This window comes from Gossypium hirsutum, chromosome D08 (genome assembly GCF_007990345.1).
Source record: "Gossypium hirsutum isolate 1008001.06 chromosome D08, Gossypium_hirsutum_v2.1, whole genome shotgun sequence".
Lineage (NCBI taxonomy): Eukaryota > Viridiplantae > Streptophyta > Magnoliopsida > Malvales > Malvaceae > Gossypium > Gossypium hirsutum.
Window position 1 is genome coordinate 12,300,537 of NC_053444.1, and position 144,179 is coordinate 12,444,715.

The 144,179-nt window shown below is 34.0% G+C and overlaps 8 protein-coding genes, 2 long non-coding RNA genes, 3 other non-coding genes and 1 pseudogene across 18 annotated transcripts; 6 read left to right on the plus strand and 8 right to left on the minus strand.

Annotated features, from left to right (window-relative positions):
- Positions 1-2,837: 2,837 nt before the first annotated feature.
- LOC107913445 (uncharacterized) lies at positions 2,838-3,666 on the minus strand. Its single transcript, XR_005917514.1, has 3 exons — positions 3,578-3,666; positions 3,347-3,424; positions 2,838-3,211 (listed from the first exon to the last, which is right to left on the minus strand). It is a non-coding gene; the product is annotated as an uncharacterized lncRNA (long non-coding RNA).
- Positions 3,667-19,795: 16,129 nt separating this feature from the next.
- Positions 19,796-21,753, plus strand: LOC121220273 (uncharacterized). 2 transcript variants are annotated; one of them, XM_041099869.1, is made up of 4 exons: positions 19,796-20,081; positions 20,340-20,374; positions 20,681-20,792; positions 21,516-21,753. In XM_041099869.1, the coding sequence occupies exons 1-4, from the start codon at positions 19,925-19,927 to the stop codon at positions 21,527-21,529; spliced, it is 318 nt and encodes a 105-aa protein (XP_040955803.1). In that variant the 5' UTR covers positions 19,796-19,924; the 3' UTR covers positions 21,530-21,753. The 2 variants fall into 2 exon arrangements, 1 of the variants encoding a protein (XP_040955803.1); XR_005917515.1 differs by lacking the exon at positions 20,340-20,374 and having other exon boundaries at positions 19,806-20,081.
- A 1,410-nt stretch (positions 21,754-23,163) lies between these two features.
- On the minus strand, positions 23,164-30,374 carry LOC107913452 (cullin-1-like; annotated as a pseudogene).
- A 7,031-nt stretch (positions 30,375-37,405) lies between these two features.
- LOC107913458 (homeobox protein LUMINIDEPENDENS) lies at positions 37,406-46,160 on the plus strand. Of its 2 annotated transcripts, none has more exons than XM_016842057.2 (13): positions 37,406-37,858; positions 37,959-37,986; positions 38,226-38,356; positions 38,600-38,952; positions 39,033-39,126; positions 39,212-39,305; positions 40,211-40,340; positions 40,415-40,466; positions 40,555-40,583; positions 40,682-40,767; positions 41,202-41,633; positions 43,954-44,465; positions 45,014-46,160. In XM_016842057.2, the coding sequence occupies exons 1-13, from the start codon at positions 37,685-37,687 to the stop codon at positions 45,908-45,910; spliced, it is 3,012 nt and encodes a 1,003-aa protein (XP_016697546.2). In that variant the 5' UTR covers positions 37,406-37,684; the 3' UTR covers positions 45,911-46,160. The 2 variants fall into 2 exon arrangements, with proteins under 2 accessions (XP_016697546.2, XP_016697536.2); XM_016842047.2 differs by having other exon boundaries at positions 37,457-37,858; positions 40,673-40,767.
- Positions 46,161-47,044: 884 nt separating this feature from the next.
- On the plus strand, positions 47,045-51,056 carry LOC107913473 (metal tolerance protein C1). The gene is made up of 12 exons (XM_016842074.2): positions 47,045-47,567; positions 47,659-47,728; positions 47,864-47,961; positions 48,142-48,278; positions 48,380-48,495; positions 49,013-49,109; positions 49,551-49,635; positions 49,833-49,895; positions 50,065-50,170; positions 50,311-50,456; positions 50,529-50,620; positions 50,714-51,056. Exons 1-12 carry the CDS (start codon positions 47,211-47,213, stop codon positions 50,832-50,834), a joined length of 1,488 nt encoding a protein of 495 aa, XP_016697563.2. The 5' UTR covers positions 47,045-47,210; the 3' UTR covers positions 50,835-51,056.
- LOC121220655 (small nucleolar RNA Z155) lies at positions 51,018-51,095 on the minus strand. The gene has a single exon (XR_005917874.1). It is a non-coding gene; the product is annotated as a small nucleolar RNA Z155 (small nucleolar RNA).
- Positions 51,096-51,161: 66 nt separating this feature from the next.
- LOC121220654 (small nucleolar RNA R41) lies at positions 51,162-51,259 on the minus strand. The gene has a single exon (XR_005917873.1). It is a non-coding gene; the product is annotated as a small nucleolar RNA R41 (small nucleolar RNA).
- A 1,044-nt stretch (positions 51,260-52,303) lies between these two features.
- Positions 52,304-53,188, minus strand: LOC107907782 (uncharacterized). The gene has a single exon (XM_016835101.1). The coding sequence runs from the start codon at positions 53,186-53,188 to the stop codon at positions 52,304-52,306; it is 885 nt and encodes a 294-aa protein (XP_016690590.1).
- Positions 53,189-60,243: 7,055 nt separating this feature from the next.
- On the plus strand, positions 60,244-67,226 carry LOC121220274 (uncharacterized). Its single transcript, XR_005917516.1, has 3 exons — positions 60,244-65,312; positions 65,693-66,435; positions 66,605-67,226. It is a non-coding gene; the product is annotated as an uncharacterized lncRNA (long non-coding RNA).
- Positions 67,227-73,537: 6,311 nt separating this feature from the next.
- Positions 73,538-73,644, minus strand: LOC121220450 (small nucleolar RNA R71). Its single transcript, XR_005917652.1, has one exon. It is a non-coding gene; the product is annotated as a small nucleolar RNA R71 (small nucleolar RNA).
- Positions 73,645-74,900: 1,256 nt separating this feature from the next.
- On the plus strand, positions 74,901-77,630 carry LOC107907793 (uncharacterized). Its single transcript, XM_016835111.2, has 3 exons — positions 74,901-75,095; positions 76,244-76,669; positions 77,076-77,630. Exons 1-3 carry the CDS (start codon positions 74,901-74,903, stop codon positions 77,289-77,291), a joined length of 837 nt encoding a protein of 278 aa, XP_016690600.1. The 3' UTR covers positions 77,292-77,630.
- Positions 77,631-100,330: 22,700 nt separating this feature from the next.
- Positions 100,331-103,246, minus strand: LOC107949248 (zinc finger protein GAI-ASSOCIATED FACTOR 1). The gene is made up of 3 exons (XM_016883987.2): positions 102,822-103,246; positions 101,842-102,238; positions 100,331-101,748 (listed from the first exon to the last, which is right to left on the minus strand). The coding sequence occupies exons 1-3, from the start codon at positions 103,000-103,002 to the stop codon at positions 100,695-100,697; spliced, it is 1,632 nt and encodes a 543-aa protein (XP_016739476.1). The 5' UTR covers positions 103,003-103,246; the 3' UTR covers positions 100,331-100,694.
- Positions 103,247-130,366: 27,120 nt separating this feature from the next.
- LOC107949271 (uncharacterized) lies at positions 130,367-134,108 on the plus strand. 4 transcript variants are annotated; one of them, XM_041099871.1, is made up of 13 exons: positions 130,367-130,476; positions 130,574-130,604; positions 130,692-130,765; positions 130,864-130,903; positions 131,009-131,166; positions 131,314-131,503; positions 131,959-132,284; positions 132,362-132,490; positions 132,578-132,711; positions 132,806-132,903; positions 133,059-133,150; positions 133,235-133,365; positions 133,646-134,108. In XM_041099871.1, the coding sequence occupies exons 1-13, from the start codon at positions 130,453-130,455 to the stop codon at positions 133,716-133,718; spliced, it is 1,500 nt and encodes a 499-aa protein (XP_040955805.1). In that variant the 5' UTR covers positions 130,367-130,452; the 3' UTR covers positions 133,719-134,108. The 4 variants fall into 4 exon arrangements, with proteins under 4 accessions (XP_040955805.1, XP_040955807.1, XP_040955804.1 ...); XM_041099873.1 differs by having other exon boundaries at positions 132,037-132,284; XM_041099870.1 differs by having other exon boundaries at positions 131,009-131,161; positions 131,300-131,503.
- A 314-nt stretch (positions 134,109-134,422) lies between these two features.
- Positions 134,423-136,327, minus strand: LOC107913500 (pentatricopeptide repeat-containing protein At5g66520). Its single transcript, XM_016842117.2, has one exon. The coding sequence runs from the start codon at positions 136,292-136,294 to the stop codon at positions 134,906-134,908; it is 1,389 nt and encodes a 462-aa protein (XP_016697606.2). The 5' UTR covers positions 136,295-136,327; the 3' UTR covers positions 134,423-134,905.
- Positions 136,328-144,179: the final 7,852 nt, after the last annotated feature.

Sequence of the window (144,179 nt, forward strand, 5' to 3'; positions counted from 1 at the left end):
CACGTGGGTTGTCATGTGGATGATATGTCAGAATTTAATTAATTTTTTTAATTTTAAAAATATTTAAAAATTATTTTTTTTTATTTTTTTATACTTTTAATGATTTTTATTTTTTAAAAATTTATTCTTATAATTTTTTTGAATTTTTAAAAATTTTAAAAATTAATTAAATGTTAATGTATTATCCACAAGGTAATCTTTATGTTGGGATAATTTGACAAAAAATACAAATTTAAAAATTAAAAAAGATAAATAAAATTAAATAAAATGTTAAAATTTAGAGCGAGTCGAAATATACCACATGGCATTAAATAAAATCCAATACTAAATAAAAAATAAAATAAAATAAAATATTTCTCTCCTTCACCGTCTCTCCCAAACTATGAAAAATACCGATCTCTTGAAACGGCCTGAAAATATATTCCTCCATTTTAGACATTTCCTTCTTTGTCTCTCCTTTTCTCATTTCCACTCCAAACTGCTACTTATACATCTCTCCTATTACATATGGGGATTCCAAATGAAAATTATGTATGTATGTTTGAAGTTTTTAAAACATATAGTCAGCTTCTTCTTCAGAGTAAAAAACAATAAGGTAAACTATACCATTCGTCACTAAACTATAGGTCAGTTTTCGTTTTGGTTACTAACTAAAAAAAAATTATAATTTAGTCATTGAATTATTCAAAAATTTTAATTTAAGTCATTGGGTTGTTAATATTTAAAAAAAAAAGTTCTGCCAACGAGCTCCAAGTAACGATTCGACGATCAATACAATGGATTAGTGCCAGTCGACGAGTAGAATAACATATCTTAGATCCAAGTTGATCTGACGGTCAATGTCAAAGATCGGAGATCGGAGAAAAAACTTGAATTTTGGTTCATAAATCCATAACATTCAAAGTTGTTTCGTGAAAACAACTGTAGTGTACAAGCCCAAATTTACCCGGGGCCCAAAACCCAAACCCCAAAACCCAAACAGCCCAGTCAACCCAAGCCCAAAACATCAAATCAAAAAATAAACAAGTCAAACCCTAGTGCTACTGTGCCGCACCCTAGCCTCCTGCCACCGACTCTGCCACTGTATGGCCTCCCTCTGCCCACCTTCTCTACCTGCAAAATGAAATGAAACACGCAACAAAAAGGAAGAAAATAGCAAAATAGAAATAGGGAATCGGCTATAAAAGCCGATTTTGATTTGTATTTTGGGGGGGATTTTTCATTTTTTTTCTTTTTCCTTTCGGCTAAGGCCGAATATGCTGTAAAGAAGAAGAGACTCTTCTTCTCTTTTTTTACGAAATATTTGAGAAAATAAAAACAAAAAAATGTTCAAAGTGATTTCTTTTTTTATTTCAATATGTCTGTCTCTTTTATCTTGATTTTTCTTATTGTTTTTTTACAAACGAAATAACCTAAAAAAGAGGCTTACTGGAGTCATCCCATGACCGCGTCGTCGGCGGGTGGCTCTCCGTCGTTGGGACCAGACCTGAGGGGGCCGAGGCATTCCTCGTCCTTTTCTTAAGTTTAGAGAGTGTTTTTGGTATTTTGGGGCTTGGATCGGGGTTCGAGAGATCATTTTAGGCCGAAAAGGCCCATTTTTTGGAACTCCAACCACTGTGTGCGGTGGCCGACGGACGGCGGCCCGATGATCGGAGACGGCCGAACTCTGGCCGGACTAGAAGCCGAGAGAGAGAGAGAGAGACTCTCTCTGTTTTTTTTTTTTGAAAATAAGGGGTAAAACTATTTTTTGTTGATTTTTCAATATTTATAGGGTTTAAAAACGGCGTCGTTTTGGACCTTAGCATTAGTGGCTAAAACGGCTCCGTTTAGCATAAAACCCAAGGGCCGACCCGAGTCCGACCCGAACCGCCTAGGATCCGCGTGTTTCTGGACTAAAAGGGTTATTTTCGCCCCTAGTCCTTTCGCTCTTGAGGCTGGTTACAATCGGGTCCTATTTTTATTTTTATTTGGCCACATATTTTTATTTGTTTCCAATTTGGTCCTTAGACCGTTTGGAAAAGAGAACACCTGAACGACACCGTTTAGTCGGTGGGGGATATTTTCCTCCTCGGTCCTCGTCCTTTCAGGCGCATATTGATCTTAGTCCTTCTGTGCTTTTTATTTTTAATTTCAGCCCAAAAATCTTGTTTACTTTTTGATTTAACCCTTAATTTGATATTGTAATCATTCTTTCTATCAAATCAATTATTTTAACAGTATTAATATTGTCATACCATGTTATTATTTATTATTAGTATTATTATCCTTATTTCATTTATGTTTTTTTTATTCTAAGCGTCTATTTGATTGGCAGTAAAATGTTTTCCGTAAAATGATTTCTGGAAAATGTTTTACTTTTCTGTAAAATGATTTACTGGAAAATATTTTCTAGTGTTTGATTGAATCTGTGTAAAATATTTTCTGCTGTTTGACAGATTTCCTGAAAATATTTTCCGGAAAAGTTGTTTTTACATATATTAATAAATTTATATACATATTAATAAATTTTTATATTTTAAATTATTTTTACACATATTGCAATGATTTATTTATAAATAAATTGTTTATTAATAAAAGTTTTTTATCTAATTAAATTCCAAATGTTCATCTATTTGTAGATTATACCGATTTGATTTTACTTCTTCATTATTAAAACATTTATTTGTATTTAAATTTTATATTAATTTGATTCTACTTTTATCCAATCTGATTCTTGTGATACATATATTTAACATGGGATTTAAATTAAAATAAAAAATACTGTAATTATTAGAAAATTTCATTTTTTTTAAAAACTAGTAGTATTAACTCGTACTAAATGATATGTCAAACTTAAATTGCTACATTAATATATATTGGGTAACTAATGCAAGTGTAATATGCAATTAAAAGCTAGAATTTAAATGTTACCAACACAAAAAATAAAGACGAGATAATAAAAATTATTGAAAAAGAAAAGCAAAACAGTAATCCATAGCACAACAAGAAACTAGTTATATTCTTGTTCTCTTTTTTCTATCCAAACCCAAAACAAAACATCAAAACCGCATTTAGTACTACCAAAGTCTTTTATGGTTCCATCTAAGATTTGCAATAAATGAATTTGAAACTACTTAGGACCAATGTCTTTGAGAGCACAGATCTGCTCTTCCCCCATTGCAGACATAACAGACACAACCAGGTCTTTCCCCTCAGCAAAACCATCCATGATCTGCAATCACACCAAAACACATGAATGTAAAATTATATAACTACCATCTTCATGATATGTAAATTGGAACCAACATTTTTTTTTTTGTTCTAGTATTAGATACACTTGAATTAGTATGCCAAGAGATTAACTTACCTCCTTACATTCTTGTTCCATTTCCTCATACGTCAATGCTAGCTTCTTTACCACATTTTCTTTTGTTTGTTCAATTGTCTGTAAAAGATCACAGAAATAGTAGTTAAAACCATCCACTATAGTTACCATATCTGGACTACAAACAGCAGCGACATACTTTTGCAAAGACTTTCGCTCATGTTTCACATTTTTATCAAAGACAGTTAAGGGCAAAGTAAGCAACCAACTAACCTTACTCAGTAAATCAGAGAGTTTTTTCATCTTGGCCTCCATCAATGCAATATGTTTCAGACTATTAATGTCTTGTGAAACTGCAATAGACCCATTTTGTCGAGGTCCGTGTGAGCCTTTTGCAAAATGTTAGCAAATAATTCATTTTTAACTTTTGGGCTGTTAGCAAAATATTTCAAGTACATATCAAATAATTCCCTCAAAAATCTCAAACAATAATGTCTTTGGGGTTCTGGCAAAGTGAAAAGCTTGACATGTAATTGCAATGGATCTTAAAACCCACATTACAACAATTAAAACAGAAGAGTACTCTGAGGTTACAAATGAATTCCAAATCCAAATTTTCAAATTTATGTTTCCAAACATAGCATAAATGAACACAATCACAGCATAAGAATTTATAGCCAGAACCACATAATATTTTTCATTCTCAAAATAACTAATTACTTTGAAAGTAACCAGCAAGATAAGATGTTTACAGTGACAACATCAGATGATACAATAGCAACATGTTTATTCATTTTTCACTCTTGAATACAACTTGGTCATGCATTTGCCTAAAAGAAATGGAAAACACACATTTCTAAGCACTGAACTGAAGAGGTTGGAGTCACTACAACAAAAAAAATGTCTAACAATGATGAACATAATCAAAGAGGTACAAGTCATGTGAGTTAAGATAATGTCTAACAACCCGGTAAAATTATAGCAGCACATATATAAAAGAACAATATAGTTCAGCTAGTACAACATGAGAAAAATGACTATATTTTCCTAAAAGAATATGGGGTTCAATAAGGTTCCCCGCATCATAAGGCCAGGAAATTATAGAAGAAAAATACAGAAATCGATGAAATATAAATCTCTCATTTGCTTTATTATTATATGAAAAAAGACAAAAATCGTTCACAAAAGGAGTGTGAGGAAGATTTTCATATTTGTATGTTGCAAGGCGATTTTGTGCGATTTGCTTAGTTGAAACTTTGTTTTCAGCACAATGTGACAAGTCAACATGTATTGTTTTGCTTAGTGATAAATAATATGTTTTTTTTTAAGTAACATCAAGGAATGAGCATGATTTCTTGAAAACCAAGTCCTGCAAACAAGTGAAGCCAGAGAAAAGACCTTATGTAACACCATTAGACCACAGTCCATGCACAAGAAAACCAAACAGTCTAAAAAGAAAGGAAATATTAATAAAGGAACTCAAAACGGACATTGACTTCTCTGAAAAAGGATCTCAGCTCGTCCAATGACTTCTCAAAACTTCCATACATTCTAATGGATAACCTTAGCCACTTCAAAATATGTGCTTTATTCTAATGACTGAGATGATTAATTGGGATAAATTTGTATCCGAATTCGAAGCCATACTCATACAGCCATTCATCTTGAATGAGGCACACCCTTACTCTATTTGTCTATGGTAATAATTTCATAGTGCTAAAATCAAAATGGACAATTCAAGCAAAGCAAATCACTGATACAGAAATCAAAGTTAACATACTGAAAATAAAAAGAAAGAGGACTGTCTATGGTTAAGGAAATTAAAATAAGCATCAATTTTATTATGACCAGTGAGGACTTACATGCCATCAATATGACATTCACCATTGGGGAAGGAGCAATTGCAGGTGACAGTACTGTTGTTAATGGCCTCAGGCACATTTGGCGGCGGCGGTGGAGTAAACCAACTTGACTTATTGTTGCAAGGGTTTTCATTGTAATTCCAATCCTTCTTCCCAAGTTCTGTTGCTATCTCACGAAGAGCTCTTACTGCAAACCCAGAAAGAAAAGAACAAATATTTGAGAAGCAATTGGAGGAACTAGTATTGGGTTGGTACAAATTTACAAGCAAATCACAGGATAATTCTAAACACTCAAGTACATACTCAAATGAACCAAACCTGCAATTTACTGTTTGGTTGAGATTAGTTAAGAAACAATAAAAGAAAAGTGGACTGGAACAGAGTAAAGTCTCGGAATATGAAGAGGAAATTTCCAATATCAGCTAGTAAAGAAATATTGTTAATCTTTAACACAACCTGAAGCAAGAAAGAAGTTGCAAAGCTGTGCTAACTTACCTTCATAATCTGGAGGATAGGGCGGCTCCACTTGGGCTTCAACCATCTGTATATAACCAAAATATAACCAAAATATCATCCAGCAAGAAAAGTCGCCTAAATAGGAGGCGAATAGCCCAATAGATAATCTGTAATCTTCATCGGCTACTATACTTTCTCTCAATTTGATGACAATCAGCATAATTTATTAAAATAAAAATGTTAGAAATCAAAGAATGAGAGAGGAAGAGAGGAAACAAAACAGAATATGCTGAGAAGAGAAGATGAAGAACAGAAGAAGAAAAAGGAATGAAGAACGAAAGAAGAAGAAGGAGCCTTACCTGGATTAAGGAGGAACCGGAAGAGGTCCTTGACCAAACTGATTTGCAATCCAAGGGGAAGGGAAAAGGGAAGGGGAAGGGAAAGGGGAAAGGGTAGAAGAAGGCATCATTTTCCGGAAAATGTCTTACCGAGTTCAAAAGCGTAAGACATTTTCCCCAAATTTGTAATAGGTTTTCCCGTGTTGCGGAATTGGTTTTACAAAAGGAAAATATTTTCCTGCTATCAAACACTGGAAAACGTGTAAAACCAATTTCGGAATTGGTTTTCCTCTATCAAACACAGCCTAAGATTTTGTTATATATATTACACACACGCACACATATTTTATGTTTTTATATTTATACATATATATTTGTTATATTTCACAACTTTAAAATATGTATATCTTTGATTTATACAAATATACTCTTATGTTTTTTATATTTTATAATTTATGTATATATTATACATGTATTTTATAACACATATATACACCTATACGTACATATTTGCATAACCTATTTATATACATGCATATATACATAATTTTATATTTTTATATGTTTTATAATTTATACACACGACTATATATATCTACATACACATCTTCTTTTTCACAAATATATGTATACCTATTCATATATTCTCTATATTTTGAAATGTAAACCTTTATATATATTTTTTTATTTTATAATTTAGATACACATACATCACTTATATATTTTACAATTTATGTACATACATATATATATTTACGTATATCATTGTTGTCTTGTTTTTATATTTTATAATTTCCACATGCATATACATGTACATGTACATATTCATATTTTTATATTTTTATTACTTTGTTCATGCTCATTTTAATTATTTATTCACGTTTTCATTATTATTTTTGAAAGAATATTCAATCTAATTTGTTCATATGTTTGTTCTTCTACGTGTTATTAATTTGTCCTCTTTATCCATTCATTTTTATTGCTGTTGCTTGTATTATTTTTTACTATTGCATTCAATATTGCTTTGTACGCATATTAACCTCGTGTTTCATTTCTACTATTCCAAATTAGATTAATTTATCTCGACGCATAAGTTTCGACTTTCAAATAAGCAAAATTTCATGTTTAGCTTCGAGAGATTGAGCCCTAACGTATTGTGTTTCAATTTTTTCATTGAATCTAAATAATCGAAAATGCTTTTTAATAAAAAAAAACATAAATGAAAAGCTCATTATCGGGAATTCAATACGTTGTGTCCTAACGCATTGGATATGACACGTTGTTTTCTCGAGATGAGGATTTTCCTAAAATAATAAAAGCAATATTCAATGTTTAAAATTTTGAGAAATTGTGCCCTAACGTATTGGGCTGTGATTTCTTCATATGACTTAAACAATTGAATATCCTTTTAAGTTTTATTGCACGAGTTTTTTTGACGAGCTCATTTTGAGGGAGTGAAGTATCACATCCTAACTCATTGGGTGTGACATTTCCTCTTTCCGAGATGAGAGGGTCTTAACGGGTAATTCGATTTATATAAGTTTTTAAAACAAATGATCGTATTTTAAATCTCTTCAAAGTTTTCAATTTTCGACATTAAGACATTAACTAATCAACTAGGTACCAATTTTTGGGCGTTACGAGGGTGCTAATCCTTCCTCGTACGTAACCGACTCCCGAACCTATTTTTCTGAATTTCGCAGACCACAAGCATTTTTTAATAAATTTAAACCGTTTATTAAAAATAACCGTTTTACGAGGTGACCCGATCACACCTCATCAAAAAATATTGGTGGCGACTCCCTCCCTCCCGTTTTCTTTTTCATTTTTTTTTAAACACAAGTCGACCCCGTTTTATCAAAAAAATGGTGTCAACATGTAGAAGAGAGCTTTCGGTTGGTACAAACAGTGTGAATAAAAAAGCTATATAACATCGATTTTAATAGCTCAATGATTTAAATGAAAACTTTTGAATAACTTAATGACTAAATTGTAACTTTTTTCGTTGAGTGACTAATGGTATAGTTCACCCCAAAAAAGTACAGAGGGAGATAGAAGATGAAATAAAAAAGAAAAATAAATAAATTAAAATATTTTTATCATGTGTCATAATTTTATTTGTTCAAAAGTTTTTTAAACAGTACTTAACAGTAGATCAAGCAGCAACTCAGTAGATCAACTCAGTTGCGAAGCCAGAATGTTTTTAAAGGGGGTTGGAATTAAATTATATGTTTTTACAATAGTAAAAATACAATTTCACCATTTTAACAGTCTATATCTTTATAATTTTTAAATGATTAAATCAATATTTTATCATATTGAGAGGCAAAGTACAATTTTACCATTACTAATTTAAAATTTTATAAATTATAAATGGTCTAAATAAAAAAAATCATTTTGAGGGGCCAAGGCCCTTGACAAAATTTTTAACTAATATCGAATATATTTTATTTCTCATATTAATAGTTCAAAAATCTCTTAAGTCATTAATAACTTTTTGATTTAATGACAAAAGTATTATGTTGTATACATTAAAACAATCTCATGCCTTTTTTGGATGTTACTTGAAAATGAATCTTGTAAATTTTTTAAGTAATGATGGATTTTACAATATCATCCATTTGATAATTTAATTTTTCTAAAATATAATTAATCACTTAGGAGCTGTATACATTTTACCTGTTGTGCGGAAGCGTGTAAAAGAGTAAAATTATTGTATTAAAAAATCACACTAAGTTCAATTCCCAGGAAAGAGAGGTGGATCACAAGGATCGCTTAAGTACCAAGTCTTTCCTAGCCAGAATATTCCTCAATCGTAATTTAATAACACAATAAATCACTACAATCACACTCACAATTCATGCAGAATAATACAATAAAGAACACAATAATTTAACGAGGTTCAGTAAATTTTACCTACGTCTTCGGGCACTACCAAATATATTTCACTCCAAAATACAAGTGAGAATTTACAAAGAGAGAGAGAGAGAGAGAGGGAGAGAGAGAGAGAGAGAGAGTGAGTGAGAGAGAGAGAGAGAGAACAATGCCTTAAGTAGAGAATGGCAAATATGAGATACAGAATGAGAGATGGTTATGCCTATTTATAGTTGAGGTTCAAGGATCAACTTGCAAAGTCACTTTACAATTAGGGACCAAATATTGCAAATATCTTAGATTTCTTATGCCAATATCTCGATACCCATATATTTGACTTTCCAATATTTAATACTAGAGGTGCTCATGGGCCAGGCCGGGCCCATAAAAAAATTTCAGCCCAGGTCCGGCCCGGCCCGAAATATGGGCCTGAAATTTTGCCCAGGCCCGGCTCGGGAAAAAATCATAATCCCGGGCCCGGCCCATTTTTTAAATAAATACCAAAAATTTATTTTAAAAATTAAAAAAGTATTTTTAAAATATTTTTAAAATATTTTAAAATTAAAAAAATTTAAAAAATAAATATATTTATTATATCGGGTCGGGCCGGGGCCAAAAAAGTGGTGCCCGAGGCCCGGCCCGTTTCCTAAACGGGCCATATTTTTTTGCCCAAGCCCATATTTCGGGCCTATATTTTTACCCAAACCCTCCCATATTTAGGACGGGCCGTCGTGAGCACATCTATTTGATACCCATATCTTTGACTTTATTTGATACCCATATCTTTGACTTTCCATAAATATGGATGATTTCCAATAATCTCCACCTTGAAGATTTGATTCGAATAATCTTATCTTCACAAAATTCTCTCTGCCTTTGTCAACAACACTTGATAGTGCCTTCTTCAACGGTTAAACATGCAGAATATTGATCAAGTTCAAACAATGTTGGAACTTGATTGTTGTTACCACATTGGTCATCATATCTGCGGGATTATCTGCAGTCTTAATCTTCTGAAGGTGAATTTTGCCCTCATCAATAATTTCCCGCACAAAATGGAAACGTACGTCGATATGCTTTGTACGTGCATGATAGACTTGATTCTTTACTAAATGAATAGCACTTTGACTATCACAATACACATTAATATGCTCCTGAACCAATCCCAAGGTTTTAACCATACCTTGTAACCAAATAGCTTCCTTTACAGCCTCTGTTACAGCCATGTATTCAGTTTCTGTGGTTGACAATGCAACTGTAGACTGCAGTGTAGACTTCCAACTTATTGGTCCTCCAGCAAGTGTAAACACATAACCAGTGGTTGATCTTCGTTTGTCCAAATCACCAGCATAATCAGAATCAACGTACCCAATAACACCTTTACCAAGTGTAGTATCCTGCTTGAACAATAATCCAATATCCATGGTATTCTGAATATACCGTAGAATCCATTTCACAGCTTGCCAATGTCCTTTTCCAAGATTATGCATATACCTGCTCACTATATTAACTGCTTGTGAAATGTCGGGTCTTCTACACACCATTGCATACATCAAGCTACCTACTGCATTAGAATACGGAACTTGTAACATGTATTCTTGTTCCGTATTCGTCGAAGGAGATAGTTGTGCAGAAACCTTGAAATGAGAAGCCAACGGAGTACTTACAGCTTTTGTCTGCTCGTTCATGCCAAAGTTCTGTAGTACCTTCTTCAAATATTGCTTCTGAGACAAACTAACTCTGCCATGATCTCTATCCCTACATATTTCCATGCCAAGAATCTTCTTAGCTTCACCTAGATCTTTCATCTCAAACTCAAGGTTGAGTTGAGTCTTCAATCTCTCAATTTCAACTTTACTCTTAGATGCTATCAACATATCATCAACATATAAGAGCGAGTATACGAAAAATCCTTCTTGTAGCTTCTGAAAATACACGCAATGATCAAATTTACTTCTTGTGTACTTTTGCCCTTTCATGAACTGATCAAATCACTTGTACCACTGCCTCGGAGATTGTTTCAATCCATAAAGCGACTTTGTCAGTTTGCAAACCCAATTTTCTTTATCAGCAACCTTGAATCCATCTGGCTGAGTCATATAGATTTCCTCTTCCAAATCACCGTGTAAAAATGCGGTATTTACATCAAGCTGAACTAGTTCAAGATCATATTGCGCAACCAAGGCTAGCAAAATCTGAATAGACGAATGCTTCACAACTGGAGAAAACACTTCATTGTAGTCTATTCCTTCTTTCTGAGCGTAACCCTTTGCTACCAATCTAGCCTTGTATCGAACTTCATTTTAACCAGGAAATCATTCCTTCTTTGCATATACCCATTTGTATCCAATTGCCTTCTTTCCTTTGGATAGTGTCACCAACTCCCAAGTCCTATTTTTATGAAGAGGCTGCATTTCTTCATTCATAGCTTGCTTCCACTTTACACCATCAGGGTTACTTCTTGCTTCTGTGTAAGTAGAAGGAACATCATCATCTGCAATTGGAAGTGCATAGGCCACTATATCATCAAAGCGAGCAAGCATACGAATCTCTCTTCTTGGCCTTCTATATACAATTGAATCATGTTGTTGTAGAAGTTCTTGGGTCGAAACTTCTTCATTATTTGTTCCTTCAATATTAGCTGGATCATCATTAACCTTTTCAAGCTCCACCTGCTGCAAAGTGCCACTGGTTTTGTTATCCTTTTGTAAATCATTGTTCTTCGTCATGGTTGATTCATCAAAAGTCACATCTCTACTGAAAAAAATCTTTCTTGTATCAGAACACCAGAGACGGTATCCTTTTACTCCACCGGTTATACCTATGACTAATACTTTCTTTGCTCTTGGGTCTAACTTAGATTCTTTTATATAATAATATGCGGTGGAACCAAAAACATGTAAAGAATCATAATCAGTAGCAGGTTTACCAGCCCACCTCTCCATAGGAGTTTTTCCATTTATTGCAGCTAATGGCAACCGGTTAATTAGATGGCACGCATATGTAACTGCCTCAGCCCAAGATTCCTTGCCCAATCCAGCATTGGACAACATACATCAAACTTTCTCTAGTATAGTCCGATTCATACGTTCTGCCACCCCATTTTGTTGTGGTGTATCTCGAACAGTGAAGTGTCGTACAATGCCCTCATCTTGACATACTTGTAGAAATGGATCATTCTTGTACTCAGTACCATTGTCTGATCGAAGTCGTTTGACATTTCGACCAGTCTAGGTCTCCACCATCTTCTTCCATTTCAGAAATGCATCCAAAACTTCATTTTTCCTTTTCATTAGATACACCCATACTTTTCTTGAATAATCATCAACAAAAGTAACAAAATAGTGCATACCTCCCAAAGAAGCCACTTTAGTAGGTCCTCACACATCACTGTGAACGTAGTCCAGAATTCCTTTTGTATTGTGAATTGCTGAACCAAATTTTATCCTCGTCTGCTTGCCCAGAACACAATGTTCACAGAATTCTAATTTGTAAGAATTTGCACCTTTCAACAAGCCTTGCTTCGCCAAACTCTGCAAAGCTTTTTCACCAGCATGTCCCAATAGTATATGCCATAACCTGGTAGCCTCTGAATCTGCATCTTTTGCAGAAGCTGTTGATGTTGATCCAATAACTGTACTTCTATTTAAATAATACATATTATTCCTTCTTGTACCTTTCATCACCGTCAATACCCCAGCTACTACCTTTAGTAATCCATCTCTCAAAATGATTTTGAACCCTTTAGATTCTAGGACCCCTAATGAGATGAGATTTTTCTTCAAGCTAGGTATGTAGCGAACATCTGTCAAGACTTGAATTGAGTCGTCATGATTCTTCAATTGGATTGTACCTACTCTCATTATCTTACAAGCGCTGTCATTACCCATAAAAACAACTCCGCCTTCTAGTTCTTTAAGACTAGAAAACCAGTCCTTATTAAGACACATATGATAAGTACATCCCGAATCCAAAATCCACTCATCTGTATGACATGCCATTGCCATGCCAACCAAGCTAAAGTCTAACTCCTCATCATGCTCCGCTACACATGCATCAGAAATAGCATTGCCCTTTTGTAACTTAAGACAATTCTTTTTCCAATATCCTTTCTCACGACAAAAAGCACATTCATCTTTGGCAGGTCTCCTTTTGGACTTACTCCTTCTACCAGATTTGTTGCTGTACGAACGACCTCTTATTGTTAAGACTTCTGTAGTTGTATCTCTGTGATCTTTTTTATCTTTCTTTCGAGTCTCAAATCTATACAACGCACTACAGACTGCATCAAATGTGACCGTATTCTTCCCATGAAGCAATGTGGTGGTAAGATGATCATATTCATCAGGAAGAGAATTCAACAACAGTAATGACTTGTCTTCATCTTCAAATTTCTCATCCAAATTTAGCAAGTCTGCTAAAATTTTATTGAATGAGTTCACATGGTCATTCATCGACATACCGGGTGCATACGTGAATCGATAAAGTTTCTTTTTCATATAAAGCCTATTTTCAAGACTTTTTGTTAGAAATTTTTCTTCCAGTGTATCCCACAACTTCTTCGCTGATGTCTCCCTCATGACAGAGTATTTCTGCTCTTTGGCCAAACATAAGCGAATTGTTCCACATGTCTGTCTATTGATCTTAGCCCACTCCCTGTCATCCATCTTGTTAGGTTTTTCTTCAAGGGCTATATCCAGCTCTTGCTGACATAAGACATCCAGGATCTCACATTGCCACATATGAAAATTATTGGTACCATCAAATTTCTCTACTTCAAATTTTACATTGGTCACAGTGGTCTTTGCTGATGACGATACCTTTTCCATATTTCTCCTCAATCCCAACTACTGTACGTGAACAGTGCCGTGAACGATTGTATTTACCAAGTAAGAATCTAGCTCTGATACCAATTGTTGTGCGGAAGCGTGTAAAAGAGTAAAATTATTGTACTAAAAAATCACACTAAGTTCAATTCCCAGGAAAGAGATGTGGATCACAAGGATCGCTTAAGTACCAAGTCTTTCCTAGCCAGAATATTCCTCAATCGTAATGTAATAACACAATAAATCACTACAATCACACTCACAATTCATGCAGAATAATGCAATAAAGAACACAAGAATTTAACGAGGTTTAGCAAATTTTGCCTACGTCATCGGGCACTACCAAATATATTTCACTCCAAAATACAAGTGAAAATTTACAGAGAGAGAGAGAGAGAGAGAACAATGCCTTAAGTAGAGAATGGCAAATATGAGATACAAAATGAGAGATGGTTATGCCTATTTATAGTTGAGGTTCAGGGATCAACTTGCAAAGTCACTTTACAATTAGGGACCAAATATTGCAAATATCTCAGATTTCTTATGCCAATATCTCGATACCCATATCTTTGACTTTCCAATATTTGATACCCATATCTTTGACTTTCCATAAATATGGATGATTTCCAATATTACCCATTTAGTTATGTACAATATACAGAAAGTTAAATAATAAAAATATTATTAAGTAAATTTAAATATAACCGACAAATGAAGCTGTAAATAAAGAGAAAAATAATATTAAAAAAATTAAAATGTATATAAAAATATTTTTTTTGTGAATTATAAGAGAAGGGCAAAGTCCTAACAACAACACGACTAACACGATTCCAATTCAAGCTACACCTAGGACAATGAATACTCTGACCATCAAACCAACACGAGATTCTATATAAAAATAAATTTTATTAAACATTGAGTTATTATTATAAATTAAATAAATTTTATAAAATCTAGTTCAAATAATAACAATTTGTTTTTAGTAGATATAAAATAAAGATTATCATTTTTTATTTTATTGAGTTTAATTGTTTTTTTTACGAATAATAATACAAATTTAATTTTTTATAATTGCATAATATTTACTTTTTAATGCAGTGAACATAATAAATTATAAAACTATTAAATACAATATTATAATATATTTACAATAAGTTTTAGTTAAGATTAATTAAATATCTTTTCAACAATTGTTTTTAAATATTATAAAGGAATAATGTTCGATAAAGTTAGTAGAGTTTTTAGACTTCACGAGCAAAGTCAGGGGGCGATATAGTAAAATATTTTTAAAATATACACATGACAATTTTTTAAAGTTACTTGTGTAACAAAAAAAAAGATACATTGCCTAGTGTACCAAATATTAACCCTATTATAAAATATTCTTTATCAGTTTTTGAAATCTATATTTTTCATTTTTCTCAATTTTTTTATTTTAAAACTATGACACTAATATTATTGTTAAAATTTTAATTTTAATTGTATATCATAAACATTTTATTAATTTTTTATTTCAATATCTTAATAAACATTATTATAAAATAAATATTCTTTAAAAATAACTTTTTTAGGATAAAATTAAAATTTAATCCTTACATAATTATTTTAATTATATATATTTAAAAATTATTATATTTTATTTGAAATAGTTTTTTTTTAGTTTTTATTTTAATTTCCCTCTTTAATATATATTTTAAAAATATTATCTTAAATAAATTATTTATAACTTAAATTAAAATACTTTAATTGTTTAATCTTATTTAAATTGTATTTACATATAAATAAAATATTTTTATTTTTGTTATATACGTATGGTCACCAACCCGAAAACCAGATAAGGTCCTGGTCGCCTACCTGCAACCCAACTAGGCTCTACTAGATAGATGCGTGCAAGCCTCATAATGAGAAGTCAGCAAGGGAAGCTCGCAGTCTCAACTTGCATATACCTTAGGAGTTCGCATGTAGGGCCACGAAGTTATGTAAATATTACAATTTTAATATTTTTAATATTTTTAGTAATTTTTTATATTTTTTGCAATTTTATAAGTTTTCTATTTTAAATAATTATTTTAATTTTAAATATTTTTATAATTTTTGTAAATATAAATTTATATCTTTTCTATTTTTAAAATTTTTATTAGTTTTTTTAAAATTTTAAATAATTTTTTAATTTTTTGCAATTTTTTTTGTAATTTTTAAATTATTTTTGAAGGTTTTTTAAGATGGCGATGTCATTGTATGACATGTGATAGCACATGATTGCTTGGGCAAAAAAATCTAAAGGACTGAATAGGAAAATCAAATAACATTAGGCATTGAATTGGACAAAAAAGCTTTAAGAACCAAAGTGGAAAAGACAATATACATGAGGATTAAAGTGTGTATTAAACCTTTTTTCAATAAATTCTAAACAAGTTATACAAACTGTGGTGGAGCCAAGTTGAGGTACCCGGGGCCATGGCCCCCAAGCCTTAAGATTTTTGCAATTCTTTCATTTGTATATATATTATAGCCTTCTAAAATAATAAGTAGGCCCCTACAATATTTTTATAGGATTAAAAATAATATTAAAAAATTTATTCTTAATAAAAACAAAGAAAATTTTTTTTTGAAGAAGCTAAATTACTCATGATAACTTTTGAATGATATTTTTATTAAATAATAATAAATTAATATTTATTTAATAGTTTACTTAACATAATAATATTTTTAAGTAATATAATAATATATATATATATAAAAGAAAAGAAAAGATGAAGAGACTTTTATCACCTTTCTTCTTCATATTGGTGCTTAGCAAGAAAAGAAGAAAAAATATATAATTTTTCCTTCAAATTTTAAGTATAAGGTATGTCTTTCTTCAAACTTTTCATAGATTTTAAATATTTGAAACTTGTTTTACATATATGTACCAATAGTTTTTTTTGTTTTATCAAGTATATTAAAAGTTGCCATTAAAGGATATTGATGAAACTTGGAAACTTATAAAATTAAGTGAAATGTGTATGTTTTTGGATGAAAAATGATTAGGAGACGGTTTCTAACATGTTAGAAGTGTAAAAATGAAACAAAAAATAGTTAGATATTATTATAATAAGTTTTGGCCAAAGTGAAGGAGAGGAAGAAAATGTTGGTCACTTTATTTAAAATTATGTAAAATGATAGATTGTGAAACAGTGAGCATTCTTGTGAAAACGAAATAAAAAATGGTTAACCGAATCAAATGGTGACTATTTCGTCTTAATTGTTGGAATACTATTTCTTTTGAATATATTTTTTATATGTTTAAATTAATTGTCATGTTAGAATACTGCTTCTTTTGAATCGATTGTTTATATGTTTAAATTGACTGTTATATAACACTTCTAATTTTAACTTGGCCCCTCAAAATTAATATCCTAGCTCTTCCACTATATATAAAGATGGTGTTTTTATTCAAAATTTCAATCATTTATTTTATAAACAATTTTTATATTTTAAAATTTTTAAAATTTAAAAACGTGTGAAAAAAAACATCATCAAAAATGTTTTCATTTGGTAAGGTTTTCAAAATGTAACGAAAGATCTTAAAGCGTCAATGAAAGTCAATATTTCATTATATTTTTAAAGGTCACTAACAATTTCCTATAAGCAGCACGAAAATTTCACTTTTTGTGACGTTTCATAAAAGACGTCACAAAAAATAAAATCTTTCATGATGTTTTTACGAACGTCACTAAAAAAAATCACAAAGATTAGATATCTTCTAGTGTCCTCGGGTGAGGAGAAGTAAAGTAAAGGGTCATCCATGAATATCTCTCAAGCATCTTCTCACGGTGCCACATGCCCGTTGTCCCAGTGGAAAGGTGAAGTATATGGTGGTCTGGTTTGAGACCATTTGTAGATTTGTCTCACGAGTGGTATGGTGGTGGATGGCCCAAGAGGTTTCCTCACAACTTCTGGAATACTCCCATTTAATGTAAAGCTGAAACCGCTATGCATGGGGAACCGGGTAATGATGAGTTGTATTTTTTTAAGAGACATGTGTCGAAGTGTCATTGGCTGCCAAGCTTTGGGGTGCACAGGTGATAAACCGCACACTTAGACCATTTTTGTTGTTGTTGGGTTTTTGAAGTCTTCCTCTGGTCTTCTATTCTTCGTTACTGTTCAAGTATTCTTGTTTCATGGGTTTTGCTATGTTGTTCATTGTTAGGATCGTCCCGATTAAGCAACGAACAAGTAAAAATAGTAGAAGAAATTGAGAAGATGAACACACAAATTTAACGTGGAAAAACCCCTCAAAAGAGGATAAAAAACCACGGGCAAAGATAATTTTACTATAATGGCAAAAGAATGAAGAGTACAAAAGATGGAGATAAAAACTAAACCCCGAAAACCCGAAAAACAAAGAACCCTCAAACGTAAACACAAAATTCTCTGAATGTGTTATGAGTTCTAATCTAATGGGTGTCTATTTTTCTAAGATTGTAAAGGAGCCTATTTATAAGCTAAATTAGTAAGTCAAATAAACTATACTAATAAATGCTAAATATATTATACTAATAAATACTAAATCTTCTAGAAAGAAAATATATTTTTGTTTAACTTGACTTGCAAGCAATCTCTTAGAATTTGGGACACACAATTCTAACATTCATTGTTTTTCTTTGATTTCTGGTGTTTCTCACTTGGGATTCTAGGGAAACCCCCCGCCCCTTTTTTTACATAATTTATTCTTACTTTGAACCACATCAACGTCGAAGGTCGGAAGAAGAGGTAAATTTGTCGCTGGACTGTTGGAGAAGGCGGTCGGAGATCAAGGAGTTGAGAAAGGGAACAAGCAGCCTATGGTTAGTGCCTCATATGAGTGCACTACAATTGATATGGAGATGAGAAGGCTGCTAAGGTGCCGAGGGCTCCTCACTAAGCATTACAAAGACGAGTTCAACATTCCGAAAGGGACTCACCCGGGCCTCGATATGGTGGAAGTAGGCTGGGGTTCTACCTCCCATTGTATGCGTTGGAAGCCGGGTTCCATCTTCCTCTTGATGCCTTCATGTGCGAGTCGCTTAACGCCTATGGTGTAGCACCTGGGCAACTGTCCTACTGAGTGATTATAGGATATTTATCTTATGTTACAAACAGAACATGTGGCCTGAGGTGGGAGTATTCCAATATATGTTTTTATTTGGAGTGGATTGATCCGGTGTAACTGGGTCTTCTGCAAATTAACCGATTTACTCAGATTAATCAAAGTTTAATATTTGGTTGTTGATTAAGCTTAATCTTATTAATTTTTTATTAATTAATTTATTTTGGTTTGATTCGCTTAACTATTAATAATTTTCAATTTTCAATTAAATCATTTCGACTATTATCTGAACCAACACCTTTAAAATACTAGCCCTGAATTAGCTATGTATTAAGACCAAAAGAAAAAACCCCGAAGCTATGCACCTTTAATGGCATGAACAGGAGAATGGTGGTGGCTGAAGCACATGTCGTGGGCGGGGACGAAGCAGAAATTGTATATTAAATATAAAAAATTAAATTATAGATGTTTGTGGGGGCTGTAAATCCATTTTTTTATCGTGTATGTTTTGGTATGGTTTGTCCATTTAGGGAGAGAGTCAGTCCTCAGGTTGTAAGTTAGCCTATTATAAGAGTTATACCCTAATGTTTAACAAAGCTTTTATAATTTTATAAATTAATTTTTTATTTGGAATATAATTTAAAATATAAAATAATAATTAAACTTTTTTAAAGAGTACTAAATTTTAATTTTATTTGATTTTTTTACAAATGTAAAAATTAAATTAATCCATAAAATTAATTTCAACAAATCGTTGACTTTTAAATCTTTAATTATTATCACCTCTATTTCTCTTCTTCACATTCGAAGAGTTTTTATAATTATATATTAGAAGGAAAAAAAAATGAAACTCCTATAATATTTTCTACTGACCAAACTTAAGATGAATTGTAAAGTACAAAAATAGTCACTTTTGTTTAGCTCAAATTATATTTTAATTATTTATGTATGAAATGTTACGTTTTAGTCACTTCTGTTATCATTTTGCTACGAAGTGGCCACTCTACTGTTAAACTCCATTACCTCCCTAACAACAATCTTACGTGACAGTCCAATTAAGGGTCTGTTTGATTGCAGTATTTCATTTTCTGGAAAATATTTTCCCTCTTTTACGGTGTTTGATTGACCAAAGGAATTGATTTTCTGGAAAAGCAACTTCAAAACACGGGAAAATCTCCCCTTCTTTGCGTAAAATGTCTTACAGATTTTTTTCCATAAGACATTTTCCGAAAAACACAACTTCAACCTCTCATTTCCTTCTCATTTCATTTCCTCCTCATTTCCTCTCCGTCCATCAACGTCAGCCTCTCCTCCTCATCGGTGTGCTTCTTCTTCTTGGGTTATCAACAGGTTCTGTTCTTCTTTTCTCTGTTTATTATTTTTGTTGATCGTGATTTTTTCTTAGGTGTGCCTTTCCTCCTTTTCTCTGCTGTTTTTCCTTCTCTATGTTTTATATTGAAGGATCTTGTTAATTTGTTGCAAAGGTGTCAAGCAAAATGCTTCTGCATGAATAGATTTTGGTCTTAAGTTTTCTAGATCTTCTTCCCTAATATGTTTAATCGTGTCCCTAATTTTAAACAATCTAATTAGCTTGCTAAAAAATTACAGCCTTGTTCGTCACCTCTTCTCGCGATTCATCGAAGGTAGATTTCTACTCACATTCTTGATTGGAAGCTCTAGGGTTTTCTGTTTTCTACTTTCTTGATCTTTTTTTTTCTTTGATTGAGTTTTTATTTCAGTTATTTTCTAATTTCAGTTTTGATTGTTAGGGGTTTCTGCATATTTGTTAGTATTTTATTTTTTATTTTGTTCAATTGCTGAGGTTCGACAAATGAAGTAGGATTGAACACAAGAGTAGGAACTTCATCTATCTACTGTTGTTTAAAGTTGTGCGTTTTTTTCAATTGAAGTAATGAAAGTGACGTTGAATTCAATTATTCTGGCTGCAGGACTACAAGGAGGAACCAGATTATGGTCGCTATGTTGCTATTGTAGCATCGGCATCTTTGAGGGAGATGATAAAGCCCGATGCATTGGCTATCATATCACCAATAGTAGTTGGTTCGTAACTGCTCTTTGCTGATTAGTATTTACTTTTGCAAATCATGGATTGGTTTGCTTATTTCTCGTTTTAAACGATCATTTTTTTCTCATATATTGTACATATATTGTACTAATTCCTGCAAACTGTATATTGATATACATTGTTGTATGGCAAAACAGGTTTGTAGATGATGATAAGTGCTTTTAGAACATGAAGCAGACATTTTGTCTATAGTGGAGATATATTTCACATTTTGGCTTTGTCTATAGTGGTAAACATGTAGCAAATACTTTCTTTTCGGGTAGCAGCAAATTTATGCTTAATGCTTACCTGCTGTGGCAATTTCAACTCTCCTGTTTTAACCTCAAGAGTTACCTTTATTCAGGGAGTGCTATGGTTGTTACGCCTATGAGTAATACAAAATATGTCATTAAGAAATATTTTAAGTGCTAGAATGAATTCCACCTATTATTATATATACTAGATGGATGTTTCTGACATCTGAAATTGCTTATTGTAAATCAATGACTCTTTTTAAGTTTAGAATTTGATGTATGAGGACTATCTTTTCGTATCTATGTTTCTTTTGTTGTTTAAGTTGCAATATAGATCTTTCTCTCTGAGACAGATACATACTCAAGGAGAGGTGTATGCACACATGCATGTAATTACATATTATTCTTGTTTACCACACTGTGTCTGTTCTTTACTTCCATAACCATGCTAATATATGTCTGCAGAGCATGATAGCTAGGAAAATCTTGGAACTTCAGCTCAGGAGGATTGGGGTTTTTGCAGCTGAAGAAACCATTAGCTCACATCCAAAGCTTGATAGAAGCTTTAGAATATGTGAATATTGCCATTTCGTATTCTAATAATTTGCTTTCAGTTGATATATATAAATTTGTTCAACTGCTTTCAATTGATATTAATTCTTAATGTATTGGTACTCAGTATATTGCACATATCTATTCAGTATAGGTGGTGTACTACTAATTATGCATTTGGATAATATTATTAATTTCTAGCATTCATTGTGATTTCGAAGCTAATTTATAATTATTCAATCCTTGTTTTTTTTGTTTTTTTAACACAATTACAAATAATTTATTTGATATTAGTTGTTTTCAATTTATAACGATCAATATTGTAGCTTAATAATTGAGTATTATTATAAATAAATCATTGCAATATATGTAAAAATAATTTAAAATATAAAAATTTATTAATATATATTAATATATGTAAAAAACAACTTTTTCGAAAAATAATTTCAGGAAATCTGTCAAACAGCAAAAAATATTTTACACAGATTCAATCAAACACCAGAAAATATTTTCCAGTAAATCATTTTACAGAAAAGTAAAACACTTTCCAGAAATCATTTTACGGAAAATATTTTACTGCCAATCAAACAGACCCTCAGTTTAAAATGTTAACTTGGATGTCCAGTTGCTGAGATGAAAATAAGTTTTTAATTAAATAAATTTAATTTAGACAGCCACATAAGACATCCAAGTTGACATTTAAAACCCATTTGGACTGCCAAGTAGGACTGTCGTTAGGAAGGTAATGAAGCTTAACAGTAGAGTGGCCAATTCGTAACAAAATGATAACATAAATGACTAAAATATAACATTTCAAACATAAGTGACTAAAATATAATCTGAAGCAAACAAAAGTGATTGTTTTTGTAGTTTACCCTAAAATGAATTGGTCATAATAACTCTTGTCCTATTTGCAGCTGCGAAATAGAGGATATTCTTCAAGTGCTTCGAAATTGATCGATAGCGAAGGAAATTTAGTTGTATGTTATACCTATCAATAGGCATCGCTGTTTTTTCTCCGGGTTTCTGCAAGATTAGTTGACTTCTAATCTTAGTTGTCATGCGCGGCTGCCTAGACAAAGGGTAATTTGATTGTCTTTTCAGCTTAATGGCATATATGGAAAATCAGGAACTTGTTCATCTTTCAAGACATTACTTGGACGGCACTTGAGATTGTCAAGGTTTCCTTTGTTGGGCGTAGCAGTTTGATTTAAGTCATAAAGGTTATCAACTGGATCTTGGAGTTTAATCATTTCTTGAGGCAATGCTCAGTTTTCAAGGCTGAGTTGTGGGAAATTTTAGATGGTTTACTCGTGCTACTTAGTGAAGGATTTAAAAGGATAACGATTCAGACAGACTCTAGTATTACTATGCCTACGAGATTTCGGAGAATTATGAGAACTGAAGAGCAGTGGTGCGTCAAGTATGTCCTTAGAGAATTCAACCAAGTTGTTGATTGTCTGGCCAAGCTGAGCTTTGTGGGAAAGACAAGTCTTCAAGTTTATGATGACGCCCCAAATGAAGTTTTAGAGCTTATTCAACAAAATAAGGCTAATGATGCTTTTGTTCGATTTAATTTGATGTAATTATATTTTCTTGTTTTTCATCAAAAAGAAAATGAATTTACATGATACTACAAAGAAAATGTAAGAGAAATTGAGTGTAGGCAAAACTCCCCTCCCCAATTCCTCTGTCGTGAATTTACCCACTTTCCTACAATGCAATGCACCATTTGCAAAGCCCCTATATTTAATTTTAGGCCAAGTACCTGAACATGTTTTGATTCTCCTTGTCTCTCTCCAGGTAGTCTCGTGTTATGAGATCCTCCATTCGCTTCTTGATAGCTTTAATATCAGGCTGCATTCAACCATATCATAGGTAAAATTACTACTGGCAATTTAAAAACATCTAATCAACTATTACTTTCCAATTCCATGCATGTGCTTTCTCACACTACAAAAGTTGATGTTCTTGTACGACTCGATAAACCCGCTTTGCCAAATCCTTTTTCATTTAAAACATGCATCATTCTCAAAAGCAAAACTTCCTTTGGATAAGAGTTCATTTTTCTCATCATTCTACCCAAAACTCCTACGATATCATTTTGTCTTCCAACTTTTCATTCTTTAGATGAATATTCTTATATAATGCATATGTCTCTGAGTGTTTCTATATCAGTTAGGCAAGCAGAAGTCCCCATCTATACACCTCTAATGTTTCTCTCATAACTGGACATAAAGGTTTGCTTATATTAATACCTTGAACATGCGACTCAACTGCTCAACACATTCTGAAACTAATTGTTGGTGGCCCAAAACCTTCCTGCTTTTCATAATACGCACAAGAGCAGCATCAATAGCATAACGCCGATCTTTATCGACATCTTCAACAACTTTCTTTCGTTCATCAACAGGAGGGAGAGGAACCTTCGAAGGAGAATTTACAAAGTTCAAATCTTCTCGTACAATTATATACTAAATAATGATACAAGGACTCCTTTGTCTCACAGAAAATGTCCTCCAGAAAACAATTTCGGCAATTTCCAATGTTTGTTTTGCACAAAATTAGTTGTTCACGAAAAACGAACTTTGGGTCTACAGAAAATTAACCATTTTACCAAGCGTGGAAAATTAACCGCTGTTTTAATAACAATGCAAATTTTCCCAGAAAAATATCAAACCGTACAAAAATATTTTTCTAAAATAATTCAAACAAGGTTAAAATATGCTACAAGTCCCTGTACTTTTCAAAAATTAAGAATTTAGTCCATGTACTTTTATTTCATGGAATTTAGTCCCTTTACTTTTCAAATTTCAAAATTCAGGTCCATTTGTTAACATGTTAAGATTTTTTATTAAATTTGTTTCTATGACATTTTTTAAATAAAAAAATACTCACTTGGTAGCCATGTAATTAAAAAAATTACTTTGTAATTAACATGAATTTAACAAAAAAATTAACAATGTTAATAGCTAGACCTGAATTTTGAAATCTGAGAAGTAGATAGACTAAATTCCATGAAATAAAAGTGCAGGGACTAAATTCCTATTTTTCTAAAAGTACAAGGACTTGTGGCACATTTTAACCTTCAAACAATAAATATCAGTTCTTTTATGAAAATAGGTCCATCTTTTAAAAGATAATTTTCCAGATGGCAATAAGAAGGGAACCCTGAAAGAGAGTGGCAAAATTTCCCAAACCTTAATCCTCCTCAGCTTGTCAGTAAACTTGGAATTGAACTCAAAGTAGTCACCGTGGGAGATGGTTTTTGTATTTGGTTCTTTACTTAGAATCTTGTACTTGGCACACGACAACGAATGTAATAATCAGAGTAAATCGTCATGGGTCAAGTTTAAGTGAGCCATAATTTCTGAATAGCTCAGCCGATCAGAAGCATTAAAAAGCAGAAGGACAGCAGCCTGTTTACATAGGCAACTGGAAATCAGATTCTACAATCAACACTAAACCATGAATCTAACCCAAATTACAATTTTTTTAATTTAAAAGTGCGCAGTTTATGGAGTCTGTTTACCTGATATGTCGAAACAATCAGTTCAATTATCTTCTGCTCAAACTTGCCATTAATGTGGCAAGTTCCCAAAGAGTAAATCCAGGTAAGCTTTCTGTGTTTTGTTTTTGTTTCATAAAATCCTTTGAAAACCTCCACACACTTAACCTGAAACAATGAAATTCCTAAATATGAATAAAATTTTCTGAACATATCGTGCAGTATGAAATTTAATGCTGTCATCATGTAGTAACATGTTCCAAGTCATTACCATCTCAGCAGGAAGATTAAGATCAAATGATTTATAACTTGGCCAGAATCCTGTGGTAAGAACAGTAACTGTTAAATCAATCCCAGGATGAGCAGCTGAGTTACTCCTAAGGTAGTCCTCATAGTTGGCCTGGTTTTCCCTTGCCAATGTCAGATCTGTAACCTGTTAGAAAGGTAGAAGACTAGTTTGATCATAATTAAAACCATAGTCGATGCAGACAGATAAACTAGGCAAAAAACAGGCCGACTCACCATGCCCTCCATCTTTGAGGTGAACTGTCCACCACATTGCTGCTTTAGCTTAGTCAGAATACTCCTTTTATGATCGTCATTAGCACTGCGGTCAAAAAGAAGTCGCCTAGCAAGCTTCTTCCTGTCAATGATTGCACACCAGAAACTTAGGATCAAAATATGCTATGTAAGTACATTCCATTAAGATTCTTTTTTAAAAAACAAGCATATATGAAACTAGTTGAACAAAGAAACTAAATAATAGCCTCACCTGTAGAATTCCGCAAAGAGGTCTTTATCACTAATATAGGCCAGCAGCTTAACTACCTGCAGAAACCAAACAGATAGTTCAGAATCAATTGCAGACCACCATTAATTTAGCATCAAAATATCAATAAGCCACCTTCTCAAGTGTTTCTTCAATGACTTCATCACTTAATTTCTCGCTTCCACCCTTCTTGAGGATATTATCACAGAAAGTTGCCAGAAGCTCTGCACTTGAGTTGCCAGTAACAGTTTTGTTGCAAAATACCTCAAAAGCTTCTTTCAAGGCCTATTAACATTTCCAGAATGCATGTTTTAGATGAAATAATTGAAAACAATCCATATTACAAATTTAGGTACTGCGACACAAACCTTATGAAAGAGAGTATGGTTTTGGAAACAATCAGTCACATATGCCATATACTTATCATGCAGCTCAATTGTTCTCCTGATAAGTACCTGATGATAACAACAGCACAAAGTAATAAGATTTATAGTGATTTCAAGAGAATCCATAGCTGTGAAAGTTGGGATATTTACCTGTTCCTGCACACCTGGAGCACTTGAGGCCTGTAAAGACAAGTGACTATCAGCATTTAGAGACACAGGTGAATATTAGAAACAACAAGATGTAGATTATCAAATATTTTTTCATCAATGGCGGGAAATTCTTAGTCTATAGTAATTGGAATTAACTCTTTTCCCTTTTCTCCTAAAGAGAAATAACAAGGGGAATTTTGTCATGGGTAAGTGAAAGGCATATCAAATTTAACGGTTAAGATAACCGCAAAACGACAATAACAGACAATAACAAAATGCCATATCAGACCGATATGCTTAAACACAAAATTCTGTTAGTTTAAAAGAAAGCTATTTCATCTCCTCACAAGGACACAATTACTATCCAGCAAAATTCTTCTGAACTATCTTTAGACAAAAGACAAAATAATAACCATATCCAGCAATAATCTTGCTATACAAGAAGGATAATAATAAAATTGACCTGGTTACTAGTAGCATCTTCCGCCTGTTGAACCAAGGCAGTACCCTCAGCAGTAATATGCTGCAAAAACAAAGTACCTGTGTGACTGCTTTAAGTGTTTTTTTAATTTTTTTAATGGTTTTTCTCTTCTTTCTTTTTTCGTTTAGGATTTAATTCAGTTGATCACTGAACAAGAAGAGAAGTAATATGAGAAAGATGACCATTTAGCTCGCAGAACAGAGTAAAGAGAGAATTCAGACCGGCTTGAATATGTTAGCCACAGGATCCAAGCCTCGAGGTATTTTACAATAAAGTCTGTACATCCTAGAAAGATCCTCCACCTACAGAGTGTAAACAACGCCAAATAAGTATCTAATGTATGCATTTGCCAAAGCAAACAGCCATAATAGTTAGTAGTGCTGGCAAAGGAAAAAGGTTGAAAAGTACCTTGTCATCTCTAAGCAATGGCCTACATCCTGAATGCTCCTTTTCTAGTAGACGATTTGCATATGCAACCAACAACTCATTTTGGCACTTTCTGTATAAGAACAAACAGTTATAAATATAATGCCCCATGGATTATAGAGCTGTCTTCATAGGAACTCTGTTAATTCTTATCACATTATTTAATGTGATTGGATATGTCAGAAACATGCAACCAATAATTTGAAGAAAACAAATAAAACAATCAGATCTTATGTCCAAAAGAGAATTCACACAACTTCCATTGTAACATCTTAGTGACAACTTTCACATGTTAAACACCAATAATTTGAGTTACCTCTAGTGTAAGACAAATAAAAAGATCCCTTCATGAATAAGAAAGTGCACAATCAAGCCACGCTTAAGATCATAGAAACATATCTTCATAAAGCCATGAATTTCCAACCATTCAACTAACCTCTGACAATTTTGTCTCACTGCTTGAATGCAGGTAATGTGACACTCTATCCCTTTCCTTCTTCAGGCATTCCTCAAACTGAAATTATCATTAAAGTAAAAACTGTTAGAACCATCAAGGTTAATCAGGGTAAAAAACTTATTACCAATAGTAAACAAATGCAATAAAACTTAAGCACTTGCCTTCAACGTGTAATCCGGACAAGAATCTTCCTCAATCCAGCTTGATGCCTTCCGTGAATAGTAAGCACCAGTATCCTGAAGCATATCTGCTTCAAAGTCATCTTCATAACGATCCATTTTTCCCATGCCAATTTCAACAAAAATATCTAAGACATTCTTCAGTAATGCTCAGTCTATCTGCTATCCCTCACGTTCTTTATCAATCTGAAACAAAGTAATAATTCCTCTTCGTTTTTATTGAAAATGCAACCTAAAAATGATTAACCATGATGCAATGATGTAAACTTACAAGGGTGATCACAGCATCTTTGACTTTAGCATGCACTTCTTGATATACCTGAAATTATTAAAACAGATCATAGACTATCAGTTGAAACTATATTTGAAACAATGGGCAGTACAATTCTCAAAATCCAACTATCACAGCATAAGCAGTATTCAGTAAAGGCGTCACTAGAATAACTAATAACAAACTAGATCTCGGAAGCAGGTAAGCCCAACTTCATTAAGTGTGGGGAGTGATCTTCGGGCAATGAAGTAGCGATCAAGGTAATGAAAGAAACGTGATAGCCACCTGACCATTACTTTATGGTTCGCCCATCTTTTAGCAAGCTCCCTCAACATGAACTCATCATGCTTCTCTCTTAAAGATGGCAATACCTGATTTTTATTTTTATTTTTCAAAAAAAAGGAGGAAATGTGAGACAAAAACCATCTTTATCAAACAAGGAAGATGATGGATAAATAGCTTTTCTAGGGTTTCTACTGAGAAGAAAACTGTTAAAAGGAGAATTTACACAGTATCCAACAATAAAACCAAAAGCCTAAAAACCCATCAACAAAGCAAAAGAGTAACTACAATCTTTAAACAATAGTATAACCCATACATTGTCAAACAAATGCAACCAAAGTTCCTGCATATAGAAGCTTAAACAGAATAAATGAAACATGACATCCTTTTTTGTCCCAGGCATAGGAATTAAAAGAGATGTTGGAAAAATCCCTTTATACAATAATAAGGATTTCTATTAGATTTCAAAAAGACGGGAACAATTGCAGTACTATCATCACTATGGTAGCATTAAAACAAAGCCTCCAAAATGAACTTTTTTTACATAAACACTAGTCTGTCTACATAGATCAGCAGTGAGCAACCAAAATGATTGTGACATAACAGATATTCCTTACCGTTGAAGAAATATATTCTTCAAAGGCCTCTCTATACTTGTCATAAAGCTGTTGAGAATGATCATGAGGTGGCTTTTGAGTACACATGTTGTAGATAGTCCTGTAGTAGTTCAAATTAAGGAAACCATGACAACGATAAAAAAAAGCAGATGATTAAATAAATAAGCAGCTCTGAAAACAATCAAGAAAACTTAAAATGTGTAACGGGGAATACGTGTAAAGCATCATATATTCTTCTGAGGTAAACGGAGGCTCTGGCAGTCCTTCCAAAATCCTCTTCAGCTTTGTGATTCCCTTCTGCATATAATCCCATCCCTTATCCAATCCAATGGCCTCGTTTTCCATCGTTAAGCAAGAGGAGTTCAGATTTCTTCAATATTAAAATCTGTAAAAGCATATAAAAAAACAAAATATACCAGCAACTTGGAAAATCAAAGAATCAAAACCACAACAATTAACTGGAATCCTACCGTGAAAATTGACAAACAAAAACTCAGCAACAAGAAACTTCCATACAGAAAAATTAAATACCGAAACAACAAGCTAAGCAGGTAAAAATCGAACAACAGAGTCTTGAGCAAAAAAGAAAGCAGCAACAACAAGCGAAAAGTGTCATTAAAACAATGTCACTTACCACGAATATAACAATAATCATATCGCCGATCACACAAAATATAAAATAAATTAAAAACAATAATAATCAATTTCGATTCCAAAACAAACAGCCAAATAACCGAGAAACTAAGATCACCGACTACAAATAAGCACAACGAAAATAGAACTGCGAAATACCAAGAATCAATCGTCAATAATTTGAAAAATAGTCACACACAGAGAAACACAAACAGTAGAGGGACGCAAAGCCCTATCGAGAAATGAAAGAAAAAAATCGGAACAAACGTACCAGAGATACGATCGAAATTGAGCTACTTCAGGAAAACAAACAAACCTAACCCCCACTATAATCGGAGAAGGAAATATAAAGTAAACTTATATACAAGAGAAAGGGTAAACAGGCAGTGAAATATGAGGGAAAGAGATAAACAAAGAGGGAGAGAAGCTTGCTTGCTTGCTTGCCTGCTTGTGCTTGGGAAGGATTACTATTTGCTGACAAATTTCATGAGTTTAGAATTAATTGAAGCCTTTTTTCACCTTTTTTTTTTATTATTTTGTTTTACTGACGCATGCTTGTAGGTTGAATTTTGAATCGAGTTTCAGACGATCATTAGTAACAGATCGAATCTGAGTAAAAAACTAATTCAACAGATTCTTCAACCGAATTTCTTTATTTCTTAAATCTTTAAAATTTTATAAAATTTTTAAATAATTTATTTAATTAAAATTGGACTAACCGAGTGATCAAACCAAAAATTGATGATTTTATTGCTGATCCAATTTTTAAATTTTTTTAATACTCTATATATTTAATGGTGTTCATTGGTCGGGCCGGGTTCAACTAAATAATTGGACTCATTTATTAGGTCTAGGTTCAACCCAAAAAATGGGCTTAAAATTTTACCTAAGCTCGATTTGGATAAAAATGTTAAAATTCAGGTCTGATCCGCTCATATTAATTTTTTATATTATTTTTATATAAATTTTAAATATATATAATACATCAAAAATAATAAAAACATCAAAATAAATATTTCCCAACAAATTGAAAATAAATTTTAAAAAAATATGTAGACTTAAATAACACTAAGATAAATGAAACTTAATAAGTAAATGCCTCTAAAATAATAATAAAATTAACAAATGCCTTTAAAATAATAACAAAATTAATAATAAAATAAGTTTTATCTAATATCTAAACAATAACAACAAAATAGTAGCAATATAATAGTAAAATGGTAGCAAAATATGGAGAAAATAACAAGAAAATAACATTAAAAAAAGCAAATTTTTTTGATCATTTAGTGAATTCGTGCCGGGCTGGGTCCAAGCAAAAAATGTCTTACCCGAGGCCTAGCCCGTTTTTTAAACGGGCCTAATTTTTTTGTTCAAGCCTATTTTTCGAGCCTATATTTTTGCCCAAACCCTCCCACATTTCGGGCAGGCCTTCAAGCTGGGCCAGGTGGCCCGACCCATGATTAGGTCTATCTATATTCAAGTTTCATGGCCACCTGCGCTCAATACTTTCTAGTTTTAAAAAACTTTGATTTATGATATATAATTTTACGTACAATTGAATAAAAGAAATTTTTTTAACAAAATATTGTTATAATAGGAATCACAAACAATAAAAATATAAAGACATTATATATGATACTAAAGATAAATAAACCATTACAAATTAATGCACAAATTCATGTCTACAAAATAATCTAAAAAAAAGGTAAATTGACAACAACTACAATACTGGAATAATTTAGAAACATGGAATAATTTAAAAACAAACCAAAGATGCATCAACTTGATCAAATTGTTGAAATTTGCATTCTAGCCTTGCTATCATCAAATCAACCTAATGATAAACACCGATAAACAAAACGTTAAAAGCCCCATAGACCCATCACATCAATGGTACCCGAAAGGTCAAGTATCAGGTAACTTATCCTCCTCCTTATCATCTCAGATCTATCACAATCAATATATATCATGATAAAGCCTTTCGAGAATGATTATTAATAGATCTAGCGGCATCCTTATGTTGGCAAATCTTACATATACGCCAAAAACAAAAACCACAAAAAATGTAAACAAAATAAAACCACTAAACTATTGACAACATAAAACTATAAAAATGTGGACAAAATCACGATAATATGGACTTAAATTAAAAATAAAATAAAACTATACAAAATGTAAAAAAAATCATGGCCACCCCAAAAGTTGGCGTCACCATCGTTAAAGCAACAATTTAATTTAAAAGAGTTGAGCAAGTAAGCTTTTTTATAAAATGGTTTGAGAAATATGGTCAAATTAAACATATATGCTGATTTTTTTTAAAAAATTTTAAGGATTTGCGGTTTTTATTATTATATATTTACATGGATTTGTTGTTTTTTGAGAGAGAAATGAAAAGGCGTTCTACAGGGCACGTTTTCACTTTGTTGAAAATTATTTTTTTCTTGTGATTGGAAATTAAAAGTTTATAGATTTATTTTTGTTTGTGTTTGAGATAGACATTGTTATAGTTTTAAGGTATGTTTGAATTTACGGTGATGTTCTGAAGCTCGGTGACCTACAAATTTCATCTGTCATGTGAGTATGAAATCATCACCTGATAAGTCGAATCATATTGCAACTTAAGGTCCCAGTTGATAGTGATTATAAGGTCTTGGGTTGAAGTGTAACTAAGGGTTCAAGTGTACAAAGGTTATGTTGTCAATGGATGAAACATAACTGGGGCCATAGTTGACAGTGGTTATGTGGGGACGACAACAAGTTTCACCCCATTAGAGGAGGATACTCTATAAAACCCATACATAAGTCAATGATGAAAAACATAGTGGTCTTCTAATATAATCAAGTAATTCGTTTTATCCATCTCCACCGAAGGTGGTGACCCTATTACTAAAACCAGTGACAAAATTAGGGGCAATAAAATTTTCAGCGGGGACGACTAATTGTGTGGTGTAGAAAAGATGAAACGCGAAACAATTGTTGCCGCCTCGATTCATATTTCATCTTTTTTACACTTCACAATAACTTGTCCCCGAAAATAATCTTATTACCCCAAACTCTGTCACCGGTTTTAACAATAGAGTCACTGCCTTCGATGAAGATGGACAAAACGAATTACTTGATTATACTGGAAGGCCCTTGTGTTTTTTGTTTTTGACTTCTATATGGGTTTTATAAAGCATCCTCCTCTGACGGGGTGAAACTCATTGTCATGTCTGCATAACTACTATCAACTAGGGCTCCAATTTTGCTCCATCCCTTGACAGCTTAACATCTGTACACTTGAAGCCTTAGTTTCACTTCAACCTAAGACAGTATAATCACCGCCAACTTGAACCTTGAGTTGCAATGCGATCTCGACTTTTTAGGAGATAGCTCTATCTTCACACAGTAAGTGAAATTTGTAGGTCACCGAGCTCCACGACATCACCGTGAACCCAAAACATAACTTAAAACTATGACTGTATCCTTCAAAGAAAAAGAGAAATAAATCTTTAAACCTGAAAATGTAAGTCATTTGTACAAATTGACCGCATATTCATGTATGAGAGATACCGACATGGATTGTTGTTGGTTGTTGCACGAGATGGTAATTGAAAAATTCTACCAATAACTTTTGCAATAACGCCCGGGGAATCCGGAGATGACTGGGATTTCTTATTGACTAATCTGATAAGGCGTGTTGTGTCGCAACCTGATATATATATCATTTTGATAGGGAAATCGGAATACAGACTGTAATCGATCGACATTCAAGCCTCTAGGATCGTGCACACTATTGGTATTGTTTACGGCACATAGGGTCTAACTATATGGGTCGGTACCATAAGGATGCGGAGCGACGACATGTCATTAACATGGGTACGCTATACATGGTATTTTCTATATCATCGTTTAACATATACATCAGGTCGCGTTTTGTGAATATAATATTTATTGTCATTTACAAGGTACGAGCTCGTCCAACATCGATTCCATAAAATGTTGGAGAAATTACGGGTTGTAAACGAACATGGTGCGACGTACCTTAATGAGATACCCAATGAATAGTGGATGCAATCGTATGATAGAGGACTACGATATGGGCATATGACAACGAACCTGACAGAATCCCTTAATTTTGTACTAAACAGGGCACGCCATTTATTGATAACCTTGGTGGTCAGAGAAATGTATTTTGGATTAGCAACCTTATTTTCAAAGTGGGATGAAAAATACGAAGGAAAAATATAGGGCCGTGATGTTTGGTGCGAGTCAATGTTGAAAGATATTGGAAAAAATGCAGAAAGAATGACTTCAATGTCTTCAGTGTGTCACTTGTGTCTAAATCAAATATTTTGGGTTACGAAGTTCCATAGATACGATAGAGGAGTTATCGAGGGAACGTACTAGTAGACTTGAGACGAAAGACTTACGATTGTGGGAAATTTTAAGCACTTCGTTATCCATGCGCACATGCAATTGCGGCATGTGCCTCGACACATGTAGATTGCATGACTTACTTTGACGAAGGTTACAAACTACAACACACATATAATATTTGGAAATCAAAAGCCCCACTTGTCCTGAATGAAAGCATGTGGCCATCTACCTCGCACGCTCCTTTCGAGTTGGTACCAAATATTAACTTGCAGCGCAAGCTAAAAGGTCAGTCGAACTCAACTTGGATACAAAGCAATATGGATATTCAGGAGCGAATAGACCAACTGAGGTTATGTAGTTACTATAGGAACCCAGGGTATACTAAGCCAACATGTCCACACCTGAAGAGAACATCGAGGAGAAAAGCTAATTAAAACACTAACTCATTCATTAATAAACATATAAAAAAGCAAACATACAAAAAAAACCTTATAACTTCAATATATTTTTTTTGAAAATTGTAAGTTAATATTGAGTATTGAAATAAGATATATTTCAATACAAAATAAAATATTTTTAAATCTTTTTCTCGTACATTGTGAGCAAATCATTGTTTTTTGAAAATATTGTAATTAACAAATGGACGGAGAAAAACTTAAATGAAAAAGTAACGAAAATAAAAAAAACGATTCAAATTAACCATACGATATGGTACAAAAAAAACCAATTTAATAAATTTGTTGCGTAGATTGTAAATAAGTGTACATTTGTGATGTAAAATAAAGTACACAATTTGGTGTCAATGAAGGCGGAATAAGTGCATTATGGGTGGAAACATTTATTACAACGCAGATTAAAATTTAACAATTTAAAGAATTAAGTATTTGAAAAAAATTACAAAAAAATTATCATCGGCATTCCGAATGTGTGCCCCAACCGAGTAGGCGTCGGGTATGCCTAGGGTTTCGTCGAAAAAGTTGGGGTGGCGATTCCTCATTGTCTTCGTCTCATATTCATGTGCACATTGATGTTGATTTCTATTTTCATCTCATTTTTTTGTGGTTGACTAGGTCTGGGTCTTAGCCGCCTATCGTACATCTTCTCTTGTATGAATAGGGGGTTGCGAGGATGACCCACCTCGATAGAACAATGATGTTAGTGGTGTTTGTAACACTATCGATGGATAATTGTATGGTGATGAATAACTTAATTGCGGATAAAATGTGAGAATTTTAGTAATACAGGATACGTTGGTGTTACTGGTGGCATCAGCGTGTAATATGATATTGTGGGTGGGGGTGGTGCGAAATCTACACTTGGAGAATGTGTTGATGTAGTGACTGATGGTACGTGCTGTGATACTTGTGTAAAATAAATTGGGTTAACACAAAAAATATATGAACCATACTGATCAGGAGTTTGCACGACAATCGGGTCCTCCTATGAAGATGGAACAGATGTTAATCCCTCCACGACATTTTCTCCTATCCTAAGATTAATGGGCCTTTATATTAGCCTCCTACAGTGACATTGCCTACTTCTTTCTGCATCCGGCAGTAATACAAAAATGTCGCCAATGCCAGTGTGAGAAATGGTTTACAAGTTCGCAAGTAATCGTACCTATGCTACCATATCTTGATATACTTATTATGGAATGTTGGCCAATCTTCCTTAAGTTTTCCCTGAAAGTCAATATTGTGCAGGTCATCGAGCTCTTTGGGTGGTGGTGGAATACGTTGCGACACTCAAGCTATCGCATCATTCGGTCAGATTCGTGCATCTCAACTGTTGAAAAAACAATCAATGGCACTTTAACATGTAAGATGTTGTGATTAGCCAAAATTTTGACCGGGACGCATTCTTGAATTCTCGGATCCGTAGATGACATCCATACAAATTGTAGTACGAATTTATAAATTTTAGCACGTACATAATATTTAATTTCAAGTGCTAAAATAAATATTATATAACTTTGAATTTCATAAACTAACCTCTTATTTAGGTTGTTGATCTAAAGCTAGTTGGATATCCTCGAGCTCGGTCGGTATACATCTGTGTCTCACGTAATTGTTCCACCTATTCAAATAATATATTTTTTCAAAATTACAACAGTGAAAAAATATTATGATAATGATATTATGAAATGAATTTTACCATATTATGAGTGAGAATTCATAAGGGGGTCCACTCAATGGCGTAAAAATGATAGTCGATACCATGCTCATGATTGAAGAAAAAGCCACCTCAAATGTACCAAAATTTGAGATTTATTTGGCATAAGCAGACCTTTGAACAACCTCAAGATGAATACACACGTGAATTGTTCTTTTTCAATGTCACTTACGGAAGTCTTAATAGTTTTGAAGTTGTCCTCCAACATCCTATCTTGATCTAACTACCCCTAGACTTTTTCGGTACCTTCCCTAGTTGTTACTCGCATGTTGCGTTCCAATTGGCACTCGCCACTGGGCCTGTAACGACTTCCTTATTGACCAGTAGATCGAGTTGTAAACCAATATCCTCGAGTGTAATTGTACACTTACCGCAGGGAAGATGGGATGTGTGTGTCTTCGGTCTCCATCTTTCCACCAAAACATTGATAAGTGGGGATCCAATTTAGTCCCCCTAGCATGCGAGCCATGTATAAAAATCTCGTATCTCGCAAGTGTCCACAAATGGCAACCGATGCACTCTCACTTAAATTGTATATTTATGTCTCAAAAATCTGATCTTCAGCCTGAGTATATAAACATAAAAAATTAATAATCTTAACAATATAATAATTAACTAATTAAAATTTAATAATTTAATAATATTTTCTTCCCATTTGTAATTGAATATTGGAGATATGCTTGTAATCCAAACGAATTAACTGGTTTGCTTTTTTATAAATAAGGAATAAAATACGAAAAGAATAGGATTCAAAGAAAGATTTAAAATGAAATTATTGAGAGAATTAAGAATTAAGAATTAAAAATTGAGAATTGAGTTTGAGTTGAAAAGAATGAAGTTTGGAGGCATTTATATAGAAAAAAAATATGACTGTTGAGTATTATAATAATTGGATTTAGCCTGAAAACGTATCCTATAAAACGTATTTTCATTTCTCTAAAAAAAACACATATTCTTATAAATATATAAAAAAAACGGCCTTAATACTTGAATATCTTAAAAATTCAGCATATTTCTTTAAATTGGCCTTTTTCTTTTTCTGAATATTAAATTACATTTTAGAAAAAAAAAAGTAGGTCTAGAGTAAACCATACGCGCGCCCGCGGTAATTTCAGCGCGTGGTTGATGCCTACAAAGTTTTTTTCTCGGGGCTTTACTATCCTACCTCGTCTGTACCCTTATTCGCTGCTCTCTCTATCTTCTCAATTCGATATTCTTTCTCTAAATTGCAAAACCCTAACCCTAATAATTCGTTTTCAATCGAATAATAAAAAAAGTTAATTACTTTTTAATTATTTTTGTTCTCATAATTACTGATGCCCTGAACTCCAATGCGAGGTAGGCATCGATCTGGTGCGTGGAGCTTAGAGTTATCAATCTGGAGCGTAGGTGATGGATGTGTTGAAGGAGAATCTGGCAGAGCTAGAGATTGGGAGCACCGTGGAGTCTATTCAGAAGTTCATAGAAATTCAGAGGGAGCTCTTCCACAGCCAGATCGACCAGCTTCAGAACGTTGTTGTTACACAATGCAAACTCACCGGTGTCAATCCTCTCGCCCAAGAAATGGTTCGTCATTCCAAAATTTAGTTTTTTTCTCCCTTTGGTCAAAGTTGACAAAAAGAACCTCATGTATAAAATTTTAAATTCTTTATTTACCATTTTGCAGGCAGCTGGTGCTTTGTCCATAAAAATTGGTGAGTATCTGCCAAAGTTGCTTTGTGGGGTCACTTGAGATACTTTTAGGAGCTACTTTAGTATTTCCTAGCGAAGGCATGGGTGTAATTGTGTAATTATTTTGAGATTGTTAGCTTCAGCTGATTTCCTTTGTGGTTATTGATGTGCGATTGTTTCCTAATGTAGAATGGGTGATGTTCTATGAATTAGGACGTGGTTTTTTACATTGCTATCTAAATTATCGAATAATTTTTCCCAGGGAAACGACCAAGAGATTTGCTAAACCCTAAGGCTGTAAAGTATATGCAAGCTGTTTTTTCCATTAAAGATGCGATTACTAAGAAAGAATCCCGTGAGATTAGTGCTCAATTTGGCGTTACTGTCACACAGGTATATATATTTAATAATTGATATCATGTGTAGTTTTTAACATTAATTCTTGTCCATTTCTTCTGGCCAATGATGTACAAGATATTAAGAAACGGTTTGCAGTTATTTTAATCGATCGTCGTGTAGAAGTAATGTAAATTCAATTATCTACTTCCAACTTTTTGTTATATAGCAACATGCAATTGCTTCCCATCATACTGTCTTCCAGAGAATGCCTTTTGATTGATTAATGTTAAATTGTAGGTGCGTGATTTTTTTAATAGCCAACGCACTAGGGTGAGAAAGCAGGTTCGGCTGTCAAGGGAGAAAGCGTTAAGATCTAATGCTTGTAAAGAAGCAGAAGATGGGGTGCTTCCAACTGGGTCTGAAGCTGTTATACCAGTTGAGCCAGTTCCCTTAAACTCTGTTGGCCCTGTCAGTTCTGAAGAAGCACCATCATGCTCGACACAGGACGATTCTCTTACTGGCATAGACGAATTGGATAAGCATTTTGTTGAAAACATATTCAGTAAGATGCATAAAGAAGAAACATTTTCCGGGCAGGTGAAACTGATGGAGTGGACCTTGCAGATACTAAATCCTTCAGTACTATATTGGTACTTATCAAGGAAACTTAATGCAGTCAGCATACTGCTGCTTGTGTTCTTTGATTTAGTAGTGTCTCTTTATCTTGCAGGTTTTTAAATAAAGGTGGTGTGATGATTTTAGCAACCTGGTTGAGTCAAGCAGCTGTTGAAGAACAAACTACTGTTGTCTTGATCATCCTCAAGGTATAAATAGATTATATGCAGATGATTTATGTGTTCCTTTATTGGTAACTTTTTACCAAGGTTACAGTTAATATTTGGAATGCAGGTTCTTTCTCATTTACCTCTACAAAAAGCACTTCCCGAACATATGTCCGCCATACTGCAAAGTGTTAACAAGTTGTGTTTGTACAGGTTTTCAGGTATGCATTTGTTGGTTGGAATTTAATTCTTCTGCTTTTTCTTCTCTGTGTACCTTATCATTGTGTTTGTCTCAGTGTGGTTGGATCATCTTAGATTTTAACCAATGTGTTATTTCTGATAATGATTTATGGCCCTATTGAAACGTTCATATTTTGCTAATGTTGTGTTAACTTTTCTGGTCCAATACTTTGTCCACCCCCCTCCCCCCAACACAAATCTTTGAAGTTAATTGTTCAGAGTGAAATGCTGGGAAGACTAATGCCAACAGTCTCTCTTGCTATTGGAGTCCATTTTAGTGGCTGCTTTTGGTTTCTTACTTTATCCCTGATAATTGTTTGAGAAGAAAGGGAAACCACTGATGGAAAATCCGAGTGGATATAGTTTTTCTTATTGGTCACTAAGGCTTTGCTTGTTAGAGTGGAAAGAAAATTGGAATGATGGAAAATTGAAAGGGTAGGAAACTAGAAGGATGGAAAACATAATTTTTCTTTCCATAGGTGTGCTTGGTAGGAGAGATGGAAAAATGGAAAGAAAACTACTTTTCTTAACTTCCATTGCTTGGTAGAGTTGAAAAATGGAAGGAAAGAAATAAAACATTTGAAAAATGCATAATTTTGAACTAACATGATCATTTCTCCTATTTTCTTTCCTCTCACTTTTCTTCCCAACCAAGCTTACTCTAAATTTATTTTCTTCCTACTTTTCCATTCCCTCCTCCCATCCCTCCACTTTCCACTTAACCAAGGACACCCTAATTGTTGTCTAGTTGAAGTACAATATGTGATAAGAAATCCAATTGTAGATAATAATCTTCATTTATGGTGAAAATAGTTTTTCTGCTGAGCTGTATTTATTTTTATGCTTTGTGGTACCTTGGATCTCATTTATCTGATTTGAAGATCAGACATATCAAACAGGGCAAGGCTTTTGATATCACGGTGGAGCAAAATGTTTGCTAGAAGCCAAGCTGCGAAGAAACCGAATGGTTTGAGGTCCTCTACTGAAACACAGAATGAGATGTTGCTGAAACAGAGGCAAGTTTACATCTGTCTCCTATATTTGCTTGATTTCTTTCAATTTAATGCCTATTATTGCTCTCTGACTACAGTATCAGTGAAATTATGGGTCATGGCTCGTGGCAGTCAAATGTTTACAATTCTGTAAGTATAGAAATTTTAAATAAAATGTGTTAAAATGGCTATATGATTGTTTGGCGTCTTTCCTAATAAATTTTTAATGGTCTTCCAGGAAGGAACTCTTGCAACCTCTAATGTCAGGTGTGGAATTTTTTTATATTTGTATCTGATGTTTATATGCTGGTTGTCATTCTTGGCATTTTGTAATGTGGAGATAATAAAGGTAATAGTTCATTCAGGAAGGAGTCTCCACAAGTTTTGAAACTGCTACCAGCTTCCATGGATGACTCCGCTAAGAAGAACCTCCTTGGTGTTTCGAGTTCTCGTATCCTTGTCATCATTTGTTATGTTTACTGATACTCCCTGTTCCCTCCCCCTTCTTTATTTACTTTTGGTCAGGTTACTGATAACTATATATTTTTTTACCTTATGAGAGGTAGGCTTGGCATCTGTTTTTCTCCCCAATTAGAGTTCAGAGTTCTTGTTTGTGTGGCAATTGTTTTTCGCCCTTAAAGACTTTGGATTTCTATTATCATTAATTTGTTTTGGGTTGGGGTGCCGGGTGGGGTGAGGATATGCAGGTTTTGAAATTAGAATTTTTCTGATTCAGTTACTGCTAGATATGATCCATCTGCTAGAATTTCTTTTCTGTCTATTCTTCTGTTTTACTGCTCCATCTTAATTAATTTAAAAATGGAAGATGGTGTATATGCAATTGTTAGTTCTTTTCTGAGTAGCACAGTGCCTTAGCTAGTCCAGACAGCAGGGAACGTAGGAGGGTTCAGTTAGTGGAACAGCCAGGGCAAAAAGTGGCTGGCAAAAACTCCCAAACGACAAGACCAGTACCAATTAGTCAAAGTCGCCCTATGTCTGCTGATGATATCCAAAAAGCAAAAATGCGTGCTCTATATATGCAGAGTAAACATGGGAAAACTGGTTCCTCCTCTAATGGGATGAATGAAGTGAAGAGTGAAGGTCTGAACAAATCTTCACCTTCTAAGGCCAGCTTTTCTCGGCCAGTTTCTAAAGTTCCCTCCCACCCAGCTGAAGAACAAAAGAAACCTGTAGTACTTCCCCCCAAAACTTCTAGCAGGGTGGAAACGTCTCTTGATCCGAAACAGCCTGTGGCTTCAAAGGAGTCTCCATGGGAGAAATGCCAGAAGGTCAAAATCCCATGGCACATACCACCAGGTAAATTTGCGTTAGTGTATTTCTTTAGTTCCTTTTGCTTTCTGTTAATACCCTGTTTTAGACGGTAGTGAATGCCGTTTAAACATCCTTAATGGAGGAAGTTTCATTTTCCATCCCATTACTTTCAATCTTTTTCCCTTTCTATCCTTCTTTCCCAATAGGAATGGTTAACAACCCGAAAACCTTTTTTCATTTTTTGCTCGATGGTTGGGAATTGGTTTTGTTGTCTATGCGCTTTCCCTTTTTATCTAGAAATATCAGAAGTAAAAAAAAATTACAAATATCTTTCTTGATATGTGATGATAATTGTACCGTCAAGGTGGAAATATTCCTGTTGAAATTTGAAAATGTTAGGATTCTGATTTACTGTATATATTGATTTTTGGTCTATTTCAAAAGTTAGTTTCTGTGCCTTGATTGTTTTTAATTTGTTTTTAGCATCGGCACGTTGGCGAATTGTACATCAAAAAGGTATACCAGAGAAAATGAAATCATTGGTTTAAAACTTTAGTGACAGCTAGTCATGGTAGATAAATTTTCAAGAATCTTTTGCTAACACAGTGGTTAGTCCAATCTCTACCAGGTTTTCATTATCAAACTATGGAGATTGGAGTATTCTTTTGCTTCAATAGGATCATGCTGGCTGTTTAAAATCAGTGCCTTGTTCCAAGGCAGATGTTGCCAAAAGGCTGTTGCTTGACCAATAAAAGTGCGGTCATTTAATATATTCTTCTAAGGGTTGCTCAATTGAGATTGATTGAAGCCTTATAGAGCTTCACTCTTGAATGACTAGTGTTTCAAAGGTGTAATTATCCGACTAATTGCTATAAGGGTTTTTCTTTTATGCTATTAACTTGAGATCTGGATGCTAAGGAATTGATATGGTCAAACTGTTTTAGATGGTAGTGAATGCCGTTTAAACATCCTCGATGGAGGAACTTTCATTTTCCATCCCATTACTTTCAATCTTTTTCCTTTTCTATCCTTCTTTCCCAATAGGAATGGTTGACAACCCGAAAACCTTTTTTCTTTTTTTGCTCGACGGTTGGGAATTGGTTTTGTTGCCTATGCGCTTTCCCCTCTTTATCTAGAAATATCATTGATATGTGATGATAATTGTACCGTCAAGGTGGAAATATTCCTGTTGAAATTTGAAAATGTTAGGATTCTGATTTACCGTATATATTGATTTTTGGTCTATTTCAAAAGTTCGTTTCTGTGCCTTGATTGTTTTTAATTTGTTTTTAGCATCAGCACGTTGGCGAATTGTACATCAAAAAGGTATACCAGAGAAAATGAAAATCATTGGTTTAAAACTTTAGTGACGGCTAGTCATGGTAGATAAAATTTTCAAGAATCTTTTGCTAACACAGTGGTTAGTCCAATCTCTACCAGGTTTTCATTGTCAAACTATGGAGATTGGAGTATTCTTTTGCTTCAATAGGATCATGCTGGCTGTTTAAAATCAGTGTCTTGTTCCAAGGCAGATGGTGCCAAAAGGCTGTTGCTTGACCAATAAAAGTGCGGTCATTTAATATATTCTTCAAAGGGTTGCTCAATTGAGATTGATTGAAGCCTTATAGGGCTTCACTCTTGAATGACTAGTGATTCCAAGGTGTAATTATCCGACTAATTGCAATAAGGGTTTTTCTTTTATGCTTTTAACTTGAGATCTGGATGCTAAGGAATTGATATGGTCAAAGCAAATATGTTATGATTTTGGAAGCAAATCTTGAATATTTTGAAGAGTTATTGTTGTATTAGCAAAATATGCTAAGGAATTGATATGGTGCTATAACAAAACAGTAGAGAAAATTTCCTGTGATGCTTCCATTTACATGCTTTGCTTCTTTCCAGCAAATTCTTCTTGATATTATAATAATGATAATATTAACAAGAACAGGTTTCTTCAATCTGCCTGTAATGTTCTCTGTATTCTAAGCCAGTGATAGTAATAGAGCAATTTTTTATTTGATAATTAGAGTCGGTTACTATTGAACTATGATACAATCTTCAGATATAAAGATAGTTGAAGGTGGCAGATAATTAGACTCAATTGCGTTTGATGTTCTTCATCTCATCTCATCTCATCGTTTCGTTTTTATTTTCTCTCATAATGACCTTCCCAACTAGCCAATGTGTAAGACAACTGAACAGCTAAGTCTTCCTCACAGATTGAATTTGATATTCTCACACTTTCTCTCTCTAAGCTTGTTTTGTTAAATCTTCAGTTTCTTCTTTTTGTTGGAGTCACACGAGTCATCTCACTCTTTAATTGTTCTGCGGGGTTTCAGACTGTTGTCATTTTCTTTTTCTGCAGAAGTAAAAATCAACGACCTTTGGAGCGTTGGTGCTGGTGAGAGTAGCAAAGAGGTTCATGTGCAGAAAAACAGAAACCGTAGAGAGAGGGAAACTTTCTATTACACGAACCAGGAGATACCCTCTAACCCCAAGGAACCATGGGATCGAGAAATGGACCATGATGATTCATTGACCCCAGAAATCCCAACTGAACAGCCACCTGATAATGAGACTGAAACACAGGTTACCCACGGTGAACATGTTAATGGTGCAGCTACTTTGGAACCTTCTACCTCCCAAACTGGTGGTGCCGTTTCAGCTGAGCCAGATCTTGAGTTGTTAGCTGTACTGCTAAAAAACCCAGCTCTGGTTTTTGCCTTGACTTCTGGCCAAGCTGGTAACTTAACAAGTGAAGAAACAGTGAAGCTGCTAGACATGATTAAGGCTGGTGGGGCTGATACTGGTAATAATGTGGAAGAGAAAGTTGAAGTCTCTCTTCCATCCCCAACACCATCGACCAATCCTGGAACGGTGCGTGATATAATAGGCTTCTACCAAGAATTTATTTTCAGTTTCAATAGGGGGATCCACATTTCATACAAAATTAAAAATGAAAACTACATGTAGGAACCCGCATTCACTGAAAAAAACAATATAATTAATCTGGTGGAAAATTATTATAAGGCTAAAAGTATGAGAGAATTTAAATAGAAAAATGGAACCAATTTAATCTAAAGATATCCACATGGGGAAGAGCGAATGGTTTATATAAATCATCGATGGATATCTTCGACAGGCATCCAGATATGAAGACGTGGCAGATGGTATGGAACAGGTTTTATCAGGCCATGTGGGTTCAGTTTTATGGATTGTCTGGGAAAAGTCAGGAGGCATTCACTTTTGTTGACCTGGCCTAAGCAACTATATTTCTGCACCTCATTATCATTGCTACAGTTCAGGATATACATCCAGGGGATCTGTGATTTTGTGACATCATTTTTTTTACATGAGCATGATATAAGTAGGCAAATTATCATTGTTTTTTAAATTTGATCTTAATGTATATGTTTAATTTGCAGAGTGGATGGAGACCGGAGGCAGTCAGGAACCCTTTTTCACAGCATAGTCAAATGGGAAACAGAGTTGCTCAAGCTTCTGTTGGAGTTGTCACCCCAATTCCCGTTGCTGAACGGCTTTCTGCCACTGGCATGGCGGCACCACAACAAGAAGCAAATGGCCTTTCATTAGCTCAACAGCTTGCAGCAGCCATGGCAGAGTTATTGCCTCAATCAAATGCCACGACCCTTGATAAGCGACATTCTCCTAATGTTGCATTTTCAAACCATGGTCACCCTTCTAATTTGCCGGCTTCCGATATAGCCTTAACCATGAAAAATCCATCCCTTGTGAACTCTTTAACAAACTCATCAGCTGCAGCTGGTCCTTCGATGTGGGTCGAAACCATGAATGTGAAAACCGCAGCGATCTCCATGGCACCGCATATACCTGAAAAGGTGCAAACTTCATTTTCTCCGTCTCCATTGATGCCAACATTGACACAGCTACAACCACAAGTTCCCCATGCATCTGATCCATATTCAACTAGACCCCCAGTGGGAAACTTAGGTCCAATGCCTGATCCTTGGAGAGGCAGACAGAGTTTGGGTTCTAATCTTCATTCACAGGCTAATCAAAACAATTATAATGCATCATCATTTGGTGGATCTATGCATCCCCAGTTGCGAACAGACCCTCCACGGGAGGGAAAAGAGTATGCGGGTAATGAAGGTTTTGAGTCATGGAGTCCTGATAATAGTCCAAACAGGTCATCAGAGTATGTTGCAGGAAGGAACTACATGGAACCCAGAATGAATTCTGGGTGGAACTATAGAGCTGATAGGCCATCATGGCAAGGAAATTCATCTGGGTATAGAGACCCGAACAGACAGGGAAATAGACGGCGTGACAGAAGATGACGACGAGGCAGGCTAGCTGCCAATGTCGGCCTTCGGGTTCAGAAACCCAGGCTTTTCGTCCACAGTGGGTGTGTTCTATAATGATAAAAAATATTTGGTGGGTGTATGTGGAAACTGGAAACCCAATGGGACAAGCGGGACGTCATTGTATGCTGGACACTACAAATGCAATTGCAGCTTTCTGGATGTTCAATTTGATAAGCAACACGAAAAGAAACAAAAAAGAAAAGAAAAAAAAATTGCCAGTTTATTTCAGGGACTAATAGTTTAATTTAACCGTGGCTTAGACTGGGCCATTTTTGTCTCAAGATGTTAAAATTCGGTTGGACTTGTCATAATTTACCCTAAAGGACGTTAGCCTAGGAATCTGTTGTAATCAATCTCGCAACTCGTGACTCGTAACCAAATCTCAAACGGACATGGAAGTTAAAGATCGGACGAGTGGGGAGCATGTTGAAACATTTTCTATTGGTTTGAGAGTTCTGGTATTTGGTAATTAAATTCAGAATCGATGGGTAAGGCTTTGTAGAACTATTTTATCCAACATTTAGACATTTGGCTCCGGTGGCGTTTTGAGACATTGGAACTGATCCTAGACTCGAAAGAAAAAAAGTTAGGAAAATAACCTCTTTTGACTCTTTCAATTCTATTATTGAGTAAATTGGTCTGAATGCTTCAATCCTCTGTGAGAAACTAAGAATAATTCATCATAATATTAATGTTTTTCATCAATTGTACATAATTTTAATTGATATAATAAGAAATTTAATCTTTGAAATGTTGCAAGCTAAATTTGTTGAATTGGGCCAAATTGACAGAATGTGTAAATGTTGTAAGTTAAATTTGTTAAATCAAAGATCAAATTGACAAAATGTATAAACTTTGAGCACTAAATCTGTTACTATATCATATAAAATATGTGCAATTCACGAAAATTTTAACATTGTGATTAATTGTTTTTAGTTGCTGGCTTTTAAAATTGATAAAGATTGAATTTTCTGGTTTTTTCTTAGCAGGACTGATTTGCTCAATATTGAAATTAAAAGGAACCAGAGAGATCTTTTTACCAAAAAATATTGTTGTTGTGGGCTGTGTGGCCATTTATAGCCTACAAATTGATGCGTGGACTAAACGCTGGCGAACTATAGTAATCAAAGATCTGATATGAAGGGTGGTTTATGGTATAAAAAACTCACCAATCAAGCACCGGATTCCTTCTCTTCTCTATAAAAACAAATGAGTTTCTGAAAATTCAATTTTCTTTCACAATAATTTTGGAGCAAAAACCGCTGAAACAAGGATGGGATTCAGGTTCCAAAATCTAAATCCCATGTTCAGATCATACCTCTCTAGACTCTCTTCTTCACCCAGAAATCTACACCCCAACCCTATTATAATTCAGTCCCTCAATCCCCATTTTCAAATTTACCCTCGGGTCTTCTCTGATAATCCCATTTACAACATCCCCAGACGGTGGCATTTGGGTCATTCTCATGGTCACCATGATCACCACCACAATTTGACCAAGGAAGGCGAGAAAATATTTCGCTTGGGTCTGGGAGCGGATATCGGTTTAGCTACTAGTAAAGCTTTAACTGGCTACTTATCTGGAAGTACCGCCATCATTGCCGACGCCGCCCATTCGATATCGGACGTGGTAAAAACATAAGTCTTGTAAGCGGTTTATTTAATTAATTGAATCTTGGAAGTCGAGCAATTTAATTTTTGCTTGCTGGTGTTGTTTGTAGGTTCTTAGTGGAATTGCTTTATGGTCGTTCAAAGCCGCAAATGCGCCCAAGGACAAAGAACACCCATATGGTTACTTATGATTGTACCTACAAGCTACTCCATTTTCCTTACTTTTGGTCATAGTTATGAAATATGAATGTTATGCTTATAAGATTTAAAAAAAAAAATTATTAGGTTTCTTAATTGTCCTTGTTTTATTCTCAGGACATGGTAAGTTTGAAACTCTTGGAGCTCTGGGAATTTCTTGTATGCTTTTGGCTACTGCTAGTGGAATTGCTTGGCATGCTTTAGAGCTCCTAATTGTATGATTGGTTTTGTCTTTCTTCCTATAACTTATGGTTGAAAGAGGATAAGAATAAAATAGAACTCAATGTTAAAGGGGAAAAAAAAAACTGAAATATATATTGATTGATAAAAATGGGGTTGCATTTGGATTGAAACTAGATTGGACCTCACAGTAAGTTAACCTTCTCTGTATACAGGGGTTACTGTCCACTGCTCCTGAAGCTGTTAATGGTCATTCATTGGTTCACGGGCATAGCCATCATCATGGAATTGATATGGATCACCCTATTCTAGCTTTGAATATGACCATTATAGCAATATGTATTAAAGAAGGGTATTGAGCTTCCCTGTTGGCTTTATTCTACTTTCGTTTCTTTTAACTTCTTTTTTTGCATGTCTGATTTCTGGTATTGATTTCTATATGTTAAAATGCAGGCTTTATTGGATAACAAAAAGAGCTGGGGAAAGGCAAGGTAGTGGATTGATGATGGCAAATGCATGGCATCACCGTGCAGATGCGATTTCATCGGTAGTTGCACTTATTGGGGTTGGTAAGAAGGCTTCTTTTTTGGCTGTATTATTGTAGTTTTCCTGTTATGAGCTTGGTAAGCAATGGGAAATTAAATCCTTGCTTTAAATTTAATGATAGCTAATGAATATAGGCAGCTTTAGCATCTTTGCTGTTCTTTATCTCTTAACTTTGCTGATTCAAGTTGTGCTAATAATGAAAATAATTTTTTTTCTTGGTTAAGAATTTTCTGATTGGTTAATTTTTCTATTTTATTGGCAAAAGTAAAGTACTGAGATTTACATGACTCCTTCAGGTTCATTTTACCTTTAAAGTCTCTATCTCTCTCTATATATATATTGCGTTGGCGGGTTGGTTGTTGTATACGTACTAAACGAGTTTCACCTCCCTTGTCTGTCTCTCTCCCTTGAATGTTTAAGTCTCTTTGTGTGGATTTCCTTAAATTGAATTGTATATGAGTGATTTGTGTGGATTTCCTTAAATTGAATTGTATATGAGTGAACACTGAATGACCTTATGCCTTGTCCATGGTGATCTAGGAGGCTCTATTCTTGGAGTAAAGTTTTTAGATCCTCTTGCTGGACTGGTTGTCTCAGGAATGATTCTAAAAGCTGGGCTGGAAACTGGATACCAGAGGTGCATTGCCTGTTGCCTCCATCTCTCTTATTGTTTGCTTTGTTGTGGTGTTATTTTAAGATTTTAAGCTTTCACAGCAATTGCAGCAATTCAAGAGGTAAATGGTATCAATCAGTATGGAAATAGTCAAGCATACTGTTTACTTTAAGGTCTAAAATGTCAATGGCATCAATCAATACTAAAAATAGGCTTTCTTTCTTTTCGTTTTTGGCTGAAAATTTGGTATATTTAATAAGCTTTTGCATTTATTTTACTTATTTAATACCTGTGTTTTCATTACAGGTTAATGTTATCATGTTCGTATTATCTTTGATTGATTGCATTCAGCATTCTTATGTCACCTGTTTAGTTGTGTTTTAGCATTCTTATGACGCAGCTATTGATTATAATGACATTTATCTAAACTCCGTAATTGACATATCATTTTGGGCAACTTTGTAGCGTCCTTGAACTCGTTGATGCTGCCTTACCTACAGAACAATTGGAGCCCATAAATCAAACAATTCTACAAGTTAAAGGAGTCAAGGTAACTAACAAAATTTGCTTGCATATCTGTTAATAGCAGATACTGCTCTAAATGTAAAATAAATCTCAGTAAATTCACGTAATCAGTTAACGTATCATGATTTGTTGGCCTGTTGCATTTGGTGAAATGTACAACTGAGTTATTCTTTTTTCTTTCTTGGCAACCTTCATTAATAACTTGTTCAAAATTGTTTGTAGGGATGCCATCGAATGAGAGGAAGGAGAGCTGGTTCTAATCTGTACCTTGATGCACATATTGTGGTGAGTTTTTAGCATATTTTTTACTGCCAATGAGTATTGCAAAGAGGGCATGATTGAAAAGTATAAACTTCGCCTAACTTTTGCTAAATTGAGTATATGGTCTTTATTGATTTGGCTATAAAATATCGCCTATTACTAAGTAATTTTCTCTTATTCTTCCAACCCGCAGGTTGATCCCTTTTCTAGTGTTAGTACTGCCCATGGCATTGGCGAAAATGTTCGTCACCAAATTCATAAATCCCACCCCGAAGTAACCGAAGTTTTCATACACATTGGTATGTTACATGATTAGTTCATCCCTAAACCAACTTTTCATTGTGGTAGTCACATTACCTATGGGCTGTAAAAACACTGTTTGCATTTCCAAATTGTTGGCTTAAAGATCAACTCTCTTTTTTCCATTTCGAAATTGTAGATCCTGCCTATGTAGAGTTCTCCCCTGATGTAATGGACCAAAATGAAGGTTTGAAGACAATCACGGAACAGAATAGTAACATGTCTGTCGGTGAAGGGAATGTTCAAGCAATTGTTTCTCATATTCTCTCATCAAAGTTTCCAAAGGTACGTGTGTCCTCTCATTATGTTATAAACAAACCTGATTTTAAGCTCTCAAGGTTACATGAATTCTTGCAGAAATTTAAGGTCGAGCGCATCACCCAACACACCTTGCAAGGGAAGATGGTACTTGAAGTTGAGGTTACCATGCCACCAGAGATTATGATCCGGTAAACAAGCTTTCCTTCTCGTTTTAGATTCATAATTTGTTCAGATTTTGCCTTGGAGGTTCAAATTCAATATAAATGTTTGCCTAAATGCAGCGAAGCCATGGACACAGCGAAGGAAGCAGAGAAGGAGATAATGAAGGCAGCTTCAAACATTGTTAATGTCAAACTGCAGCTGAGATTGGGACGCCCAATTCCACAATTCAGATATATTTAACAAAACTTCCAATATTCAAGAAACCAGATTTCTCTGCCCTACCCTTAAACCTAGTTTGCTTTGCCCTACTGTTCCCCTCTTTTGCAAAATGTGAAAGAAAAAAGAAATTACTGTTGCTATAGGTATATCTTGATTTGCTTACAAATAAAAAGGAGATGAAAACTGATATAAAATTAAGAGCCAAAATGATCAGATAATTGTAGTCTGAATTTTTTTAGTCTACATTGTATTGTTTCAGAAAAGGATATCATCATTTCAATGGCTCTGAAGCAGGTAATAATATATATTTTCATAAATAAATAAAAAGACAGTGAAGTTGAAGCGAGGAAGAAGGCTCAGAAGGATCCATTGGTGATTTTCTAATCACAAAAGGGCGAAAAAACCCCCTTCATAAAATAGGTAGTTTTCAACATCACAGCCTCCCCCATCTTCTGTTATTGAAAACAAAACCAGAAAAAAAGATAATCAAAGCTTCAGAAATTCATCACTTGGAGAAGAAAAAAAAATGTAAAGAGAGAGAGAGAGAGAGAGAGAGAGAGAAGAAGAAGAAGCGATTCCACGGCAATTGCTTCAGCTGCGGGCGTAACTATAAATAGAGAAAAATTGAAAATTAGGGTTTAGGGGTTGCGTTGGTGAGGGGCATGCTTAACTTCGATTCTCGGAGTCGGCGGATAGCTAATTGGGTTTGGGCATTGAAGGGATCCCTTCATAATCTGAGCTTTAGCTTCTTCGTAGTTAAAAAGCCCATTTGTTTATTTTATTTATTTAATTTTGAAATGGACTTTTTCTATACAATAATCATTTTAATTGAAATAAAATATTTAATATTTTAATTATGTTTGATAACCATTCTAATTTTTAGATTAATATAAAATTTTTAATAAAAAGAAAAAAAGGTGTTGAATAAATAATTAGATAATTACTTATCGCTTAACATAGAAAATATTAAGTTGAATTTATTTTAATTAAAAATTTAAATAAATTATCTTTTTAAAAAATATTCAAATTATCATATTTATCATTTATTCAAAACTATCCAAAATAATATAAAATATTATACTAACAATTTTTTTTTTGAAAATGCCAGCTGATACTATTAATAGAAAAAGAAAGCAATTCATTTATAGGCCTTAAAGACTAATGACCCTACAACTGTCCATCCCTAATTGATCACCAAAATAATGCTTTGAAACTCACAAAAACAAAACAAAAAGTAATGGAAAGCACACAGAACAGACACAAACTTGGAAATGAAACCAAACAAACTCAATCTTAACAAAGAGAAAAGCCAAGCCTAGAATCCCATTCTTCTCTAGCATTTTAAGCAACATCATTTGTGCATCAGCAACTCAAGAGACCGATTACCCACGAACAACCAATTTCTGACCTTTCAAGCCCCTGTCTTTATCAAAATCCTCGAGTTCATCGGACAGACCAATCGTCACAAAGTCCGGACTCAACTAAACCAGTTATCCGCCATCATCTCTGCCACTCCTATCGCAGTTCACCAGTCCTTCCACTGCACGCGGTACTTCCTCCATCCAGTATAGGGGGTTATCATATCTCCATCCTTCCATCGCCATCCCATGTACCGCTTTATTGGCTTCCCTCGGTACAAATCTAAAACACATTCTTCTAAAATTGGGTGTTCTCCCATTGATTTCTTGAATCATACTGCTAATACATGATCTATCTTCTTTTGTAGAGTTTAGTTTTCTAATTACAGTTAGCGCGTCTCCCTCAACACATATATCTTGAAAACCTATTTCCTCGGCCATAGTAACAGCCTGCAAACAAGCCATTGCCTCGGCTATAACCGGATCTGAAATATTCTCCCATGAGTAAGTACACGATGCCATCACCAATCCTTCTTTATTCCGCGCAATGACTAGTGAACATGATCTTCGAGAATGTTGATTAAAAGAAGCATCAAAATTAATTTTTACAGCATCATCAACAGGTGGTTCCCACACAAATCTTTTAGTCTCTTGCCTATTCTTCAATATCTCACCCATTTGCGTTATTTCTGAATAATAAGCATTGATAAACCTCACAATTTCATGTGCTCGCTCCCTTATCCCTTCATGGGAAATTCTGTTGCAATTGTACCAAAGAGCCCAAAAAGAAATAGCTCTGATTTTACATGCTTCATTACTATAATTCTCAAACTCTAATGCTAACCATTTTTTCCAATTTGATTCTCTGTTGGTAGTTGAGTTAGTCACCCCCAACTCCCGCTGTACCTGTTGAGTAAAAGTGCAATCCCGAAAAAGATGGCTCACCGTTTCCTCTTCTGCTCGGCATATTGGACAGAGCGTATCCACCACAAGCTTATGGGCTCTCAGGTTATGCATCGTGGGCACAAATTCATTAACAACCCTTCACATATGTATACGAATCTTGGTTGGCACATTAAGAGCCCACATTTTTTTAAAGAACTGAAATAGAAATTCATGTTGTATAATAGAATCTTTCATTGTAATTAGCCATTTATATCCATCTTTGACTGTATAAATCCTTGTATTATTGTCTCTCTAAATTAACGCATCATGTGGTTCATTGCTTGCCAATGGGATCAAAAGAATTCTTTTCAGCTGCTCCTCTCCAACTAATAAACAAATAGCATTTTGCTTCCAGGTAACAGATTCCCTCTCGATTAATTCAGACACCTTAGAATATCGAATATCAATATTCTGACAGTGCACCCTACCATTTTCAGGCCCTGGCAACCATGCATCATTCCAAATATTTACTATAGTGCCGTCCTCAATTCTCCAACCCACCCCCTCCTCAAGGAGTCGTCTAGCTCCCCAGATACTTCGCCAGATATACGAAGGGTAAGAACCTAATCCTGCACTCATGAAGTCCCCTCTTGGGAAATATTTTGCCTTCATTACTCGTGCAAACAAACAATTAGGCTGCGTAATAATTTTCCACCCCTGATTCGTCAATAGGGTCATATTAAATGTCGATAGTTCTTTAAAACCCAGCCCCCCTTCGCTTTGGGGACACACATATCACTCTACTTGCACCAATGAATGCCTTTATTGGTTTTTGAATTCGCCACCAAAACTTACACATTATGTTCTCAAGTTCACGACAAAATGAAACTGGAAACATAAAACACTGCATCGCGTAGATCGAAATAGCTTATAAAACGAACTTTAAAAATACCTCCTTACCCCCGGACGATAAATAGCGCACATTCCAGTTATTCATCATCTTAACAAAACGTTCTTTAATTCTAACAAAACATGTTTTTTCCTACGTCCAACCATTGTTGGCAATCCCAAATACCTCTTTGGATTATTAGAAATTTGAACTCCCAAGATTCTCCTCACTGATCCTGCATTTCTTGTCCAACGTTCCCACTGAAATAGATTAGAGACTTGTCAAAATTAACCAACTGTTTCGACACTGTTTCATACTCATTGATAACATTTTTTATAATATTTGCACCCTTAATCGATGGCTCTCTAAACAACACACTATCATCAGCAAAAAATAAATACTTCACCGAAATACCACTTCTCCCCACCCTTGCCCCAAAAAGCTTCCCTTCCCTCTTGGCCATGTCAAGTAACCGCGAAAACCCTTAAGCACAAATTAGGAACAAATATGGACTTAAGGGATCTCCTTGCCTCAACCCTCTTGTAGGCCAGAACTCATCCCCATATGCCCCATTAATCACCATTATATACAATACACTAGTGACGTACCTCATTATAAGTGATATCCAATCCTCACAAAAACCCATTCTACTCATCATTTTCTCCAGAAAACACCACTCCACCCTATCATACGCTTTTCTCATTTCGAGTTTTAAAGCAAAGCCACCATTCAAAGTCCATTTTCTTTTTTTGAAAGAGTGCAAGATTTCATATGCCACAAAAATATTGTTTGTGATTTTCCTTCTTGGCACGAACGTCCTTTGGGTGTCATCGATACAATAGTTAAGCATCCGACGAAACCTATTGACTAACAGCTTCGAAATAATTTTATATGTTACAGTATAAAGACTAATAGGTCGAAATTGACTTGTAGTTTTTAGTGAATTCATCTTAGGGATAAGTACAATGTTTGTATGATTCACCTCTTTTAAATTCCGTCGACCATTTAATACATCCAAACAATGTATAGTAACATCATCTCCTACCACATGCCAATACTTTTGAAAAAATATTGCAGGAAAGCCATCCTTACCCGATGCCTTAAGAGGAGTTATGGTTGTCATTGCCTCAACAACCTCTTCTACTTTAAATTCCATCATTAAGCCCTTCCGTAATACATGGTGATATTACCGAGAGTAATCTATCGCAGTTGCTAACCTCTTTTAACGAAAACAAATATTTAAAATAGCCTGTAGCAATTTTAGATATCTCATCAAAATCTTTAACCCAACTCCCAGAATCACTCTCCAGCCCCTTAATCATGCTCTTTTTTTTTCGATGCACTCTTATGAAAAATGCTGTGTTTTTAACCCCCATCCGAAACTAGTTGATTCTCGCCCTTTATTCCTAAAATAAAATTCAACTCCAGTTTAATCTCTGTAATCTCTGCCAAAACTACATCATTAATCTCATCTGCACTTAATTCAAGTAGTTTAGAATTTAAAATTGTCGTTCGTCGCTCCTTTAATACTTTTTCATTTTTTCCCAATTGCTCAAGCTTACTCCATCTCTTTTAACTTCACCAAATTATTCTGCTCAGTCGAGTTCCAACCACTTTTAACTCTCTCTTCAAAGTCATTATCCAGTATCCAATCAATATTGAAATGAAATTGGTACTGTCTTTCCCTAAATTGCAAACTCCCATCCCCATTTGTATCCACAACCACCAGGCAATGATCAGAAAAGCTATGTTGCAAGTGGTTCACCGAATACCCTGTAAAAAGTTCCCACCATTCTGGATTAGCTACCTCTATGTCCAGTATTTCCCTTATATTATTTCCAGGCAACCTACCTCTCTTCCATGTGTATCATTGCCTAGAAAAACCCAAATCGCTCATCTCGCAATCTTCTAGCACTTCCCGAAAAGCAACCATATGTCTTTCCTCTCGAATTCTTCCCCCTTGTTTCCCAAATGAGAACAGAATTTCATTAAAATCTTCTAGAATCAACCATGGCTTATTATTCTCGCACTTCAGATACTTTAATAACTCCCACGAATCTTTTCTAGCATGCTCCACAAGCGCTCCTTAAAAACTCGTGAATCTCCATATTGCCATATCATTCCCTCATCCTCCTCCACTTTAATATGGGACTTTGAAAATTTTTTTAATGATATATTTAACCCCTCTCTCCACCCTAACGATAAACCTTGTCTCATCCTTTCCACATCGACATCAATTCCATACTCAAACCTACATTGCCGTATAATTTTCTCCTTACAATTCCTAGTAACCTTTGTTTCTATAAGAAACAAAATTTGAGGCCGAATATGTCTCAACTTATTTTTGATACGTCTAATGGTTCCGTGGCTGCCCCAAACCATAAACATTCCAACTGAGGATTTTTATTGTGCTCAGTTGGCCTGCTTGCTTGTAATAGCCCGATTTTAGGCTTAGTCGGAACAGTGGTTTCGGGACCACAAATCCGACGAAAAAAAAATGTAATGGCTTGAATTTTCAGAGGTGTCGGAACGGTGATTCGAGATCACTAAATTCGACAAATGGGTAGAAAATATTATTAATTTAGTAAGTATAAGTTAAATATGAAGTTAGGAAAATTTTTGAAATAGTGAATAGTGCACTAGAAATAAATATTAAAATAATTAGAACCGAAATGAGGTATCAAGACCTCGGGGATTTTAAACTGAGCCATAAATATTTTTATAAATATTCATGGAGTGTTAAAAAGTTAGTATTAAAGTTTCGTTAAGAAATTTTAAAGTTCCGATAATTAATTGAACAAAAAGGACTAAATTGTAACAAATGCAAAATTTTGGGAAATGATTAAATAGCTTAAATGATAAAAGGAAGAGGGCTTTAAAGGCAAATAGACCCAAGGTCTATTTGGGCTGGACGGTAGAGGCATGAAATTAGCAAGAAAGTAAGGAGAATTAAGGGCAAAATTGGAAAATTGCAAAATTTGCTTAATAAAGTTAGGACCCAAGTGGAATTATCTAGATTTCTCTTCATTTTTTCTGAATTCTCATCAGCTAAAACACCATGGAAGGGCTTCTTCAAGCTGGTTCTTCATATTTTTATTACAAGTAAGTTCAATTCTTGACTATTTCTTGAAATTTTTGTATTTTTATGACTTTTACAACTAGGCCCACTTGTTAAATCCATTAGTTTTTGATTTTATGAAAGAAGTTGAAAGTTGATATGAATATGTGCTGGAAGTATATGATGATTTAGCATGAAATTAGAGCTTTAAATTGTTCATATGCTGATTTTATTGAAAGAATTGAATAGAAAGTGAATGTTTGGGACCTAATAGTAAAAGAGTTTGAAGATAGAGTTATATGTGGAAATTCTGAATTTCAATAGTTGTGTAACAACTTATAATGTCTAGTAAAGTACTAATTGAGAAAATTAGATTAATTGAGGGGTTAATTGAGAAAGGACCGAATTGTATAAACTGTGAAATTTGGGGCAAAATGGAAATCAACATTTTGCACTAAAGCAGTTTTGGACAGCAGCAGTAGTGTAACTTTGAAAAATCACCAAAAATTGTAGAGATTGAATTAGAGGATGAATAAAATATGAAACTAAAGCTTATTGAGTCTAGTTTCTTATAAAAGAAATTATGTGAGCAATGGAATTGTAAATCATGAGATATAATAGATTTTGTGAGACAAGGTCAGAATGAATTCGGGTTCCCCTGTTCTGACTTTGGAAAAATCATTAAAAATTGTACAAAAATGATTATGAGTTATATTTTATATGGTTAGAATCCTTAATGAGTCTATTTTTAGAAGAAACAAGCTAAAACATCATCCGAATTCTGTACAATGAGATAATTAATTTTTAGTGAAGAGTGGTCGGAACTGTCAGACAGCGAAACAGGGGAAACTTTAGAGAATAAACTGTACTATTTGGCTCAACCAAAAATTATGAAAATTTTATGGTATGAAGATATGTGAGTCTAGTTTCAGGGAAAATTAACGGATCTTAATTTGGAGCTCTTTAGCTCCAGATAAAAATAATTTAGTGACTCTGACTCGGATAAACAGCTTTGAATATACATGTTAGTGAATATTGAAATTATGGTTAATGTTGTTTAAGTGTGTTATACACATTAAGGATGTGGAATGGAGAGGAGGAGGAGGAAAATTGGGAAATATATGAATGATTCGTGTATAAATGGTCATATGTTTGATTATAACTCATAAACGATGAAATATGAATGATGCTTATTTTGTGCATTATTGGTCATGGTTTAAGCTCATGTGTGAAAATAAAGTTTCATAGTATGTGTGTATGGTATATTCAGTATATGATTTGGCATGAAATAATACCATGAATGGTTTATGAATTAACACATGTTGGTAAGCCTGATATATGAATAAATGATCAAATTGAGCGGAACGCCGGATTTGAGTACTTCTGATCAAGTGACAAAGTGATAAGTGGTAGCTTTAGCTACACTTATCTGATCAAGTGACAAGTGGAAAGTGATAAGTAATAGCTTCGGCTATACTTATCTGATCAAGTGACAAAGTGATAAGTGGTAGCTTTAGCTACACTTATCTGATCAAGTGACAAGTGGAAAGTGATAAGTAATAGCTTCGGCTATACTTATCTGATCAAGTGACAAAGTGATAAGTGATAGCTTCGGCTACACTTATCTGATCAAGTGACAAGTGAAAAGTGATAAGTGATAGCTTCGGCTATACTTATCTGATCAAGAGACAAAGTGATAAGTGATAGCTTTAGCTACACTTATCTGATCAAGAGACAAAGTGATAAGTGGCTACACTTATCTGATCAAGAAACAAAGTGATAAGTGGCTACACTTATCTGATCAAGAAACAAAGTGATAGGTGGCTACACTTATCTGATCAGTGACAAGTGATAAGTGATCATACGTAAGACCATAGTTATACTATGGCAAAGTGAAAGTGAAGTACTCAATTTTCCGTGACCGTTCCCTAATTTGATTAAGGATGGTAAGTGACAAATGGGCCCAAAAGAATTAAAGTAAATGGATAAGTGGTAGTGTATTTATATCAGGACGATGTTGTTATTCAAACTAAAGTGATATTTTCATTGCTAAATTGAGAATTTCATAAATGTGTTATTGAATGGTATAATCAATAAACATTGAGTTAAATGGTAAATACGTATTAGTTTTGAATTTGATGTCATTGAATTGCACGTGAATTAAATGGAAATTGCTAGTGATATGATTTAAATTATGAGCATGAGAAATTGCGAATTGAATGAAATGGAAATGAAGCATTAAATTGCATGAGTATGTATCGGGTCTCGTAGGCCCTAATTATTATGATTATAATATTTTGAGGATATATTGTGAAAAGTTATAGAAACATGTTAATTATATTGAAAGTTTTAATTTTGATGAAATTTTATAACTCGGTTAAATACGTTTACAAGTGTATGTGTTTTGGTAATGCCTCGTACCCTATTCCGGTGTTGGATACGGGTAAGGGGTGTTACATTGCTAGCGGCCACTGATATTTCATTTCCCATTCCCATCTCCAATAACCCCTTATTGTTAGCAAAATCACCCACTTTTGTATAAAACCTTTGCCTCTTCTTCTCATCAACAAACTCCATAAGCAAATCTTCTAACTCTGATCCTACTATCTTTTCCTCAAACTACCCTACCCTATCTTCAAAACTCTTATCCATGGGCTTTCTTATATGTTGAACAAAGCGACCCTCCGAACCCTTTTCTTCTCTATGATCAGTTCGATTGGTTATATTAGCACCAAATCTCCTCTCCCTGCTTTCCCCATCGATTTTCATTTTTGCCCACCTATCAGTCTGATAACACTCTAGAATAACGTATTTTTATGTATTAATTATGTATTTATTCTGAGTATAATCCTGCTAATTTGAGCTATTTATGATATTTTATCTCATAGGGACTAAATTTTAGGCAAAAATAAAATTAAGGGCCAAAAGCGTAAATTTAGAGATAAAATGGGCCAATGTGCGGTACAAGAAAAAGTTAGTGCCAAAAGTGCAAGCATGGAGGAAACAAGGGTTTAAATACAAAAAGAAGAGGTTTTATTCTATCAGACTCTATTTTAATTATATTAGGATAATTAATATTAAGATAATTATTAATGATTATTTAATTTTAGGATTTAATTTTATTTATCTTTAATTATCTTCAATTAAATGTATTTATCTTTTAGGAGTTTAAGTAGGATTAGACTATCTCCCCTAGCACTATAAATAGGGGGTGAAGTAACTCAAAAGGCATCCATCTTTTTCTGTAAACACTCTCTCCCCAAAAGTCTAGGCTTTTGTTCTTCTCATATTTCCTTTCAATAAAATCTCCATTTTTATTTTATTTATTTTCTTTTCCACCACAACCATGAACCACTAAACCCATCTAACCGAAGGTTGTCGATATTCCCCAAAAAAGGTTTTTAAGACTTAGAGTTCATACTTAGCCTCCTCACCGAGTATTCATCATTTCTCTACACTACGGGGCTGACGCTTCCGTCTATGTCCCTTAAGAAGTAGGCTTTTCAACGTATGCAAATGCGGTCGCTTTGTATGTTTTGGGAAGATTGCACAGTCAGTTCGTTAGCTTACTGCACTAGGGGTTGGCAAGCTTAAGAGACAAAATGACGTGGGATTCGCCATTGAGAATCGTTGATCTAGCATAAGACGATCCCATAGAAGTGATTATTGGCTAGAGTTAGGTTCTATTAAATCGTAAGTCTAAATCCTTGGAGCTGGTGGTCGTTGGCGTCCTCTTCCACTATAACTAGCTTATTCGGTTTGGGAAGGATCATCTAAAGCCAAGGATTGAACCCAAGGCGGAACGAGACAACTGAAGGCTGTAACCTCTCATAAGAACTTCTTTTCTCTCAACTCTATTTTTAATTTCTCGAATTTTTTATTCAATATTCTTAATTTTGTTTTTATTTTATTTTTTGTTTCCAGATCCAAACCTTTAATTTTGTTATTTTTTATTTTTTTTCCAGGAACGCAGGTTTTCTTGGATAAGATTCTGCCTAGGATTTCATGGAATAAAATATTGTGCAAATCCAGTCCCTGAGGATTTGACCTTACTTCCCTTTTACTATTCTTTTTCATTACTTATTAGAGATAGGATATTTTTGGTGCTTTCAACGACCGCATCAAATTTTAGCGTCGTTGCTAGGGACTGGCAACGTAGTAATCTTGTTTTTTTGTTTCTTATGACCAGATCTACTCTAGGTACTCTTGTGTTCGATTCAGAAATTGAGAAGACTGCTAGAGCCAATCGCAGGGAGACAAAGTTACGAAAAAATAGTCAACGGTGGTTGGAACTCAAAGTAACCCACCGTCAGAAAGCGAAGTCGACGACAAAGCTGAGTCCAGGGTTAACGAAAACCCTACTCGAACACTTGAAAGTGAAAAAGTAGAAGTTGGCTCACCAGAAGAAGTGCTTAACGCTAGGGTTAATGAAAACCCGAATCTAGCACACCAACTAATGGCTCAAACGATTCGACAACTTGTCGAAGCTTCGATAGAACAACCGCCATTGTACATTGCGTATCCTACTGTGGATACCAATTTTGAGTTGAAGTCTGGTCTAATCCAGTTACTGCTAACTTTTCGTGGGTTGCAGAATGAAAATCCCCACAAGTATCTAAAAGAGTTTCAGATGGTTTGTCTTAGCATGAAACTTCAAGGGGTAACTGAGGATCAGATTAAATTGCGTGCTTTCCCTTTCTCCCAAGCAGATTTCACGAAGGAATGATTATTTTATTTACCCCCTGGATCTATTACAACTTGGGCTGATCTATCTCGTTTGTTTCTGAATAGGTTTTTTCCAGTGTCTCGAGCAGTTGAACTGAGAAGAGAGATCGTTGGAATAAGGCAAAAAAAGCTGAGTCCCTTTACGATTATTGAGAGCGGTTTAAGAAGTTGTGTGCAAGCTGCCCACAACATGATATAACAGAGTAATCTCTCCTTCAATACTTTTACAAAGGTTTGAAGCCCATAAAGATGAATATGGTAGATGCCGCTAGTGGAGGAGCGTTGGTCAACATGACTCCCCAACAAGTGAGAGACTTGATCTCCACGATGGCTACAAATTCTCAGCAATTTCGAGCCAATACTGAACCCCCTAGAAGGGTTCACCAGCTAAGTAATTCAACCTTAGAGGATAAAATTGATGACTTACTAATATGATGAACTCTCTTATTGCAGAAAAAGCGAAGATAACCCGGTTATGCAGAATATGTGTTACATCTGATCATGCAACTGATGTATGTCCCAGTTTGTATGATGATACCATGACCTATCTGGATGTTATGGAAAATTTCCCTAGGCTGCCACAAAGGCGATACGACCCCTACGCTAATACCTACAACCCAGGGTGGAGGGACCATCCTAACTTAAATTATAGGGCCAATCCACGAAATAACCAGCCATACCAAAATCGATTTTCGCATAGCCGCAAGGTTTAGGTAATTATATAGAAACCATGGTCAATAGGTTAGCAACTAATGTTCTTGATTTTCAACAGTGAATCCAACATCAAACTCTTAATTTCTAAAAAGAGATAAAAGATTTCCAACAGAAAACTAAGACGTCCATCAGAGAGTACCACATCGATCGAGAAACTGCCATCCAAACAGAACCAAACCCTAAACAAAATACGAATGCAGTGACGTTGCGAAGCGGAATGGTATTAAAATCGATTCTTGACAGGAATCTTGGCTAAGAAATCGCCCAAGAAAAACCCGAAAAAGATGAATAGGTCTAACCGAAGCCTCCATTACTTAAAATTTAACCTCCATTTCCAGAACGATTCAACCAGTGTCGAAGATCAACATTCTACTGTTGGACGCCATCAAGCAAATACCGCGGTATGCTAAATTTTAAAGAGCTTTGCACCAACAAGTAAAAATTAACTGGTAATGAAAGTGTGAATATTGGTAAGATTGTATCCTTAGTGTTATAGTGAAAAATGTCGGCAAAATGCAAGGATAGGGGCATGTTTGCAATACTATGCAAAGTAGGCCATCTGGGAATTAAGAAGGTTATGTGTGATCTAGGGGCTTCTATAAATGTAATGCCATATTCTATTTATAAATCACTTAACGCGGGTTTTTTGACAAAAACAGGTGTTATCATTCAATTGGTGGACATGTCAGTTGTGCATCCAGAAGAAGTCCTTGAGGATGTTCTGGTAAAAGTTAACGAGCTTATTTTCCCTACAAATTTTTATGTGAAAAAAATGAAGGAGGATAGCACTCCTTGATCTTCAGATCTCCTGTTGGGTCGACCGTTCCTTAGTACAGCTAGTACTAAAATCGACGTTCAAAGTGGAACTCTCACGATGGAGTTTGATGGAGAGATCGTAAAGTTTAATGTCTACGACGCCATTAGCCATCCAAGCGAAATCTTGAGCGTAAATTGTATTGACATAATTGACTCTTTAGTGGAAGAGAATTTTGAGTTAATTTATGGAGATAATTATGAACTTGATAAATTTGAATTACTTAATGAGTTATTATCTCCGACTACTAAACTGTTACCTTCTGTTATATAAGCACCAAAGTTAGAGTTGAAACCGCTTTCTGAGCATCTAAAATATACATTTTTGGGGAACGGTAATACCTTACTAGTTATAGTCTCCAATAGACTTTCCACACATGAAGAGGAAAGTTTGGTTCATGTACTAAAAGGTCATAAGAAGGCGATTGGCTGGACCATTGCAGACTTAAAAGGGATAAGCCCTTTGACGTGCACACACAGGATCTACTTAGAGGAAGACACGAAACCAAGGCGAGAGGCACAAAGATGGCTAAATTCGAATATGATGGAGGTAGTAAAAAAGAAAATAATCAAGCTTCTGGACGCTGATGTAATTTACCCTATTTCTGACAGTAGGTGGGTAAGTTCAATACAAGTCGTGCTCAAGAAAATGAGCATGACAGTAAAGAAAAATGCTGAAGGTGACTTGGTACCTACCTGAGTACAAAATGGGTGGCGTGCTGCATTGATTACAGGAAGTTGAACTCATACACTAGAAAAGATTATTCCCCTCTTCCTTTTATATATTAAATGCTCGAAAGATTAGTCGAAAAAACTCACTTTTGTTTTCTTGATGGATACTCAGGTTTCTTTCAAATTCCAGTTGCACCGGAGGACCAGGAAAATACCACTTTTACATGCCCATTCGGTACATTTGCGTACAGAAGAAGGTCATTTTGTCTTTGCAATGCGCCGGCCACCTTCTAAAGATGCATGATGAGTATATTTTCTGAATATGTGGAAAAAATTATCGAAGTTTTTATGGATGATTTTACTATATATGGGAATTGTTTTGATGAATGCCTTAAAAACCTAACGATAATTTTGAGTAGGTGCATAGAATTTAATCTTGCCTTGAATTATGAAAAGTGTCATTTTATGGTAGACAAATGTTTAATTCTGGGGCATGTTGTTTCATCTAAAGGAATTGAGGTTGATAAGACCAAAATTAATATTATAAATTCTTTGCCTTATCCCTCCACTGTGAGGGAAATTCGTTTTTCCTTGGCCATGTAGGGTTCTATAGGCGCTTCATAAAGAACTTCTCGAAGGTAGCTGAACCATTGTGTGAGTTGTTGCAGAAGGATAAGAAATTTGAGTTTGACCCAAAATGTAAGGAGGCATTTGATACACTCAAGCAAAAGTTAGTCTCCACTCCTATAGTGCAACCGCCATATTAGAAATATTCGTTTGAAATTATGTGCGATGCCAACGAGTGCGGTGTAGGAGCCGTGTTGGGACAAAGGATAGACAAAGAACCACATATTATATGTTATGCCTTGAAAACCCTAGATGCTGCGCAGAGCAACTACACCACTACGGAAAAAGAATTCTTAGCCGTTGTATTTGTTTTAGATAAATTTCAACCTTATTTATTGAGATCTAAAGTAATTATTTTTTCTAATCATGCAGCCCTCAGGTACTTGATCGTGAAGAAGGAAGCAAAACTGAGGCTCATTAGGTGGATTTTATTGCTCCAAGAATTTGACATCGAGATTCGAGACAAAAGGGGATGCGAGAATTTAATGGCTGACCACTTAAGTAGAATAAAAGTATCTTTTGACGACATCCCTATTAAGGAAGAATTCCTTGATGAAAGCCTATTCTCGACCGAGGCACGTCTCCCATGGTATGCAGATATAGTAAATTTTCTAGCCACAGGATCGTTACCCACTAGGTTAGCACGTTCCGTGAGGGACAAGCTTAGACGCGACGCTCGATATTACATTTGGGATGACCCATACTTGTGGAAACACTGTTCAGACCAGATAATACGAAGATGTGTTCTAGAAACTGAGGTAACTTTTATCCTTAATTTTTGTCATGTTGAAGCTTGCAGAGGTCACTTTGGCCCTAAACGAACCACTCATAAGGTGTTAGAATGTGGGCTATATTGGCCCACAATTTTTCAAGACGCATATAATTTCTGTAAGTCTTGTGATAGGTGCCAACATACAGGTAACATCACTAAACAAAATCAAATGCCCCTTTCCCCGATTCATGTACGCGAAATATTTGATGTATGGGGCATCGTTTTCATGGGCCCATTTATTTATTCATTTAGCAATGTATATATAATTCTTGAATAGACTATGTTTCTAAGTGGATAGAAGCAAAGCCTACTTACAATGATAATGCCAAAACTACTGTGGAGTTTTTAAAACGAACTATTTTCCAGGTTTGGCACACCTCAAGCCCTAATTAGTGATCGTGGCACCCACTTTTGCAATAAGGTCATGGAGGCACTGTTGGCAAAATACGGAGTCCACCACCGTATAGCTACGACTTACCATCCCCAAACGAACGGTCAAATCGAGGTATCGAACAGGGAAATCAAGACTATTTTGGAAAAAACAGTTCGTCCCAACCGAAAGGATTAGAGCCTTCGGCTAAATGACGCACTTTGGGCCTATCGGACTGCGTATAAGGGACCGATTGGCATGACCCTGTATCGACTTATTTTTGGCAAAGCTTGCCACCTTCCGGTCGAATTGGAACATATAAAGCCTATTGGGCCATTCGACAATGTAACATGGAGTTAGAACCCGCAAGAAAGGCAAGGAAATAAGACATCCAAGAGTTAGAAGAAACTCGCAATGATGCCTACGAGAATGCTCGCATTTATAAAGACAAAACAAAGTTGTTTCACAATAAGAGAATAGCTCTGAAGCATTTTTTAGTAGAACAAAAAGTTTTACTTTATAACTCCGTGTTAAAATTATTCCCAGGTATGCTTCGATCACGATGGCAAGGATCTTTTATTGTTACTGAAGTGTTCACACATAGAGCGATTGAAATAGAGAGTGAAGAATCTGGAAAGCGGTTCGTAGTCAATGGCCAGTGGTTGAAGCCATTTTGTGAGAATTTTCAAGCCTACACGGTTGGGAAATTCCATTTGGAACCACCATAGAACCAATAAAGGTGTCGAGCTAACGATGTTAAACAAGCGCTTGTTAGGAGGCACCTAATTTTTATTTTTTATTTTTATTATTTTATTTTATTTTATTTTATTTACTTTATTTATTACTTTATTTTATTTTATTATTTATTACTTATTTGGATATTAATAAATTTCTCTTATTTTGCTTAGGTAAAACAGAGCGAAAATGCGAAGAAAAAGGAAAAAGCTAGAAAAATAGAACCAAACAGCCCTATCCATGGTACCAAACAGCCTCTATTCCAGATACTATTCCAGATTCTATTCCAGCCCAGAATGCCTGCAGCCAAACTACCCTATTCCAGCAGCCAACCACCCTTATCCCTGCACCCAAGCACCACCCCTCAGCACAAATTAACCCCCCAACCCTAAAATTTTAAAACATTTTTTCTCCTTTTCCCACAAGACCACCATAGCTGCCGCTCTTCCCTCCACCATTCTCCCTCACCATCGATTGCCACCACCATGGTTCGGACCAGTAGCCGCTCCGCCGTCGAGCCCTCCTTCACCATGAACCCACGACGGCGCCGATTTTTCGCACCCCAGCCATCATATGTGATCGACAGTAACAACACAGAGTGTTTTTCTAAACTTTTCTACCTATTTATTTCTTTTCGTCCACATTGAGGACAATATGCTTTCAATAGGGGGAGGTACTCTTCGTTATTACTGTCATTTTCTGCTGTGATTTTGGTTGTTGTTGCTGTGATTATTTTTGGTTGGTGTTGCTGCTTAAGGCTCCATTTTGTCCATATTTATTTACTTTTTTTTAGAATCTCCTGCCTCATTTCATGCCCAAGATTTTTACCAGGAATTGCCTACTGTTTGACCTACAAGCATGATTCTTGTTTTCTGAGGAAATTACGGATTTTTCATAATTGATGCCATCTCCACTGTTTTATTCTTATTAGGCTAAAAATAATTGTGATTCATAGAGTTAACTTTATCTTGCTTTTCGTAAAATTAATCAAGTTTAATACAAAGTGGACACTTAATATGTTTGCATGCTAAAATATGTTCATGACTATTAAGTTAATTACTGAAACTTATTTTTGATACTTGATTTTTTTCTCTAAAGTCCTCATAAAAAAGTTATTATTAAAATGTCGTTTAATGTTTTCGTGGTTATGAGTGCAGCTTAAAAACGTGACAGACTGAGTAACCAGAGTAGGGTGCTTGGGTTGTCATCCTATTTCGCTTCAAAAGGTTGTGTGACGTGTTAGGTAAAACTCCGCTAATCGGAATTAATTTTTAAGAACATGTTGGGATGAGTAATCGGGGTGAGGTGCTTGGCTGTCATCTCTCTTTGCGTCAAAAGGTTCGATGTGTTCTTAAGAAAAAAATATAATAAATTAGGAGTCTGCTGGGCTGAGTAACCAGGGTGGGGTGCTTGGCTATCATCTCTCTTCGCGTCAAAAGGTTCAATATATTCCTAAAGTATAAAAAATATAAATAATAAATAAAAATCAAAATAAAGAAAAAGAAAAAAAGAAAAAGAAAAAAAGAAAAAGAAAAAGAAAAAGAAAAAGAAAATAATTTGAGGACTAAATGAGGAAACAAAAAGGGTGTCTTGGTAGGTTTGGTAATTTACCTAATTTTCATTAAATAATTCAAGTCGATTCTAATTTTTGTGTGTATTACTTGGAAAAATTTTTCTGTTTTACTTAGAGCAAGCTGAAGGTTCTCTTTATTTTTCATATGCATTTTTGATTGATTTTTATAAAATTTTAGAGTGGTGTTTCTTTTATGGCAGAATCTAACTTTCACAGTAGATAGGAACCATACTTGAGGGCAAGCATGGGCTAAGTAGGAGGAATTTGATAACACTCTAGAGTAACGCATTTTTATGTATTAATTATGTATTTATTCTGAGTATGATCCTACTAATTTGAGCTAGTTATGATCTTTTATCTCATAGGGACTAAATTTGAGACAAAAGCAAAATTAAGGGCCAAAGCGTGAATTTAGAGATAAAATGGGCCAATGTGTGACATAAGAAAAAGTTGGTGCCAAAAGTGCAAACATGGAGGAAACAAGGGTTGAAATGCAAAAAGAAGAGATTTTATTTTATCAAACTCTATTTTAATTATATTAGGATAATTAATATTAAGATAATTATTAATGATTGTTTAATTTTAGGATTTAATTTTATTTATCTTTATTTATCTTCAATTAAAAGTATTTATCTTTTGGGAGTTTAAGTAGGATTAGACTATCTCCACTAGCACTATAAATAGGGGGTGAAGTAACTCAAAAGGCATCCATCTTTTTTTGTAAACACTCTCTCCCCAAAAGTCTAGGTTTTTGTTATTCTCATATTTCCTTTCAATAAAATATCCATTTTTATTTTATTTATTTTCTTTTCCACCATAACCATGAGCCACTAAACCCATCTAGCCGAAGATTGTCGATATTCCCCAAAAAGGGTTCTTGAGGCTTAGAGTCCGTACTTAGCCTCCTCACCGAGTATTCATCATTTCTCTACACTACGGGGCTGACGCTTCCGTCTATGTCCCTTAAGAAGTAAGTTTTTCAACGTATGCAAAGGCGGCCGCTTTGTATGTTTTGGGAAGGTTGCACAGCCGGTTCGTTAGCTTACTGCGTCAGAGGTTGGCAAGCCCAAGAGACAAAATGGTGCGGGATTCGCCATTGAGAAGCGTTGATCTAGCATAAAACGATCCCACAGAAGCGATTGTTGGCTAGAGTCAGGTTCCACTAAATTGTAAGTCTAAATCCTTGGAGCTGGTGGTCGTAGGTGTCCTCTTCCACTATAACTGGCTTATTCGGTTTGGGAAAGATCATCTAAAGTCGAGGATTGAACCCAAGGCGGAACGAGACAACTGGAGGCTGAAACCTCTTATAAGAATTTTCTTTCTCTCAACTCTATTTTTAATTTCTCGAATTTTTGATTCAATATTCTTAATTCTGTTTTTATTTTATTTTTCGTTTTCAGATTCAAACCTTTAATTCTGTTATTTTCTTATTTTTTCCAGGAACGTAGGTTTTCTTGGGCAAGATTCTGCCTGGGATTTCACGGAATAAGATATTGTGTAAATTTAGTCCCTGAGGATTTGACATTATTTCCCTTTTACTATTCTTTTACATTATTTATTAGGGATATGATATTTTTGGTGCTTTCAATGACCGCATTACAGTCTCTGATTCCTCCCGCAACCATTTACTCACCATCAGCTTTCCCCTCATTGGCATAACCCTCAAAGACAGGTTCAACCAAATTCCACCTGCTAATTCCCTAAGGTTAATCGAAAGCTCTCTTCGTGACCTAGACGGCCACATAAAAAACAAAACAATGACAATTTTTCATATTGAAACAGCACATATATGAATTTATCCTGCTCAATTACAATTCGTTTCTTCCTTTTAAGCGGGAGACGATTATCAATTACAACCTTAATTCGCATAAATTTGCTTACCCCCTCGTAACCAACAACGCATCATACTCCTAGAATATCCCAATAAAGTTCCCGAATTGTCGTGCCATCCCCTCCTTTAGGAACCCAATCGGTAAGTTGTGGATCTGTACTTAGAAAAAATAGTCCAAAGAGGAACTTGATTTGGGTCCTCACCCTTTGTCAACCTATGGAACACAATAAGATGCTGATTAAAAAACCATGGTATACCATCCATATCTCGCTTCAAATCAATCTTGCTATAAAATCAGAAAAAAATACGTTTGTCTTCAATCTCCATGATAGACACCCCTCTCAACGGATGCCACAACTTAGCTAGAATATTTTTTAAAGAAGAAAAATTCACAATACTTTCCGTAAGAACTCGCCCTACCAGGCACAATCCATACTCTTGATCAACAATGATATCGTCCCCTACCACCACCATGAGATATTCCTCTTCATCTATAAGATTAAGATTAGCCAAATCTTCATCCAACGTATTAATATTAGCCATGATGCACCCACAATCCTAAAAGGCAAATCTTCATAAAACGACAAAAACCCTAGCAAATAAAAAACCCTAAAGTGAAACTTGTGCAACAAGGTAGACAGAGAAAAAACAAACTTGTGCTACTAGGCAGACTCAATATCGTTTTAATGATTTTACAAAATTAAAATTAAAATTAAAAAAATAAATAATCTTTTAAAAATTAGTATTTACATTTATCAAATAATATGATTATATTTTGTATTTATATTTACTGATCTACTAATAAATTTAACACTTATAAAATTCAAGAATAAAAATTCAATACTTAATATATCAATACTTAAATTTTCAGTTTATCAAACACTCCCTAAATCATTTAGTGATAAAAAAATTTCAAAGCATTTCAAATATTTGAAAATATTGAAAAACATGTTTTAAATGTGTTTCAACTTATTCTAAATGTTTTTGAGTTAATACTAAAATGTTCAAAATATTTGGCGTTTTGGTAACTAAGTCTCAAGACCATAAGTCAATAGTCGAGTTCCACTTAGAGGAGCTTAGTCTCAAGACATTCCAAGCAAACCAAGTCTCGAGAGTCTAGAAGTTAATAGTCGAAGTTTCTTTCAAAGAAACAAGGCATCGAGACTTATTCTTCAGGTTTCGAGACTTGCTTTCATAATCTCAAAACCTAGGCTTTTCTAACAACTATTTTTCAGCTAAGTCTTGAGATGATCATTGTAATTCTCTAGATTTGGCCTAGTAGATTGCATTTAATGCTTAAGATTAATACATCAAATTGCTCTAATTCAACCCTAATTGCTCCAAATGTTAGATTTCACTTATATATATAAATGCAAGTCAAGAACACTTTAAGATATATGAGAGACACATCCAAGTATTGAAAGTTAGAGAAATTATTTCAAATATTTTTTTCCTTATAGTCTCTTGTACATAGGCTCTCTAGTACTTATAATAAAATCTTTTTACCATTCTTATTTTATCCTTTTGAGAGAGCTTAAACTTAACACCACGTTATAGAGGTTTAATTTTTTACTTCCATCTTTTCATCATTTTATAATTTGAAAGGTTTTAATTGAAGTATAAAAGCTAAGAAGGGTTCATTTTAGCCAGGAAAAAGTCCTATTTAAATCGTAACAAAAAGATAGAGTTATAAATGATACATTCTCCTTGAAAGGTGACAGATGCCAAAAGTAACATGTTTTAATCCTGTTATTAATGCGTTTTGGATGATTATTCGATTTAAAATGGTGAATATTATGCTCCTAATCCGTTAAATTCATGTTTCTATATTTAGGAGAGCATTTGAGAGCAAAATGGGCGATAAACGAGTGAAAATAAAAAAAATCAGAGCAAGTTTCAAGAGCTACACGGGCTAGACCATTCCACATAGTTGTGTGAGCCACACGGGTTGCCATATGGCCATGTGCCAGACTATGTGAAAATAGAAAATTGCACTCCAAACATGTGGAAGAACGTATTTTTTAGGTTTTCGGGCATTCTAAGTCCTATATATGACAAATATAAGAAGAGGGGAGTAAGCCGTCAGAGAACATTCAAGAAAATAACTCAGAAAACACCATTGAAGCTGACTTTGAAGCAGATTTCCATCAAGATTGAAGACCTCCTTTTGATTTCTTTGAAGTTTATTATGAGTTTATTTATTTCTTATAGTTATACTATCTTTGAGATGTTTTTATTTGCGATTATGAACTAATTTTCCAAATACCTGTGGATATGAACTCTAGGATGAATTTTTTTATTTGATTTCTATTTTTACGTAATAAATACTTGGACTTGTTCTCAATTATGTCTGCTTAATTCTTGGTTTAATATTTCTAGGCTATTAATCCAAGTTTGATGTGCTTAAATCAGATGAGGAATAGACCCTGTTTAAGGGTAGAGTATAACTAGTATAATTGAGTGGAGTTGCATACAATCCTAGAGAGATGATGACATAAATCTATCGGATTAGAGTCAAATCTAATAAGGGGATCCGTAGATCGAGTTAATGGGATAATAAGAGTTTTAATTAGAAAGAAATTTCAATTAATCAACCTAGAATCAGTTGCTCTTACTCTTGAAAGTGGTATTAGCATAATTTAGGGATTTCTACGGATCAAGATACTAAGTGAAGAAATAGTTTAATATAGATTGATAATGACAGATGAAATCTAGGTAGATTATTTCCTAGGTATTGTTTTTGCTTCTTGGTTGTTTACTTGATTATTTTTCGGATCTATTTTTTGTTGTGTTCTTTAGTTAATTTAATTAGTTAATTTTATTTTGTAATTAATCATTCCAATTTCTCGATTAAATAATAGAAAGACGGTAATTACTAGTACTTTAATCGTCGCGGGAACGATATCTTTGCTTACCCTAGTTCTACTATTAATTGATAGGTGCACTTCCTATCGTTGAATTTGTAGTTGGTTTATGACTGTAATCAAGTTTTTGGCACTGTTTTCGGGGACAAAAATATTAGGAAAACTTTATTTCTATTAATTTAACCATATTTTATTTTTATTATAATATTTTTGTATTTAATTTAATTTTTATATTTGAATTTTTTTGTTTGTTTGATTCTGGTAGGTTCTTTTGGTTTATGACTAGAGGAAACCCGTTAGATCCATTACTTTTTAACAGTGAGATTGAAAAGACTGCTTGTAGAAATCGTAGAGAGGTTAGAGAAGCAAGACAAAGTCAACAGAATAAAGTAGATGATTAAGAGGAAAATGATATTACTTTGGAAATGGGTGATACTCAAAATAATAAACTACCTTCTGCAGGTTATGCTCCTCGGACTATGTATGGTTATGTTAAACCTACTCTGATTGGAATTGAATCGAGTATTGTGAGACCACTATTACTGCAAACAATTTTGAGCTGAGGCCAAACACAATTTAGATGGTACAACAATATGTTCAGTTTGATAGTTTGCAAGATGAAGATCTGAACACTCATTTGGCTAAATTTCTAGAGATTTGAGACACTTTCAAGATTAATGGCGCTACTGATGACGCCGTACGCTTATGGTTGTTCCGATTCTCTTTGAGGAGTAAGGTAAAACAGTGGTTGAATTCACTTCCACGAGGTTCTATCACTACTTAGGCCCAAATGACTGAAAATTTTTTATTGAAGTACTTCCCACCGGCTAAAATAGCTAATTTGAGGAACGACATCTCGTCTTTTGCTCAAATTAATTTGGAGACATTATATGATGCATGAGAGAGATTTAATGATCTTTTGAGAAGGTGCCCTCATCATGGGTTACCTTTGTGGTTAAGTTCAAACCTTCTACAATAGTTTGAATCCCTCGACTAGGTAATTAATTGATGCAGTAGCTGGTGGAATACTGAATAATAAAATACCCAAAGTAGCTCAAGAGTTTATTGAGGAAATAACAGTGAATAACTATCAGTGGCAAGTCATGATAACAAAATCGATGAAAGCAACCGATGTTTTTAATCTAGATGTAGTTGCTATGTTGACAAGTCAAGTGGAAGCTTTGAATAAGAAATGGTTTAAATTTTTTTACGCAGGTGAACCCAGTAATGCAATGTGATGCGAATGGAGTGAGGATGATTAATTCAAAATATTCACCCTTCAAGTCTAACATGGAGCATGAGTAAGTTGACTTTTTGGGTAATAATTCTAGACCTCAAAATAACCCCTATAGCAATAATTATAATGCAGGTTAATTGAACCATCCAAATTTCTCTTAGGGTGGTCAAGGAAATCAAAGGTCACAACCCCCTTCGGGTTTTCAGCAACCTTATCAGCAAGAGAAGAAACCAAACATTGAGGAGATGTTGGCTAAATTTATTTTAGTGTCAAAAACTCGATTTCAAAACATTGAGACAACTTTGAAAAATTAGCAAACATCGATTCATGGGCTTGAAAATCAAATTGGACAGCTTGCCAAACTTGTTTCGGAAAGACTAAAAGGTAGCTTACCTAACAATATTGAAACTGACCCAAAGGAGCAAATCCACGTAATCACTATTCGAAACGTGGAAGGGTTAGTCGAGGTAAAAAAGAAGTCAAAGCTAGAAGTTGTTGTGAAAAGTGATGAGGTTGAGGAAAGTAAGAAAGAGCATAAGCCGATAATCAACGACTACAAACCACGAGTTCAAAATCTAGTAGCATTAAAGAGAGACCACTTAAAAGAACAATATGGTAAATTTCTTGAACTCTTAAAAAATTGCACATTAACTTACCGTTTGTTGAAACCTTTTCACAGATGCCAAAATATGTAAAATTTTTAAAGGAGCTATTAACAAATAAAAGGAAGTTGGACGGCTTGTTGACTGTGGAGCTCAATACAGTTTGCTCGGCCATTCTCCAAAACAAACTACCTAACAAACTTAAAGATCTAGAGAGTTTTACTATTCCTTGTCTCATTGGTAGTTTAAATGTTGAAAAAGCTTTGGCTGATTTGGGGGCTAGTATAAATGTCATGCCTTATAAGATGTTTAAACAACTTGGTCTTGGGGAACCCAAACCCACTAGGATGAATATTCAATTAATGGATAGATCAATTAGATATCCTAGGGGTATTATTAAGGATGTACTTGAGAAAGTTGATAAATTTATATTCACTATTGATTTTGTTGCACTGGAAATGGATGAGGATATTGAGGTACCTATGATCTTAGGTCGATGTTTTTTAGTCACTGCTATAACTGTTATTGGTATGGGTACTGGTGAACTTGTGCTTCGTGTAAAGAGAAATTGAGAAAGCAAAAGAAAGTAACAAAGAAATGCCATGATGTGCATATAAAGAGAATGAACCGATTCAAAGTTGGGGACAAAGTGCTGTTAGACAAATCGAATCCACAAATTTTTCCTTTAGAGTTTAATTTAAGAGGATCCGACCTATGTGTGGTAAAAACCATTTTTCCATTCGGTACAATTGAGGTAACACATCCTGAATACAACACATTGGTAAACAGTGACCGTCTCAAACCTTATTTTGGCGGTGAAACTAATAACGAAAGAGAAGAGCTTCAGCTCCAAGATCCGCTTTAACCGTTAACTTAAAAAGAGAAGTCGAGCTTAGACTCTAAATAAGTACTTCTCGGGAGGCAACCCGAGTGTTTTTATTTTTTTAGTTTACTTTCATGTTTTTTTTTCCAAAAAAAAAACAAAAAAAACCAATATATATACTATAGTTTTTTTATCACTTTAAAAAAATGAAAAAAAATTTAAATTATTTTTATTTTAATTTTTTTGAAAAAAAATTTGAAAAGAAAATTTGAAAAACAATTTGAAAAAAAATTGAAAAAAATTGCAAAAAAGTTGAAAAATAGAAAAAAATAATTAGACAAAAAAATGAAAAATGACTTTTGAAAAAAAAATTGATTTTTTTTTGAAAAAAAATTGATTTTTTTTGAAAAAAAAAAGGTGATCCACATGGTCTGGGTAGTCCACATGACCGTGTGGTGCACACGAACTGAACACACATGCGTGTCTCAGGTCGTGTGCATAATAGAGCTAATTTTTTTAATTGTAATTTGACTTGCACAGAAAGTTACACAGGCTGGAGACATGACCGTGTGAGACACACGGCCTAACACATTGGCGTGTGGTAGACCGTGTGGCTTACACAGGCTCACACACGGGTGTGGGAGAAGCGAACGATATTGACACACAGTCGTATCTTAGGCCGTGTGGATATTGGAGCTTATTTTTTATTTGTTTCAAATGGCACACGGGCTGGGTGTGAGTCCATGCCATGTAGCCTGGTTCAATGCTAGGGTTTCCTTCTTTTTGTCTTCTATTTTTTTTATTCTTATTCTTATTCTTATTTTTTTCTTTTTTCTCCTTCTTTACAAGCCACTACTCACCAACCCCTCCAAAAAACCTTAGCCGCCGACCATTTCATCCCTGCGCCATACCAGCCACCAGTCCCTTATCCTTTTCAATCTTTTCCCTCGTCGCTCCATTCCTTCTGCCGCAAAAAACCCTCTTTGTTCATCCACTGCTCTGCGTGATCCCCTCCCTCCATCTTCCTCAAATGACTTCCCTCGCCGTCGATGTCCCTCCCCCCTTGTTGGTTTGTGCACGCCACCGTCGTTCAAAGCCCATGCCTGGGCATTCTCATCCCTTTTCCGATCTCAACCACCACCCACGCACACACACAATTCCTTTCTCCGTGGCTTTTTGACCACAGCCCTGTCTCCTCCATCACTTTCCACCATCACTCACACCTCAGATCTACCTTCAACCACCACTGCTCGTGCCGACCACCGCGCTCTGATGCCATTTATCCCTATCGCTGCCTGTGCCACCATTGTAAACAACCCCCGTTTATGTCCCATCCATTTCCATTTTTGTATTTTAGTTCATTATTATTATTAGTAGTTTATTATTATGTTGACTATTATGTATTTAATTTCTTTCATTCTGTTTTGCTACAGTAGGTTTTGTTTTTAATTGTAGCTAATAGTTTTAGTATTATTCTTTAGTTAGTTTTGTTTAACATGATGGTTGTGATTGGCTTTTGTGTGGGTATATATTCTAACAGGTGTCGCTATTTCACCGTTTCTGGTGATTGTACATTCGAATACTGTCAATACTGAATTTGTTTTTTTATAGGATAGGTGGCAATGTTATTACATACTTGTCCTGCTGGAATTTTCTACATATTTGTTGGTTCCTTGCCATGCGAACTTATCTCGTTTCTCCCCTTCGCCACCAGGTCACCTTAAGGCTGCTTCTGCTGTTACTCTTGAGGATCTCTCTGAACGGTTTGATTGTTTCTAGTAGCAATACTTTGATCGGTTCGATAGCATTGACTCAGCTTTGCATTAGATTCGCCTGCACCTCCATATCTCTCAGCCTGATCATGTGCCTTACGACCCCGACACCTCTCACGACGTGGATCACTGACCTGATTTCATTTTATTTACTTTAGTTATTTTTATTTTCGGTTCTACTTTTATTTTTTTATTTTTACTTGTAAGATTTTTGGGCAAATTACACATAAAAGCCCTATTTTTTTAAATTTACCGAAATAGGTCTGATATTTTAATATTTACCTGAATGAGCCATTTTTCTTGAAATTGCGTCCACGTCAGCGCGATGTCAGGAGACATGTCAGCAAATCGCATCCACGTCAGCGCGATTACTTATGTGGCAATAAATTGCGTCCACGTAAGCGCGATTTGCTGACGTGGAAGCAAATTGCGTTTACGTGGACGTGATTTGCGCCGCACGTGAACAGTATTCACCGGTCAAAAAATTGACCGTTTATGTTTTTTAGCTTGGAAAACTTTGAAATGTCATAACTTTTCGCTCGGTTGTCCGATTGAGACGATTTTTTTTATTTCGAGTAACTTGTCCGATTGAGGCGGTTTGCCGCAGTTTTCGTCGAAAAAGATCTTTTTTTACTTCTAAATTTTGATTTTTTGGGTTTAAAATTGAATTTTGAAACATTCAAATCATTATTTTTCTTATTTATTTGAAGTAAACACCGGATTTTTTTACAGAATTGTTGTATTATTTTTCCTGATTTAACACGTGTATGGAATATGTCCAATAAATCGTTAGTTTAGTTGGTTAAGATGCTTGCTCTTTTCCCTTAATACCTTGGTTCAAATTTTGTTGGTAATAATTTTAAATCTTTTTTGTACTTGTTGCATTTATTTTTTAATTAATTAACTCTTCAATATTACATTAATATATATTATTAGTACAATAGTATAGACTTGACAATTTGAGCTGCAATATTATGAATATTAACTACAATATATAATTTGAGCTACATATTATAGTAATACATATTGGGGCAAAATAACAAAAAAGCCCTATTTTTTTAAAAATTTATCGAAATCGGCCTGGTGTTTTATTATTTACCGGGATGTGTCATTTTCCCCGAAATCGCCTCAACGTCAGAGCGATGTGTCAGCAAATCGCGTCCTCGTAGGCGTGATTTGTGTTCACGTAAGCAAAGCGCTCTGACGTGGACACGATTTGCTAACACATCCCTTGACATCGCGCTGATGTGGACGCGATTTCGGGGAAAATGACCCATTCCGGTAAATAATAAAATACCAGGCCCATTTCGGTAAATTTTTAAAAAATAGGGCTTTTTTTGGTATTTTGCCCGAGACTTTTATTATATTTTTATTTTGAACTCTGCTATTATTTTTATTATTTTGATGGTTGTTTTTGTTCGAGTTTGTAATCTCATTATCTTCTTATTTATTTTTGTTTATCTTCTTGTTAGTTTGCTCGGAAACATACACTTCATTTAAAATTACCCACAATTTAGATTTTCACTCTTCTGGCAATTTCATTCCAATCAGGGCAGTTTCAGTTCTCTCTATCCCTTATGATATTGTGCTTATTATGTGATCATAATTGTTTGTACATTGAGGGCAATGTACATCTTAAGTGTGGGGAGAATTTTATATGTTTATGTGATATAGCCCCTGAATTATTGTTTGTGTTTAAGTAGTTTTCTAGAACCTAACATTGAAGTAATTTATTTTAATTTAGAGTTTTTATTGATTCAATTTTGGAATAATTTGTGGATTTTTGTGCATTTTGTGATTTATACTTTAAGACACGAGAGAGTCAAGTATGATAAGTTGTTTTTTAGAAATATAATTTTAGGTTGTCTCCCTGAACTGAAAAATTACGTTGAAATTTTAAATTTGAAAGTTTGACATCAAAGCCATAATTTTTTGTGAGCTTTTGAACCTATAGAGCATATATTTTATTTCGTGCTTATTTTATTTTTGGTTGAGAGTATGTCAGCTTGATTTGTTGTTCTAGAATTTCCTTCGATTATGCATGTCGAGACTACATTATTTATTTGATATACTGAGATGATAGAGACACTTAGGATTTAACCCACTTAACCTGTAAAAGCTTACCTATTGAATTAATCCTTAGTAAGCCCCATTGATCTTAACATATTTTTAACCCGTTTTTATTAACTCATAACCCATATGTATATTGTAAAGTTATCCTTTTTATTAACTCTCTTTTTGTCGAGATTTGATTTGGTTAGTTGCCTAACTATTTTTCATTTTTTGAATGCTGAATTTTATTTTTGTTCTAAAAAAAATAAAAGAAAAAAAGAGAAAAAATGAAAAAGAAAAAAAATATTTGATTGAGCTTGAATTGTTAATTGTATATTATGTTAAGTTTTTATTCTTGATTAGTCTTGGTGATGTAAATTATGTTAATTCAGCAATAGATTGTTTTTCTAGTTTGGTAACTTATCAACTCGATCTCGATTATGACCAACTTTTCTGGCCTTTTCCATATGCTTAGCCTAAGCCCCATTATAACCTTTTAAACACCTCTTGACTGGTATGTCATCTCATTTTATAGTGGTGGAGATTTGATTTTCAAGCAAGCTTATGGTAATAGCATTTCTCGTTCAACTTTTGAGTGCCTAATATTTGAACCTTAAACACTTTGAATGCTTGAAGTGATCTTGAGTGAGGATGTCAATTATTATTGATTTTTAAATTTAAAGTAATTATTTAGATAAGACGAGACACTTACGTTTTTGTGCGTTAAAAAAATTTCGGCTTGGATTGTTTGAATCTTTAGTGTTCTTTTGGTTGAATTTCCAATGCATGATTGTTTGCGAATTATCTTGAAATATTATTGATGAAAATGATAAATTGAGAAAAGTTAATTTGAATAAAGGTTGAGGATTTTTCTTGAGGATAAACAAATACTTAAGTGTGGGGATATTTGATAAATGTCAAAAGTAACATGTTTTAATCCCATTATTAATGTGTTTTTGAATGATTATTCAATTTAAAATGGAGAATTTTATACTCCTAATCCTTTAAATTCATATTTTTATACTTAGGAGAACATTTGGGAGCAAAATGAGTGATAAACAAGCGAAAATAAAAAAATCGGAGTAAGTTTCAGGAGCCACACGGGTTGGGCCATTTCTCACGGGCGGTTTCCTCCCCTCTTCTTATCTTTGTCATATATAGGTCTTAGAATGCCCGAAAAACCTAAAAAAACGTGTTTTTCAATATGTTTGGAGTGCAATTTGCGATATTCACATGGTTTGTCACATGACCATTCCTCACCGCCAGAGAATATTCAAGGAAACAACTCAAAAAATACCATTCAAGCCGACTTTGAAGCAGATTTCCCTCAAGATTAAAGACCTCCTTTTGATTTCTTTGAAGTTTAATTTGAGTTTCTTTATTTCTTGTGGTTATACTATCTTTAAGATGTTTTTATTTGCGATTATGAACTAATTTTCCAAATACATAGGGAGATGAACCCTAGGATGAATTTTGTTATTTGATTTCTATTTTTACACAATAAATACTTGGACTAGGTTTAATATTTCTAGGCTATTAATCCAAGTTTGATTTGCTTGAATTAGAGGAGGAATAGACCTTGTTTAAGATTAGATTTAATATAATTAGTGGATTTGAATGCAATCATAGAAATAGGAGACATAAATCTACAGGATTAGAGTCAAATCTAATAAGGGGATCAATAGATCAGGTTAATGAGATAATAAGAGTTTTAATTAGAAAAAAATTTCAATTAATCAACCTAAAGTCAATTGCTCTTACTCTTGAAAGTGATATTAGCATAATTTAGGGATTTCTACGGATCAAGATACAAAGTGAAGAAATTGTTTAATTTAGATTGATAATGATAGATGAAATGTAGGTGGATTATTTCCTGAGTATTGTTTCGCTTCTTGGTTGTTTACTCGATTATTTTCCCGATCTGTTCTTTGTCGTGTTCTTTAGTTAATTTAATTAGTTAATTTAGTTTTTAATTAATCATTCCAATTTATTGGTTAAATAATAGAAAGACGGTAATTACTAGTACTTTTAATCGTTGTGGGAATGATATCTTTACTCACCGTAGTTATACTATTAATTGATAGATGCACTTGCTTTCATTTAATTTTTAGTTGATTTACGACTACAATCAAATTGTTATAGTGAATTAAAGAAAATCTTTAATGATGAAAAGCTAAACTATAAATCATTTCATGTTTATCTGGAAAGAGAACAAATTACTCTAAAAATTTAATATGATCTACTTTTGAGTAATATATGACTAAATTATTTGGTTGATTTTGAAATTGATTAAGGTATTTACTCTGATTTTATTAGCCTTGTGAAATCTCGTTACTAGTTTTCTTGGTAACAACTATAAATTTTACTTTTCATCTTTTAACTTATTACTTGAATTAAAACTCAAGATATAAACATATAATAAATTTCGAATTTGGATAAAACTTAACTAAAAAGAACAGCAACAGTGTAACTCTAGGCAGTAGGATAAAGTTATGAAATGATATCTTCATGTCCGACAACTATACAGTAATTTTTCTTTATCACTTAAAGATTTTGTTTGTTATAAACATTTAATTGGTGTAAATCTACAGTATGAATTTATATTAATTAAATAAAATGGGAATTATGTTAAAAAAGAAGAAAATTAAATTACACCGTAAGTCGCCTTAAAATAGTATTGTTCTTATTTTTGTCATTCTAATTAAGATAATTGCTAGTATAAAAAAACTCGTTAATCTATTAAATGATTGTTGATGTGACATTTTTTTTACTTTTGACTAAAACTAGGGATATCTCTATAATTAGTCGAAAATATTTTTCTTTTTGGTTTATTTGCTACTGTTCTCCGATGCCTAACTTAGAACTTTTAGCTTTTAGGGAAAATTTTGATAATCTTTTGGAGTTTTATATGAATCAAAATCAGCAACCACCACCACCACCACCACCATCATTTGGATCTAAAAAAGAAAAAGTTAAAGAAAGCTATAAACTTCCATGAAAATGGCCATCATTAGAATAGAAAATCAGTAACAAAAGGAAGCACCCGAAGAAGAAGAGCTTGAAAAGGTGATAGAAAGCTATCAACTTAAACAAAAGTGACCATCGTTATCACTGAAACCCAAAAATGAGATCGGTAAACCCAAAGAAGAAGACCTTGAAAACATAACAGAAAGGTATAAACTTAAACGAAAGCGACCATCGTCTTTATCGAAACCCAAAAGGAGATTAGTAAATTCGAAAAGAGCTTGAGAATGTGACAAAGCTATAAACTTCAATGGAAATGCCCATCGTATTCATGGGAGCCCGAAAGGAGATCGATAAATCTGAAGAAAAGCTTGGAAAGGTGGTAGAAAGCTATCATCTTCCACTAGAGAATCTATCATGAGCTTACAATACTGGGATTAATGACGATGGGAAACAAGTGTTGAATTAGTGACCAATTCAAAGTTTATGAGTTATCAAATTAAATTAATTAATTTGTCAATAGTTTATAAGTTTATAATGTTCTAAATTCATAGTAAAAATTTAATTAGGGAACTTAATAATTTATTGAGTTAATATTTTTATTTCACTCATTCAAGATTTTTTCCATTTAATAAAATATGATTAATATATTTTTTCACGTGAAATTAAACATTTTATTAAGATAAAATTTTAATTAAGATTTTTGTATTTAATAAATTTACCTATATGAAATAACTAAAATTTTACTTAAAAATTTCGATAATATGCTATTATAAAGAATTCATCTACTAACAAATATGCTTCACAATTATGATTATTGTTATTATGAGTGAAAAATTATTATAAAAAATTAAAATAAAACATGAAAAATTGTATGTAGGCCTTTAGGCCAGTTTTAAAATTAATTAGGGAAATAGGTCAATTTAAATGAAAAGCGTGTCCAGCTGGACGGGCTTTCTGTACAGCTGTCAGAAAAGCGCGCCTAGCTGGTCGCGCTTTCTGGAAATCTCATCTAGCAGGATGCGCTTTCTAGAAAGCTTATCCAGCAGGACGCGTTTCCTTCAACGGTCAAAAAGGAACGAATTTTTGAACATTACTGCACCAACGATAAAAAAAAAATTAAATATACCAACGATAACTTTTTTCCCCTATAAATACCCTCCCAAATTTCATTTCTTTTCATTCACATCCTTCTCTCAACTCTCTCAAACTCTCTCAAACCCTCTTAAGTCTCTCAACTCTCTCATTTTAAATTTCTCGATATTTTCATTTAAAAATATTATTTTTTAATTATCTAGTTTTTATTCGTTCAAATATATTTCTCACGAATGACCATCTTTCTACTCCACTTCGATGAAATATTCCCCCGCCCAAGCAACAATGGTAAGATGGAAATTTAAATTTCGTTAATATCAATAATGTTAAATTTATTTTTTAATTTGAAATTATTTTTATTGCGTAAATAGGCATATGATCGTGTTCTGGAGGGGTTCATTCATAACATGAGAAAGCCTGCAATACTTGAAATTTGTGGCCACTTGCAAGTGGCGGGATTCTTGTATGCGTCTCGCATGTCCAGGGGCTACAAACTCAATTTGGCACTAATCAGCGCGTTGGTGGAAAGATGGATGCCCGAAACACACACTCGAAGACGTAGCACTACAACTCGGTCTATTGGTAGATGAGCTAGTTATCATGGGATTAGTGACTGTTCCGGGCAAAGTTGGCCTTTGCCAATTACTATTGGGAAAGGTCCTGAACAAGTTTGAAGGTGGTTGGATATCGTTGAACTGGTTGAAGGATAATTTTGATGAGCTCCCTTAAGACCCTGAAGACCGAATGGAGGTCATAAATAATACGCCCGAGCATACATCATGAGGTTGATCGGGGCATTTTAATGCCCGAAAAATCTTAAAATTTGGTGCATGTAAGGTGGCTACTACATCTAGTGGACTTCAATGAGTGCAACGTCAATCAATGGTTGTCTGCTCCTGCTGCAGTCGTAGGCGTGGTGGCGACTACTGTTTCTACATCCCAATGTGACTAACCCATACATGTTCCCGTTGGTGATGAGGTAAACATAATTTATTAACAAATACGTAATCTGTATAATAATTTTTTTATTATACATTTCGACTAACATATTGCTTGTATAGGTGGAACCATAGGCCTAGTTACATTGGACTACCCGAGGAGCTAGAAGATATTAGGTTGTTGTTAGATCAACGCTCGAAAATTGAGGTTAGTTACTTATTCTTTCGAACCTATATTAATTACGTAATAATTCGTAAAAAATTCTTACATAACGATATTTACTATTTTTCTGTTCAGTTTGAATGGATACCGTATGCTGATACCGATGTCATATCTTGCATCCCTTCGAAAGAGTTGGAGAATCGACAGATGTGGGACGCCAATATGTTGTTGGTAGTATATATGATGGTGGAAATGCACGAATTGTACTGAGTGTTACGACAGTTCAGGTGAAGGCAACAAATTCTGCCTACACCACGAGACCTGAAGGAGCTGCACAAGGTGGACATGCGGAGGAAAGACAACAATGACTGGGCTGTGCAGCACGGGGAACACATTAAGGCGTGGGATCATAGGATGAAATCCTTACCCATTTGTGAACAATTTTTTTTAGTGGACATAGCGGCAACTGATGATTACTTAGCATGGTTTAGAGCCGTCGGCAAGACATCTGTTACCATCGGAGGCGAGGAGTAGGCAAATTCAACCTAAAAGTAATGTCGACCATCATAGTAGAATAGGAGAGGACGCGATTGCATAACAAATCATAGTATAAAAAGATGCGCCACCTATGCCTACGCAATATTCGAGTCAGTTCACTCCACTTATTCCCATTCAATTGAGTAACCTTATATTTTTTTCACAAGCACTAACACACTACGAACCACCGTCGCATGTGGCCGGTTCTTCTGTTCCTATTGATTCATAGTTCGTGGCATCGATGTCCCTTGCAAACTACACCCTCATACAAATGTCGATGCCGAATCCCATGTTGGGGCATATGTTGATGTATGCATCGCCACTAATAATGATACCGATGCAGACGTCCATGTAACAATCAATGACGATATCGATGCCCGGTACCTTTCCGATGTACTTGGGATTTAGGGCACCTTATGGTTACACGCCTATAGTGGTCCAATTATTGTTCTATGGGGGTGGCTCATCATTGCAACCATCAGAAGCGGGAGTGGAAAATATACCATGGAATGGGAGGACGACGCAACAATCAATCACGGAGGAAGATGATGAAGCTGTGATCCCGAAGATACGATTGCGCAGGGGGTCGTGCTAGGTACATATTCAGGCGATGATGACGAGGAGGAAGTCTACAAGCCTGCACCTCCGATGTGTACATATAAATCCTCCACGCGGCTATCATCCACCGTTCTGTGGCACACATTCTCCCTGATGACACGATTGAGTGTATTTTTTCTTATAATTATTGTGATGTAAATATAGATATTTCATAAATAAAAAAAATTGAGGTTATTCATTCAAACAAAACATTTGTCTTTATTACTATCTATCATGATTTATGCATAAATTAAAAATAAATAAAAAATGTCAGATTTTGTTATTGATATAGTATTTTGAATATAAAATTTAATTTGAATTTAACTTGTGATTTGAATAAGAAAGAACATAAAGATGAACATTAAAAGTGTAGAATAAAAAGAAATAGATAGATCGTACATCTGAAAGGCATGACATTTCACACTAAATAAATTGTATATGATTATTACCAATCACAATACGTAACACCAACCTTTATAGTTTATATGGAATACAACCAACACTATTAGTATGGCACGCTAATGAATATGAAATTTGGTAGAAAGTAATGTTATAAATGCTGTGGCCTCAACATATCCCTGTATAGAGAACATATTGACTTCGTATGCCCTATGTTTTTATAGTACCCACATAATTTCTATTGGCTGTCTCTCTTTTGAATAGCCATATTGTTCCTTATTTGGGTGGAATTCGGGTGACTTTTTGGTATGCAATGTAGGTCCTTGTTTAGCACAAACTTGAACAACGTGTTGTCAAAAAAAAATTGCCTTAGGCATTTCTAGTAACACGGAAGATAATCCATAGAGGGAATATAAAGAGCATGTGAAAGGTATAACACTCTGATCGGGTAAGGTACTAATTAGCCCAAAAATACCTATCCCGGAGGTAATTATGGATAATATTGATGAACCTCAAGACAATTTCCTAGAAGTGGAAGACGTACCTGAACCAGATAGGGAGAATGCACTAGCATCTGAGACGGGAAAAGAGACACCTAAAGATGCCGAAATTACAAAAGTCCCATTCCCATCAAGATTAGAAGAAAGGCAAAAGCATGGCGATGATGAATTTGTAAGTTTTTTAAAATTTTTTAAAACCTTAAATGTTAACATACCTTTAATTGAGTTAATTGATAAAGTTCCCAAGTACGCTAAGTTCCCAAGTACGCTATGTTTTTAAAGAATATGATGGTAAGGCGTAAGAAAATTAAGGTAGAAGAACAAGTTAATTTAAATGCTTCCTGTAGTGTGATTATCTCAAGACAGATACCTCAAAAGTTGAAAGACCCGGTAAATTTTATTATTCCCATAGAGATAAGGAGTGTTCACTTTAATAAAGCCGTATGCGATTTAGGAGCTAGTATAAATTTAATGCCCTTAGCAATTTTTTAAAAAATCGGGTTAGGGAATCTTAAAACAACTTAAATTACATTACAATTGGGTGATAGGTCTTTAGTACATCTGAAAGGAGTACTAGAAGATGTGCTAGTCAAGGTGCAAAGTTTTATTATTCCCACGGATTTTGTAGTACTTGATTTTAAGGAAGATCGTGAGATATCAATCTTACTAGGAAGGCCTTTCATGGCCACTTCCAGATTCACCATTGATTTAGAGAAAAATGAGTTAACTATGAAAATCAATGGTGAGACTGAAACTTTCAAATCTGGCTATCAACTGAACGAGGAAGATAAGAGGAAATTAGGGGAGCATTGTGAAAAATTATCTCTTTCTAACATTCTTGAATCAAGGGAGATACTTATTTTTATGAATATAGAAAGAATAAACAGGTCCAAGGAATTGGACAAACGGGCAAGAGTGGAATGGCACGATGGATGGTAGACCAATGCTAATAGAATGAAAAGATCATCTACATGCGAATTGGCAATACTGTCAGATAAATCCTGCGGTATAACTTAGAATTTGTGAATTGTTACATGATATTTGTAAATTATTGTATATCTAACTAACCACGTAGTTTAGATTTTAACCTTTATTTGATGTAGGTTTATCCTTAGATCGAAATATTCTTAAGTTGGAGTTTTGGGCCAAAACAGAGTCATTGTCACGACATCACAACAGCAAGTCGCAACGTAACAAACAGTCCCTGAGAATCTCCAAACTGACGGATGTGTCGCGACATGGAAGCCTTGTGTCACGATTTCGCTACAATTTTCTACAGGGTTGACCCGACCCATTGTACAACTCGATGACTTAAACATTAATTTTACCCGATTTTTAAACCTTTAAAACCCTATTTTAGAACTTAAATTCCTATTTACTCCTAATTAAAACACCCCTTAAACCTTTACCCCCTCAAACTCTCTCAAATTTATCAACATTTCTTAAACCCTAAACCCTTAATATCCTAAATTTCCTTTCACAAACTTGGTGCAACAAGGAATGGGGACATAACGTGAAAGCAAGAAATTCAAATGAAGTTTGACTATACATTCAAGTTTAAGGGTTCCTAAACTCAAACTTTTTACTATTCCATTGAATTTTTTATTTAGCAAGTCGTTAGGATTGAAACATTATGCCTCCTAGAAAAGTTAGGCGAACAATGGAAACAGAGCCATTTATGGTTCAAAATCCCTCTACTTTTCCAAATCAAAATGTTGAAAATAAATTTAATGAACTTAAAGGAAAAACATTTATTCAAGAAAGGGGATTTGATCCATCGATGATTTGATGTAAAGAAATATGACTTTTGGTCAGATATCATCGATGGGAGAGCTTTTGGATGATCCCGAAGGATAATGTCATGGTCCTTGTTGTTCAAGAATTCTACGCATATATGAGATACAATACTTATGTAAGGGAAAGAGGTGAGAGTAACTCGGATAATTTGTGAATTTTATAATGTTTCATATTATGAAAATGATTTCATCGATGAAATTGACTTAGAATATTTTAGAGACATAGATATGGATACTATTATAAAATTTTTAATTTAAAGAAGGGGTGAATAGAAGTATCGCTTAGGTATAGATATCCCAGTATATTTTCATCAAGCCATTATGTTTCATAAGGCTAAGATGTGGATTCAATTCATTTAGACACGAATTGTACCTGCTTTAAATGTTTCTAACAATAATACCTTTAGAGAAATTTTACTCTAAGCTATTTTACAGAAAAAGCAGGTGTATGTTGAAAAATGGATCCACCAGAACAAAATGCATTAACAACTAGAAGGTGGAAGTATTCTTTCCTCATCTAGTGACGGCTTTATGCAAAAAGGCAAGTGTACCTATGACATCAACTGAATAGTCATTGAAACCATTACGAAGAATTATCAGAGACACCTTGTTCTAGCAATACATTGTGCTGTGGGCCAAGCAGATCAAAGATGGGAACAAGCAATAACAAGAAACAACAGTTACACCCACCTCATCACAAAGGTTGGCACGAGCTCAACAAAACGTTGGTGAGAATAGTCATCCAAAGTTAGATTGGATGATTCAATGGATGCAAGAATCAATTCTAATTTTTTAAGAGTTTGCTAGGCAAAATAATATACGAGTCCCCAATTAGACACTTGATATGTTCGGTCCAAAGTATATGGAACAAGACGAAGAAGCATTGGAAAGCAAAGAGGAAGGAGAAGAAGAGGAGGATGAGGATGATGATTGAACGATTTAAAAAAAAGATTTGTATTAATTTTTGGATAATTGAAATTTAGACTTGGTAGAAGTAGGATTAATAAGTAGATTTTCTTTTAGTTTTTCCACATTTTGTTTAAATTTTCAATTTAGGCACCCAACATAAAGGAGACACAAACAATTCGAGCTAACACAATCAAAGGAGGAAGCACCCATCATTAGCAATTGGAGCGACTACGATTAATCGAGTAACTTCTTTCCTTATCTTTTAATGGGCTACACATCGACAAAAATGTGTCAACTAAAGTGTGAGGGGTAACATAGAAAATTTTCTTCAAATTTTTACATTTTCTTTTATTTTTCTTGTCTTTTGTGTGCTTGAGCTTGTAGAAATACAAGTGATTGGTTAATGGCATGTACATAGGTTTCTTATGTTTATGAATAAGTTTGGCATGATTATAAGTGATTTTAAATTTTTGATTATTAGATTACTAAAGTTCTATATGTTACACTATAAATAGGTATTAAGCTATCATTAGTAACAAGTGATATAGAAAATACAAGGAAACGAGCATGCTAGTATGAATGATAAATGGCTGAATTTGTGTTTGTTCTGTTGATTAAATTTATATATGTTGAGATATTTAGGGATGACCTAAGGTATTGTTTGGAACACATCTAGAGCCAAAAAGTTTTCTTATTTATATTTTACCATTAGTACCAATTTTGAGCCTATTAACACTTCTTGATGAACCTCATTACAAACCCCAAGCCTAATAAAATTAATTTGTATTTGCCCCTTTTTCTTTGGTCTTGCATTGCACGATTATAGACGTCTAGCCGTACGTATTGAGGGTTAAGTAGATACATCACGATGGATTTTGTAAAATTAGAGTGAAATAGGAAAGATTGGTGTGATATAGGAACTATAAGTTAACCTAATGTGCAAAACAAAAAGAAAAATCCAAAAAAAATTGGTATAAGTAGAAAAAGTTTTAAACTAGCGAAAAAGCATTTATGAGTGAGATGTATTGAAAAAGAGAAAAGTGAAAAAGTCATAAAAGAAAGAAAAACTCATTCATTAGTGCACAAAAACTTGTAAGGTTAGCCATAGTTACTATGTCATAGTATGACTTCCTATAGATAGAGAGACAAAGAAGGTGAGGGAAGAATAAATAAGGCGGCAAGCGGGTAAAGGGTACTAAGAGGGAAGAATAGAGATTAATATGATGTGCCAAACTATTTTTGTGTTTGTAACCTTTTGATGCATACTGTTTTTGAATTCCATAATTGTCCTAAGCCTCAGAACGTTACAAGATGAAAAGCCAGATGTGACCTAAGTATCCTTATACATGAATGTACATCATACTAAACATTCACATAAATGTCTATTTGTATTCTACTCGGATAATCAAAGTACTTGTATGATTTGTTGATGGATTCCTATAGGTGAGAACCTTAATACTTGTATATTTTGTTACATATTGAACCTAGATGTTTGTGATCAAAAGTGGTACGTCAACTACTTATCATGTTGAAATTGTTAGTAAACATTAAAGGCCTAAGTCATATGCTTCAAAATCAATATTTGTACCATACTTGCTCAATGGTCGTCAATTTCATTGTGTAATTTTTATTTATGTTGATTAAGAACAAGTAATGACTTAAGTTTTGGGAAGTTTGATCTGCCGTAATTTAGTGTAGCAGATTAAACTAGCTTTTACATTTAAGGAGCTTGAATACAAGCATTTTCGTTATGTTTTAATTCAATTTCTTTAGTTTTGTTTACATTCAATAAAATGTGCACATCGAGTCTTTTATTAACCTTAAAAGTCGAATGAGGCTTAAAGGAGAGATAACATACTTTGTGAGTATGCAGGAGACCATTAGAGGTCATTTTGGGTCAATACTAGATGCTATGTTGCAATATAGGGTATCCAATGTTGCAACATAGAGAGCAGAATAGAGAAAGTGAGAAATTGCCTTCAATATTGCGACACAGGCTGAGGGTGTCGGGACATACCCCTGAAGATGGCTACAAATGGACATGTTGGTTGCTACATCACGACACAGGTTCTGTCGTGTCGTGACATTAACTCTATGACGAGATTAAAACACTAAACATGGGTGTTTTGGTCAACACAATCAAACTTAAAGGTCGAAAACGTCAGCTACCCTAGGGCTATAGAGAATGGCTACCTAAAGGCTATAAATAGACCTCTCTAGCACACATTATAGACATCATTCCATTAGCTTAGATTCTTTATTTAAGTTTAAATTTGTTCTCTTGCTTCCATAGGTTTTTATAATTTTAGTTTATTTGTTTTCTTCAAGAGATCTGATTATAAAGGAGATCAATTTATGTGGATTCACTCCATTCATCAATATCAATTAGGCTTTCTTAAACTCTCTATTTCAATTCATTCTCTATGATTAAGTATTCCATTCTTTCTATATTGTTTATAAAAGTCATGAGGAACTAATCCATCTATGAGGGATTAGTGAGTGGAGGCATGATCTCTTAACTGTTTTGTAGGGGTACGAAATAGATCAACTATTTGGAAAAGGAGGAACGTGAAACAAACCCTTGGCATGACAACCCTGGGAAGTTATCAAGGTGGGAATTAACCCAAAATTGATATTACCCATTCGTGAACACCTTTACCCCAAGTCAGTCTGGACTGTGAAGTCGGAAGATAAGTAGTTCTTACTGACTCGTTATGTTAGTGGAAGATCGGAAGATCCTGCTAGGGTAGCAACTAGTTGGTTGACGAGGAACTCGAGGCAATAGTTAATTGGGATTGTCGAAGCAAGCTGATCGCCCATCCTCAGGTTTGATTCACTTTATCTATCTCAATCTCTTGCAATTTTAATTCTTTTTTTATGTTATTTTATTTTATTATTCTACAAACCTTAAACATATTTTTTATTTTACTCTCATACTATAATTGAAATAAAGTATTAATTAGATCCTTAATTTTTTAGGTTAAAATTGATTTAGTATTGGCTTCTCTTGGGTACGATCCTTAGAGTAGTCACGTACTTCGTTGTAAAATCTATATTACAACTCGACTCGTATATTTGCGGATACCGCATCATAACTCTCTATTTTGTAGCAGTATTCACACTCTGGACATTAGTACGTCTGGAGGCAGTCAGTAGTACATGATGGATTTTACTCGTCGACTCATTTCAATATCAGTCACGATTTGGATCAATAAACGATAAAAATAAGTGGAGAGTTGTCCGAAGGAGTACACATAACTTTCACTTGTGATGCAAGGTTCTTTTGTTTAATATTAACTTGATGCATGTCTATGTTATGAAAATTACGCCCCTTTTACAAGAGAATTATGTAGGGAGAAAAAGAATACGTGCTATGAATTTTGTTTACGAATGTACATATTTGTTGCATATTGTATGGTGCAAATAATTTTCATCACGCGTTCAGTAGTCACATAATTTCATCGAGATTTTGCGGTGCATAACGTGCTCAATAGGATTTTGAAAAAGGCACTTTTACCTGGGGGAATAGGAAATTTGTTAGAGAAAGCTCGCCCAACTGGGTGCTTTCCTGCCATGTGCGCAGAAAGCCCCCTAGCTGAACGAGCTTTCTCTAACAAATTTCCTATTCCTCGAGGAGAAAAGCTTGACGTTTCGAATAATTTAAACACTTTAAACACATTTAGAATCTGTTCCAGCAGGATTTGAAGGTTTTTCTTTGCATATAGACCCTTCCTTATGGCTATAAAATGGCTCACACACACCAAGCTTCATCATCCCTCAGTCATATAATTTCTCCCCAATCCTCTCTATTTCTTCATTATAAGCCATTTTCCGATATTAAAAATTTTGATTGCTAAAAATATTTGGTTTACGTTCAAGGTATTCTTGAGTTGTCGGTGATGTAATACCGCTCTGAGTCGCACACATTTCATATATCATGCTGAGATGGGATCATTGCCTCCGAAGCTTATCCTAAGAAAGTCGGTTATAGGGTGATTTTTCTTTCTATGGTCAAGGGTCGAAGTTGACATAAAGGTCTCAATCGACGGTCGTTATATGGTAATCGAATGGGGTTTAGTAGGGGAGCCAGTTGACGATAGTTATAAGGCCAGGAGTTCAATCTTTTCGAATACCCGAAAATGATGCCCTATAAATACCATATAGAAGTTTGATGACATATTCATATGGAAAACTCTAGGTCTTCCCGCTATAATTGGTGTAATTTTTTTCTCTATTTCTAGGCAACCAGTACCTTTAACCTTCCTTCTTATTCAAAGGCTGGTACTACTGTAGATGCAAGAGGACTCTTGTAACACCCCTAACCCGTATCTATCGCTAGAACAGGGTTACAGAGCATTACCAGATTTACAGATTAGACAGACAAAAATTTCAAACATTTCATAACATATAGCATTCATGTCAGAAACCAATCATAATCATGCATATTGTTCCTAATACGAGCCCTCAAGGCCCAAAATACATTTTAGAAACAAATTAGGACTAAATTGGAAACTCAGAAAATATTTTGAAAACATTTAAAATTTTTAAAGCTGTAAGGGTCACTCGGCCGTGTGGCTAGGCCATGTGACTCACACGGCCAAGAGACACCTGTATCTTAGGCCTGTGGGCATCCAAAATAAGGATACATGGTCGTGTCCTAGCCCGTGTCCGTGCCCGTGTAACTCACTGACTTGTGCCACATGGCTAAGCCACACACCCATGTGCTAGGCCGTGTGAGCATACTGAATTGAGCTCTTTAAAAGATACAGGGAACACATGGCCGTGTGTCACACACGACTGAGACACATACCTGTGTCTCTGCCCATGTGGACGAAAATAGGTCATTTTACAAGTCACATTTCTCACCCAATTTGGCATCCACCTACACTTAACATTTTGCATATACATAAGTCATAATTAGGCATCCAAAACAAGCCAAAATCAAGCCTTAAACATGTAAAATCATCACATACAACTAATATGCCCTTAGGCACCTCAAATGATAATATGCAAACATGTCAACCATGTATCCAAATTTACCTAAGTGACCAAATACATATATGCATAATTGAACCAAAACCTATCATATAGGTCATTTATCAAGCTCACCCATTTGGCACCTAAAATACCAATTCACAAGGTAAACCATCTTGTATCATTTCATGTCACTTAACTTACTTACCAAAACATACGAATATTTCCAAATAGTACCAAATATACCATTCTAACTAACATCAATATACCTATAAGTTTTCCATAACAAAACACAAAATCACACCAAGGTATATAACATATCTTATATGTATATTCAAACCACACATCAAATATGATAAGCCCACATATATATACACATCAAAATATACCAAACACAAGCCATTTAAGTGGCTAATCTCAACAAAACCCTTATATGCCAACATTGGCCAAATCAACCTATACATGCCATTATAACCGAAATTAAATAACCAAAAGCACAAAAAAAGCCGATGGATAGTGTGATATAGCTCTGACAAGCTTCCAACCCGAACAAGCTTCTGAATCACTATAAAACATAAAAAATAACATAGAGTAAGCTTTTAAGCTTAGTAAGTTCGTATACTAGAGAATTTAACTTACCATTTTAATTATATTTAAGGTAAGTAAACCCAAAGCATATGTTAACTCAATTTGGCCAAAAGCCTAACACATATTCATCAACCATGTTAGCCATGTAATTCATATAAAAATTGAAAATCATGTATGAGTTCAACAACTATTCAAACTCCATATACATGTAACATCTATACCATTTATCCATATATCATATACAAACCATTTCCATGTAATTCATGTAAATAACTGTAATAGTTCGTTCGAACTCATATAAACTCGTACCAGAACTGTGCCTATTGAACCATTTAGAATATCGTTGGATACGCGGGTAGTACACACGAGGTGTACTGAACTGTAATCCGTTAATTCATGTACATGTATGCTCATATGAGCTGTAAACGGTAAGCTTCTTCGAGCTGAATAACAGTAAGCTCTTCCAAGCTAAATAACGATAAGCTCACACGAGTTGAGTATCGGTAAGCTCATAAGAGCCGTAATGACATGTCATTTATATCTTACAAATTCATAAGGTTTAAACGGGGCTCGGTAGTCGTCATATGTCATCAGATGTGCGATCGGTAATTATACATAGCAATTATACCATCCACATACATATATTTCAATTGAAGCATATAAATGCACAATTTAATTACACGAACTTATCTAGACGAGTGTTCATAGATACGAATGCGACTAATTCGAGATTTTCTCTTTGCCTCGATCTAACTCTATACGAGGTCTAACTGGATCTATACGAATGAATTTAACTCTATTCAATATAATTCATATTCAATTTAGTCCAACATATAATTTTGGCAAAATTACCATTTTGCCTCTGTACTTTTAATTTCTTAACAATTTAGTTCTTATCTCATAAAAATGGAAATTTGCACAATTTCATTACAACCAATCATAACAGAATTATATACATGCTTATAACAACCCACATTTTTCACAAATTCACAATTTTACAACACAATTGATCATATTTTTCAATTTAATCCCTAATTGATAATTTCATCAAAAATTCATTTACAAAAGTTGTTTATCTAACAACAACCATTCATTTTCCACCATTAAACTTCAAAACCCTAACATGTTCATCAATGAAAAACTCAAATACTTTAACAATTTCAAAAATTAGTCCCTGGGCTAGTAGATTAAGCTACAACGATCTCGGAAACATATAAATTATTAAAAATGAGACAAAAATCATTTACCAATCAAAGAAATAGGTCTAGCCGAACCCTAGCTTAACAATGGTTTCCTTTTGCTTCAAATTTCGGTTGAAAATAAGAAGAAAAAGATGATCCAACATCTGATGTTCGTACGGCGGTATCCACAACCCCTTTTCGGGCTCCGTAGCAAGAAATGATATATTCTGTTAAAGACAGTCCTTCGCGTAAATTGCTTTGAATGGGTAAATTGATCATTTGTCCTTGGGGATCTGACATTAATCCTCTCATACCTACTAATTGGTGCACTTGAGATACATTTCCTCTAGCTCCTGAAATAGACATTATAAGGACTGGGTTAAACGGGTCAGTCATCCTAAAATTAGGATTCATTTCTTATCGCAAATATTCACTTGTAGCATACCATATCTCAATTGATTAGCGTAATTTTTCTACCGCGTGTACATTCCCAAAACGATGGTGTTTTTCCAAAATCAAACTTTGTTGTTTAGCATATTGGACTAGCCATCCCTTAGAAGGTATCGTTAAAAGATCATTAATTCTTAATGAAATGGATGTAGCAGTAGCTTGCTGGAAACCCAAAGCTTTTACTTGATCCAGGATGTGTGATGTTTATGCCATTCCGAAGTGATCTATTAATCTGCTAATAAGCTGTTTAATAACAGTTCCATCTATCGTTTTATTGTGAAATACCAGATTGGCCCGTTCTGCCATAAATACCCCCTTATTTCGCTGAGTGGACTTCGTCAATAGGTTTGAGTCAATGATTGGAAAACTTCCTTTTCTCGATCTTGATTTTGGTAGAAAGTCGGGTCAGGTACTGGGGTCCTAGTTGAACCGAAGAGACCCAAATTCATATTTGGTGTAATAGAATTTTTTAGCTTAGATACCATATGATTGGGTATCATATGAGAAGGCCCGAAAAAACCCTTGTATAGCTTCTTCGATTTCTCGGTAAAGAGAAATATGACCAACAGTGGTTCGAATGTATATACAAAGAATTTCTTTTAAACTTCTTACTATTAGATAATGTCCATAAATCTCATGATAGCTACCTAAAGATTCATGGTGAACTTCGATGGGAGCTTCTCTTAAAGCAATAACGCATTGCTCTAGTCGCCACTAGGGCCACAAAGGACTATCTAAATTAATTCTTTTCTGCCTATAAGCTCCAATCGCATCATAGGAATTACAAAAAAAGGCTCCATTGTAGACTTATAGTTATTATCATCAATTCTTTCATTTTGATAGCTTTTTCGATTCCATGGATTATACCTATTTGTACAAATACCTCGACGATTCCCACTCGTTAATACATAGAGCCTAATAAGCATATCTTGAGTCGGTACAGAAATGGGATCCCCAATAGCTGGAGATAAGAGATTCATATGAGAAAACATAAGTAAACGAGCCTTCGCTTGCGCCTCTAAAGATAAAGGTACATGAACTGCCATTTGATCCCCATCAAAGTTTGCATTGAATCCCTTACAAACTAATGGATGTAAACAAATAGCACATCCTTCCACTAAAATAGGTTGGAATGCCTGTATACCTAATCTATGCAGAGTAGGCGCTCTATTCAACAATACAGGATGTCCCTGCATAACTTCTTGCAGTATTTCCCATACAATCAGCCCTTTTTCCTAAATTTTACTCTTAGCAACTCCTATGTTCAGAGCAAGATGTTGTCTAATTAGACCGCGAATTACAAATGTCATGAAAAGCTCTATTGCTATTTCGCGAGGCAACCCACATCGATGTAATGAAAGTGAGGGGCCAACAACAATGACAGAACGTCCCGAATAATCGACTCATTTACCAAGCAAAGTCTCGCGAAATCTTCCCTCTTTGCCTTCAATTACATCTGAAAATGACTTGTAAACCTTATTATGACCATCCCTCATTGGTTGTCCGCGGATTCCATTATCAAGAAGTGTATCCACAGCTTCTTGTACTAATTTTTCCTGACACATTACTATTTCCCCTGGCGTAAATCTACTTGTTGTTAATAGATCGGTAAGAGTATTATTTCGATAGATAACTCTTCTATAGAGTTCATTAATATCTGAACTCATTAGTTTACCCCTATCTATTTGAATGATCGGTCTCAACTTGGGAGGAAGAACCGATAATAGACATAAAACCATCCATTCTGGTTCTATATTTGTTTGAATAAAATGCTTAGCCAATTCCATGCGTTTAACTAAAAAATCCTTTCTTCTTCCAATTTTTTGATCTTCCCATTCATTACCCGTAAGGCCTTCTTCTCCTAATTCTTTCCATTCTACCACTGAATAATCGATAAGAATTCGCAAATCTAGATCAGCTAATTGTTCTCGAATAGCACCTGCTCCGGTAGAAATTTTGCAACTTCGAAATATATCGAAACCTCGGGCAGTAAAAAAAGTGGGATACTGTATTTCCAGGATTGAATTTCATATTCGAATGAACCTCGTAATCGTAAGAAAGTAGGTTTTTTAGCAATGGGCCTAGCAAAAGAAAAATTAGGATAGGGCCCTGCAGGATCCCCCCTCACAATCGGACATGAGAGTTTCCACTCATCCGGCTCAAGTAGTTACACCAAATAAAGATAAAGTAAAGGAGTTCTCACTTTCAAATTCTCGAACCCCCCCAAAAAAGTCTACTCTTTACTCAAGTTCCAAGAAACATTTCATTGCTTGGTTATTCTTTTATTGATTTAGATTTTCTTAATTCTTTATTCAATTCAAAATTAGGACATAAATGAAATGTGAAGTTCTTAAGTAGTCTACTTCCCCTCGAATGTTGAATCCTCTTAAATTAAAATTAAAGGAGTGTCATAAGGGATTTACTTGTCTATGTACCCTTCCATTCGATCTCTTAGGTCCCGCGGTACCTCGACGATTATACCACGATGCCCTTTACTTAAAGCCTAAGCCTATATGCGATGTATAGACTCCTGCAACCATGACATATTTGTTTCCTTGAACATAATTTCATTTCTTTCTAAAAGAAATAAAATAAATGAGAACGGTTAATTCCACAAAAAAACAAGAAGTCTTTTTTTCACGAGGTACAACTCAAAATTCCTAGTTATTTATTTTTACTGACTCGACCATAGACCAATTCCATTTTTATTTAGGAGTATTGAATATGCCCATAATTTTGAGCTTGATGTGGTTTTATTTAATTTAACATGTAATTACATTTTTACTAATTTAACCTTTTAAAACATTAATAATTACACAATTGTCAAGCCATGTACATCCACTATCAAGTTAAATGGTCTAATTAGCATATAAGGACTTCCAATTTAAAGTTCTATAGCTATTAAACACCTTTAGCTATTAGAACACAACTTTTGCACATTATGCAATTTAGTCATTTTTATCAAATTGAGTATGTAAACGGTAAAATTTCTTAACGAAATTTTTATACAGTAATACTATCATGTTGTAGACCATAAAATAATAATAAAATAAATTTTTTGACTTCGGATTTGTGGTTCCAAAATCACTGTTCCGATTTCACTAAAAACGGACTGTTACAACTCTCATGCGGGGAGCGGCTGTTGTGGTGCAGTAAAAGTGATGCTCCTTTTGGGGCGACGAAGATTTTCGTTATTACAACTGCTACCGTGTCGACCTGAGTTGGACCTCTACTGTGTCAAAACATCTGCTTTTATCTTGAGAGCTTTTTTGGTCCACCTCGGTGTCAGCCTTCGAATAAGAATAAAAGGTTAAATATACTGACTAATTGGAAATAGAGAAAAAAATTACGTTAATTACATCGGAAGTTCCTTGAGTTTTTCCGTATGATTATGACATCAATATTATGTATGGTATATCTAAGGTATTATTTACGGGTATCCAAAAAGTTTGAACTCTTGACCACATGACGGTCGCCGATTGGGACTTCCACCTAGACTTCGACCCCTTATCGTATCAAGCACTGTCACCCCCAAAACCTGATTTCCCCAAGATGGGTTTCTCAGGTGATGATCTTATCCCGTCATGACATATGAAATGTATGTGTGCTGAGGCGCGTTATCACATCCCTGCCCCCTCAAAACTACCTAAGAACTTATGTTGTTTTAGTCAAAAACCCTGAACACTTTTAAAAATTCCTAAACCCTAAAAAAAATCCTAAACATAACCCTAACCCTAACAAAATAAAAACCCTACTAAAAAAATAAAAAACCCTAACCCTGGAGAGAGAAACGAAAAGCGCTTCCGGTTGAGCGCGCTTTCCTGCCATCTGTGCAGAAAGTGCACCAAATTGGATGCGCTTTCCATTTCTCTCCTAAAATCGACATATTCCCCTAATTAATTTTAAAACGGACCTAAATGCCTAATTAAAAGCCTATATACCTTATTTTGCAAAATATATTATTATAATGAAATACATGCATGTTATAAAGAGTCTCATTTTATATAATTTTGCAGATAATGATTTGTAAAAGGTGGAGAAAGTGGAAAAAAAGTTTCCAAGGGCAAGAGGTCCAAACAAGTCGTATAATATTTTAAGATTACAGTGACTCTTGTATCGGCTCTTCTTTTTCTCAGTACAAACTACAAACTGGCTGTGCTGTAACTAGCTTACAAAACAAAAGGTGCTTCATATTTGTTGTTTGTTTCAAACTTCTAAGAAAATTTGGGTAGAAACCAGGTTATTTTTCTTTTTTTATCACAGTGCAGAAATTAGGTTCCTTAATTCATTCAATGAACTGAAAAATTCAAGGCCCCATAGTTTGTCGACGGATAAAGCGGGTCTGAAGGAACCAATGTGGCCATCTCAGCGTCGTCACCATAAACGAGCAAGAACATCTCAATAAGAACCTGTAGCTCTTAAACTTCCCATATAGGCTTTTCGATAGCTGAATCCCCATGTGAGAGCTGTTGCTGCAGGTGGAAAGGGTTTATCATTGGCAGTCTTTGTTGGCTTATTGCTTCCAGTTCCATTCTTTGTTGTTGTTGTTGCTGCTGCTCATGTAAACTGTTTGGCCTTGACCCTCCAATCCCCATGAAATCAAGGGTCGTCATGTTACTTCCTCCATTGCCACTGCTTGTTCCAAACATTGCTGCTGGTAACTGAGTTCTTCCTTGTAACAAGCTAGAGCTACCACTATCTTCCTGTTCCATGCTCTTCATCAAGCCTACTTGGTTTCGGTCAGCTCCGTTAATGAACATGTTAGTGAACATTCCCATTTCATTCATTGCTGAGCTTCCGGTGGCAGCTGTGAAAAGTTGGGCCATTTCACTGGGGCTTTTCTGCATGAACGGGTTGGAGAATCCTCCGGCCTCGCTGATCCCAACCATGCTTGTCTGATCGGTTTGGGACGGGAACTGATCGTAAGATGTGTTCTGCTGCTCAATCCCACCGAATGATGGTGGTCTAATGGTCTGCTCAGGGCCTGCCATGCTACTAGCAAAACTTTTTTGCATCATGGGTGAGTTTATACTATTACTTGCAGTTGCACCCATCTGTGCTGCTTTCTGTAATAAGGCTGTTGCCGACATGATTGGGCAACCATTTTTGCTGTCCTGCAAATAATTGAGTCCAGATGAGCTATTTGAACTAAGCTGCAGGCTAGAGGAGGCCGAGGAAACACTTCTCGGGCCGCCAAATAGACTGCTCGAGCTACTTGAAAACATGCCTCCTCCCATGTTCATGGACATAAACGGCATTGGCACTAGTTCTTGGGGATGGGATTTGAGTGGGGACTTCGGGTCAAAGTTGCCTAAATCGGATATTCCATTGCTCGTTTGCATTGATGATATAAGCTCAGGCATTTGGTTTTGCATGTTTGATCCCATGTTGTTCATTAGCCCTTGGTTTACCTTGTTGTTTTCTTCAGCTAATGCATCGCAGAAAGCCCTGTGGGTGATAAAGCTATCCCTCCTGCACCAAGAATTAGAATTTGGTATAGCTTCATACATACATATATATAGATACAGATATAGGTATAGATATAGATATAGGCATTTTATGAACCTTGAAAAGATGGTTCCACAATCACATTTGTATTCCCTGGTACCACAAGTCTTTTGATGAGCTTTCCAATCAGATTGCACAGCATATTTCTTAGAGCACTTGTCGCATTTCCACTTCTTCTCACCATGCTTACGGCTGAAATGCTTCTTGATTCCCGTAAGGTCTCCGAGTGCACGAGCCGGGTTGTGGTGGACGCAGGTCGGTTCCGGGCATATGTACACTCGTTTCTTGACCTCAGTGGTTGTCCTTTGCTTTAGCTTCCATGGAAGATTGTGACCTCTTCGATGCAATTGCAAGTTTTGGTCCCTTTGGAACCCCTTGTTGCATATCTCACATACAAATCGATTTGTTGCCATAAGGGTTGTTGGTGATAAAGCAATAACTTCAGCATTCGGATCTGATCCAAACAACAATTATGCAATTAGCTCTTAAAAAACAAAGAATTATGCATTCTTTTGTATAATCTAAGCTATAGGATTACTGTGACACTAAAGAACCAATGGCCCAAATACAACAGTCAAAAACAAAAAGAGAAGTAAAAGGTACAATCAAGCAAAAAGTTCTTTACAATTATTGTAATCTCATAGCAATAATTGAACACTTTATACAAAAAATTAACAATTAATCTCTTCATTGAGAAAGGCAATCGAATCAATACTCAAAACATCAAAGTTCTTACTACTCGACTCAACATGCATCCGGTTATCATCAGCTATTATTTCTCGGGAAATACCCCTTCAGAACACTTGTTCTTTTCTCCGAAAAAATTTAGCTTTGACATGCATGCTTCTATCATATGTAAAACTCAAACCCCATGCATGTGTTCAAAAACCAAAAAATCCCAGTACATCAGTTAAACATTTCATCAGAACTTTCCCTGTGACATAACATGAAATATGCAACCAGAACTAGGTAATAACTTATGATAGAAGAAAGCATAATTAGGATTGATTTGGGGAATGAATTATATATATAATTGCCTGGAGTTCCTGGTAAATTTCTCTTCTTCTTAACAGCTTGCTGTGAGCCATTATTACTGTTAGAAGCAGCAGAAGGTCCTGAACCAGAGGCAGCAAAGTTGTTTTGCAACATCTGTTTCTGCTGTTGGACTTCCTCTCCCGAAGAGAAGCTTCCATCATCATCACCAGACATATTTGACATTTGAAACTGAGAGTAGTAGAAGATGTATTGATAAAAACACAAAGCTTGTCGGTTCCCTTTTTCCTTGGCTCTAGATCTTTGTTGTTGTTGGTGCTGGAGCAGTAAAAGTGGGGCTTGTTTTTTTGGTGAACATAAAAATTCAGGAATGTGGTGCTATGTAGAGGAAGACAAAAACCCAGGGAAGTCTTCCCTTGATTTCGGGTGAAAGAAAAGGGGTTTAGCTGCTGCCACAAATATCAGTAACATTGGAACCCCCTCTTCTTTGGCTTTATATATAATTAAACTTATATATATTGAAAAGGACAACTATATAGAAATTACCCCTTTGTTGTTAATCTAATTCCCATTCTCTTTCTTAGTTCATTCTTTTTATTTACTAGTTTTATATTACAGGTTTTTTGTTGGTGAATATAATAGGTTAATATTGTTTATTTTTTAATTAAATTTTTATTAAATAGTTTTTCTATTTTGATGTAAAATTGTTTCAAAGTTGTATTATTTAAAATTGTGTATGGACTACGGCGAAAGTTTTGAGTTTTGAGTATTGAAGTTTGAGACTCATTATATGTAATTGTATGCGTTGGTGGATGGATTATACTTAGTTTATTTGTATTATAATAGTTTGAATATATAATAATTTGATATTTGGAGTAATATTTGATACTTGTAATTACTCATATGCATATTAATACATTAATTATATTGTACTTGTAACACTTACAAAAATTTATTAAAGTAGGAAAGTTATCAAAATTATGAAAAATTTTATGGCTGAAATTATAGTATACTATCCAAATTTATGAAAATTATAAATGAAAAAATTGTTAGGATTAAAGCTTTAGGAAAATGTCGACATTGGTAGGTGTCCACGTCTTAATAATAACAATAATACTAATCTTTAAAATTAATTCAACATTTGTTTGTATATATATCTGAAATAATAAATTGCAAAAGCAAATTTTGGGCATATTCCATGATATATACCAAGTCAATATATAGATAAATATAAGAAGATGTCATTGTTGCAGCTGTTTGTCCCTTTTGATCCAATGGATGGAGGAAACTAAAGAAGTGAGTTTCCAGAGTTTCAGTTTCTTTATTAACTAATGAGGTTGCTGCTTTGTTTTCTAGGTACAACTTAAATCGTTTTAAATGGATTTTAATGGTATTACCATGATTACTATTGTAACAATAAGAAGTGGGTATTTTTTAAAACGCATAGTACATATTTGCACAACACTGATAAAATAATTGAGACATAATTTTTATAAATCATGCATTTGTTTATCATGACACGATAATAAAGAAAAAAGAAAAAGTTGATTGTTTTGGCAATAAAAAACATTCTAGATATTTTATATGCATTAGCCATTTGGCTTAGAGACAAGATCAGAGTCCTTAGCTCAAGGAAAAAGCAAAGACTTGGTTCACTTAAAAAAATGGACAAAATCTGAATGTTCCGTCTAACAGCCGTTATTCAATTTTTGGATAAAACCAAATGAAATCCTAAAATATCATCCAACCTTTATTTTAACTCTCTAGTTTGAGATAAGCTTTTCTTCGCTCACGTTACTCAAAAGCAACGAGTTTCCATTTGAGTAGGCCTGCCCTCTCCCTCGGCCCTTGATTTGAGACAAATAAGAATGCAAGAGTGATTTGTGTCTTACATTAAGGTTAAGGTAGTTGGGAATTTTTTGATCACAAGTTTAATGCGAAAAAACAAGAAACCCGGCTGCAGACTGAGAAACAACAAAGAGACAGAAATAAGAATATGAAGTTATAAAAGTGTGGTCAACCCATTCAAATTACAAATTGCTTAGTTTTCACCGATGCTGGATCGATACAATTTATGAACCCAACATCAACACAACAATGTGAAGACACCCAGATGTTGATATTTTATATAGAAAGCACAAATATTGCTGGAACCAACCAAATTGCTAACTGACATAAGCTAAGTAACCCCATGCATAAATACAACAGGAAAGTCGGCCATGGGCGCTTATTCTTTCCCTTTTTTATTCTCCTGAAAATGATGTCTATATGCAAACGAGTGATGAATTTTGTATTGTTGGCTGAAATCGACCTCTTTTTTTATTTTTAACCATAAATTATGGAGAATGATATTTTAAACCTTTAGTCTTACGTAATGTGTGATATCTTTCTGGGTCGTTAATTTTCAATGCTACCGTAAATTGATGGATTATGGAAGAATTTGTTTCATTTTCACTGGTTTAGAGGATGAAATTGTAATTTTAGTTCAACTCAATAATTTTGGTGAAAATATAAAATATTTAATAATCAATATTAAAATTGAGTTTGTTGTCACGTGTCAATCCGGTACCTACTTAGTTGGGTAATGACGAAAATAAGGATGTTTATATTTGAAAATTTAGAAGTTTTGGTTATATATGATAAAGCAAATCATATTATTTTAAAGATGCTTTTGTTATTTCATATCTTTTATGCAAAAAAAAGAAAGAAAGAAAAAAGAATATAAACATATACATAACAAGATATGAACTCAAGCTTCTAAGTTTTCAACATTTGTACTTTATCATACATAACCGAAGCCTAATTTGTTAATTATATAATTTTTTATTAATATGTTTATTACATAATTCTATTTTTCACCCACATCTTGGGTGTGCTATAATCTAGTAAATATTATGATCCTTATACATTACATTTAAACATGATTGCACGATTGACATTGCATATTTAATATATGTATTCCTCTATACTTGTTATAAAGTTTTTGACTGAATTAGTGTCAGAGAATTTCATTGTAAAGTCATATGCATTGCACAAAAAATGCTTGAACGGTTGTTCAATTCTATCTTTTTTTTCTTATTGTTTTTTAGCTATTCTTCTCAGCTCGTTATCTGAGTTAGAAGAACTTTTTATTATGTTATATCATCAGGGTAATGACCCATCAACCTATTAGTTCCTTTTATGAGGCACACACAGGAGAATTTATCATAGAAGTGGAAGAACTACTGAAACTTTTCGAAAGTCTCACAAGGGTTGACATACAAAGAACAGGTAGGCCCTATGGGTTGTATCCAAGACATGGAAAGAAATGTTTTTAAGTTAGCAACAAAAGCCCAAGCTCATGGAACTGTGGATCTTGTAGCGGTTAAATAAGTTAAATAACAAATAAAAATAGCAACAATTTAGCACCAATCCACAATTTAATTAAGATTAACTTGAGAAATTATTTTATGAACCCTTCTTACCACATCATCTTTGGTCATCTTTTTTTTCCACATGATATGTATAGTTGGATTAAACTTCCAAGCCATTTCCTTTTTCTTTTCTTAAAAAATCTATCAAAAAAAATTAAGGTTCATTTTTTTTCCAATAAAAGTAAATCTTGAAACCCAACATCGTCCTCCAAGGCATCATTTCGTCACAAACAAAATCTTCAGCTACAAAGCACCACTCAATCGTAAGTTTTTGCTTTCTTTTTATGTTTTAAACACAATTAAATTAAATTATTTTTCTATTATATTCTCTACTTGTATTATATTTCGCATTATTTGTTGAATTTAGTTTAACTCTACCAAATTTCTACTCACTTGTGTGCTATTTTAAAATTCACTTGTACGGACAAATCCAATTTCAATTCTGATTGCATATGTAAAAGCAAATTATACAAGGTATATAATTAAGATTGACAGTTGATTGAAATTTGCTTGTAAGTTAATTTACTTGTGTCCAATGTATCGACCTTGGAGGACAATATTGGGTTTCAAGATTTGTTTTTTCTGTAAAAAAAATAGAACTTAATTTTTTTTAAATTTTTTGATAGATTTTTTCGCAGAAATTGAATCCACAGATGATGGTTATTCAAGCCCCTAATTGATGATGATGATGCTCATCTACTTCATCTTCCTAATTCTTTATCCTAAATTTTCCATTGAATTAAAATGTTAGTGTTTGATTTTGACTCTCTTATTATTTTTTCATAGAAATTGAATACATGGATGATGGATATTTGAGCCCCTAATTGACGATAACAACGATGCATTCGAGTAGAGGGCTTTCACCCCCTAGAAATTTCAAAATGTTCACAATTTTTTTCAATTTTTAACCTTATTTTTCAATTGATTTGTTCATATTATATATCATAGTTTGATTGACAAAATTAATGAATAAAATAGAGTTTGGTTGTGGCTTGCTATTGTTGGTTGATATAAGTTATGTGCCAATTCCATATATATATTTCAATTCAACAGGCATGTCTCACTATGGAAATTTCAAGCAAGTTATTACTTATAATGCCATGATTTCTTCTCTTGATGCTTGTGGTTGTTGTTGTTGTTGTTGTTGTTGTTGTTGTTGTTGTTGTTACTTATAAAGTGCAGAAGAATTATGATGTTAATAAAAATAAGTCATTGTCGGTTTTTTGTGTTTGAGTGGCATTTATTGATGAAAGTTCAACCGATTCATTTCCTTCTTAACATATTGAGAAGTCAATTGAGGATATAAGATTGATTGTGTCAAATCTAGCCCCACCGTCAAAAGAGTTGTTTTTCATTTCAATTTAGAGTAGTTTCTCTTCAGATGATATTGATGTTAGGGAGAGATTGAAGAGGTTATTAGATGTTATTAGTGATGTTACTGGTAAAGAAAATCTTCTTATTCATTTTCAAATCTTGTCATTGAAAAATATTGTTTTTGAAAATAAGTGCATTAGAGTTGTGATAGGATCTTGTACCTCAAGGATATTTCTGTCACAATAAAGGGTCAAGACTATTTTTTATTAGCTAACATACACTTTGTTGATTGTAGATAGGAGATTCCTATTGTACTTCCACTTCATGATTGTCTTGCATAAGAGCTCAACATTGCTAGCAACCTTGATGGTCTGAAGATAGTAGAGTTGCTTAATGGTCTATGCTCTAGCATCAACGGCATGGTATCATCATTTGTTAAAGTGTTGCATACGCTAATCTCTTATTCCTTGCTATTAGATATTGTCGATATGTGAGAATGGGATCTCAGGATTTGTGTAATCCATCCTTGAAGTTTTAATTTGATTTTTTTTGTAGTTGTTGCAACACTAGGATTTTTTTGTTCATTTGTGTTGTATTGTTGCTTCCTTACCAAATTTCTTCCACGAAATGAAATCACCATTCATGGTTAATGTGTATCAATACTTTAGCTACACAAGAAGTACTTTTGAACATGTACCATTAGAATACACATTGCTTAAAAACAATGACATTGTTCAATAATGCCTAACCATTTTGTTTTCAACTAGTTTAACTTTGATTGGCTAAAGAAAGTGTATGGATTTTACAAGTTTATGAATTGGATATACTCTATAATTGTTTCTTTTAATTGTTGTTTTGTATGTTTTTGAGAGATGATATTGTACCGGAGTTGTTACCTATTATTTTGATGGTGTAGTGATTTCATTAATGAAATTATACATTTTACCTTTCAACAAAAAGAAAAAGAAAATTGTAACACCCTTAACCCGTATCCGTCGCTGAAATAGGGTTACAGAACATTACTAAAAACTTTTAACTTAAAATATTTGATTACAATCATTTATAGAACACATCATATTCCATTCAAAAACATGCATAACGTCCCTTTTTCGAGCCCTCAAGGCCTTAGAAACACTTTAGAAATGATTCAGGACTAAATAAAAAATATTTAGAATTTTATGGCAAAAGATAGAAAAATTCATACTATAGGGGTCACACGGCCGTGTGGGCTTTTGAAGTAGGGACACACGGTCGTGTCTCAGCCCGTGTAACTCTCTGACTTGGTTCATACGACCAAGCCATACGCCCGTGTACTAGGCCATGTAACTCTCGAAATGCAACCTTTAAAAACCTATAGGGGACACATGATCGTGTCGCGTGACACATGGTTGAAACACACACTAGTGTTTTAGGCTGTGGGGACAAGAAATAGGCCAAATTCAAGCCATTTCTTTCACCCAATTCAAGCACACCTAAACAAGTCATTTGCACATATGACCAAGGTATCAAAACATGTTCAACCATGCATAAAATGACCACTTTTAAATGACCAAATTCCATTCAACCAATATGCCATTAAGGCACCTCAAACACATAAATTAAACATACCTAAATATGTGCATATTTAACCATTTAGCAACTAACTTGTTTCCATACCAAAACATACCCCAATAGACACATACCAACCTTACCATGTTAGATTCATGTCATAGCAAAATAACTTTTCCATTTGAACCATTTCTCTCATGTATCAAAACCATATAAATGACAAAAATCTAACCATTTCCAAATGGTTCCAACAACCAACAAATACACATGCCGAACTAATGTCCAAATGGTCATAGTTTAACCAAACATGCTTGATTAAATTCCATATCAAAACATGCCCTAAATGATCACTTTGCAGCCATGCCAACACTTACCACTTTGGCCACAAACCATACATTAAATTGATCTTATAAACACCAACCATCAAGGCATCAAAATAACATAAGTTTTACAAATTCAAAGAAACATTTCATGCCAATATCACACACAAGCATACCAATTTGGCCATTCAAAACATATCATTACTAAATCATTTCAACATTAGCTATGAAGCCTAAAAAATGCCAAATGTCATCAATCATATAACCATATTTACAAGCCAAACATAGAGGCCATATCATCAAGCACAAAACACCTATACATGCCATTATAACCACGACCAAAGCATAAAATCTACCGATAAAATCGATGGATAGTGTGATGGATCTCTGACTAGCTTCCAACCCGATCGAGCTTTCAATAATCTGTAAAGTAAAGGAAAATAACTACGTAAGCAATGTATGCTTAGTAAGTTTGTATAAACTTTAAGCATAATATTCCATTTCTATAATAAACTTTATAGAATAAACATAAATCTATACCAATGCCATAAGATTCATAAATCAATATGATCAACAACTCACAAATGAGTAAGTTCATTAATGTTGCATTTATTTATCATTCATAACGTGATAGGATTTTATGAGACTTAGTAGATAATCAACAACCTCTCCATAAGATTATACACTTTTCACTTTACTCTCATTTCATTCTATTCCCAATGCTTATCATAAGCCTAAACAACATTATCAATTCCCGACTTAGTGTATTTATCCCTGATATAGGTATATTCATCCATGACATACGTAAATTTCTCACATATAATACATCATTCAAACTCATTACTCCTTTTTCTTCAAATTTCATTTCAACTATGAATTTACCATTTTATTACTTTTTCTCACCCGTTTCATATGCATAACACAAAGTTATAAGCGTAACATCAACCATGACTACAAGTTAGTGCGTTTAAACGTAGCTCTTTTGGAATGAACTACATAATCAACCATTGCATAAGAAATTACATTCTTTGATTTATTCCACCTTTTCATAGACATAAGCACGTTACCAATTGAGCACTTACCGTTTCAATGTACTTCATTAAGATTAAACATGATATAATTCAATCATAAACTTGGTACAAGCCTAAGCACCAACAACAATACATGTTAGCATGATTAAATATAATTCATGTAAACTTAACATAAATAACCATTATACTTGAGCATGATCTAATTGGATTTATCATCCTTCATAACATATCATGTTTTCCATGTATCTCTATTTCAATAAATTTCATACACACATGTCTTGGTTCATATTGAACACTTACCATTTCATTTGCATAAACAAAAGACATAAACATAACATTTACCATAGTTACAAGCTAGTGATTAAACACATAACTTAGCAATATCATCACATGGTAAGATATGGTACATAAACATAACATCTTTTAAATCATACCTTTCATAATCATGAATATTCATATCTTAATCATTGGTACATCATACCTTTCCATATTTGTCGTAGTGAAGTCAATCGGAACCCTTACCGGAACTCACACAAGTGTGCTAAACAATGGTCGAAATCATCCATTTTCTTTAATCGATGGTTGAAACCATCTTTTTTTATATTCGATGAACACCTAAAGACGATTGGAACCCCGGTACACATTTCATGTTGTGCCATACTCCAACTATGGTCTTACTTGTGCACTGCCACGGCCTTGCCATGGTCTTATGCTCATAGTGCCATAACCCGATTATGGTCTTATCATTAGAATGCCATAACCCAGCTATGTTCTTACATATAAAAATAAACACTGCCATGGTCCAACCATGGTCTTATGTCTGAAAAATTGCCATAGCCCAGCTATGGTCTTATGTAAACATTGCCATGGTCCAACCGTGATCTTATACATTTTTATATTGTGTTACCATAGTGTCTTTCAACCCTGGTTTTACTTGTTTCCTTCAAGCTGAAAAATTTGATTCACATATATACACAAATAGATAATAATTTATCAAAATAGTAATTAATTGTACAAACCAAGTTACGAACTTACTTGGCTAAATTGCAGAAATGACTAGAGGCATTTTAGTAATTTTCTATTCTCCTCGACTTTCCACTCGATCTTGATCTAAAGTAATAATTCTATTCAATATATTAATTTAGGCAGTAAAAAATGTATTTTATGCATTTTAGTCATTTTTGATATTTAAAAAATTACCCCTAAATTTATACTTTTATTCAATTTAGTCTCTGAAAATTAACCATTGTTATTGAAATTTTACACTATTCAAATATTCATAGCCTCTCTTTTAGCCCATTTTTTCAATAATTTCACATCAAATCCTTATACTTTTATTATTTTAGCAATTTAGTCTCTAAACGATAAATTCATCAAAAATCACTTAACAAAATACTTTTAAATAACAACTAATATTTCAAATTCATCATTTAACATAAAAAATCACTATATTCATCAATGGCAACATTCAAAATCTTTAACAGTTTCAAAATAGAAGGTATAGGCTAGCTGGACCTAGTTACAACGATCTCAAAAACATAAAAATTATTAAAAACGAGACTAAAACATATTTACATGCATCTTCAAAGTGAAAGCCGAAGCTTCAAGCTTCTCCCTTTCTATTTCCATGGCAAATTCGGTGATGAAAAGTAAAATGGGGAAGAAAACATTATGTTTTCTTTATTTTAATAATAAAAATATCATATAAACATATAAATTTAGAAGAATTTAAAGCTTTAACCGTCCACCATCTTGAAAATGGGTAATTTACCCATTAAGTCCATTCAATTATAATTCGTTAATCAATTTAACACCTTTAAATTAATAGCGATTGACTTTTTCAACTTTTACAATTTAGTCCTTTTTAATTAATTAACTATCGAAACGTTAAAATTTTTCAACGAAACCTTAATAGTACCTTAATTACACTCCATAAATATTTATAAAAATATTTATAGCTCAGTTTATAGAAACGAGGTCCTAATACCTCATTTTCTAAAACCACTTGATCTTAGGGTCTTACCACTTGAACTTAATAAATCGCTTATATAACATAAATTATCAAATCAAATACCTTTTTAAAATCAAATTTGACTCATAAATATTAAATAATAATATTTACGAACTTACTCGTTGGATTTGGTGGCCTCGAAACCACTGGTTCCTACACCACTGAAAAAACGGGCTGTGACAAAAATAGCTCATTGCAAAAGATCTTGATAAGATCCAAACATGGGATATAAGAAATTAACATCAAAATAAAAAAATAAAATATCAACATTAGAATATAAAACAAATCACTAGCAAAAAATACATTACGGAACACCAAAGAAACATAACTAAAGAATTCAACACTTTATTAGAAAACCTTAGATAAGGAAGTCCATGACCACACCATAGAACATTCGAGTCTTTTATACATTGTAATGGTCATATTATCGACTATGTACAAAAAATAAAGTTAGTCTAATATCAACTATTATTAAGCAACAAAAAAAAACAGTTCAGGGTTTTATCCTACATCATTGGAACAAATAAAAAAAATACAAGTATAATTTATTGATAAAAGAATCAATGTTAGCATGAAAATTATATACAAATATAATTCATTGATAAAAGAATAAGTGTTAGTATGAAATAAACATGTGATTAACAGTTAGAATTTGGATATCCCTGATTACGTGTAAGTGATTCCTATAATTAATTGATTAAAATAATTAAATTCACAAAAATAAAATTTAAAAGATTTTTTAAAGAAAAAAAATCCACTTGAATATTTGATGTAAAACCAAACATATTATATATGTACAAATAAAATAACAAATGAATACCTGGCATGAATTTGGGGCTATTACACCCGTACTTTGTTGCATGCTATTAGGAGGTAAATTTGAACCACTTAAACACCAACCGCTACTTGGAGTCTTAAAAAAAACAAATAGTTCCATTTACATGGCATTCTAAGAAGATATAGATATAACATAACTATCATTTTTGGTTACCATGTTGAAAAATTACATTGAATTTTGACATGAATATGCATAGATATTGTTTGCTGGCATCATCATTGAAGGAATGACCTATAATGCAAACAAAAAAAAATCAGGAGTTAATAATGTATAACAACAATAAAAAATACTTCTATACAATATGTGGCTAATTAATTTTATACTTACAAAATTTTCATAACTTAGAGTAGAGCCAACGAGTAGATTTAAGGATTCTCTGATTGTTGATTGTTTTCTTTTTCCTATATAAAATGTAACATTTATTAAAATAAATATAAATAAAAAATGTACCACAAAGTGTAACTTTATATTAAAATTACTGTTGGAAAAATGAGTTTGGAAAATGCAGCGGAAAATAAATTTAGAGGAAAACCAGAGTTTTAAATTTTTTTCAAAACAAGATCTTGGTTGTGATATCTAAATTAATAAACACTTAATCAAAATTGTACCTTTTCGATTCGTCTAAGATGAGCGCTTCGACCGAGTAGCCTTCTCTGATTGCTTTGCTAATTGCATGATCCTGATTAGACATTGTAAAAAAATATAACGTTGATAATGACAATGTATCGCAAAGAAAAGAGAACGAAAAATAAAGAACACACAGATTTTACGTGGAAACCCTTTCAGGAAAAAACCACAAGTAGAGGAGAAGATAATTTACTATGTCGAATTTGAATGAATAAAATAGTAGTAGACTATGTCTATTTATAGGGCTGTAAAATCATATTCTAATAGGAGTGTAGTAAGGTTGAAACACCTTATTCTAAAATAAAATAAAAGAAGTGTAGTTCTATATGGATTTTTCTTTTATTTTATTTTACCACTGTATTTTATTTTAATAAGGATTCTGGTCACTCAATTCTAACAGTCATTATAGCCTTTGGTGACTAATTACCCATTGATTGTAAGAAGGACTTGAACAACCATTCAAAGGAAGCAACAGTCTCGTCTAACAAAAAGCACACGCAAACATTATTGTTTGTCAATGATGATTAATCCCCACAAAGGGAGCACATATTAGGTTCTATCTATTGGTACGATAAGTTGTGTCAAAAACCACAACATCTCGAAGCAATCATAATCAATTCTTGATCTACCATCTCTCCAAAAAGAGAATGTCTTTCGATTTTCTTAATCCACTTGAATTGTGTAAAAAAGAACATTGAATCTTCACTTGCTTTTAACCTTGAAATGATTAAGTAAACTTTGACCATCTCCAGCTTCAATCATCATCATCATCATTTATTTGTTAATGTAATTATAGCAATATTGTTTTGTAAACCCAACATTTTTTGTAACACCCCTAGCTCGTCTCCGTTGTTGGATTAGAGTTATGGAACATTACCGTACTAAATAAAATAATTAACTTCAATATAGAGAAATTATGCAAATTTAATATCCATTACTAATAAGTCAATTTAAATATAGAATAAACATACTTACGACCCTAAATCAAGTCTACGAGGTTTTAAAAATAATTTAGGAACATTCAGGGACCAATTTGAAACAAATCAGAAAATTTTGGAAAAAGTTATAAAATTGGAAAATAGGGATCACACAGCTGTGTGGCCAGCCCGTGTGACATAACCTAGGCCGTGTGGGCATTCGAATTAGGGAACAAACGATCGTGTCCCAACTCGTGTGTCTTCCCGTGTAACATACTGACTTGAGTCACACGGCCGTGTCGCAGGCCATGTGCCAAACCGTACGTACATTCGAAGTTTGGTCACACGGCCGAGTCGACAGGCCGTGTAACTCTCTGAGACCATGTGGTTCAATCTACACTTAAAAATTAAAATACACACGGCCATGTAAGGAGACCATGTGTGACACACGACCGTGTGACAACCCGTGTGTCTTAAAATGTGTCTTAAAAGTCAAGTTTACCAAATTGAACTTACTTAATTAAACATTTCAAACTCAATACCAAAAGTTCAAACATTAAACATTCATCAATCTCCACACTAATTAGCCACTTTACCCATTGTTAATGGATCACAAGCCAACATATATTCACATGGCATTTACAAGTGACCAAACACACATTGACATAAATTTATAAGCCAAAATCAAAGTATATAAACAAGCACTTTCACTCCAAGTCACATTGGTAAAATAACATTAAAATCCTATTACATTAAATCCTTATACATTCCATTTATAACCATAAGCCAAAATAGCCAAAAACTACCAAAATATTGACGGATAGTCTGATAGAGCTCTAATAGGATCCCAATCGTTCAAGCTTTTCAAAGATCTATGAGATAAAGAAAATAACTATGTAAGCAAATGATGCTTAGTAAGCTTGTATAAGAGAAAATCAAACTTACCAAATGAATAATAACATGATTAAACCATCCAAGCATTGCTTATTTCCTAAATGCACATTTCTTCCTAGTCACACTTTTTCACAAGTTAGTAATTATACATATATATAAGAACAAATTAAACATAACATGTAATATATCATACATAAGATTTCAATATATAATTCATCAATCAACTACCTTTTCAAATACATTCTTTTCATTTGTTATCCTTTATGGATAACATCCTTTTTCAATCTTTTAATTTGATATCCTTTTTGGATACATCCTTTTCAACCTTTTCGTTTGATATCCTTTTCTGATACATCCTTTTCAACCTTTTCGTTTGATATTCTTTTCGAATACATCCTTTTCAACCTTTAAGTTTGATATCCTTTTCGAATACATCCTTTTCAAGTATATTACTGTGATATATTTCAATCATAGTCCTTTCATTTTCTCAAATCAAGACAATTTTAAACATCAATACATAGATACATATATAAAGATACCAATTAATCTTATAATTTAAATGTCATACTTTGAAATAATATACGAACTTACCTCGACAAAAATGATTTGTTAAATGAAGCCGACGACTAATCCGACACCTTCACTTTTCCTCGATTCAAATCCGGTTGATTTTATTCTTGATCATGCAATGAAATCAAGCTTGGTCGAAGCTTGCTTCTCCCTTAACAATGGCTATTCAGTTTTCAACATATGGAAAAAAAAGTAAGATGATGATATTGTTTTATCATCTTTTAGTTTAATTATCATTTACTTATTTACCATTTTAACCTTAAAATCATCAAATTTTACACAAAATCCAACCAATATCATCCACTAACTATAAGTAGAGTATAATTAGCATCCAAGTCCATTGATTTGCCTTTTCAAAGCTTTTTGACACTTTTAACTAATAGAAACCCACTTTTTCAACCTTTATGATTTAGTTATTTTTAATTAATTAACTAAACATTAAAATTTTTAACCAAATTTTAATACGACCGTAATAAATACTCATAAACATTAAATAAATAATAAAATGCTAACTCACTTGTTGGAATCATGGTCACGAAACCACTATTTTCGACACCACTGAAAGCGGACTGTTACATTTTTAGTTCCACCAACTTCATTTGACATGTAAGAGTAAACATCTGTAGGTCGTATACCAACATTAACCATTGAATTAATGATGTTAGCTTTAGCTACTAGAACTGGTCGAGCTGACCTGAGTAGATGTCTTTTTGAAAGAGTTGCTAACTCATGATTATGCTTAGAAATAAAACGAGTGACTATCTATTGGTCATCTTGTACTGTAAATCGAATCGTTGTCGAACATCCAGTTCTTGTTTCCAATCTGTTATATATTTTTTTGTATCTGCAACATCTTCAAATTCTTTGAAACCTTGTTTGGAACTATAAAAGTCTTTAGTGCGAATAATATTTGTACCATAAATATATCTATTTTTTTTCTTTTTTCGAACACTAAAACCAATGCGATGGTCATAATCTGTATACAAATTATAAGCTTCATCTTCACTACCTACCACAAATCCCTTCAAATTAGCATTATCGATTTCTGTCCTTACTATGTAAGTAAAACTTTGAGAATTTTCTTCATCCATCTCATGAAAAAATTTCAAATTACTTAAATCAATAGGAAGAACATTTTTATAAATAGTATATATATTGCAATTTGCATTAAAAATAAACATATATTTTAAATTCATTGACTAATACATTTACAAATAAAAAATAAAAATTGCTATGAACTAAACTAAACTACTTCCATCTTCTTAAAAAAATCTATAATTTTTTTTTAAAAAATTGGGTTCTATTTTTTTTTACAGTGAAAACAGTTCTTGAAACCCAACATTATCCTCCAAGGTCAATACACTAGACACAAGTAAATTAGCTTACAAGTAAATTTCAATCAAATGTCATTCTTAATTATATATCTTGAATAATTTTCTTTTATGTATGCAATCAAAATTGAACTTGGATTTGTCTATACAAGTGAATTTTAAAGTAGCAAACAAGTGAGTAGAAATTTGGCAGAGTTAAACTAAATTCAACAAATAATGCCAAATATAATATAAGTAGAGAAGATAATAGAAAAAGCAATATAATTTAATTATGTTTAAAACATAAAAAGAAAGAAAAATTAGAAATGCAAGAACAGGATGTAAACCAGTCTATTATGTATATGATTCAGTTTGCGAACTATTAAAACACTTATTAGAAATGCAAGACATCCAATTAGAAATGTCACGAAATCCCCTACTCTTGGGGGATGTCTTTAGCGCCGAGGAACATGTACTAGGGTGTATGTGCAACTTGTTCAGATCATGGGTTGAGAAAAAAATAACTTTTTCAGTATCAACGATCTATACCAGTGAATAGAATGGGGTTCGTCCATTCACTATCTAAAAATAAAGATAGATCTACAATATCCTTCTATTGTGTGTGAAATTTATGATTTTCATTGGTGCAAATCCAATCTTGGAATTTAAATGAGAAAATTTTCCCCATTGGTAGCAAATTCTTATACATTAAGTGGGGAAATTCTATTTAAAAAGCAAAAAGATTATGCTTCGACTCTTGCAAAGAATGGAGTAATAGGGTCAGCTGCCCAATTAATCCTCATCCTTACATACCGTTATTGTAAAAGATAGATCTTGTCATGAAAGATCTATTACTAGAAAATTTATTAGTAGAGTCAAAGAGTATGAATTGTATAAGTTACCAATTAAATGAAGGAATGAGCTCCGATGTATAGTGAAATTCTTGAACCCAAGAGTTAAGAATAATAAGTTCTTTATTCCCCAAAATAGAATAACCACTTAGAATAATGAAACATATTAGATTTGTTGAGAAGTGCAAAATCGTATGGATACGATCCTCATTGTGCAACTTGATCAATTAGATAGTTTCTTTATGGGTTCCTATACGAAGCTTTTGTAGATGTGTTTTTGGGTATTCTTTTATCATTTCGTCCAATAGGAAGAGTTCCTCTACTTCTATGAATTGTTCTAGAATACTCTTTTCTTTAATATCTTTCAAAAAAGTTTCGAATTACCTAGTATTCCACCAATCAGTAATCAAAGATTTTAAACTTTTATTAAATGAAAGAGATCCACCAAGGCAAAAATACTATAGATGTAAGATATAGAAGGGGAGTGAATGATTTCTTTTTTACCATTTTTTCATCTGTGAATTGTTAATGAACCCACCTCGTTTGTTGACTTTATGTGATCTAATCTTTCTATCAAGCATGCCTTTCGTTATATTATAAAGTAGGGGCTTATGAATCTATTTTCTTTTTTTTTATTCAGTGCTTGCCCTTGAATCTAATTGAATCTAAAAAGAATACACAAATAGAAAATAATAATCCACTTTGAATTTGAATGAAATATATATTACTGTTATATTTATATTGTTATTGTTTCCAGATATTTCAATCGATCAAATTCGAAGTAATTGCCCTCTTTTGATAACCGCCCGAAAGAGCCACTTCAAATAATAAAGGTTTTTCTCTTGTGATATGAGTTACCATCATAGTTAGAAGCTCTAGCTCCGTATCAAGGTCACGATCAATAGTGTCACTATCATCAATAGCATCATTATCATTAATATTGATATCATCAATAAGAAAACCTTTAAGCTTGTTATCCAAGAACTTGTTTAGAAATACTATAATGAAAGGAACATAGGAGTTTGTTGCTAGGTATTTGACCAAATAGGAATATTACTACCGAAATTGAATTGTAAATCCAAAATAGTCCTAAGAAGATATAAGTGGATACTTGTCATTTCCCCCTATTCCAAGCCCATCACAAGGGGAAGGAAAATCGAGATTTCCTCTATTCGGTATCACGAGCTGCGAGCAAATAGAACATCTTTCAAGAGTATCAATACCGTCACATGAATCGTAAATGCATGAATGTGATGGACCAAAATCTGCGGTTCCTAATGGAATAGATAATAAGATAACTTTGCCACCTACTGTCACAAAATCACCGCCTCCCCAAGTCAAATTGATACTCACTTAATCGAATATCAACTTAGTTGAGAAGAAAATACAAATACCTGTAAATTATATAATTTCAAAGCTGTTTGTATCTAGATACCATTTTAATTAAGCAAAAGGATGGAATTTATGTCATAAATACCTCACGCTTAATCACATGTTTCTTTTTTTTCTTCCTTATTGTGCTAAATACCGAACTGATTTTGCATCAAATTCTTACCAACTGCATGATCAAACCATACCAATCATTGGAGCATTGATGTAACAAAAAGAGCATTTGGGAACCCAATACCTTTTTGACTCGTTAAAGTTAACCTCAAAAAAAAAAGGTGATGGGAAAAGCAATTATTTAGAATAAAAACAGCCATTGAATTTAGAATTATAACATCAGTGATTACATTGATTAACACCGTTATCATCACCACCGCCCTTAGGAATTTGGGTCCCTCAATCTATCTTTCTAACATAAAATTTCAACAATAATGTACCCAATGTGATTTATTAGATTATGAGAAAATTGTGAAAAATATTTATTAGAAGTTTATGGTAAGGATTAACTAAAATTTTACTTAAAATAGTAAAGGTGGATGTCTTTTAAGTTTTAATTTTATATATAACATTTTGAAAATATAAAATCATATTCGTAATGATATAATATATTTTATAAAAATAATATTTTTTTAATTTCTTTTTAAACTGAAATAATATTCTATTGATTTATGGTACCAACTCAACAAGCAAATTATATATATGTTCATTTATACATGTGCCTTGAAGGAAATATAAGAAACACATTTTTAACTTCGTATCAAGATTTTTCTTTAGGATATTCTAAGCGTATTTTATGAAAATCTTTCGGGATTTGAATTCTAGTTTTTGGGTGCTAACAAAAGGTTTATTTAAAGTTTTTAGAACTAGATTAGTGGTCGAATTGGTTAGGCCACCGGTTCGTCAGTTCAATTGGTTCGGGCAGTTTGATTAAATGAATCACAACAAAAAAAATTAAAATTTAATTCAACTGGTTTTTTAGCCTGATTTAATCAGTACGTATTTCAAGATTTGAATTCTAGTTTTTGGGTGCTAACAAAGGGTTTATTTAAAGTTTCCAGAACTGAATTAGTGGTCAAATTGGTTAGGCCACCGGTTTGTCAGTTCAATTGGTCCGGACGGTTTGATTAAATGAATCATAAAAAAAATTAAAAACTAATTCAACTAGTTTTTTAGCCTGATTTAATCAGTAGTACCAATTTGTGATTCAACCACTCTAAAACCTTTCTTTGGAGCAATACCCGATCAGTTTGATTCAAATAACCATGGTTTATTCTCTTCCCCATTGGCAACAAGATTGAAGATTAAGTATGATACAAAAGAAGCTGGTCATAATTTAGATTTGTAATTTGTCTATAATATGTCAAAAATTCAGTATATAACACGAATCAAAATAAAATTATAAAATTTTAACATCACATTTAAATAAATTTATGTTAAAAAATTAAATTAAATTATTAATATTTTAGAAGATTAAAAAATTAAGAGCTAAAAACTTAAACTCAATGATTTAGTTTTTAGTAGGAAATAATCTTTCTTTTCTTTTCATTTAACCAAAAGCCCAACATTAATGGGCTTTCAAGAAAATAAAATTTATGTTGGGCTTTCAAGTTCCAACCCAAAAGCTTATTCTTTTTTCTTCTTTTGAAAGTAAATAATTTTGGTTAAAATATGTCATGTTTGTACTCTTCATAAATTTAGAATTTATTCATTGTATTTTTATTTTCAGAAATTTAGTCTATTTACTTTTCAAATTTCAAAATGCATGTCCAATTATTAACACTGTTAATTTTGTTTTTTAAATTTGTTACGGTGACATTTTGAAATAAAAAAGGCTTAATATAACATTTGGTATATAAACTTGACATTTTTTCCTAATTTGATATCTAAACTTTTCTTGACCCAATTTCGTACATGAACTCGATACTTTTTCCTAATATGGTACCTAAGCTTTTTCTTAGATTCAATTTGACACCTAAATTTATTAAATGTTATGCAAATTACACAAAGCACTAACAGTGTTAAATTTTTTTTTGTTATGCTACAAAAATATTGTTAGTACTAAAAAAATTCATGTTGAAAAAAATAGGTATTGAGCTATGCTTAACGAATTAATATTAAATAAGAAAAAAAGTTTTAAAATCCCAAATTAAAAGAAATTTATTATTTTTAATTAATAAAATAATTAATTAAACAAACAAAACTAAAATTAATTGAACATATAAAATACAAAAAAAATATCATATCATCTGTCACATGTCGGTCATACATTGATTATTTTTGCTAGCATATAAAAAATAACATTGTTAATATATTGGAGTAATTTGTAAAATATTTGACAAGTTCAAGTACCAAATCGAACAAAAAAAAGAGTAGGTACCTGTAATAGGCCCAATTTGCCCGGGGCCCATTCAGAATAAGCAGAAAAACAAAAAAAAATGATAAATATAATAAGAGTCCAATACAGTCCAGTATTACAAGTTCAAATCCAAGCCCAGATTACATTAAGCCTAAAACCCACTAAACGTCAGTCCAAAAAAAAATACCCAAAACCTCAGGCCCAATACACGATGGCCCGATTTGAAGAAAATGCCAGAAACCCTAAGCATTCAGCCCTAGCACGAGCGCCGCAACAGCAGCCTCCAGCACCGTTCTCTCCAGCCGTCGCAATAGTAGCCTCCATACGCAACAAAGAAGAGCAGAAATCGACAGCAAATACTAGCAAAAAATTAAGAAAAAATGAGAAAAATAGAAATAGCAGAGAGAGAAATGTTTTTTTTCTTTTTTTCGATTAGGCTATATAAAAAGCCAAGATTAGACTGTAAATAGACTCACATATACTGTAAAGAAAAAAACGAAATCAATACCAAGAAAAGGTTCTTCTTTTTTCCTCTTTTCAGTTCCTTTCCGATTGCTTTTCTTTTTTGTTTTTCTGTTCGCTATTAATCATGTATAGGCACATTTATAAAATAAAAGGGGAAAGGGTTTAGAAACATTACCTGGTCCGGTGCGTCGCCGAATCCCCCTCCGTTCAAGATTGAATAGGCGAGGGGGGAGGCTTTCGTTGCTAAAGCGGCGTAGAGGGTTGAAGTCTGGTGTCCGTGTGTCAACAGACTGGTTTTAGGGTTAGGAGGGGTCTTTTATAGTGCGGAAAACGACACTGTTTAGGGCCTGTTTCAGTGGCCCTAAAACGGCGCCGTATCGGTCGATTAACCCCAGCAACCCGCACTGTGACCCGACCCGGGGGAAGGATCCGCGCGCTTTGGGTCTGATGGGATTATTGCGCAATGAACCCCTCCGCATTTGCTTTCATTTTAATTCGATTTTTATTCATTTTTTAATTGTTACCTCATATTTAGTTCCCAATTTCAATTAGATCCATGTTTGAACGGCGTCGTTTTCATTGATTGGGTTTGAAGGCCTGGTTTTGTGTGTCTAAATTGCAGCAATGGTCCCTCTGATGTGTAATGGTTCTCGATTTGGTTGTCTTCACACTTATTTCAAAGACGTCCCTGAGATTTTGTTTTATCTTTGAAATTGTCCTTGTCTTCTTTTAATTTATAATGCTATTGTTGTTATTATTATTATTGTTATTATTACTATTATTAATATAGGTATTGTTATCGTGTTGGTTTATATCTATTTACTTACTTTTATTTTACATTATTTTATTTTATTATGTATTATATATTGTAAAATATTCATTATCACATAGATTAATTATTTTTTATGTAAATTCGTTATATCATATATATCTTCTTTAATATTGTTATTCTACAAAATATATTTTTCTCATTACATATTTTCTATTTGTATAAAGGTTTTTCTTAACGTAGTATTATTATTATATATATATGTACATAATGTTTTTTAAAAAAATATCTTCCTCTATATTTTTCTATATTTCAACTTTTACATATTATTATATATCATTATTTATGTTGAGTTTTCATTTTATGCATACTACGTGTTAAATTAATAAATATATTACTTGTTTCAAATTTAGTTTTTTTAATATATTATTATTCAATTATTATTATTTCTGATGCGGAACCCTGGATCTAGACACAAGAGAAACACAAATTAGAAATAAAAAAGAGAATAAATAAAATTAGTTAAATAATAATAATAATAAAAGGATAGATTTGCCCTATGGAACCCTTGGTTAACTTGCAACCAAAAACGCCAATGATTGAGCGGCTCCCTACGAAACCCCTAGAAGAAGAACCTTTAGAAACACCGATGAACGGGAAGGAATTTGAATATTTGTAACTCCGAAATACCCTCGAAAGTAACAAACTCCAAACTAAATAGCAAGAGAAGAATCACTCTACTCTCAAAAAATTTACCTCACACAAATTTGGAAGAAAACAAATACTCTCTTTTTTATGTGTCCTCCAATGTGTAAAAAAACAAGCCTATTTATAGGCAAATTACAAGAGTAATTGAATCCTAATAAAAACTCTTTAAAGAGTAATTGAATCCTAATAAAACTCTTTAAAATTATCTAAGAAAATAAATAAATAATAACCTAACCAATAAAATTACTTAACTCATAAATGATGTGTCCCAACCAATGAGAATTAAGTAAATAATAATAATAATAAGATACATAAAAGATTAATCCACCAATTTATGGGCTTTCACTATTCCAAGATTGGTCCAGTGAATTGCATTCTCGTATTTGTCAATGTCACGAACATGATGAATTAAGTTTGTAGCAACAAAGTCTTGGACAAAAGTATTCATCTTTGATTTTAATTGTCGTGCCTTGCTTCGAGTGATTGGACCACAAGGAAAAACAACCCCTTGAGTGTCACCTCTTTGGCTCGTATCATTCTCCCCCTCTTCAAGAAGATTCGTCCTCGAATCTGAACCTACATCAAATTCAAAAGGAGAAAGATCAGAAACATTGAAAGTAGCACTAACACTATACTCACCAAGAAGATCGATGCGATAAGTATTGTCATTTATTTTCTCGAGTACTTGGAATGGTCCATCTCCTCGTGCATCAAGTTTATTCTTTATCTTAGAAGGAAACCGTTCCTTCCTCATATGCACCCATACCCAATCTTCAGGTTCAAACAAGACTTGCTTTCGCCCTTTATTAGCTCGATGTGCATTGGACTCATTCTTTTTCTCAATGGCTTTACGAGCCTTCTCATGGATCTTTTTTACTAAATCATCTTTCCTTTCACCATCTAAATTAGCAATCTCATTCAAAGGTAAAGGAAGCAAATCTAAAACAGTAAGTGGATTAAAGCCATATACAATCTCAAAAGGAGTAAAACCTGTGGAAGAATGAACAGAACAATTATAAGCAAACTCAACATAGGGTATCCATTCTTCCTAAGATTTAACATTATTACCTATTATGGCTCTAAGCAAAGATCCCAAAACTCGATTTACCACCTCGGTTTGACCATCAGTTTGAGGGTGGCATGTAGTAGAGTAAAGTAGTTTAGTACCTAACTTACCCCATAACACCTTCCAAAAGTGACTAAGAAATTTTGCATCTCTATCGGAAACGATAGTCCTTGGGATTCCATGTAATCTCACAACTTCACGGAAAAATAGATCGGCAACATGGGTTGCATCATCAGTCTTATGGCATGGAATGAAATGAGCCATTTTAGAAAATCGATCCACAACCACAAAGATGCTATCTCGTCCACGCTTTGTCCTTGGTAAACCTATTACAAAATCCATTGAAATGTCAGTCCAAGGTGAACTAGGAACAGGAAAAGGAGTATATAGACCATGAGGCATCACAGTGGATTTAGCTTGTTTACAAGTAATGCAAGTAGAGCAAATTTTCTCAACAAGTTTTCGCATGTTAGGCCAATAAAAATGCTCATGTAAAACATCATAAGTCTTAGTGACTCCAAAATGACCCATAAGACCACCACTATGAGCCTCTCGAACCAACAATTCTTGCATTGAACACTTTGGTAAGCATAGTCTATTATTTCGAAAAAGATAGCCATCATGCTTATAAAATTTGTGAAATGCACCATGTTCACATGCGTCATAAATGCTTGCAGAATCAAAATCAGTGGCATATAAATCTTTGAGATACTCAAAACCTAATAACTTAGTATGCAAAGTACTAAGTAAAGTGTACCTCCTTGATAGAGCATCAGCCACAATATTATCTTTACCTTTCTTATACCTTATAACATAAGGAAAAGATTCAATGAATTCAACCCACCTCGCATGTCGCTTGTTCAACTTACCTTGTCCTTTTAAGTGCTTAAGTGATTCATGGTCAGTGTGAATCACAAACTCCTTTGGTAAAAGGTAATGTTGTCAAACTTCTAGTGCCCTTACCAAGGCATACAACTCTTTATCATGGTCGAATAGTTCAAATGTGCTCCACCAAGTTTCTCACTAAAGTAGGCTAGTGGTTTACTATCTTGCATGAGGACGGCACCTATACCTACACTAGAAGCATCACATTCAATCTCAAAGGTCTTTTCAAAATTAGGTAAAACAAGAATAGGAGCATTACACAATTTATCTTTAAGTTCATTAAATGCTAATTCTTTCTTATCTGTCCAATGAAAAGATACACCTTTTTAATAAGTACAGTCAAAGGCGAAGCAATTGTGGAAAAGTTACGAACAAACCTGCGATAGAAACTGGCTAACCCAAGGAAAGACCTTACCTCAGAAACAGTTTTAGGGATAGGCCATTCTTTAATTGCCTTTACCTTCTCCTCATCCACATGGATTCCTGTAGAACTTATCACAAAACCCAAAAAAACAAGCTTATCCATACAAAAGGTGCATTTTTCAAGATTAGCAAAGAGTCGTTCATGCCTTAACACATCCAATAGTAATTTAACATGCCCAACATGATCATTCAAAGTTTTGCTATAAATCAGTATGCCATCAAAATACACAACGACAAATTTTCCTAAAAAAGGTCTAAGTATGTGGTTCATTAATCTCATGAATGTGCTATGAGCATTAGTTAAGCCAAATGGCATGACTAACCACTCATACAGGCCATACTTAGTCTTAAAAGCAGTTTTCCATTCATCACCTTGTTTCATTCTTATTTGATGGTAACCACTTTTTAAGTCAATTTTAGAGAAAATGCATGCACCATTAAGCTCATCCAACATATCATCTAATTGAGGAATTGGATATCGATACTTTACCGTAATCTTGTTGACAGCACGACAATCAACACACATTCTCCAAGAACTATCTTTTTTTGGGACGAGAAGTACAAGGACCGCACAAGGGCTTAGACTCTCACGAATCAACCCTTTCTCTAAGAGATCTTCAACTTGCCTTTGCAACTCCTTAGTTTCTTTAGGATTGCTTCAATAGACTGGTCTATTCGGAATACTCGAACCAGGCACAAAGTAAATTTGATGTTCAATCCCTCGTAAAGGAGGTAATCCTTTAGGCATTTCAGAAGGAAATACATCCTCAAAATCCTGCAAAAGATCAACAAAACAACTAGGCAAATGTGTATTAGGGTTAGTCAAAACAAATTTTTCTCTAAACCTAATAATTACAAATGTTTGTTTTGTACAAAGAGAAAATTTGATATCTCGAAACCTAGCGAATAAACTCGCTCTCTCATCTCGTGACTTGTGTGTGCAATCACTTACCAATGTTGGGCCTTTAAGTTGGCTTTTAACACTAAGGGCCTCTTTACTCTCAGCCTTTTTTAATGATTTTACCTCACTTCCCTTACCCATCTCACTAGCAAGTTTGAGTTGATCATTGTAGACTTCTTGAGGAGGAAGTGGAGCCAAAGTAAACTTCTTTCCAAGGAACACAAAGGTATATTGGTTAAGGAAACCATCATGATTTACTTGTCGATCAAACTGCCATGGCCGTCCAAGTAATATGTGTCCAGCTTGCATTGGAACAACATCACACAAAACTTTATCAAAGTATCTACCAATGGAAAATGAAACTAAGCATTGTTTAGATATTTTTACCTCCCCACTATCATTCAGCCATTGCAAGCGGTATGACCTTGGATGCTTCACACAAGGTAGGCCAAGTTTCTCAATAAGGGAAGAACTCACCACATTGGTGCAACTTCCACTATCGATGATCAATGAACTAGGTTGTCCACCAATCAAACATCTCGTGTGGAAAATGTTGTCTCTTTGTTCGTGTCCTTCCTCTTTAAACTGGACATTTAAAGCCCTTTGAGCAACAAGTGCTTTCTCACCATACTCCAAGTATTCTTCATACTCATCATGAGTATGCACATCATCAACATCTTCCGAAGGAGGCATCTCATCTTCGTTATCAGACTCAAAATCAACCTCGCCATTTTCTCGAATCACCAATGACTTTTTATTAGGGCATTCTCGAGCATAGTGACCCCTTCCTTGGCATTTGAAACAAGTAATATCTTTTGGCTGCTTAATGGCACTAGGAGAGGTAGAAGAAGAATATGGAGTTCGATTAGTAAAAGTAGAACCTTTAAATGAATTAGGCATACCTCTATCTTTGGAGTAAGTTTTAGGCTCATTTGGCTTGAACCGTGCATCTCTCCCATTCCATAATCTATCATCTTGTTTTTGCCAATTTCCTCTCCAAGCAGGATTAGAAACTGAACTAGCACCCCTCGTTGTCCCTTTTATTTTTAAGTTCATGTATAAATATTTCAAAAATGTACTTAGGATTCGTTAGGCGTAATTCATCTTTTATTGTTTAGGGTATGTCTTAGAAAAGTATTCCTTAATTTCTTTGATGTTTGATTGTCAATATTGGTATTCGTATAATGTGATTAAAATTATCGTTGTTATTTTTATTTATTATTTGCATATATGTTACTTCTTGGCATGTATTTGAATTATCATTTGTCTTTTACATTACGCAACAATTGTACTGTGTTTGTTCTTCTTAAAACATATTTTGTTGCAACCATTTCATTTCATAATTTTCAAAAGGTCTGATGATCATAAGTTCTCGAGAGAATTGTGCCCTAACTCACTGGGCTTCAATTCATCTCAATGAATTTAGATAATCAAGTGTTCATTTTATTAAAACCGTAATTTTAAAATGAAGCATTTAAGATTACAAAATGTTGGATCCTAACTTACTGGATACCACATTTTGTTGTCCTGATTTCAGAATAAAGATAATGTTTGATGTTTAGGAATTTCAAGAAATTGAACCCTAACTTATTGGATTTTGATTTCTCGATTGACTTAAATAATCGAATAACCTACTTAAAATACATGATTTTCTAAAAAGGGGGGACAAATTTAATTTCGAAGATTGAATTGTTGCACCCTAACTCATTGAGTGTGGCAATTTATTCCTGCAAAATAAGTGCGTCTTATCATTCAATTTAGTTTATTCAAGTTTTCTCACCAAAGGATTGTATTTTAAAATCTTTTCAAATTTTTGACACCTAAGACATTAAACGATCAATTCGGTACCAATTTTGGGCGTCACGAGGGTGCTAGCCCTTCCTCGTGCGTAACCGGCTCCCGAACCTGTTTTCTCAAAATTCGCAGACCTAAAACTATTTTTAAGGTGATCCGATCACACCTCAATAAAAGATCGGTGGCGACTCCATTTCCATTTTCAAAATTGATTCTCGTTTTTTTAAAATAAAAAATGGTTTCTACAGTACCAAATTAGGAAAACGAGTCAAGTTCAAGTACCAAATTGGTCCCCCCAAAAAGATTAAGAACCAACTTAAGAAAAAGTGTCAAGTTTAGGTACTAAATTAGGAAAAAAGTATCAAGTTTGGGTACCAAATTGGACAACAAAAAGTTTAAGTACCAAATTAAGAAAAAATGTCAAGTTCAGATACCAAATATTATATTAAGCAAAGAAAAAATTACTCACTTTAACTAAAAAATGACATTGCTATCAACTTGAATTTGACGAAATAATCCTAATAGTATTAATTATCGAACTTTAATTTTGAAATCTGAAAAGTAGAAAGATTAAATTCATAAAGTTAAAAGTCAAAAACTAAATTCTAAATATAGGAAGAGTAAAGGAACTTATCACATATTTTAACCAATAATTTTTTTTAAAGCTTTCAGAAAGTAAATAAAAGGCTTAATGATAAATTTGGCCACTAACGTTTACATGTTTTGTCAAAATGACCCTAATTGTATTTTTGAGCCTTTTATTGCCATCAAACTTTGTTTTTTTTTTCAATCTGCTTTTTCTAATAGATTTAATGAATAAATTCAATGTTTCAAATTTTCTTTTCTTTCAAAATGTTTCAAACTTTCATACGTTTGTTGACTGAGAAGTTTTTCTATTGAGTTAATTTTTTTTTGATAATTATGCTTATTTTCTTTAAATTAAGAGTTGTTTTTTAATTTAATTTAATGCATTGTTTATTTTATTATTTTCCACGTGTAATTATTGTATTGGGTTATTTAAGTAATAAATTACATCTTATTACAAATATTTCACATCATCCTTATAAACATTTTTAACGTGCTTTTATTCAATTTATTAGAAAAAGCAAATTAAAAATAAAAATAAAAATTGAAGGTTAAAAAAGGTTAAAAAATACAATTAGGACAATTTTAACAAAATATGTCAACCTGGCTAAATTTGTCATTAAGCCTAAATAAAATAATAAAAAAACCGGGTAGTTTTACCATTTTTGAACTTGGAAAGAACGGAGCTCCGGAATGTGGCGGCGAAACGCATTTCAGGTAATGACTTCCTCATCGACTTTTTTTTCCCTCTGAAAAACAAATTATATTCTTTTCACCATCGTTAGTTATTTACTGACTACTTGTTTGATTTTAGGAAAATCCAGATTCTGATCAGAGCATTTCTGGTAATTTCTTTTTATCAACATTATTATTGTTATTTTTCTGTGTTTATCGAGGATGTGTACATTAGCTTATGAGCGATAATTTGGCAGACGAGGACGATTTCGACGATGATTTTCGAGAAAATTGTGCTTCATTAGGCGACCGCTTAGAAAAAGAGAAAGAGGTCGTTACTCAATTACTCTACTTGCTAGTTTATGTGTAAATGTTGAAAGTTTTTATTTCTCTATTTGAATTTTGATTTATAATTTTTTGCGTCGATAGGAAAGATTTCAACTTCAATCAAGACCTGAAACACTTAAAGGTATCCAGTTTCTGGTCAATTTCTTCTAGATTTGAGTTGTGGCTGCAATTCTTTTTTGTTAAGCTGTTTGATGTATTGCTCATTTGATTTTAAATTTTGTGTTAGAAAAATGTGATAACAACCGCTCGTACCATCAAGAACACATAAGTTTTTGTCTTGAAGAGGATGTTGAAGTGCCTGACTCTTCCGATGAGGGCAACTGCTTCCCCTCTGAGAAGTTATGTAGAAGAGTTTCCTGTGAGGAACTGGTCTCTGATGGTGAGGTAATAAGTAAAATTTCAGATAATTAATTTTTTGTTTGTTTGTGGGATATCTTGCTGTCTAATGATGGTGCTTTAACTTGTGATCGTTGAGTGTATTCGGCATCTTTTTTGTTGTTTTGTGTGTTATAATTAGGTTTCCTTGGACAGGAGAATGTTATGCGCTCAAAGACATCCATTACTTCTGGTGCTAAAGAATCTGATCATAGTTATGGAATTAAGGATGGAAATGGGGAAAATGCATGGTCTATGGTAACTAAAGAGGCTGAGGCACTAATCAATTTGGACAAAAATGTTTCTAGCTTTTCTTCTGCCTCCAAAGCTGATAAATCTTATAAAGGTTTTTACTCTTGCTCCAAGATTGACTTGATTCTAATGCATTATCATTCCATTCTCAGTGTGTGCATTTGCTTTTCATCAGATCATGTTCTCATGGTAGTAAGCAGAAAAGGAAAAGGATGAGAAAATCCTGACTTCCTGAGAGTATGCGGGGAACTCTTGCTACCTTATTGAATTACTATATCATTATTTTAAATAGTAATATTCAATTATATGCAAGTGGTAACATAGATAGATTCACATAAAATGTGCTGTTGCATCAAAAAGTGTATGGTAACTGTATGCATGGTAGTAGCTAGATCTTTCACTAGCTGACCTCATTGAGGGATCTACTTGTCCCGTGAGTCAGTTCCTAAAATCTTTCACATAACCACAATATTATGGGTCTTTATTTGACATTTGAAAGATGCTCCTTTTATTCTAATTTGGCAACCTGGGCTATGAATGCTTTTGCAGGTGCCAAAAGCAAAATTAAACCTAGATTTTCATTTCGCTTCCAATCACATAAAGGACTTTCTTGGCCTGCTACTTCAGATAATGAAAATGAGGTGTCAACTAAGGCTGGTGAAATGCCAGAAAGATTGAAGGCCAGTGATCATGGAACCTTAGAGCATTCAATAGCTGAGGTTCTTGAAGATTTCAATGGAGAAGAGGAAAACCAGTTAGAGATTGTTCCTGCTGATGTAGAAGCTCATGGTCATGGATTTATTGAGCATTCAATGGCTGAGCTTTTAGATGACCTTCAAGATAATACCAGTCTGCTAAGAGGGAATTTTAAAATGGTATTCCTCTTTTCTCATTATTGTTCTTGAACCATAAGTTGTTGCTTAAAATTTTAATTTAAATGCATACTTCGCAGCATAGCAGGGCAAGAGGAAAAAGGGTACAAGCTGCTCTCAAAAGAAGTATATGTTCACTCGGTGATAGAACCATTGAAAGTGAAGACCTCAATGAGCCCTTCAGTGGTGGGTCATCAAGCAATGATGAGGTATACTCATCATGCCTGCAGTTGCTTAGTTATTGCCTCTTACTTGGAATTATGAACTGAATGTACTTGAACAAAATGCTTAAGCAGGCTGATTACCAAAATCTAAAACTTGCTACCCCTAAGATAAAGAAGCCAACTATTTCAGATAAGTTTCAGGAAGCCTTGGGTGCCACCTCCTTGACTGTTGAAGGCATCTTTATTCCTAGACCAGGAGCATTCAGGTTCATAACACGGCTAGAATTATCTTATCATGTTAATTATAAATGTTAGAAAAGTAGAATATATTCGAGTAACTTGTCCTCCCAATATTTGCAGCACTGGACTATTTGGAAAGTTGCAGCAGGTCATGCAGCAAGAAAAGGAGACAGATACGCATTTTCTTATGAAGTTACAGAATGGAGCTAGCTTTAAAAGTAACATCTTGTTATTGTTTGCCTTATCCCTTTAGCAAATTTTGAGGGAAATTGACTTATAAAGACTGCGTCACATGAGAAATTAATGAAAAAGTTGTTTACGCGTTTTGATACATTGCTTATTCTTTGCTCTTCTTTATTCTCCTTTTTCTCAGATGAGCCAAGCTGCATTACCGTGAACATTGTTTCAAGATATTTGGATGCAAAGCTGACAGTCTGTTATTGCTCTTTTGTCAAGACCATAGAGGTTTGGAATCTTGAAGAAGTTTTAAGATGCAATACCATGAGAACAGAAAACTTAGAAACTGAAGTTATACGTGTGTTTGTGTAGGGTATTTTGCAGCCAGAGAACCCCAAAATATTGGAAAATGAAGGACAAAAAGTAACTGTTATTTTCAATCAAACAATATGTGCCAATGTTGACCTTGAAATTGGAAAGTTGATTTGCATTCACCCCCCATGGTATGTACATTGAACCCTAAATCTTATCACAAGGTCATTTCTTAAGTTAACCAGTGTGTATGATTACTACTAGTATTGAAGATTTCCATGCCTTGCGTTATTAGGTTTTTTTTTTTTTTTATAATTTCTGATCCTAGCAGAACTGTACCACATTTTATCTGCCTGATACTATACTGCAAGGAATCATTACACATGTAAAGACCTGAGCTAGTTCCTCGCCAGGGGAATTTTTAACATTTATAATTCAATTGAATGAATTTGCTTCTATTTTCTATGGCAGGAAGGAAGTTGATGTCACTGGTGATGGCGAGAAAACAATTTTATCTACATATTTCTCTGACATCTCACCGTAACTAATTTGGGCATGTCTTTGAGGAAGTGGCTTTTTACATCATTCGTTCGAGTTCTAGACAAAGTCATATGATCGCTTGAAATGATCGAAAGAGCCATGCAATTCGTTCTGTAAATAGGCATATATTTAGATTTTATGTTAGGGAATTAATGGGAACTGAAGTTTCTAATGGTAACTGAAGTTTCTAATGGTAATTATAACTTTTAGTTTCTAAGCATAATATTTGTTATTGCAGGATCCTGTTATATATATATGTGTGTGTGTGTGTTTATTCTAGTGTTTGAATTGTAGACCACTGTTTTTACTCTGGTTTTGAGCTTGGATATTGTAAAAGAAGTTATAGATGTCGAGATACAAAGTATTATAATGTATTCGTGATCATTTACTTAAATTTATGCGTGTTTATGTTCATTCATTGAAGTTACACGGACATGTTCATAAGCATAAACAAGCATGTTCATGAACAATGTTTATAAATAATAAACAAAAAATATATAAATAATCATATATCTTATTTTTAGATATCAAAATACTCAAATATAAGTATTAATAATTATACTATAAATAAAATAAGCATGCAAGCAATAATAATTTTATTAATATATAATAATCAAATAATAATGAATTTTAAAAGAAATTTAGATGATTTATTAAACAAGTTTATTCATAAATATAAATGAACTTAACAAATGAGCCTAAAAAATCTTGTTTATATTCATTTATTTAGCTTGAAACAAATGAAAAATAGGAATCTAACTGATCATAGTTAATCAAAAGATCTGTACATTTCAAACTTTATATATGGTCAATCATTCTGAGTCACTGCAGTGAGGTCTGAGTATCATGTTACATGCTCATAAAATACAGAGAATCCTATACCTTGAAATAATGTTGCTCATAGTCAGCAGACCATCGAATAAGCTTTCATGATTTCATGATATACACTGCAAATTGCTTAAGTGCTTTCCTCCAAAACAGCTGACAATTGTCCATTGCCATATAGGTCAGAATTTAATCTCATTGGCTATACATTTGTTCTCAGGAAGAAGCCAGCCTCAACCAGAGGAGCAAAGTTTCCTCATAACCAAGATTTAGAACTCGATCCAAGCGGAGCAGACCTTTCCGTTTCAACGAAGATCGAAGGAAATGAGTAAATCATTCTTGACATACAAGTTTTAAGGGAATTCACTATGCTAATACTTCATAAACTTGTTCCTGGGATTCCCATTCCACAGAGCTAAAACCAAGGTCTTTCTTCAACCCCTTCTCTTTCATCAATGTTCTCACTTTCTCAGCATCATCCCATCTCCCCATATCGGCATACAAATTGGACAACACAACATAGTAAGCACTGTTACTTGGCTCCAACTCCATAAGTTTCTTTGCAGATATCTCACTCAATTCCAAATTTCCATGAGCTCTACAACCAGCCAGCATTGATCCCCAAATGGACTTTGTAGGTTCGAAAGGCATTTCCTGCAGAACTCGAAAAGCATCGTCAAGACATCCTGCCCGTGCCAAGAGATCAATCATACATGCATAATGTTTAACCCCGGGCAAGAATCCATATCTCCCTTCAACTAAAGAAATAAATATTTTTCGACCCATATCGACCAAACCCGAACGACTACAAGCTGAAAGCACCCCAACTAAAGTTACATGATCAACCTTAAACCCTTCTTGTTCCATCCTATTAAACCACCAAATCGCCTGCTCACCATTTTTCGCTAAAGCTAGTCCGTTGATAACAGCATTCCACGTAAAATTGTTCTTCTTTTCCATGCTATGGAAAACTTTCAACCCTTCTTCAATCCTCCCACATTTTCCATACATATCAATCAAAGCAGTCCCAAGGATCAAATCCAGTTCCCATCTGTTTTTCATTATATAATCATGAATCCAAACCCCCACCTCAAAAGCACCAAAACCACCACAGGCAGCCAATGCATTCACCATAGTCACCCTATTAGGCACCACACCTGCATACTGCATTTGCTCAAAAGCAATCAAAGCATCATCATATTTTTCAACATTTCTGAACCCCGTGATCAAAATAGTCCACGAAACGACATCTCTATTACGCATTTCATCGAACACTTGGCGACATAACCTCATTTCACCAGACGAAGCATAGAGATTCATCAGGGAATTCTGTATATAAATATCATGGGAATGACCCAATTTTAAAACATGGGCCTGAACGATTTGTCCTTTCTGGAGCAGCTGGAAATCGGCTAGGGACTTGAGAAGGAAAGGGAAGGTGTAGTTATTAGGCAAAACCGACGCGCATTGCATGTGGGCATATAAAGAAAAAGGAAGGTGTGGGGTTTTGGAGTGGGAGAAGGCTCTAAAGAGGGTGTTGTAAAGGAAGACATGAGGGGGTGGTTTAGAAAGAAGGAGGAAGGCGTGGGCATCGTTTAAAAGGCCTAAAGAGTTGCAGGCATTAATGAAATGGTGAGCTATGAAGTGGTTTTTGAGGAGGTTTCTGAGAATGAACTGAGCTTGGATCTGACGAATGTGAGAAGGAGAAGTGGAGGCGTTTATCAACTGAATGATTCTCTTTGTATACGATGACATGATTCAAGCGGTGGTGGCGGGTTATTGTTTCTGCCAAAATTTAAAGGCCTAAGAAAAGAATATATATATATATATATGAGAAAGGATAGAATGAGTAAAAATATTATAAGTTTCTAATAATTTTATGGCACATCAGTATTATTATATTTAATTCAGGATTTTAAGCATGTTTATATTTTTATTTTAATCACCCAAAAATTGTTACTTTTAAGTGTTGATTGGGGTAAAAAAAATCAACGATTAAAGTAAAAAAGTGGTAAAAATTAAAATAATACAAAATAATTATCAAATTGTACTTACGTTATTCCATTACCAAAAATTCTAAATTTTTTTAATATTAAAATTTAAATTTAAAAAATTAAAATAAATTAAATAAATTGTTAAATTTGTTTTTGACCCCTTGATAATGTTAACTGATTTGTTACTACAATATTAAAATTAATTAATTTAATATCCTTTTAAATTTTATTTTATGTTTCTAAATTATTTTTAATGAAATTAAATCAAATAAATCAATTTAATAATTACCTACGGAACTTAAATTTCTTTTGATTATATGATCTCAAATATTTCATGCTAAGTAAAAGCAAAGGAAAAAAATCATTGCAATTTATTAAATTAATTGTTTATTTTGTAGGGGTTAACTTGAATTAAGCAACCAACAAGATCGAATAGAAAAAAATTGAACACAAATATTTACGTGGAAAAACTCCTCTGAAGAGGATAAAAAAACCACAGGCAAAAAATACTTCACTAAAACAACAAATAACCGAAAGAGAGTACAAGATGGAGAAATAAAAAACAAACCCAAACCCAAAATACAAAGTTCTCCCGAAATTCCCACAAAAATCTCTCTTAACTGTGTTGTTGAATGTTGTTGAATCAATCTCTCTAGGGTTGCTAAAAGCTCTATTTATAGCCTGAAATTCGTGGGCTAATCTGATTAAAATATCCCTAAAGTTATTAGAGTTCAGCTGGGAAAGGTTAGCAGAGTTTAACTAGGAGAAGAAACCCGATTTAGTAGGGAACATGTCACCACATCGTGACGTCGTTTATCAGCTTGTCAGGACATCACATGTTGTGTCGTCGAGACATAGGTTTCTTTTTGTCTGGAAGTTGTGTGTCGAGTTGTTGGGACATTGGCTCTTCCTCGTCACGAGTCGACTCTGTTTCATCTAAAATGCGAGGCAGACTCCACAAATCTCCATCTTGACTCCTATTTCTGCAGTGCCTTCTTTTTCGAGCCACGTTTGGGGCCTAACTCGATCTTTGTAGGATGCTGCCCAAATCCAAACGGTGTTTAAACTTGGAAACTAGAAGGCTTTTGGTCATCATATCGACTGAATTATTTTCTGTGCCGATTTTGTGAATCTGAACATCTCCTTGAGCAACCACCTCACAAACAAAGTGATACCGAATGTCTATGTGCTTTGTTCTTTCATGATGCATTTGATCCTTAGTGAGATGTATGACACTTTGGCTATTGCAATATACAATATTTTCGTCGTATTTATTAACTAGCTCCCCTAATAGACCTCTCAACCAAATGGCTTCTTTCATAGCTTCAATGATTGCCATATATTCAGCTTCAGTAGTTCATAAAGCTATAGTGGCTTGAAGCGTGACTTTTCAGCTAATGATGCATTTGTCGAAAACAAATAGATATTCTGCGAGGGATCTTTTTTGTCAAAATCTCCTGCATAATCTGAGTCTACGAAGCTCACTAAACCCTTTGAACTTCTTCCAAACTCTAAATGAGTATTTGGTGTCCCTCTCAAGTATCTGAGAATCCACTTATCTACTTGCCAGTATAATTTACCGGGTCTAGCCATGTATCTACTTACAACACTAACAACATGTGAAATATTTGGATGAGTGCAAAACATTGCATACATTAAGCTTCCAACTGCACTGGAGTAAGGAACCAAGGACATTTACTTTTTTTATCTTCGGTTTCTGGTGACTCTAAAGCAAAAAATCTAAAGTGTGTTGTTAAGGGAGTACTAATTGGTTTCAAATTTTGCATTTCGAATTGTTTGAGGATCCTTTCAATGTACCTTTGATGTGACAAAAATATCCTACCAGAGTGTTTATCTCTGGAAATTTCCATTTCTAGAATTTTTTACCTACACCAAGATCCTTCATCTCACATTTAGATCTAAGCATGGTTTTTAATCTATCAATTTCAGATGGATCCTTAGCCGTAATTAGCATATCATCAACATAAAGTAGCAAGTATATAAACGATCCATCATCAAGACGATTCAAGTATACACAACTATCATACTTAGTTCGCATTAAATCGATGCTTGGCATAAATGAATCAAATTTCTTATACCATTGACGAGGAGATTGCTTCAGGCCATACATATATTTTTGTAGAAGGCAAACATGATCTTCCTTGCCTTTGATCCTTAAGCCTTTGATTGCTGCATAAAAAAATCCTCTTGTAGGTCGCCATGAAAGAATGCAATTTTCATATTTAACTGCTTTAATTCAAGGTTGTGTAATGAAAACAAGAACTAAAAATGTTCGAATGGACGTATGCTTCATAACAAGAGAGAACAAATCATGAAAATCAACTTCCTCCACTTGACTGTAGCCCTTTGCGACCAACCTCACTTTATATTTGGTGCCACCTAGACCCGATCCTTTCTTCTTTTTGAACACCCACTTGCAACCAAATATCTATCTTTCGATAGGTGGTTTCACGAGTTTCCAAGTCTTGTTCTTTTGAAGAGATTCTATCTCATCTTCCATTGCGACAAATCACTTGCTCGAATTAGGAGTCTGAATGACCTCGGAATAACTTGAAGGATCGATCGAATCAATGCTCTCCGCAACACTTAGAGTGTATGCCACTAAATTTCTATGACAGTATTTCTGTGGTGGCTTAATTTCTCGTCTTTTCCTATTTTGGGCTAACTTATAATTTTGTAATTGAGATGTAAAATGAGTTTGAGAGTCAGATGAAGCCTCTAACTAATCTGAAGTTGCTTCAGTACCCTTCTGCAATTCCGAAGCAACTCCAACCACATTTATATCGCGATTTCAGCTCTGCTCATCCTGTCATCGTAACTTCACTGTTTGTAACATTGGGATGTCACTATCTGTTTTCGACTCCGACTCCACATTTCCTGGGAGACTGTTTCATTTTTCCATTAAAGGAAGGCGACTCCTTCCAATCTCATCAAATGTAACATATCTACTAACAATCATTTTTTTTTTGTTTCTGGGCACCATAACTTAAAGCCTTTAACACCAGTGGCAAAACCCAGAAAAATACATCTCACAACCCTTGGTTTAAGCTTTCCCTAACTAACTTGTGCATAAGCAAGACAACCGAATACTCTAAGTTTAGAGTAATTAGGAGGATTACCTGACCATATCTCTTCAAGAACCTTTCCATCCAATGCTTGATGTGGAGACTGGTTCACTAAATAACTTTCCAATTTAACAACTTCGACCCAAAAATCATTTTCTAAGATTGTATTTGAAAGCATACATCGGGCTTTCTCAAGTAACGTTTTATTCATCCTTTCAACAACACCATTCTGCTATGAGGTACCAACAACTGTGTGATGTCTTTCAATTCCTTCCCTTTTGTAGTAATCATTAAACTCAGCTGAATAGAACTCGAGACCATTATTCGTTCTTAAATACTTTATAGATTTCCCAGTCTATTTTTCTAGTAAGGCCTTCCACTGGTTAAAGATCCCGAAGACTTCATTCTTGTGCTTCAAGAAATAAAACCAAACTTTTCTATAGTGATCATCAATAAACGTTAGAAGATATTTGCTACCTTTTTTGGAGATGACTAGAGTCGGACCCTATAAATCGAAATGAATGCAGTCAAGGGTCCTTTTTGTCCTGTGCACTGTTGAATCAAAACTGACTCAAGTTTGCGTCCTATAAATGCAATGTTCGCAAAAATCTAACTTTTCAACTCCAGTGCCTATGAAAAGACCTCTTTTACTCAAAACGTTCATACCTTTTTTACTCATATGATTGAGTCGCATGTGCTATAACTGAGTTGATTCAGAATCTGTAAAGAGGAAATTTTATCGTGTCGTCACAACGTCATGGGTTCCCTCATCGTGACATGGCGACGATTTCATCTCTGCTTTTATAATTGCTACTGCACCGGTCATTGTTGAACCTTGCAAAATGTATAGGCTGCCGATTTTCTGTCCTTTCATAAAAAAAAGCTTCACAAAATACTTTGATGCCATTTGACTCGATGACGATCCTACAACCATTCGAGTTTAAGATACCTAAGGAGATGAGATTCTTCTTCTAGTCAGGCACATGCTTGAAATTTGACAGTGTCATTATAATTCTGTCATGTATCTTGATATGAACCCTGCCAATACCAATTATCTTTCATGGTGAATTGTTCCCCACAAGAACAACTCCACCTTTAATTGAACTATACATAGAGAACCAATCCCTATTGGGACACATATAGTAAGAACCCCTTAAATCCAAGATCCAATCAGACCTAAGCTTAGACCTTTCGATCATAGGCACCAATAACAAATCATCTCCTTTGTTCTCGACAACATTAGCATTGGCTATATCACCTTTCTATTTCCCTTTCTCGTCATTTTCGGCAGCCCTCCTATTCTTATTTTGGAGTTTAACATTCTTTCTTAATGTGACCCATCTTTTTGCAGTAGTTATAGGTCTTATCTCGGTTCCTCGACCTCGATTTCGACCTAGATCTTCTTTGACTTGAATCCTTAGACTGCTGCTTCCTTTAACAACTAAAATCAAGGCTTGCCCATCTGACTTATTCTTCGAACCTAATTGTAACACCCCTTACCTGGTCCAATCGCCGAACTCGAGTAATAGGATACTACAGGAAAATATAACATTAATTAATCACATATAACAAGTATAACATGTAATACAATCAAATTCAGGTTTAAATCGAGCTTACAAAAGCTTCAAATTAACTCGGCATCGATTAGGGATCAATTTGAAACAATTTCAAAATAATGGAAAATTTTGTAAATAGGGATCAGACAGCCGTGTCCCCTAATCGTGTAAATGGCTGAGGCTGTTTGAGGGTGGGACACATGACTGTGTGGGCAAACCGTGTAACTCACGTGGCCATGTGGGTAATGTAAGAGTATGCCCAAAGATCAATAATGAGATGGTTAATAACATACTTGATTTATCATGTTTATTAATATAAGGCGTTACCATTATTATTTCAATTTCTTTTCTGTGTAATAAATAAACTATTTTTATAATAATATCTTGAGAATAATATGATTATTCTTAAAAGGTCCTTAGTCAAGTGTTATTGTTGGCTAGGACAACAATAATGCATTAAGGCTAACATGTAGTTGATTGATGATAAAGAATTGTCATTGATATGGAGTGTCAAAATCAATGCATGAATATGTGTGTTAGAGAACAACATATTGGACTGACCCGCTATGAGTATGTTTCTTGGATTATTATGTAATTGTCACAACATTACTCATAGTGATTAATGTGTATATGATCCTCGGACTTGAGGTCATCATTATCCCAACATCGTGAGTTGCATATTTTGATACAGTCAAACGTACACCGTAACTGGTTGTTCTATAAAGGCTGATGTTGGATATACCACAATCTATGTAGAGGGATATGATTGATCAATATAAGATAAGTCCCTCCTATATAATGGGAGTAATATTTTAGGCCACTTGATTGAGTGAGACTAGAAATGTATGGCCATGCTTAAATAAGTTGATATGAGATGTCATACTTATTTGTATATCATAGCCTACTCAAGATATCAAGGAACATGGGATGGACTATGCAAGTGTGGCTATTCCATGACTTGTGTCCATTCTAGAGATAAAAAGACTTAAGGATTAATGCATGAAAGGTTAATCACAAAAGGTTATGTCGAATCATGACTTCTTGTAACTTAGGTAAGAATGATGCATTGCTAGATGCCACTCATTGTTTGTAACATTAGAATCGTTCTAGTATTACTGCTAATGTTACAAGAACTTACAGGGTCACACTCTATGGTTGAAATGAACGAAATAAAACATAGTTGGTATTGTGTTTGGTTGTCACATGAATTAAATTAATTATAGAATTAATTTAATTGGGCAATCAAATATCGAACATATTATTTGTACAAGAATGTTGTACACATAATGAGAACACAGTTCTATATATATATGAATTTGGTTTGTATATAAATTTAAATAAATATAGTTTACCGAAATCTTTGTTATAATTAATATAGTTATAATTTTCGGTTAAAAAAACCCTAAAAAAGATTACGTATTTTTGCTTGTGAGGTCTAGCAGCCGTCAAGCAAAGTTTTCTCCAAAACAGTTTTGGAGATTTTCTTCCGTTCATTGTCAAACTGGGTGGATTACATAGAGGTCAGAATCATAAAAGGTTGCGGGTTGGTTCGATAGTAGATCAGAGTTCTCATTGCCGAGGCGTCGTTGTCTACTCAGATTGAAATTACAGTAATTTTGAAACCATTATTTCACCCCAATTCGTTCCTCGCTCATGGATCCATGGGTTGGATTGCCAGAATTATTTTTTTATTATTAATTTTCGCTGTGCCATGGGAGTACCGGCGTTCACTGATTTCTATTGCACCGTATCGGATGGCTCCGACTGAGTTGAAAGAATTAAAAGCTCAGTTACAAGAGTTGACAGATAAATGATTTGTGAGACCGAGTTTTTCTCCTTGGGGTGCTCCTGTGTTATTTGTGAAAAAGAAGGACGGCTCTATGAAACTTTGTATTGACTATCGTCATCTTAATAAGGTGACTATAAAGAACAAGTATCCTTTGCCGAGAATTGATGATTTGTTTGACCAATTAAAAGGGGCAACAGTGTTTTCCAAGATCGATCTGAGGTCTGGTTACTATCAGTTGAGAGTTAAAGAGTCTGATGTGCCGAAAACCGCCTTTAGAACGAGGTATGGACACTATGAATTTCTGGTAATGCCTTTTGGGTTGACTAATGCTCCGACTATTTTTATAGACTTGATGAACCGAATTTTTCGGCCGTACTTGGATAAATTCGTGGTGGTGTTCATAGATGATATTTTAATCTATTCTCGGGATGAATCTGAGCATGCAGAACATTTGAGAACTGTATTGCAGATTATGAGAGAAAAGAAATTGTATGCTAAATTCAGCAAAAGTGAGTTTTGGCTTCGTGAGGTTGGATTCTTGGGACATATAGTTTCAAGTGAAGGTATTCAGGTTGATCCAAGCAAAATTTCAGCAATTGTTGATTGGGAGCTACCAAAGAATGTGACCGAGGTTAGAAGCTTTCTGGGCTTAACTGGGTATTACAGATGCTTTGTCAAGGGATTTTCAATGATTGCTTCTTCTATGACTAAGTTACTACAGAAGAATGTCAAATTTGAATGGACCGATAAATGTCAGCAAAGTTTCGAGAAATTGAAGGCATTGTTGACTGAGGCGCCAGTGCTGGTGCAACCTGAATTAGGGAAAGAGTTTGTAATTTACAGTGATGCATCGTTGAATGGTCTTAGGTGTGTGTTAATGCAAGAGGGCAAAGTAATAGCTTATGTTTCAAGACAGCTGAAACCGTATGAGAAGAATTATCCGACGCATGATTTAGAATTGGCTACTATTGTTTTTGCTTTAAAAATTTGGCGCCATTATTTGTATGGTGAAAAGTGTCGAATCTTCACTGATCATAAGAGTTTGAAGTATTTGATGAGCCAAAAAGACTTGAATTTGCGACAACGAAGATGGCTCGAGCTAATTAAAGACTATGAGCTAGTGATTGATTATCACCCCGGGAAAGTTAATGTGGTTGTTGATGCCTTGAGCAGAAAATCTTTATTTGCTTTGAGAGCTATGAGTACGAGACTAAC

Bases quoted from the DNA above. Each gene is read 5' to 3' on its own strand.
- LOC107913458 (XM_016842047.2), top strand. From the start codon at position 37,685: ATGGATGTGTTGAAGGAGAATCTGGCAGAGCTAGAGATTGGGAGCACC. The intron at 40,341-40,414 runs GCAAGTTTACAT...CTCTGACTACAG, and splicing joins GAGATGTTGCTGAAACAGAG to TATCAGTGAAATTATGGGTC. The intron at 41,634-43,953 runs GTAAATTTGCGT...CTTTTTCTGCAG, and splicing joins CCCATGGCACATACCACCAG to AAGTAAAAATCAACGACCTT.
- LOC107949248 (XM_016883987.2), bottom strand. From the start codon at position 103,002: ATGTCAAATATGTCTGGTGATGATGATGGAAGCTTCTCTTCGGGAGAG. The intron at 102,239-102,821 runs GCAATTATATAT...TGTTTGGATCAG, and splicing joins AAATTTACCAGGAACTCCAG to ATCCGAATGCTGAAGTTATT. The intron at 101,749-101,841 runs GTTCATAAAATG...TTCTTGGTGCAG, and splicing joins TGTGGAACCATCTTTTCAAG to GAGGGATAGCTTTATCACCC.
- LOC121220273 (XM_041099869.1), top strand. From the start codon at position 19,925: ATGTCTTACAGATTTTTTTCCATAAGACATTTTCCGAAAAACACAACT. The intron at 20,082-20,339 runs GTTCTGTTCTTC...AAAAAATTACAG, and splicing joins TCTTCTTGGGTTATCAACAG to CCTTGTTCGTCACCTCTTCT. The intron at 20,375-20,680 runs GTAGATTTCTAC...TTCTGGCTGCAG, and splicing joins CTTCTCGCGATTCATCGAAG to GACTACAAGGAGGAACCAGA.
- LOC107913473 (XM_016842074.2), top strand. From the start codon at position 47,211: ATGGGATTCAGGTTCCAAAATCTAAATCCCATGTTCAGATCATACCTC. The intron at 48,279-48,379 runs GTATTGAGCTTC...GTTAAAATGCAG, and splicing joins GCAATATGTATTAAAGAAGG to GCTTTATTGGATAACAAAAA. The intron at 50,171-50,310 runs GTATGTTACATG...TCGAAATTGTAG, and splicing joins CGAAGTTTTCATACACATTG to ATCCTGCCTATGTAGAGTTC.
- LOC107949271 (XM_041099870.1), top strand. From the start codon at position 130,453: ATGTGGCGGCGAAACGCATTTCAG. The intron at 132,712-132,805 runs GTTCATAACACG...CAATATTTGCAG, and splicing joins CCTAGACCAGGAGCATTCAG to CACTGGACTATTTGGAAAGT. The intron at 133,366-133,645 runs GTATGTACATTG...TTTCTATGGCAG, and splicing joins ATTTGCATTCACCCCCCATG to GAAGGAAGTTGATGTCACTG.
- LOC107907793 (XM_016835111.2), top strand. From the start codon at position 74,901: ATGGATAGATCAATTAGATATCCTAGGGGTATTATTAAGGATGTACTT. The intron at 75,096-76,243 runs GTAAAGAGAAAT...AAAAAACCTTAG, and splicing joins CTGGTGAACTTGTGCTTCGT to CCGCCGACCATTTCATCCCT. The intron at 76,670-77,075 runs GTAAACAACCCC...CTTCGCCACCAG, and splicing joins TCGCTGCCTGTGCCACCATT to GTCACCTTAAGGCTGCTTCT.
- LOC107913500 (XM_016842117.2), bottom strand. From the start codon at position 136,294: ATGTCATCGTATACAAAGAGAATCATTCAGTTGATAAACGCCTCCACT.
- LOC107907782 (XM_016835101.1), bottom strand. From the start codon at position 53,188: ATGCATAACCTGAGAGCCCATAAGCTTGTGGTGGATACGCTCTGTCCA.